Source organism: Nothobranchius furzeri, chromosome 19 (genome assembly GCF_043380555.1).
Source record: "Nothobranchius furzeri strain GRZ-AD chromosome 19, NfurGRZ-RIMD1, whole genome shotgun sequence".
In the NCBI taxonomy this organism is placed as follows: Eukaryota; Metazoa; Chordata; class Actinopteri; order Cyprinodontiformes; family Nothobranchiidae; genus Nothobranchius; species Nothobranchius furzeri.
The window spans coordinates 5,750,374-5,894,552 of record NC_091759.1 but is presented as its reverse complement, the minus strand read 5'-3'; the positions used below and the strand labels follow the sequence as shown (position 1 = coordinate 5,894,552).

Here is a 144,179-nt window from a genome sequence, read left to right as displayed (position 1 = left end):
TCACCTCTTGCAGCAGCAAGGGTGAACCACTTGTACCACAACCGTATTAGTTACCCTGTAAACCGCCCATCCATTTCACATGCCGGTTTAAAAGTGTTTAGCTTCATCGTTATCCTATAATTTTGCCACGTTTATCTGTCTAAACTTTGTAGACAGAGTCAATATAGAGAGGAAATCTGCAAATGAAAGGAGAATAATGGAAAAGCTAACCTCCTTCTTGGATTTACCCCCACTCACTGTATTCCCCTGTGGAGGCAGATTCCAATTCCCAAGACGCAAAACGGATTGCTACCGTAGGTCATTCATTCCCACTGCAGAAAGACTGTATAACTCCATCGTTTAACTGGTACTGGCATTATCAGTCAGTATTGTGCATTACTCAGATGTACATTTGTTTGTCTGCGTCCGTTAGGCTGGAAACTTAATTTTCTATTTAACCCTTTGATGCATAATGGTCACTACAGTGGACAGGCACTCAAAATTGTTATTTCTTTATTTTTGCTATTAAGCACATTTGTTGAAGACTTTATTTCATCTGAGCCCCTCCATTTGGACTTCAGTAAGTCAAGCCACCAAATTTCATGTTCAGAATGAAGTGAGATGGACATGTAATAAATTATTAGTAAATTAACAAAATATTACAAAAATATTTGTTGAATTTGTTTCATTCACACCTAAAGATGAATGAAAAAAATTGTTAAAAAAATCATGGTTGAAGATTTCATAATTCATGCATCAGAGGGTTAAAATCATCAAAATTAATTTACATTTTGGTTGCCAACCACTTGTAAAACTGTCCCAAATTCGTCATACGTTCTATTGAAAAACCCTCTCCTCTATCTGCATTAGAGCTCTCATTCACATGTCTCAGTAGATGTTTTTACTGTGCATGAATGCCTTGTGACTTGTTTTCTGCGGAAAAAAAGCTCTCGCGCTCCTGTTTTAGGTTGCAGATGTTACCTGATTGAGTAGGGGGCAGAAAAACATCAGGATTTGGAGTCTTACTCATTATTATTCATGATATTCAGACATCTTGTCTCTGACTGGTTAACAGCAACTCAACTGACTTTATTAGCTTAGCAATGATGATGCTTTATCTCCACAAATAACACAAAACTGAAGGAGTTCTGCCATGTTGTGGAGTTGCTAATGCTAACGGTTAGCTTCTACTTGCTGAGACATGCTCTGCTTTCTCCTGGACACTAAACCAACAACATCCTCTCCTGTCATGACGTCAATGCATGCTAATTTACTGTGTGACGTAGAACTGTTTGGCTTTTTCTGACCCAAGAGTTACCCCATCTGTTGTCTATCAGAAGCTAATGTAGGAAATAGGGGTAGAAGACTACTTTCACATTCAGCCTGTGTATAAAACTCAGAGTGACTGATTGTATTTTAAAAGTAAGACGTGAAAAAACGGCTTTTCAGTGAACTTGCTCTTTAATGACAAATGTGCCACAGTTCTACCTCTCTAACAAGATTAGTGCTTTCCTAAAAAAGCCCTCTTTTGGCTGCAGGTAGTAAGCGCTCTGCTTTTCATTATTGTTGTGCATTTACATTAAGAAACATAATGGACAATTATTTAATTTAGATTAGCAAACATGGATTAATAGTTTACTAGTTGTGATTTCACGCATCAGGCTTTAAAGACTAATTTAGCAGAATATTCTAACTTTTTTGCTGAATAATATTTTTTACAGCTTTATGCATCTGTGATCGTTTCTAATTGAGATTAAAATATAGAGTAAAGCTTAAAGCCCCTGTTTCTGCGTGGTCTTGTGCATTTCCATTAATAAGCATTTATTTTGCTTGTGATTAAAAGGAAAAGTTAGGGGATCTCCATGACGACACATGCTTCTGTAATAAATATAATAAATATGTATGCTCACTATCTATTTTATGGGAGGATCTTTAAAAACGGGAACGTGTTTGTGCAGGAGGGAGTTTAGGACAAGTTTTTTCTGTTGGACAAGTTTTGCAGCAGAAAATGTCTGAACACGACAGAGCTGGCACAGCGCCCAGCTGATCTGTCACCTGCCACTGGTAGAGCAAGGTTTTATTTTCTTAAACTAGCACACTGTGTACATTTGAAAAGAAAACAGGTCACGAATATCATAAATGTTGCCTAAAATGTTATTTTGTTAATGTTAAATGTTTGCTCTGCCGATTCAGACCCAGATGGAACAAAGGTTGTGTCACAAATCCGATGATCTTCTCCTTATCCGACCGAATCAGTGTTTGTTTGACTTTTCTGTCAGAGCGGGGCGCTTCGTTAGGAGGGGAGCAGGTCGTCAGCTGCAGGCGGTGCTGGTAGCCTTGTTTGTGTTCACTCAGAAAGAACTAGAAGAAAAAATGATCAGCAAATGAGACAGAAGAAATACATAAAAGTTGGCTCAGAAATCAAACCAAACTGAAATGATTTTTTAATTTCTCTTTGAATCTGTTTAAAGTTTTTTTTTTCATTCTTGATTTTCTTCATCCTGGTTTTCAAATGCACCTCACAACCTGCTCCATGTTTCTTTTGTACCAAGATTCTCTCCTCAAGTCAGATAATGGTGCGATGAAAGCTAATCTCACCGTGCTAGTCTGCAAAAACAACCACATTTAACATCAGCATTGCCTGAATAATAGCAGCCATGCGTCAAGAGGGGGTTTTAGCATCGGTGGGGCTCGGGGTGAAGCTAGCACGCTAGCATGCACAGGCTGCGCTTCAGCAGCACGAAGACACAAAAACATCTCCACCTTAGTAATAATCTTAATATGACCTCCACACACGTCTTTTCAGCTTAGATGTTACTTTTGAATTTATATGTTTGACTTCTTATAAATCTGAGTGCACGTGTGTTAACTCATACAAAAGCTGCAATAACATAATTTTACTTTCACTTTGGAGAAAAAGCAAAAACCATCTGACCTGTTAGTTGTATCCATGTTGCATGGTTATAATTATTTTAGCTAAATCTTTTTAATTCTCTCCAATATTCAGCAGAATATTGGAGAGAATCAAGCTGGACAGATCAAGCTGTTTTGGTGGATTTGTGGTTTAGTGACGCTGTGATTAGGCGTAGGCTAATTATTAGTGAGCTTTTTATGAGGCTGTGCACCACACCACCCACACCTACAGGCATTAATGCACATGAAATCTAATAAAGATCATTTTAACTGTTTTTTTTCTTTGTTCACCTTTAAAAAATCTAATTCTGTCTATTTAGAATTTTTTAAGTCAAAAATAAGTTTGTTACAATTTTCTGCAGCACAAATTAATTGATTAAGAATAATTTCACTTAGAATAAAATAGATTTAAAACTTCTTGGCTTTGGTAAAATTAAAACTGTTTTCGTTGATAACTTTTGGCGGGCTTTGGATCGCAGTCAGGAGGAAAATTACGTAATTTATCTTTTCAAAATTTGGTCACAAGACATTTTATTTTCATTGCATTATGAATCAATCCCTATTATGTAAAATAAGTTAAACTTCTGCAGCTACAGAGGGAGGAGGGGTTTACTTTCAGGTCCGCTGATGTGATATAACAGTGTTTTAGAGGAGATTAGGTCATATCAGCTGACCTTAATCGACTGCATACATCTGAGCGATCATTAATGGCTTTCATGCCGACAAAGACCTCTTGTGACCTGAAAAGAATGAGAGACTTCATCCTGCTGTTCCCTCTGATTCATTCATCATCTTTTAGTTTCAGAAAAGCCAGCAGGAGGAGGTTTGGAAAAAAAAAAGGTTTGTTGAGGTAAAAGTGTGAAATCTTTGAGGGGTTTCTCTTAAAATGTTTTCTGAACTTTATCTGAATTATAAACACGCACAAAGGTCATCTCTTCATATTCTCAGTCCAACCTGGAAAGTTAATCTGAACCTCTCTAAAATGTACTTTAACTCACGTTGATTATTTTTATGAAAAATAATCAGATCTGTACAATTTTCATATAATAACAACCAATAAAATCTTTAAATTCATGTTTTTAATAAATAGGAAATTTTTATTTGCAGCCAGACCCAGTTTAGGGTTTTAAGCCACTGACTTCATTCAGTCGTCATCTTAATCATTAGGGTCACAGGGCAAGAGGTGGGGGACACCCTTGACAGGTCTCATAGACAACCAGTCACACACAACCTCACACCTGGGAACATTCAACGTCTCCAATATGGCAACGTTTTGCCGCCGCAGCTCTGCATAACGGACATTTTCAGCTGTCTTGATTGTGGTGTGAGAGGATGTGCCTAATGTGTGTGTTTCCCATTTTAAATAAAGAAACTATGTATAAAAACTGTACCCCATCTGTAACTTACCAGAATGAAAATGAGGTGATGTTTGGTCGCCTTAAGGTTGGTTTATGCTTGGCGCGTCCGCGAGGTCCGCACGGCTCCGCGCGGAAAAGTTACGTCATTTTAACAACCACGCCCCTCCCCCGCACCTCCGCACGGCCCAGAATTTCCGCAACGCGCACCTCGGAAAATTTCTAACCACGCGGACGGACGGACGCGGAAAAACATGGCGGACCGGCAAGAACTAGTATGGCAGAGGTTCGTAAATACAGACATTTGTATGATTCAGCTCTCAGAGATCACCATGATCAACATGTTGTTAATAATTCTTGGAGAGAAATAGCTCGCACTGTCAGAAAAGACGAGGACGCTGTTAAAAATGCTGAAATGCCGTGTTGTAAACAGTCATTTCTACTTCTACTATGGTGTAGTGTTGGATGCATGCCGTAGAGCTCCATGCTGCCCTCTACAGTTTGGGAGAATATTGGCTCACCGCAGAGACGAGCCGCACGAACCATAAATGCTGCGAGTTTTGAAGCGCGTTCCATCCGCGAGCCGCATCACCGCGCGGGAAGTGAATGCGTCAAGCATAAACCAAGCTTTACAGCTGCGATCCAAGCGAGCCGACGAGACTTTCTCGTATTAGATACTTGGTCTCTGTGGTTTTGCCTCCAAGCAGGAAAAAGGTGAAAACTTAGCTCATTTCCCACCTTTTTCCCTGGCGATCACATGTTGCACTCCACAACACAGCAACGATTTACCATAGGTGCGTGATTTAACCAATCATATTATTAATACTCCTCCTTGAACCGTCACCTTATCGTGGTGGAGGAGTTTGAGTGCCCTAATGATCCTAGGAGCTATGTTGTCTAGGGCACTTAGTGCCCCTGGTAGGGTCTCCCATGACAAATTGGTCTTAGGTGAAGGGTGAGACAAAGAACGGTTCGAAGGATCTTTCATGGCGGTGAAAACGAAGAGTCGGAGTACCCGGCCCGGAGGGTTACCGGGGTCCCACCCTGGAGCCAGGCCTGGGGTTGGGGCCCGTGAGCGAGCGCCTGGTGGCCGGGCTTTCGCCCATGGGGCCCGGCCGGGCCCAGCCCGAACCGGATACATGGGCTCGTCCAACTGTGGACCCACCACCCGCAGGAGGAACATGAAGGGTCCGGTGCAATGTGAATCGGGTGGCAGACCAAGGCGGGAGCCTTGGCGGTCCAATCCCCGGACAAGAAAACTAGTTTTTGGGACATGGAACGTCACCTCGCTGGCGGGGAAGGAGCCGGAGCTTGTGGCAGAGGTTGAGCGGTACCGGCTAGATATAGTCGGACTCACCTCGACACATTGCATTGGCTCTGGAACCCGAGACCTGGAGAGGGGTTGGACACTCTACTTTGCTGGAGTTGCTCCGGGTGAGAGGCGGAGGGCTGGGGTTGGCTTTTTGTTAGCCCCGAGACTCTCTGCCTGTGTGTTGGGGTTTACCCCGGGGGACAAGAGGGTAGCTTCCTTGCGCCTTCGGGTCGGGGAACGGGTCCTGACTGTTGTTTGTGCTTATGGGCCAAATATCAGTTCAGAGTACCCACCCTTTTTGGAGTCCCTGGGACGAGTGCTAGATAGTGCTCCATCAGGGGACTCCATTGTCCTGCTGGGGGACTTCAATGCTCACGTGGGCAATGACAGCTTGACCTGGAGGGGTGTGATTGGGAGGAACGGCCCACTTGATCAGAACTCGAGCGGTGTTTTGTTATTGGACTTCTGTGCAAGCCGCAGTTTGGCCATAACGAACACCATGTTCGAACATAAGGATGCCCACCGGTACACTTGGTACCAGGGCAGCCTAGGTCACAGGTCGATGATAGATTTTGTAGTCGTATCATCTGACCTGCGGCCGTATGTTTTGGACACCCGAGTGAAGAGAGGGGCGGAGCTGTCAACTGATCACCACCTGGTGGTGAGTTGGATCAGATGGCAAGGGAACATGCCGCGTAGACCTGGCAGACCCAAACGCATAGTGAGGGTCTGCTGGGAACGCCTGGCAGAAGAACCTGTCAAGACGGTCTTCAACTCCCACCTCCGGCAGAGCTTTGACCACGTCCCGAGAGCAGTGGGGGACATTGAGTCCGAGTGGGCCTTGTTCCACTCTGCGATTGTCGAGGCGGCTGTTGCTAGCTGTGGTCGTAAGGTGGCCGGTGCCAGTCGTGGTGGCAACCCCCGTACCCGCTGGTGGACACCAGAGGTTCGGGGAGCCGTCAGGCTGAAGAAGGAGGCCTACAGGGCGTGGCTGGTCTGTGGGTCTCCGGAGGCAGCAGACAGGTACCGGATAGCCAAGCGGGGTGCAGCAGTGGCAGTTGCCGAGGCAAAATCTCGGGCGTGGGAGGAGTTTGGTGAGGCCATGGAGAAAGACTATCGATTGGCTCCAAAGAGGTTCTGGCAAACTGTCCGGCGCCTCAGGAGAGGAAGGCAGCAACTCGCTCACACTGTTTACAGTGGGGAGGGGGAGCTGCTGACGTCAACTGAGGCTATAGTCGGACGGTGGAAGGAATACTTTGAGGAGCTCCTCAATCCCACCAATGCGCATTCCGAGGAGGAACCAGAGCTGGGAGGCCTGGGGATGGACTGTCCGATCTCAGGGGCAGAAGTTGCTGAGGTAGTCAAACAACTACACAGCGGCGGAGCCCCGGGGGCGGATGAGGTTCGTCCTGGGTATCTCAAGGCTATGGATGTTGTAGGGCTGTCATGGTTGACACGTCTCTACAACATTGCGTGGTCATCGGGGGCAGTTCCTAGGGAGTGGCAGACCGGGGTGGTGGTCCCCATCTTTAAGAAGGGTGACCTGAGGGTGTGTTCCAACTATAGGGGGATCACACTCCTCAGCCTCCCTGGAAAGGTCTACGCCAAGGTACTGGAGAGGAGGGTCCGATCGATAGTTGAATCTCAGATAGAGGAGGAGCAATGTGGTTTTCGTCCTGGCCGTGGAACTGTGGACCAGCTCTATACCCTTGCAAGGGTGATGGAGGGGGCATGGGAGTTTGCCCAACCAATCCACATGTGCTTTGTGGATTTGGAGAAGGCTTATGACCGTGTCCCCAGGGGCACCCTGTGGGGGACGCTCCAGGAGTATGGGGTGGGTGGCTTTCTGTTGAGGGCCATTCAGTCCCTTTACCAGAGGAGCGTGAGTTTGGTCCGCATAGCCGGTAGTAAGTCGGACCTGTTCCCAGTGAGGGTTGGACTCCGCCAGGGCTGCCCTTTGTCACCGGTTCTGTTCATCACTTTTATGGACAGAATTTCTAGACGCAGCCGTGGTGTGGAGTGTGTCGAGTTTGGTGGCAGGAGAATCTCGTCTCTGCTTTTTGCGGATGATGTGGTCCTCCTAGCTTCATCCAGCTCTGACCTTCAGCTCTTGCTGGGTAGGTTCGCGGCCGAATGTGAAGCGGCTGGGATGAGGATCAGCACCTCCAAATCTGAGACCATGGTTCTCGACCGGAAAAGGGTGGCTTGCCACCTCCGGGTCGGGGGAGAGGTCCTACCTCAAGTGGAGGAGTTTAAGTATCTCGGGGTCTTGTTCACGAGTGAGGGTAGGAGGGATCGGGAGATCGACAGGCGGATTGGTTCGGCGTCTGCAGTGATGCGGACGCTGAGCCGATCTGTCGTGGGGAAGAGGGAGCTGAGCCAGAAAGCCAGGCTCTCGATTTACCGGTCGATCTACGTCCCAATCCTCACCTATGGTCATGAGCTTTGGGTAATGACCGAAAGAACGAGATCGCGGATACAAGCGGCCGAAATGAGTTTCCTCCGTAGGGTGGCCGGGCTCAGCCTTAGAGATAGGGTGAGGAGCTCGGACATTCGGGAGGGACTCGGAGTAGAACCGCTGCTCCTCCGGATCGAAAGGAGCCAGTTGAGGTGGTTTGGGCATCTGGTCAGGATGCCTCCTGGACGCCTCCCCGGGGAGGTGTTTCGGGCATGTCCTGCCGGCAGAAGGCCCCCGGGTCGACCCAGGACACGTTGGAGAAGTTACATCTCCAATCTGGTCCGGGAACGCCTTGGGGTCCTGCCGGAGGAGCTGGTGGACAAGGCCGGGGAGAGGACAGCCTGGAGCTCCCTAGTTGGGATGCTGCCCCCGCGACCCGGACCCGGATAAGCGGAGGAAGACGACGACGATATTATTAATAGATTAAATTAAGCTGGAAGACCGAGACTGAGCACACTGTTGTCAGTAGCAACAATAAGGACTCGTAGGCCGCCAACATGGCGGCCGCGTCGGTGATGATGACATGATGATGATCACGAGCCCCGTTATATCCTAATCTATTTTGTGTCATTGGAAGAAAACCGGAGCACCAGAGGAATACCCACGCATGCACGGGGAGAACATGCTAACGCCGCACACCTGGGATTGGAACCTACAACCTTCTCGCTGCGATGGAACAGTGCTGACAAGCGTGCCACCGTGCAGCCTGCTGATGTACCATGATGATAAAAAAGATGACAGCACTGATTGGTTTGATTTTGAAGGTGTTTGAGTTTTTATATGGAGGGGTCCAGAGGAAAGGGGCCAAATCACGCAAAACTCACCTTTCGCTTTTTTTGAGCTGCCGTGTGGGTCTCTACAGCCTCTAAAAACATTCCAAACATAAAAAAATGTTAATCTGCTTTCTGTCAGTGTTTATTTTTGAGAATTGTGTGTCTAAAACAAGCTGGTTCAAAAAGTCCTCTTCGGTGATGTCACAAACAGGGAAAGTAAACAAAGAAACCACTTCTCACACGCAACAGTGAGCTGCTGCTGGAGAAAAAGCAACTTTACTCCAAGCCCCTCCCAGATATTGGAGCTTCTCAGCTTATAGCAGCCTGGACAGGGGAGGGGTGGGCGTGGCCAGCTCCATCTTGTTTTCTTAAAGTGACAGAGCCCTGAAATGGCCAATTGTGGAAGGTATTGAAAACTTAAAGACTAAAATGGTCGAAATGTCTTCATGTGAGAGCGACTTTGGGCAAAGAACTTCATAAGCATGTTTTGTATGAAGCACGGGACTAAAGAAAAAAGTTCTAAAATGTCCCCTTTAAAACACGTTTTAGTTTCAAGAACTTGATCAATGGAAAAAATGACGAGAGAAAAAAGCACAAAGGCTCCAAACTCTAAAGTTTGATGAACTATCTTCCTTTGAAACTCAAACGCAGCTGCAGAAACCACTGGATCAAAATCCAGCAAAAATATTCCAAGTAATTATCTTTGAAATCCGAGTCACTTAAACAAAACTGAAACTATATTTTTTGCAGTTGCATGTATTCACGCTAGCATGTTTCTCTCTCTCTCTCTCTCTCTCTCTCTCTCTCTCTCTCTCTCTCTCTCTCTCTCTCTCTCTCTCTCTCTCTCTCTCTCTCTCTCTCTCTCTCTCTCTCTCTCTCTCTCTCTCTCTCTCTCTCTCTCTCTCTCTCTCTCTCTCTCTCTCTCTCTCTCTCTCTCTCTCTCTCTCTCACACACACACACATGCACACACACACACTTGGGGGCTTTCCTTCTCTGAAGAGACTGGTCTGACTTCAATATCTCCTTTTATGAAATTAGACAAAATATCACACTGCTGCAGATCGGCACAGATTGACCTCCAACCTTACTCCATTAAAATCCATCATCTCCTTACTCAACAGCGGGGGGCGAACCCATGCTGTGTTACAACTGGAGCAAACAGCTGGATTGTCTGTTTGCAGCTGCTTCTGGCTGTCTTTGTGCACAGACGAAAGTAGATCTGGGTTAAAATGCTTTTATTAGGATTTTTTTTAATGAGTGGGATTTTAGAAGGCCTAAAGACCCGACTCATAATCCATGATAATATACAGAGTTAGGGGGAGGTGCTGGCTTGTCCAGAGAGGGATGAATCAGGGTCTCTGTGATGAATCCTCGGGTTGTGAATAACTCTAATGAGCTAAACTGATGTCTTGAGAAGCAAAGTTAAATAAGATTCTATAAAATGGTACATTAGCTTGTTTACATTACTTCTACAGCTGAAAGCATTGAGCATTTGTACAACGGCAACAGTCAAACTCAACTTTAGCAGCATCCACGACACCAAAAATAGAGATAGTGAGCTCCGGGTGCTAAAACAAAGCAGTGATCCATTAAACTGAAACAGCAACGTTAAATCCAGAGACTATCTAGCCTAGCAAGTTATCCTCCCTTCATTCATTATCGTTCGCTTATCCAAAGTCGGGTCGCGGGGGCAGCAGCCTAAGCAGAGAGGCCCAGATTCACCTCCCCAGCCACTTGGATCAGCTCCTCTGGGGAATAGGGCGTTCCCTGGCCAGCCAAGACACAAAGTCCCTACAGTGTGTCCTAGGTCTTCCTTTGGGTCTCCTCCCAGCTGGAAATATCTGGAAAACCTCATCCTAACTATGCCCGAGCCACCTAAACTGGCTCCTCTCAACGTGGAGAAGCAGCAGGTCTACTCCCAGCCCCTCCTGGATGACAGAGCTTCTCACCCTATCTCTGAGGCTCTGTCCACACGTAGCCGGGGATCTGCCAAAACGTAGATATTTTTCTACGTTTTGGCCTGTCATCCACACGAAAACTGAGTTTTTTCACACGAAAACGGATCTTTTTAAAAACTCCGGCCAAAGTGAAGATCTGCGTTTTCTCCGTTTTGGGTGTCTGCGTGTGGACAGACAAAACCGGAGTTTTAAGGTCCGCAACATCACTTTCCACGACAAAAAAATGCTGACATCACGTGTGCGACCTGTGTTTACACTAGCCGACAGCATGGATGCCCTCAGAGCTGCGCTCGCTTTATCAATTGTCCAAGCACTTTTTGCTTGTTTGTTTTTGCAAGCGGAACTACTGCTCCTTGCGGAAGACCACAGACGAAGGACGAGGTTAAGAACGGGGGAAGTACTGCCGCCTACAGGTCTGGCATGTCCTTAACAACGTATCTATCCGGGTACATGTGGACAGAGCTTTTTTTTTAAACGAGGTGGTGTGGATGCAAGTTTTTGGAGGGGCGGATATTTGTTTTTAAAAAAACCCGGCTACGTGTGGACTAGACCTAAGGGAGAGCCCAGCCTCCCTGCGGAGAAAACTCATTTTGGCCGCTTGTGTCTGCAATCTCATTTTTTGGTCACTACCCAAAGCTCGCCACCATAAGTGAGAGTTGGAACGTTGATTGACCGGTAAATCGAGGGCTTCACCTTCCAGCTCAGCTCTCTCTTCACCAAGAGTACAACGCCAGCATCACTGCAGATGCAGCACCAACCCACCTATCGATCTCGCGCTGCGTCTTTCCCTCACTTCATTCAAGACCCTGAGCTACTCGTTCCTGACCTGGAGAAGGCAATCTACCCTTTCCCAACAGCAAGCCATCCTTTACATAAATATCTTGCCACGACCCATAGACAGCTCAATCGTAGGGCAGGATCTATGTTGACTTTTAAACTTTCTGCACACAGTTAGACAGCAACCAATCAGGGCAACAAACAGTGTGACATATTTATATCAACTGAAATCAGTCAATGAGGCAGTCCACCGTGCACTGTTGTAATAAGAGAACACACCCTTTGCCAAAATAAAGGCTTAAGTACCTCTTATCTGCTCATGTCTCAAAGAAAACCCCAAGTCTAAATGATCCGAATTGATGCCAAAGCGGTTTCAAACGAGGATCATTCCCGACTAGCAGCCAGGGTCAGGGTTGGAGCTCTACCGTCATCATGAAAAAAAACTTTCCATAATGGTGCTAGGCCCAACGTCTCTCTCCGTGAAGAGCACTATGATATGCCCGGCCTAAACTCAGCCGAGCCAATTGTGGACCTGCTGAGCAAAACCTGTTGCTACATCAGTGGTTTGTTTAGGTTTCTAGCTAAAATCTCTGGAAAATGTGCAACATGAACCCAGTTTTTGGGAGAGCAGCTGCAAGTTGTACACAGTCTGCAATCTTCCACGTTCCGTTTAATATTTAGGATTTAAGCCCAGATGCAAGTGAACATAATTATAATGCTTTAGTCTGTCCTCGTTTAAAAAATTCAGAACTCACGTCTTTTACTGCAAAAATCACCTGAAAAACTAAACCAGGAAATGACTAATTTTGCAGTTGCTGAACTTATTTCAATCCTCCTCCTTTGAAAATAAACTCCTGAGGTTTTGTTTCTGAAAACGTGGGATTAAACGAACATTTTCCCAGGTGTTCGAGTGGTTGGAGTCGTGAAAACACAGCAGCTGTCGGGAAATTTAAAAACAAAGGTAAACGATGTGATTCGCCAGATGTTGACTGTTGGGACAAGCCTGCTTTTGGCCGCAGATTTTAAACATTTCAAATGTCCTCCAGGAAAAAACAAACTGAGCTTGTGCCTCAGCGTCAGTAAAGAGTTGGGATGGCGGTTTGGAGCGTGCTGCTCGGTTCTGTTGGCGTACATCAGAAAGGATTTTACATTCTGAGGTAATAAAATGAAAAATAAAACAGAAACAAAGTTCAGCGTTTCCACTTTAAATTGTGTTTTACATCAAGCTTTGATTGTGTAACAGCTCTGCAGCACAGGTGAACCACGCAGCCGTGTTCTGACATGTTTCCATCCTGTTGAATAAGTTCTGCCTTGAGCGCATGTCCACATGCACGCACACACTTTCCCTCATCCTCCTCAAACAGGATCCTCCTGACTCTAACTACCTAATCAGTTTGACATCATCTGCTTCTCATGAAATCCACCCAAACACAAAAAGCTGCAGATGATCGAGTGCAGTGAAATCCTTTTGAGGTCTAAGATCTGGATTCAAGGTCTTTGTCGTCTCGAACTGAAGATCAATAAGTCCAGTTGTGGGAAACAGCACGAGTATTCTGATGATAAGCCGAGGCTCTGTCTGGAAGTCATCATCATCAGAACAGACGCTGGTGCTCAATGTGGGACCTCAGCAGGAGTGAGGGGCTTTTCTGGGTCATTTCAGGGGAAATGAGCCGTGATCATAGTCTTAAGCGGCAAAAAAACAAAGATAAACAAACACGTGATCTCATCTTCTTTTGCTTTCTTTGCAGAATTTAAATGAGATGCCAAAAATAATTTGTGGATTCGTTAGGAAATGTGTTTATTGTAAAAGCAAGCTGAAATTGCTACAAAGCTATCGGTTAAACAAAGCAAAGGAGAAAAAAAAAGCAACTGAAATTATGTCTCAGCATCATCTTTTTCTATTCTTATACGAATGTGCATGTTGCTTTTAATAGGGAACAAAGTTGTTGGTAAATGTCATTTTTCCTAACCACAGCTTTCCACCATCTTGGTGAGATTAAAGAAAATTGCAGTCTCAGTTGCACCATTAACACAAAAACATTTATAGCCTTAAGAAAGTGTTTTTCTACCTGCGTCTGTTGGAAAGTAAGAAAACTACCTTTCACGAATAACTAAGGACAGACGTTGACATTTAGCAAACTTTGCTGAGTTGCTTTTAACCCCTCTGTATTTATTTACATTGAACCGATGCGTTCTATCATGCAGACTTAGTTTAAAAGAGGTGGACACCTGTTGTGGCTATGGGAAGTCCAGAGGTCCAAACAGAGAGTAAGGGGCTCGACACACAGGAGGCGACAAACGACCGTGATCAGCGAAATTCGTCGCTGTGGCTTTTATTACCTGACACACGGGAGGCGACCCGTGGCAGCGGCAAAGCCGTCTACGCGTTCTGTTCCATGGCGAAATCGAAACTTCCGTTGTTTTGCTTGGCTGTGTCAGGTTGGAGGGAATTAAGGTTATTTAAGCGGTTCAGAGTTAATAAAGCGGTAGATATGATGTTTCACAAGGTGCTGCTAGAGTTATGTGGAATCTTACTTCTGATTTTACTATATAAAACATAATAATAATCAACTTCTCCTTCATGTTTGCTCGGAGGTGTACGGAGGTGTCGTCTCCCGTGTGTCGAGCCCACAACTTTGCACAAAAAGGAGTGAAATCAGGAGCTCTGCTGCTTAAAGATCAACTTTAATGATATTTTTATTGCATTTGCAGTGGTTTCTAGTAGGAATGAATGCCTTGTAAGTCGTACTCTGGGGGAAAAAGGTCTGGTGTGCCTGTTTCAGGAAGTGAGCCACTTCCTGAAGACAGCAGGATCTAGTCAGATTTCCTGGCATTTGGACATCTCGCCTCGGATTGGACAACAGCAATGCAATTCTACCACTGACTCAAATTTTCTCTGCAATGTTGATGTTTTATCTCCACAAATATGGAGTAGAGTTGCCAATGCTAACAGCTAGTTTCTACTAGACATTCCCCGTTGTGAGTCAAGATGTGCGAGTCCATCAGTGTTAAGTGACAGTTTGACGTAGATCTGTGAGGATCTGTAAATCCTTGAGTTTCACCGTCTGTTTTTGATCAGAAGCTAGCTAATGCAGAAGATAGGTGTCGGGGACTATTTTCATGTTCAGCCTGCATGAAAAACTGTGTGACCATTTATAATCAGACATAATGGTGAGTTCCAGTTGTCCTCGGAACTCATTTTTCCAAGATACCGTAATCCTCTAATACAGGCCCGGGCCTGTATTTGACTCAAGCTCATCAAGCTCCAGGCCTTTATTGGAAGGAGGACCAGAATTAGAGGCAGGCCTCTATTTCTATTTGAGCAAAATGAACTAATGGTTCGCTGGAGTTTTTGACAATTAAAATTGCGCCCACATTTTCAAAGTTAAACACATTTCTTTTAACAACGGTAGTTGCTGCTTCAGCTCTCTCCCCCCTCCCCCTGCGCAGCGGCCGCAAACTCACTGATGCACCTGCAGCCTCTCGGAGGCTCCCCAGAGTGTTCTGCAGCATAATCAGCGCGTTCTCTTTGTACTTGATATCAAATCTTCGCCTCCTCTTCGTCTCTGCACGGTTAAAGTTACCCTCGCGGTCTATCACTGGCAAATCAAAAGTGAGACGGATGTCACAACCGCCCCCCGTACTTGCTTGTTACCACATTCCACCCGGCCACAATAAAATACCGGCCATTATTCACCTCCGCCGACTCCGACACCGGCCAAAATATGATTCCCGGCCGTTAATTGAATGCAGGCCAATATTAGAGGATTTACGGTAAGTTACCTGGAAATGATGCAATTAACTTGGAATTCCAAGCTGCAAGCTCATAGGTTTCAGAGGACCCTGAGATCCCAAATTTAAAGATGTCTGCTCCCAGAGCTACCAGGAAGTAGTTATCGTTTTTATTTTTTCTCATTTATTTGGTCTGTTTTCTTTCTTTTTGCTGTTTAACAGCACTGAGTAGTTGTTTATTGTTGTTATCAGTAGTTACGTTGTTGAAAAATTCAAACATTGCCACCAAAATGCTTTTCTTGGCATTGCTATTTTTACATTTGATTTCTAATATTTATCTGGTTGTATATAGCAACTGTCAAATGGTGTGTGTGTCACTATTATTTAGAAGCAGAGAACACTTGTTTATATAGTTATTTTGGTTTAGTACTCAGAGTCAACAACACTGGTGGCATCCATTTATCTGAGTTCGAAGTTGGAACGCATAACGAACCCTTTGCGTCATTTCCTGCTCGGATATTCCGAGTTCTAAGGACAACTGGAATGCAGCATAAACATAAAAAAATATTTTTTTGTTTTGATTTTGTTTTTCAAGTGAAAAACAAAATCAAATGTAAAAATATGAGCATTAAAATTTCAAATCAGAAAAGGTCTATATCGGTTTTCTTTTAATTCAATTCAATTCAAGTTGCTTTATATAGCGCCAAATCACGACAAGAGTTGTCTCAAGGCACTTCACATAGTAAACAATCCAATACATGTCAGTTCGTTAAGCCACTCAGTAAAAAAGTTTTCTATGTAAGGAACCAGCAAATTGCATCAAGAAACTTTACAGCAATCCTCATACTAAGCAATCATTTAGCGACAGTGGAGAGGAAAACTCCCTTTTAACAGGAAGAATCCTCCAGACGATCCTGGCTCAGTATAAGCAGCCATCCGCCACGACTCACTGGGGATCAAGAAGACAGAGCAGACACACGCATACACCAACACCAACCCACACACACACACAACATTTATACCATTTATATAAAAATGTTTTAAGCCTAGTCTTAAAAGTAGACAATGCGTCTACCTCATGGACTAAAGCTGGGAGTTGGTTCCACAAGAGAGGAGCCTGATAGGTAAAAGATCTGCCTCCCATCCTATTTTTAGATATTCTGGGAACCACCAGTAAACTTGCAGTGTGAGAGTGAAGTGCTCGGTTAGGAACATTTGGAACAATCAGGTCACTGATGTATGATGGAGCTTGATTGTTAAGAGCTTTATATGTGAGAAGGAGGATCTTAAAATCTATTCTGAATTTAACAGGCAGCCAATGTAGTGAAGCTAAGACAGGAGAGATATGATCTCTCTTTTTAATTCTCATCAGAACTCTAGCTGCAGCATTTTGGACAAGCTGAAGACTTTTAACTACATTCTGTGGACTTCCTGAGAGTAATGAATTACAGTAATCCAGTCTTGATGTAATAAATGCATGAACTAGTTTTTCAGCATCACTCCTGGAAAGAATGCTTCTAATCTTAGCAATATTCCGAAGGTGGAAAAAGGAAATCCTACAAACCTGTTTAACTTGGGATTTGAATGACATATCCTGGTCGAAGATATCACCAAGGTTCCTTACTTTGTACTCAGAGATTAATTTCTTTTAAGTTCTAATTAAGTTCTTTTACTGACACATGTTTTACATAACTTACACATATTATACACCAAACTCCTCAGCTACATCTAACCTCTCTCAAAAAGGTCTAAATAAGACAGATCTGGGGTCAAACTTTTGAGATCTTTTAGTTTATTTGGCACAACTTGTAAAGTAGACATTTTCCCTGGTTGGTGAAAGCTGTCCTCACAGCACGTAGCTATGTTTATGTATTTAGCAGACACTTTTGTCCAAAGTGACTTAATGGTGATAATGAAGCCAGCAGGTTGCCCTTGAGGTTAACAACAAACACTAATCAGTCAATCTATGTGTAGCTGAACAGCTAACAAACAACTAAAACAAAACCAGGAAATCTTCAGCCAATGTTTGCTTTTCTTATCTTTCTTCAGTAAATGTTTCATCGCTGTAACAGCAATACACAGAAAAAGAAAGATATACATTACTAACTAATATACGTACACATCAAAGCTTAGGGAGAATGGGGTTCAGCTGCTGCTGGAGTCTAATTAGAACATGGAACTTTTCCTATTACTAACTTAAATTGAAGTAATTGTCATTTTGCACAGAAAGTATTTTAAAGTTAAGCATGCGTGATAAGAAATTCATATTGTTAGTAACCTAAAATTATTTAGTTTTTTCTTTTTTAATGAGAGGAGGACACGGCACACATCAGTATTGGTTTATATCAGTATCAAAAATTAAGAGTCAGACACCATCAACGTATCGGATATAAGCCATTATTGAGCATTCTGAACATGTCAGTGTGTTTTGCTGTCATTCTGTCCCAGTTTAAATGCTAACTACCACCACCCATAAGCAAAAGGTGTCAAGTAACAAAGTACAAATACTTTGTTCCTTTACTTAAAGACCAAGTTCACTTGTTTTTTCAACACATTTGCAGTGAATGACGTGACTTGATCTTTGTGTGGATCAAAGTGCTGGCACTCCTGTTTCAGGTCATCTTTGGAAATCCTGGGTGGAAACATCACACGTTAAAAAAATCACCAATGTAACCAAACCACAGAAGTCATAACCCACTGGATCATCTTATAAAGCAAAGACGTCACAAAGGAAAAGACGATCAATTTGAAAAGAGTAATAAATGTCTGCATGGATTTCATTGGTCAATATTTTAAATATGAACCTCGCCGTTCGTTCTGGAAGATTTTAGATGTGAAATTTAACACGTGCCACAATCCAGCATGTGTTCCATAAAGTGAAAGTTGTTTTTTTTTCAATCCCAGCCTCCCTCTGTGTTTACTGAAACTCCCAGATTTAAAGGCGGAGGTTTGATTGGCCACAGGTGTAGCTTGTTAAAGGTTGGACCTCTGCTGACTCCCCACCAGCCGTCATGCTGCGTTCACGTCATGTTGGCTTTACCGTAAATGGGAACTGCCAGCTGGGGAACAGCATAATCATAAGTAGGACATGCAACAGCCTGTAAATATTGCAAATACTATACAGATGTTGCAAGACAGGGAAAATAGTTAAACCAACGTGGAAAAGCCATGTTTAACTAGCTGATGTTGCTAAATAATAAAAAAGGGGGTTTGGTGTGTGTGTGTGTGTGTGTGTGTGTGTGTGTGTGTGTGTGTGTGTGTGTGTGTGTGTGTGTGTGTGTGTGTGTGTGTGTGTGTGTGTGTGTGTGTGTGTGTGTGTGTGTGTGTGTGTGTGTCCAGAATCTCATTTGAATTTGGTCTCATCTATCATCATGCCCCGCTGGTGTAGCGTGACTCTCACAAGTCTTAATGTGCTTCAAACGGACGTTTGGCTGCAGCCTCAAAGATTATTTACACTGCAGGATGAAACAAAGCTGGCTGCTGAACCCAGCCAGCGAAACACGATGACATCTTGTAAACTAAACTGTTTGTAAAATTCTAAATATTTCCACAAACCTATCTTCTTTATGACTGCGTTTGGCTCTGTGATACTTCTAAATGGCTTTGAGTGTTTTTATAACGGGAAAGATCAAATATATAAGATGGGAAATGAAAAAGGCGAGATTTGCTTCTCCACGAGATTTCTGGAGATGACAGCATTGAGACGAGTCAGTATAGATTGAGAAGGTCACAAAAAAGTAACATTTTTATTTGACTTGGCTTATATTAAATGAGTTACAACATTTATGAAATTATTGATTTAAGTTGATAAATTATTTTAATGGAGTGGCTCACTTGTTTAAGCAATACATCTGCAGTGGTCTGTAGTAGGAATGAATGCCTTGTAAGTCGTACTCGGGGGAAAAAACCACTGGTGCGCTATTTCCAGGAACTGGAAGTGAGCCACATCACAGCTGGGCTTCAGACGGCAGGATTTAGAGTCTTGTTTCCTGATATTTGGACATCTCACCTTGGATTGGATAGTAGCAAAGTGGAATATTTTATCTCCACAAATAACACAAGTTTGAAGGAGTTCTGCTGTGTGGTGAAGTTGCTAATGCTAACGGTGAACTTCTACTAGCCAAGAGGTTCTCTGCTGTTTCCTGGACGCTAAAACAACAACAGCCTTCCCCGTTGTGAGCCAAGATGGGCTAGTCCATGAATGTTACTTGACAGTGAGACGTAGATCTGTCAGGATTTTCAAATACTAGAGTTTCACCGTCTATTTTGTATCAGAAGCTAATGCAGGAGATGGGTGTAGGAGACTATTTTCATGTACAGCCTGCAAGAAAAACTCAGAGAGACCCATTATAATCAGGAATAAGATTTTTCATGTAATAAAACAATTTTCAAGTCCACAACTTTAGGATATAAAAGATTTGGCTTTCAAGGGTTGAATAGAAATAAATGCATATTAGACTCACATTTGATTGGTGATTATTAAGATGGTATTTGACTAAAATAAAAGTAAGACATGTTTCATTTGAACTATAAAAATACATAAGAATAAAAAAGAATTGAATACAAACAACAAACTAAAGTGATTTCCACATGGATTGATTGTTCGTATTTTCATGTCCAAGTTTTAGGGGGAAAAACTAGAAAATCACAAAGTAAAAGTTTCTGAGAAGTTCTTCAGTTTTTATTAGTTTCTATGAAAAACAAAGTTGGGAAAATTATTGATTTTTTTTTGTCAGCGGACATCATTGTGCTGAACAGACATCACAGCAGCTTAAGCTGTCATCGGACGCTCAAAGTGTGTGGACATGACCATACGTGCACATGCATGCACTGTGTGTGTGTGTGTGTGTGTGTGGTAGGCAAGTCGATGATTTTTATTTGTTATGACCACGAAAATGTAATATTCTATATAAATATAAAATATTAACCAGCTAGGTCTTTATTGTAATTATTCAGAAGATTCTAGGATTTAATTCAGAAGATCTAGTTTTAAGGTTTTGATGTTATGATTTGCACAGCCAATCAGAGGCTGACAAGTTTGAGAGATGTTACCAAGACAACTCAGAAAAACGTCTTCTTGATACAGTATGTTCTGAGTGGTTTAATACCATGTGTGTCAGGGTTTAACTTAGCCGTACTTGTTATTGTGTGAGTGCAGATGTGAGGACCTCGTCATCAAAACATGTTGAACACATGGCATTTTCTAGTAGGCATAAACATAACATAACATCCATTCAGTGAGCACAGATTAATGAAGCATTTCATGATACTATAATTATTATAAGTAGTAATAAACAAATGTTTATTTAATGATTATCTAGATTATAAGCAGTGTTGGGCAAGTTTCTTCAAAACTGTAATACATTATTTATTACTTGTTACCCTCATTTTACAGTAATTCATTACATTACAATATTACTGTTTTTAAAATGTAAGGCATTACACTACTTTTGCATTACTCTAAGTTACTTTCAACAAAACAACTTCAGTATGAGTTTGGTAATCTGATGCCTGGTGAACTCATGACACATCCGGTGGAAGGTGATGTGGTGTCTGAGCTAGGATTGCTGTTAAAAACAGTTCTTTAGAAGGATTGTTTATAAAATTAATGAAACAACAATCTGTACTCTCAGCACGCTGCCATCTTAGATTAACTGAGCAGCGAGTGAGGTGGTGGGGGCTCCAAGTCTATTTAGCCTTGGTCCCCAAATGCCTTGATATGGCCCTGGATGTGGGACTGACTTCTGGGGTGATCTGATTCTATCACATGTATAAATTTTAAATGCTTATATATTATTGCTTTTCACTGGTAAAAATGTGTATTGGGGATAAATCTACCTACTTTTTGTCTTTTCAAGCCTTTGTTTTGTTTTCTTGATTTTATGTGAATAATTTCCTGCCCTTTCTCTCTCTAACCTTCCTGCATGCTGCATGTTTTCTCCGTCTTCCAGAAAAAACTGTTTCCTAGACTTCCTACTTTCTATCAGCCAAAGGGATCTTCACATGTGCGGCGCTCCAGCAGCAATGAGTTAAAATCACCGGGGCACAGATTAACTCAGATGAACGTCAGAAAAGTACAGAATACCAGAGAACATGCACTGATATTAACGATCGCAGGTGAATTATTTTGTTTTAGTGGAGCGATTTTGTGAATGTTACAGCGGCCGCGTGGAGGACGCAGCTGGAGTATTTGAGCCGGTACCGCGGCGTCCTCTTTGCCCGCAAAGCTGAGTCCATAAATGACGTAATATATGCAGATACTGGATCTTTTTTCGGGTTTCCCGCAATTTTAATTTTTAAGAAACGCATCTTGATTCTGGGTTAAAATGCGTTGTAATTACTGCGTTATTGACTATTGTACCGAGTAAATATTACCATTTTCTTTCCCTGTAATGCCTTACATTACCACATTACAGCAAAAAGCAATGCATTACAGTAATTAATTACTTCTGTACCGCATTACTCCCAACACTGATTATAAGTCATGGAAGAAGTTCATATTGATTTAGTAAATCATTCCTGAATTTAGCAACTGATTCGAGCTGGAGTTGTTTCTTCTGTGGAGGCAGACAGATGGGACCTTGGGAAAGAAAGTTATTGTTTATCTTTCAGAGCTGCAGAGTCTGTGAATCCCAGCTGGTATGAAGGCAGGCTCATTTAAAGGGAACACATGCAGTGTTGTGTCTCCTTTCTGACCAGATGTTGAATAGATGTTGAAAGGTCAAGCTGTACCTAAACTGACCATTGCTGGACGTTACATGTGTGTGATGTGTGATGTGTTCTTGTACATACTACTTACTGAGGACCATTTTGACCATTTTCCCTACAATGTGAGGACATTTTTCAAAGTGAGGACATTTTTTTGGTCCTCACTTTTTTTAAAAGCTTACCAGACGCTTACTATACCAGTTAGAGGTATAGTGTGAATGAAGGTTTAGTTAATGTTAGGATTAGGAATAGATCAGCATTGGTTATGGTTTGGATTAGGGTATGGGTTGGCATAGTGGAGTCACAAAAATTAATGGAAGTCAATGGAGGGTCCTCACTATGATAGAAAGACGGACGTGTGTGTGTGTGTGTGTGTGTGTGTGTGTGTGTGTGTGCGTGCGTGCGTGCGTGCGTGCGTGCGTGCGTGTGTGTGTGTGTGTGTGTGTGTGTGTGTGTGTGTGTGTGTGTGTGTGTGTGTGTGTGTGGCTCTCCAGCTGTTGAAGGGAAGCTGTAATGACCAGAAATGACAGATTACAGCTAAATCTGGAGGGCAAGGATGGAGAGGAGGAGGGTTAAGGGGGTGATTAGGCAGCAGTGTGAAGATCGAAGTAAAAGTGAGGTTTTTAAATTAAAACAAGAAGAAACAAGGATGAGAGAAAATGTGAACGAAATGAAGTAGAAACAATGAAAGGTTTATGAGCTTAAATTGAAATGTCTCATTCTGTAGGGACTTGTTTTGTTGAGTCATTTTTGTTTCAGTCCAAGATTCAAATTAATTCTTTTTTAAAAGCCTCTCTCTCTCTCTCTCTCTCTCTCTCTCTCTCTCTCTCTCTCTCACGCGCGCGCACTCTCACACGCGCGCGCACACACACACGCGCGCGCACACACACACACACACACACACACACACATAGTAATCCGAGATGCTGCCACAGACAGCAAATGCGCCCTGTTTGAAATTCTGTTTTCCTCCACTTGTCAACACATTAGTCGAGTGATCTGAGGGAGATTGGCAAAAGCCCAAATTAATGTGCACAAAAGCAAAGCCCCTCTATGAAGCTTAGCGCCGTTCTAATTAAAATGCACGTGTACATCTTCATCCACGTCCAGGACAATTGTTTTCTTCCAGCCACGCAGCTCACTTAAGGCCAGTTATAACTTAAAAATAGCACATTTTTTAGTTAGTCACTATTGATCTGCTTTCAGATTTTTAAACTTCAACATGACTCTTGCTGCTATCGGAGCCAGGCACCAGTTAAAAACATCTACTGATGCATGTCAACCCTGCAGCAGATTCTCACCCTGTAACCTGATTCTAATCTGCAAAACAATCAAGTGAACTCTGACCTCTTGTCATGTTCTTCTCCATTTTGTGCTTGTATTTTTGTTACAAGATCTGACATTTTCTTTTGCAATGTATTAAATCATGATATTTTGGATTCTGAATAAGCAAAAATGCTATTCACCTCAAACTCCTGTCTGGATCTGAGGAAGAGATGTGTTGACAAACAGGGAGCCTGACCTGGAGGAACTTCTAGTCAAATCCTGGCAACATCCTGGGAAGATCTGCGGATGTCCCGTCAGGACACATCTGATCGAGTGATTTGCTCAAACAATTAAGGTTTTTAACCAAATAGATACTTTGGGAAGTCCTGAATTGAAGCTGAAATCAATCAAAAATAATCAAAGTTTTGCAGATTGTGCTTTAAGAGAACAGGGTGTTACTATTTTACCTGTTGTTGTTACCAACGTAAAGGTGCAACATGTAAGAATGACATAATGTGGTCAAATTTGGGTACTGCAGCCCATTTTTTTCTAAATGAAAAGTTACTTTCTCACTGCTGTTCAAGGAGTTTAATGTCTTTTGCCACAGATCAGCAACAGAAGATTCTAGTTAACAAGCAAAGACGAGTAGATAAATATATTGCCATATCTGGTGTTAGCACTCTTGGGTGTTTACGGGAGCTCTTACTACACTTATTATGGTAGTATGTGTCCAGCATTAAAGTAAGTGTGGTTGTTTGCTGTTAGCTTGCTGTTAAAGTTCTGAACAGCTCATCAAAGGAAGGAAAACACCTTGATTGACTCATTATTCACTTCACATAAATTGTACTATAATATTGAGTTTTTGCTAATGGAAAACGTAGCTTTTATATTTAGAATGTTTCCAATTCACCATAAGCATTGTTAGCGCAACGTTAGCCTCTAGCCTGCTTTTCCTGATGTTAGAGTAAAACAAAAAGATACCGTGGCTTCTTAGGGGTACAAGAAATAACTTCTAGTTCACTTCTATTTACTGGCTTAGGTTATTTTAACAACTCTGGAGTGTTTTTGCCTGCTGGTGTCAAATTACAAATGCCAGAGCTGCAGCGTTAGCTTGGCTCAGACTCGGCAACTTCACAGGCTCACAGACTGTAAACAGGAACTATGTCCCTCTTTAGTTTTTTTGAAAGGAGAAAAACTGACAACCCCCAACCTTATGAGAATGAAATTAATTACAATATAACCTTCCCTCCAGCATCATTGAGACATTGGGCTGTTTTGTTATTATTTCAATGTACAATACTTACATATTACCTTTTAAAGCTATAAATGTAAACATTTTTACTGAACATACATTTGCAGATTACCACAATCTGTTTTTATTCATATTTTTCACAGAAGATTCACAAATGCATTTGGGAATGAGATTAGACACATGAGCTAGAAAAAGGAACATTTTGTCCGTTCCTGAGGAAAAAGACATGAAAACTTCCTGCCCTCAGATAACTGAGGATAACTTCAGCATTCAGAAAACACGGTCACAAAAGAATCAATGTAATCCTGCTGGAATTTCAAATATATTAATACAGCACTGTAGTTAATCTTATCTTTTCATGGTTATATAATATACAATATGCACTGATTCTGCCCTGTGTGGCCTTTTGATGGCTTTAATAAAGTCTGAATAACTTATCAGATTTTATATGTTAATAAAAAAATCCCCTGAGTTTCTTCACTGTCACTATTAAACACTTTAATCCTCATTGAGCCATTAGAAATTAAATTCTAGTGCATTTCCATATAGGCTAAACTTGCTTTAATGAGAAAGGAAAGTCTCCTGAGGACACAGATCATGACACATAAACCAAATCAGAGGTTTAATTAGGAATGTAGCAATTATATTAAATATTCAGGCTTTCAAAAAACTGTCCAGCAGGCTGCTCATTTAAACTGATGATAATTTTTGTTTAAAAACACAACCTATAGAAAACGTCAGTAATAAACATGAAACGGGGGTAAAGTTTGGGTAAAGGACTTTAAAGCCAGAAGGAGGGTGAGCGTGTATATTGAGATTGTTTTAGAAATGCACAAATACAAAAAAGTACATTCATAGAATCCCAGTAACACACACACAATAGTATAATCAAATCTCTATAAGCTCTATAACTCATTACGTCTGTTTAAAGTGTGTAATTAAGCACCTTTAATGTTTGTGGGTAGGGGTTTGGGCTGGGGGAGCCCTGGCTTGTTTTTGACACGAGCAAGGCATCCTCAAGAAAAAAAAGTTGGGTACCACTGCTCTAAAGTATTGATTTCCTTCAGTTTTTTCCCAAAGATAAGGTTACAAAGGCAATAGTTTCAGGGGGCAAATCCCCACACATCCCTCTCCACTTCAGCCCCTCCTGGGGGATCTTTAAGTGTTCCCAGGCTTTAAAGGATATTTAAAATTTCCAGCAAATTCTGTGTTTGGATCAAAACTTCCAGAGGGAGGAAACCATCCTAATCATATGTCTGAAACATCAGCTGATTCATTTTGGTGAGGAGGAGCAGCAGACGCTTTCCTAACCTCTTCTTGAACCCATCCTTTCCACCAGATGCAAAGGTGTTGCTCAACATCTGCAAAGCGCAATGTCTGTAAAGCATAATGTCCGCAAATTGTAATGTCAGTAAAGCGTAACATTCGTAAAGTGTAATGTCCGCAAAGCGTAATGGCTGGAAAGTGTAATGGCCATAAACCGTAATATCTATAAAGCATGATATCCGTAAAGCATAATATCCGTAAAGCGTAATATCCGTAAAGCGTAATATTCGTAAAGCGTAATGTCCGCAAAGCATAATGTTCGTGAAGCGTAATATCCGTAAAGCGTAATATCCGTAAAGCGTAATATTCGTAAAGCGTAATGTCCGCAAAGCATAATGTCCGTGAAGCGTAATGTCCGTAAAACGTATTGTCCGCAAAGCATAATGGCCGTAAAGCATAATATCTGTAAAGGATAAAATCCATAAAGCGTAATGTCCCCAAAGCGTAAAATCTGTGAAATGTAATATCCGTGAAGCGTAATGTTTGTAAAGCATAATGTTCATAAAATGTAATGTCCCCAAAGTGTAAAATCCATGAAGCTAAGTATGCAGCAATGGTAATAGATATGTAGCAGATGAGCCATCAGCGTTAGTGATTTGCCTCTCTGCTAGCTCCAGGGAAGGCCTCAGTCTCAGCCTCACGACAAAAGTATTACAGCTTAGAAGACAAAGCAGAGTAACTCAACCTTGGTTTTCTGGTTAAAAGCGCTTGCCAACCTCTGTTAGCTTTGGTTAGCTTGTTGCTACATAGACTCAAAGTTTGTTGGATGTAAATCATCTGCCCCCACCCTCAGCCCCGCTGTCAGCTCCATTTTTCTAATTTCTAAAAATCACACCTGTTTTTTCAATTCTCCACGGATTTCTTGATTCCCTCTTCGCTGTCAATTTGCGTCTCAAACACTCCCATTGAGGAAAAACGCGGCACTGAGTTTGCAAGGGAAGCGCGGTCAATGTTCCACACAACATAAACATCTGGTGAAAAGCCCAGGTAACGTAACGCTGAGCCTGGCCACCCAAAGAGGAAGTTTGTTTCATCTGGTTTGAAAAGATCTCTTAAGAAATTTGTTAATATGAGAACGTAATCTTGAAAACTTCACACTTCCTGATTCTTTTGGTCATATTGCCCAGCCCTCGGTATGAGATAATCACTCTAGTTTGCTGTGGTAAAGAAGGGCCTGAGTCAAAAGGCAAACATCTTGATTTAGTGATCGGTCGAGGTGCCAGTTAGTCATCTTTGGTTACAGATTTTGATCATCACCAAAAGAACAAGTTTTAAGTACATTAGTGTACATGCAATGATCCAGAGTTGCTTTTCCCAAATGTTGTCGGCATCAAAAAGGACATTCTCTATTATTCTCTGAACCGAGGGTGTTCTAAAAATGAACCATGAACCTAAAACAAGATAACGACTCGACGTGATCCCAGAAAACCCATTGAGGAATGAATGGTGGAGATTAAATAATGCCTTCCTGGACTGGCCCGGCTCTGTATTGATTACCATTAAAATACAAAGGGTGGATCTGGTGCTGCCGCTCAGGCCGGATATCCCCAACAATGAGTGTGAATATTCCCCAAAATACAATACTGGGAATGACACATAAATTGATGTGACTGCTGTACCATGCTTTTATTTATTTATTTATTTTATTATTCAATAGTTCATACCCAAACACAGAATTGGTGTGATTGGAAAAATCCAGATTTTGATTATTTTCGTGACTCACAGATCATTTTCATGACTCCCATCTTTGGAAGCAGAAGCCAAATGTGACACCTCGCTTGGTGAATGCCCCGCTGGTGTCCGGAGGTGTAACACGTCCTCACAGGATGAGGCATCTGCTTCATTGTTGGAGCCAGATGGTGTGGATCAGAAAGGGGATTCCTCCTTAGACCTGCCCTTGCTACAGATGGCTTGTCTCGCAATAAATGATCCAGAAAATGACCAAAACAGATGAGAGGCCATCTCTTTAAGCTAATGCAATGACTTCATAAGCTAAAATCACCAATAAGCATGTTTGGGCTCCTGTTCTCATTACAAAAACAGAAATACGGACACCTTTTATCCTCTTGAACAGCGTTTGAGCCACTTTTGAAGATACAGAGCAGAAACCATGAATTCCTTTATGTAACCAGATGCATGATCACAAAATAAAAACAAAAGCAGGTCAGTTTCCTTTAAACTGTCACTCTGTTCCCCAGAGCAGGAGCTAAAACACTTCTAGTGTTTCACGTTTTAACATTGATGTGCAAGTTCAGACTTACAAAAAGGAGAGGGACCTGCTGTAATATTCTCCAGCTATCAGTCTGTCAGCTCAAACGCTCAAATGTCAGACACAGAAGATGAAACCTCAATCCTGTGAAAAAGACATTAAAGACATTTGCAGTGGTCTCTAGCATAAATGAAAAGCCCTGGCACTCCTGTTTCAGGAAGCAGAAGTTAGCCAGAGGAACACAATAGACAGTGTTTTTCTGATATTCTAATATCTTGCATCTGATTGGATAACAGCAGCCGGACTCTACCACTGACTGCAACGTTGATGTTTTATATCCAAAATAACAAAGCCTGAAGAAATTCTACCATGATGTGGAGTTGCTAACGCTAACGGTTAGCTTCTACTAGTTGGGACGTTCTTTACTGTTTCCTGGACGCTAAAACAAAACAGCCTTGCCCAGTCGCCAGCCAAGATGGTAGACTCCATGAATTGTTCTTTTTAATCTGGCGTGCATTTGACTGGTATTTCTAATCTGAGCGTTTCCCCCGACTGTTTTCTATCGGCAGCTCGTGCAGGAAATGGATAGAAACTGTTTTCACGTATAACCTGCATGTTAAACTCAGAGTGACCAGTCACATTTTAAAGGTAACAAGTAAAAAATGTTTTTTTGGTCAGTGCGTTTACATGCGCGTCAGAAAATCGAACTATTGCCTTAAATAGACTGAAGGTGGACTGGTTCTAATTGTGCTGAAACACCCAGATAATGTGAGAAACCCAACTTCATCTGCATGTAGATGGATCGGTTGAGCTGATACGGGTTACTTCTGGAAGTGACGAGACCGGAAGATAATATCACCGCCACAACGTAACATGCTTAACACCATCAAACAGCACAGTACGTACCGAGTAAGCTGTGCTGCAGCGTTGTTGTCCATTCCTTCGGCCAGTGTGCATATCATGTTTTACCTCCGCCTGCTTCACTTCCGCCAGCGTTTGTTTACTATTTGTGTTGCTATAAGCTAACCGGAAACATGCAGACACAAAAGGGTGTATGTCGCCACCTACTGTACCGGAGTGGAACAAACTTCATTAGTGAGTTTGGTTTTCTACCTACACGTAAACTAGGATAATGGCTCCCAGTTTGTGCTTCAGAGACCTAGATCGACTTAGATGCACTTGTAAAGGCACTTCATGTCATTAGAGCAGGTGCTGCAAAATGCTGATCTTCATGAGATGGAAAATAAACTTCAAAATATGTGAGAGTAAGGCACTCAAACGCCAGAATCTATTTCTTTTTATTTCTCAAATGATGTCAGGCTTGATGTTCGACATCAAAGTAGCCCCCCTAACATTTCACCCTGTCCTTTCGTGACATGGACATTAGTGCATCTGAGACGTGTCCCACGCGATTGTCGGCATCTTTCTGCTCCGTGTGGGAAGATGAGAAAGAAGCTGACAGGGCGAAGGGCGCAAGAGAGCGATGTGAAGTGGCAAATCTGTGGAGACATGAATGGCTCGCAGGTGTTTCTCTTTTTTTATTGAAGAGAAAGAGTGTTAAAAAGAGAACGTGGAGCTGTGACTTAACACTCCTCCACCTCACACCATGATTATGCATTATGGCAGCAGTGTCTGTTGAAGTGAATTGAAGTGAAGCGAGAGTCTAAAAATGTGCAAAACAAGAGGATGTTTGAAGTCCAACACAAATGTTCACATCTGCTTGTAGCTTTTATGGTCCACAGGGAGGAGAAGAAAGAATTCCTTTTACCAGGAAAAGTAATCCTGTAGGTTGATACGAAGGATTTATTACAAAATATTTAAAAGGCAAAGAAAATGATAACTTTTGATACAATGTTACAAATTTCTGTTTACTATTATTTTTATTTATTTAATGTCTCTTGCAGTTTCTAAAATCTTTCACAATATTTTAAATAATCGTGCCTTGAAAAAGATAAAATGTAATTTTTAAAAATGTTTTTATTATATACTGTATATAGTTACTAAAAGTTTTATTTTACTATTTAAATAAAAATAAAAAATACCTTACCTTTCAGGTCAAGTTTGATTATTTGAAACTATAAATCAGAAATTTTTTAGATTGTTTTTTAAATAAAAATTTTGTGCAAGTAACACATTTTCAGTAAGCTTAAAAAATGCCGCAAGAGCACATTTTTAAATAAAAAATAACGTCTACCTAGTTGGTTTTCAGATATTACGATGAAAATATCAAATTTTGGTAAGTATTTTGTGATTTTTGTTATTTCGTAAAGGAGACATATTTGATTTTTTTTCATAAGTTGTAATAGTTATATAGTAAATACAAAACATGTCTAATAAGTTCTTTACATAAAATTCCTCTCACATAGAGTGATTTATTCTTTACATTTTCATTACCTTCCAATAAGCCATTTTAGGGCTCTGTCACTGACCACGCCCACTTATATCCACTCAGGCTGCTATAAGCTGAGAAGCTCCACTATACAGGAGGGGCTCGGGGTAGAGAGGTGATCCTCCAGCAGCAGCTTTCTCTTGAAACGTGTGTCGGTGAGAGGTCTTTCATGCAACAAAATTTTTAAAAAGCTCCCATTTGTGATGTCACAAACGGAGGCTTTTTTAAACGGACTGTTTCAAGCACATAACTCCTAAAACCAAACACAAACAGAAAACGGATGAATGGTTTTATTTCACATTTGGAGTGTTTATAGGGGCAGTAGAGAACAACATGGCAGCACAGATGGGTGCAAAACATGAGTTTTGCATATCTTCCCTTTCAGCTAGGTAATTTTTTATTTTCAATTTTGGTACGAAGTGGAAAAAGGGAACAGGGTTTTTTTTAATTTATTTTATTCTTTAACCATCAGATTTGTCTTTCTGCTATTTTTTCAAGCCACGTCAACAGCTCAAGAAAGATTAGAACATGTTTCAAAAGTGTTTATGTTCTGCCTTTTATGCATTTTGTTCAGCTCTAATAAAGGTGCACGAAGGATGGTGGGACTTACAAAGAACATTTTCTTTCAGTGGCAATTAAACACACCAACGCAAATTAGAAAAAAGATTTTAATTGGCATCATTTTAATCATTCTTGGTTTAATTTACAGTTTATTCATTCACGTCAAAGGTAAGCACATTGTGTGGTTCTCTTAAATGTCGGTAAATGCTTTTATTCCGCTCCTCAGATCCCAGCTTTAACACAAACATGACAGAAGAGCACATTCTCACGTACGCACTTGCATATTCAGATCCTACAAATGACTCCATGACGAGTACAAAATTCTCTAAATGCCACGTACTTGAAAAAGCGCGGACAAACACTTTCCACACACATACGTACAAACAAGCTCTCCTTTTCATCCACTCACAGACTCGCTCACACTTGTGCACACACACCAGCTAGGACTTTAGATTTAACATTACAACGCAAATCTCATTTGCACCAGCTCCACCTGTGCATCCACTGTTGGTTTCCGACATGCTTTTCAGCAACATTAGCAGAATCGTTAACATGACGCTGGGGTTACCGAGTGCACGTGTCTACTGGCTGCTCAGAACCAACAACCATCCATTCGTGACAGGCTGGAGTACATCTATTTGTCTACACGAGCAAAATGCTGCAGTAAAAATCTCACGGTTTCAAAAAATAATGATAAAAAATGGCACAATAGCTTATAGAGCAAAGGCCTACAAATGCACATTAATAAATAAGGTCAATAAATAAGAGATTTTAATGTTGAAAAGTAAATAAATTAATTAAAAAAGCACAACGTCGTAGTTTAATTACCGCTTGCCTACTGTTTTGTGTTACAGTATAAAAAGTGAACCTCTTATCATTTGCACATTCACACATGTTTGTATTTTTTTTTATTTTTAATAAAATGGCGGCAGCGTTACTTTGAGACTCAAAGCACAATTTCTCCTCAGGCACCTGCCGCACTTTGGCGACTGTATGGGGTTGTTTCCGTGGTAACTGTGACTGCAGTAATGGCCGTCAGCCCTGATTGGCTGTGCGCCTCTGAAGTGGAAAAAGGGAACAGACATGGTTTAAAAAGTGGGACTTGTAGCTGATGGGGGGGTGGGGGGGTTAACAATTGCAAATTCGAGGCGTTTCTGAGTGACTGTGCTGATTGCTGTGAGGAGGTGATATTTTTTTTTCTTCTTCTTTCTTTTTTGGAGTTTTGACATCTGGAAAAGTCTACGAAGGTAAATGCACTGGAACAAAACACCACCTCTACAGCATCTACTGTGTCTAAGTGCCGTCAAATTACTAGTCCGGGGTCTGTATTTTTCTCAGGTTGTTACAATGTGAAGGCAGGAAATGCAGACAAAAGACTAGTTCTGAGAGGGCACTCACTGCCTTCTAAGAGAAGCAGGCTTTGCATCTGTAGCTATCACAAAGCCAGGGCGATTTCTGACGTCTGGGGAAAATGGATTATTGAAAGGCCCGTGGATACAAACTCTTACCCCCTTTCTTGGGCTTTTATCACCAGCAGCTAGCACACACAGGTGTGAAAACATTCAAAGACGTCCAGGACAATGGCAACAGCTCTCATTTTTCCTTCATTATGCAAACGTAACCAGTTCTAGAGTCCGTCTGTGCCACCATACTGGGTCCAAGGCCTTTGTTGTTCATAGTTTGTCCTCAAAGCTCGTCTAAACTTTCTCAGGTGGTTTCTGTTTCTATCCATGCTACAAAAAAAGTTTTGTCCCATTTTGAAATTCCCAGAATGATCATTGGCTGTGATCTCCATGTGGTCACCACACCTGTGTGGAAGGTTGTGATAAAAGTCCAACAACAATAAAATCACACACGTGTCGATGCAACAGCGAAAAGGCCTCGTTTCTTTGTTGAATTAAAATTTTTGTCCCCATCTTGGTATTTGTCCTTGACTTGGATCTGTTGCCCTGTCTCTCTCACATCGTAGACGGCTTGGTGGAAACAAAGCCCTTTGGACAAGGCGGTCCAACCGTGTACAACGTGCCACGCTGCACCGGTCGCTAGGACAACAGGACGGCGGAGACAAGCAGCATGGCCACAGTGAGCAGAAGGCGGTCGTGCGATGGGCTGCTGCCGCTGACGCTTTTCTCCAGTTTGGGAACTTCAGGATTAAATTCATCTGCAAAAAATATCAAACAAATAAATGAAGTCAATGCATAACTCTGCAAAACGCTTATGCAAATCCTCACTATTAATAATCGAGTAATTTATCAGTCTGAAGGCAATGTGTGATACATGCTAATTGTGCTTTATCATATGCAGAAAAGAAACATCATGCAATTATCAACATAAGCACAATTATCATCAGCAACATATGGCCCCCTCGTGGGACAGCAAATTAAAATACACAGTTGTTTCTGATGTTTTTTTTTCTCCTTTCTTTCTGCACTAATGATGTTTTTGTCCTGAAGGGATTTCAATCAAACCAAATTACTGCTTCTGTACCACTAATTTGACAAAACAGAACATTAGCTTGAGGGAAAGACAGCGGAGAAAAAAGATAGAACACATTTTATGATATTCAGTAAAAGTGGATTAGAGCATCATTATGCTCATTCTCGACCTAATGCTTCCTATTACAGCTGTAAAATTTAAAAAACACAGGGTGAAAGGAGGTAAACATGAAGTTAACGCATCACTGTGGCTGTGGAGAGGCAGACGAGCAAGTATTTCTAAAAACAGGTTTAATTCAGACTACATAAATCAGTGAATGCTAACATGTATTTAAAAACATGCTAATAGTTGGTTTGATGGCGTCTCTTATAGGACATCACTTTTCATGCAAGACTTTAAAAATCTAGCTCCACTCTAAGATCCACCTTTTTTCCCATTTTTGTTTAACGACCAAGATGGCGGTGGTGGGAACCGCTCATTTGACTTCAAACAAGCCTTTAGGAAAGGTGATGCCACTGAGGGTTTGCCCATTATTTTAATAGCCAATGGTATCCAGAGTGACCAATCCATTTTCCATTTTTGTCCCCTTAGCCGGAGTCGGGTCATGGGGGCAGCAGCCTAAACAAAGAGTTCCACTCTCCCCAGTCACTTGGGCCATCTCTTCCGGGGGAATCCCAAGGCGTTCCGTGGCCAGCTGGGAACTGGGTCTTCCTTTTGGTCTCCTCCCAGTTGGACGTGCCCAGAAAACCTCACCAGGGAGGCATCCTCTCGAGTAACCAATCACATTTCAAAAATAACAAGTGAAAAAGACGTTCTCTCAGTGAACTTTAAATTAAGATTATGTAGAAAAATGACGGTGTTAGAATTTCAAAGAAACCCATCCAGTGGTTTGTGAGATATTTTGCAAAGTGCACGGAAAAACACACACACACACACACACACACACACACACACACACACACACACACACACACACACACACACACACACACACACACCAAGTTTAATGTTTCGTATCACCACTTGTGAGAAAACAAGCCTCCTTTTGCGTGAGCAGCAAGACAAGCAGCCCTCAAAACCAACATTTCCCTCTGAATGCACAAAGAGCAAAAATATATTCATAGACTTTTGGGTTTATTCAGTTCAGCATCTGACATTTAGACAAAACATGAACTTGATGTCACACTTGAGTTTGTCTCTATATATTATGTATATCACTGCTTCTTCTGAGGCTGCATGTTACACGCGTGAGGCTGATCTCTTATACTTTCAGACTGGGCTTCAGGGTGCACACAGAAAGATTAGCGTCTACATTTAAATCTGGGTCTGTTTCAACTCCATATATTAAAATTAGTTTGTGCACATCAAACTAAATTAATAAAAAAGCAAATGAGAAGAGGCATAATAATATCGAATTTTGTTTTTAAAACGTAATGAATTGTTAGCTACAGGATAATGAAACCTGTGTTTTGTGGATTTGGAGAAGGCTTATGACTGTGTCCCCAGGGGCACCCTGTGGGGGACGCTCCAGGAGTATGGGGTGGGTGACTTTCTGTTAAGGGCTATTCAGTCCCTTTACCAGAGGAGAGTGAGTTTGGTCCGCATAGCCGCTAGTAAGTCGGACCTGTTTCCGGTGACAGTATGACTTGATGGACAGAATTTCTAGGCGCAGCCGTGGTGTGGAGTGTGTCGAGTTTGGTGGCAGGAGAATCTCGTCTCTGCTTTTGGCGGATGATGTGGTCCTCCTAGCTTCATCCAGCTCTGACCTTCAGCTCTTGTTGGGTAGGTTCGCGGCCGAGTGTGAAGCGGCTGGGATGAGGATCAGCACCTCCAAATCTGAGACCATGGTTCTCGACCGGAAAAGGGTGGCTTGCCAACTCCGGGTCGGGGGAGAGGTCCTACCTCAAGTGGAGGAGTTTAAGTATCTCGGGGTCTTGTTCACAAGTGAGGGTAGGAGGGATCGGAACATCCACAGGCGGATTGGTTCAGCATCTGCAGTGATGCGGACGCTGAGCCGATCTGTCGTGGTGAAGAGGGAGCTGAGCCAGAAAGCCAGGCTCTCGATTTACCGGTCGATCTACGTCCCAATCCTCACCTACGGTCATGAGCTTTGGGTAATGACCGAAAGAACGAGATCGCGGATACAAGCGGCCGAAATGAGTTTCCTCCGTAGGGTGGCCGGGCTTAGCCTTACAGATAGGGTGAGGAGCTCGGACATTCGGGAGGGACTCTGAGAAGAACCGCTGCTCATCTGGATCGAAAGGAGCCAATTTAGGTGGTTTGGGCATCTGGTCAGGATGCCTCCTGGACGCCTCCCTGGGGAGGTGTTTCGGGCATGTCCTGCCGGCAGGAGGCCCCCGGGTCGACCCAGGACACGCTGGAGAGGTTACGTCTCCAATCTGGTCCGGGAACGCCTTGGAGTCCTGCCGGAGGAGCTGGTGGAGGTGGCCGGGGAGAGGACGGTCTGGAGCTCCCTAGTTGGGATGCTGTCCCCGCGACCCGGACCCGGACCCGGATAAGCAGAGGAAGACGACGACGAGGATAATAATGAGCAGTTATTGATCCATTTCATTCTATTATGTAATTATTAAACAATATAATAGTAATAGAAATTAAATTGATCCTTACTATCTGTAGATCATCCACCAGAGGGCAATAGACATGTATAGGACTGTATATGGCAGGTTTATGATGAAGGTACTAATCCTAAAGTTCCATCTGGACGCTTTAAGGCCAGAAGTGATTTGACTGGTTAACCCTTTAATGCTAAATGGATCATATTTGTTCACATATTCCTAAATTCCTCAAACACCTGCTCAAGAATCCTGCCTCCTTGTGGAAGATCTCAAAACTGCAGAACACAAGTGTTACCGATAACTAAATGTTGTTGTTGTTTTTTTATATTAGCCCTCACGTATCAGGCTTCAAAGGGTGCTTAAATCCCAACGATCCCTTTTTAATTACATTTTTTTCAATTTTTTTTAATGAACTGCCATGCCAGTAGATGCCATGAAGATGAAACAATTATTAGAATCTTTCAAAATAAAAGCCTCTCTGGTCCCTTACAGAAACTCAGGATGTGACGCTGGAAAGTTTAAACGAGTGTTTGAAATCAATGGCCTGAGCATTGGAACAAACTCTGAATCCACTTATTGTGCAACAGCTTCATGTCAAAAGGGCCTAACAGAGAATTAAAGGAGACATTTTTATTTAAAGGTTTATCTCCAGAGGAAGTACTGCATTAAAACCAAACGTCCCTCTTTGGTGGAAATCAGCACGGTGCCAGAAACATTTCATAAAGCCATGTTCATCACAAGATTTACAAATACTAGTTAATAGTGTAATATGCAAAGGATTAGTATTATAAAAGAGGCAGGAAGTGAAGTAGTTCTGTGATTTTCTTTAGGATTTCATGGTTGTAAAAGAAGAAAGAAACCATCTAAGCACTCAGTTTCTTTTTTAATATGATTCAGCAAGTTTCCCAAAACTATTTTTGGACACTTGGATGAAAAAAGTAAGACTCTAGTAAACAAAAATGTGAAAAAACACTTGGCTTTTACAATCCGAACAATTGTTCTCACCAGTTTCAGCACGTACGGAGTGTTGTTAAAGGAGGCGCTGAAACGGCATCCTGGGGAAGTTTTATTTAAAGAGCAAATATTGTTTGAAAAGGGAACATATCAGTTCCAGCATCTGATTTGCAGTTTTTGAACATGTTTTAATATTAAACTCGGGGTTGACACGAATACTAAATCACTGCGTGGAATCCAGATTCATTTAAAAGCGTGGTTTTCGGCGTGACCTGTCAGAAAACATCCAGTTTGGGCCAAAAATATTAGGATTAGGACGAGAATAGCTCAGATCTCCATGTAGAACAAATATAGTTGAGACTTTAATACCATAGTCACCTCTGAATCTGCGTAATCCTGCTGAGTTGAAAAGAAAAAACAAAAAAAAAAAAAAACAACAAATAAAATAGGAGCTCAGTGGAGTAGGTAGGCTTATCGTTTCAATGGTTACATAATATTCTGACTAAATATAGCATTGAAATGATTTTCAAACAGGACGTTCTGTTTTTATTCGTGTCTTGGGGACAACGTGAGATTAAATGAAGTAGACGACAGAGGCATGTGAAACACAAGAGGTGATGACGGGCAGAGATCAGCAGCTTTGGTCTGATTTGTGGCCACACAGGAATGCATTTGTCTCAGATACAACATCGACGTTCGCCCTGCAGCGCAGCATGATCATCCAGCACATTCAACACTAACGTGAAGGCTGCAGGGAGAATTCGAACCCACGCCGCCTCGGGGTAGGGTCACAGCAGGGCCGTCACATCAGAGCGTCTGAAGCATGATGCAGATTTAACGAAAACAGGAGGAGGCGAGCCCTGCATCAACAAGTCCATCCATCAGTGGCTCTCTCGCTGTTATGCATGCATGTGCACAGAGTCTTGCACAATAAAGTATTCTTCCAAATCTCTACTTTTTACAGAAAAGTTTGTCTTGGAGAAAAACTGTGGTGAGGTGGGTGGGTGGGTGGATGAATGACTCAGGCTGCAACAGGTTATCAAAGACCCACAGCGTGGCACCGAACTCCACGGTGCAAATTTGGGATACAGCAATCAATTACCGGTGCATTCTTGTCTGCAAGAGGCGCAACAACAGACGGCTCCTGAAAAACCACCCGAGGCTTTTACAGCGAGATAAGAAACATCAACCTTGGACTGTCGATAAGTGAGAAAGGTTGTCTGGTCCGGTATAACTTCACGCCGGCTGTACTGCGAAGAGGTCCGATTATGCACACGAAGCTCCTTGTTTACCATGCATTCAAAAGAGGTCCTCAAAACATAATGGAGTTCCCACTTCCTGCCCACATATAAGCACAGAACAAATGTTCCTCCACCATGCAAACATGAGGCTGAATAAACGGTAACATAACGAGTGACTTTAGCTGGTTCATTCTGCTTCCAGGCTACGTGGCTATCGCTAGGCTTCTGCAAAAACAGAGGCTAAAGCCTAGCTTATACCGTCATCCCGGGTGAGGACAAGCACATGCATTGACAGAAATGTTTTCCTTTCAGACTTTTTTGTTGCCTGGAGACAGTTGCAAAGCAATTCCCTGCCAGGAAAACAGGGGGCGTAACATTTTTTACATTGCAGTCATGTCTGTGGTTAACGATAGGGAGCTCCTCCCCCTCCGGTGGGTGCATGGGTCTCTGGAACAAAGAAAAAAATGAATGCAAGAGTAATTGTAAAAATAAGCAAGTAAAGCTTTTAAATACTTGTAAATAAAAAGACTACAAATCAGACGTTGCATGTATGATGACACAGCAGAATATCCTCCCCCAGCGTAGCTACTATTTACCACATGGCCAGATTGTTTGCTTTGGTTCTCTCCATGTTTAATCCTACTTCTTTCATCCTGGAGGAAAGATTCCAAGCTCGCTAAACTCGCAGCCATTTTCTCATCCATGTCTGGTTCAATGACTTCATCTCGGTTAGATGAGTATTTGTAGTCCTTAACATCTTGACACAAAAAAACTAAAATAGCTTTTGCTGCTGTTCGAAAATGTCCATGGTACACAACAAACGGGATTAGAAAACAGCTTTTATAGCCTCATCGACTTGCAATAATCTTATCGTATTTCCGGGGACCTGGTCTGGAAGTAGATGGGCGTGACTTAGGCTCCCTATGGTGAATTTACTGTTGTGTATTTTTATTGATGTTGTGCGTGTGTATTTCGGATCATTTTTAACACGGACAAATTTGTTTTTCGTTCTCCTCCACCTCTTCATGCGGTTGGCCATCGCCTATCCCACATTTCTGCAATTTCCTTCCACGAATTAAAATTCTGTTACGCATGTTTGTACTCCATTCTTTGTGTCTGCTGCTACATACACTACACTCAGGGAGGGGGGATGGTGGTGCGTTAGAAAACTTTAAAGTAAGTGGCATGTTGACCAATCCTAGGCTTGCTCTTGCAGTAACTTTCGACATCGCCCTCTGCTGGCATGCCTTAGAGCATCCACATCGTCGGAACATGGCGCTAGGTGTTTCCGTACTGCTGCAAACAAAAAAGTATACACTAGGCTGTATTTTACCCAAATCCTAATCTCCGCATTCTTGGATAATCTAAAAAGCTTTTGCATCCATAGAAGGAGCACATATTACTAGTAAAACGTTAAATGTTAGCTCAAAATTTGTGAAATTTTAGTGTTAGCTGCAGCTAATTTTCAAGTGGATTGACTTCAAAAGTCAATCACTTGAAGGCGTAACATCAACGAAGAAGGAATTTAAATCCATTAAGTGGGTCATGAGGTATTTCACCAACACAACAAACATTATTAACAACTTTTTTCTGAGATACCAAATTTAGTTAAAGCTAGTCCCATTTATTTCCAGTTATTTAGTGCCTACGTTTCTTTGGTGCTGACGCCATTCACACGTGCTTCATAAGACAAAACGCACATTTTGCTTTTGCAAAAACAAATCTAGAAGCCGATAAATTAATTCAGGAAGAAGCAGTTCAGCAGCTGAGCCTTTGGTGGCATAAAGTAAGCTGTCTGCTCGCTGCCATAACAAATCTCAGTGACTCGTAATTAATGTTGAAAACAGGTACAAGCAGAAGGGTCGACTTTCTGGGAGCTTAGCAGGTAAAATGGCTAAACTAATCTTTTCACACTTAATCAATCATTTCTGTTGTTTTTGCTGTATGCTGGATTAACCAGCATTAATTACAGAGATGTGCAAATGCTTTTTTAATGGGGTAAGTAACACAAATAGGCAGTTTGACAGACTGTTAATGAGCAAACGGGGGCTGGTTTTAGGAAAGTGTTTCGTATCCGCCTCTTACTCCACAAATGATAGTGTGATGAATGTTTACGGTGGACAGCCTGAATAATACTTTTACTGTTACCCTTCCAGATATTTGGGCTTAATTGCGAAACTCCCTATCAAGCCATTTGTCTTCTGGTATATTTTTGTTTATGTGCAATTTGCATATTCTTCCAATATGGATGTTGCTTTTGAACTTTACCAGACAGCTTGTTTCATCACTTGTTAAAATAATAACTCATAATTCCATCTGCATCACTATTTCTGATAAATCAGAACAATGTGTCTTAAATAAAGAGTAACTAAAGCAAACCACAACAAAGAAGTATTAAAAAATCACATTTATAAATACTCATTTCTTAAAGCTGGAATTTCCTTGAGCACATTATAGATTTTCTTTTTTCAACCTCAATTTAAAGAAATAGAGATTAGAAAATGAGTCAGTTCAAAACAAATTCACAGCATTTCATGTGGGGATGTAAGAAAATATCTTTACATAGAAACATTGCGATATTTTGAGGTGTGATACTGAAGTAGTGAGAACAGTTTATTTACTTTTTTATTGAGAATTTACATGCAATCAATTACAGTATTTCTTTTGTGTGTTGCAGTTCAATCTCCACCCGCTAGGTGGCAGCGGTTTTTTCATTTTCATTGTGACGGAACAACTAGATCTCACAACGACAATGGATGTGTCTTGAAAGCATCTAGCCAGAGATTTCTAATGAAGTTCAGTTTTACAAAACTGCAAAAAACGTCTGGATATATACATATATATATATATTCATCTCTCCTGTATTGTCATATGTATCGTATTGTCTCCCCTGTATCGTCATATGTATCGTATCGTCTCCCCTGTATCGTCATATGTATCGTATTGTCTCCCCTGTATCGTCATATGTATCGTATCGTCTCCCCTGTATCGTCATATGTATCGTATCGTCTCTCCTTTATGGTCATATGTATCGTATCGTCTCCCCTGTATCATCATATGTATCGTATCGTCTCCCCTGTATCGTCATATGTATCGTATCGTCTCCCCTGTATCGTCATATGTATCGTATTGTCTCCCCTGTATCGTTATATGTATCGTATCATCTCCCCTGTATCGTTATATGTATCGTATCGTCTCTCCTTTATGGTCATATGTATCGTACCGTCTCTCCTTTATGGTCATATGTATCGTATCGTCTTCCCTGTATCATCATATGTATCGTATCGTCTCCCCTGTATCGTCATATGTATCGTATCGTCTCCCCTGTATGGTCATATGTATCGTATTGTCTCCCCTGTATGGTCATATGTATCGTATTGTCTCCCCTGTATCGTCATGTGTATCGTATTGTCTCCCCTGTAGTGTGATATATTTCTTTTTGTCTCCCCTTTATTTTACTAAATGTTGCATTGTCTCTCCTGTATTGTGATAAATACTGTATTGTCTGTTCTGGATTTTAAAAGTTCTGAACTGTCTTTTTATATCTAGTTATCCTCAAGTTGCAACAGAACTGTGTTTCTCCTAAAACGCTTTTAAATAAGAAAAGTGTGACCCAGAAACTTGGCTAATAATAAAAGAAGGCAGAAGTGCAAGCATATGTGACGAAGGAAAGCAGATTGAGGCTGAGTCGTTCTTCGGGCTGGTCTGGTCCTGAGGCTGAGTCAGAGAGTGGGTGTCCAGCGGTCAGGAGAGCCACTGGGGGTTGTTCTAAAGCGCGTGTGTGTCCATGCATAAATCTGCACATCCTGATCTTGTAACTCCTCCAAATGTATTCAGTAAAATGCATCACTCTGCTAGAGGCTATGATTTTTTATGATTCCCTGCCAGTGTGCGTGTTTTTATATTAAATTCTACGTAAGTTGGAGCCGGAGTTACCGCTGAGCAATTCGCCCACCACCAAGCTTTTCTTCCTCTCTGCTCCCCCCATTTCTCAGCCCCCACAATAATTTTATTCCCTTTCCTCTCCGTCTAGCTCTGCCTTATGTGTCCGTCTCCTTCCTGTCCACATGTCTTTGTTTCTTTATCATTTATCGTTATATTAGTCTCCATCATTCCAGCCTTTCCCTGCCTATCGCTTTGAATATTCCCATCTTTTTACATTTCCTCCCTGTATTTATGCACATTGCTTATGGCTCAAACACTTTTTCGTTCTGTCTGCTTGTCTCAGTTTCAATCCTAGACAGGTCACACTCTCTTAGCGCTTGTCACAGACGGCTTACAGCGCCCAGAAACAAGCATGCTAAATGATTCCCAGCAAGAGGCTTTTGTTTGAGATGGGGATGGAAAAAGACAAAGGAAAATAGAGGGTTTATGTAACCACTCAGCTGCACAATTGACTCGCTAGCTGACATGCTCTCTCCTTAGGTAAACACGGGACTTTCATTTCTCACAAGACCTCCACTGACCTTGTGGATTTTGCTCAGAAGAAGAAAAGGGAAGGTCATGTGGTTTATGCACACTTACTCCTCTTGTTTCAGACACTGCCGCATTTAAAGATTGAGGCCCTGTCCACAAGTAGCCGGGTTTTTTTAAAAACGAATATCCGCCCCTCCAAAAACTTGCATCCACACCACCTCGTTTTAAAAACAAACTCTGTCCACACGTACCCGGATAAATACGTTGTTAAGGACATGCCAGACCTGTAGGCGGCAGCACTTCCCCCGTTCTTAACCTCGTCCTTCGTCTGTGGTCTTCCACAAGGAGCAGTAATTCCGCTTGCAAAAACAAACAAGCAAAAAGCGCTTGGACAATTGATGGATCGGGTAGTGACAGAGCGCAGCTCTGAGGGCATCCATGCTGTCGGCTAGTGTAAACACAGGTCGCACACGTGATGTCAGCATTTTTTTGTCGCGGAAAGTGACGTTGCGGACCTTAAAACTCCGGTTTTGTCTGTCCACACGCAGACACCCAAAACGGAGAAAACGCAGATCTTCACTCTGGCCGGAGTTTTTACAAAGATCCGTTTTCGTGTGAAAAAACTCCGTTTTCGTGTGGATGACAGGCCAAAACGTAGAAAAATATCTACGTTTTGGCAGATCCCCGGCTACGTGTGGACAGGGCCTCAGACTAACACCAATGATGAATGTGCAATTATTTTATACATTCCTTTTTTAAATGAATCTGCATGCCCCTCCGCGTGTGACTCATTAGCACCATTTTCCTTTAAGATAACGTGAGGTCAGAGAAAAGTGTGCAGGATTAGCTCAGCTGATGAAAGAAACAATTAATCTTGTAAAGACATTGACAAATGAATGGTGTACTAAGGTCAGAAATGGGGCTAATACCACTACAGAGGTTGGGCTAAGTCCAGCCACAACATTTATGGTAATTACGTTATCATAACCACTAAATGAGATCTGTAAACACCAAGATCAGGCAACACTGGTTCCATGGAAGTTCATAAATCTGTACCATATGTTTTAATCTAGAACAAATATGCCTCTTTTTTGCCTTGAAGAAACTCAAAGAATGATTTACGACAACATCTGATTTCCCTTTGGCCTTGATAAAAGTATATTTGGATTCAATTAGGCCATTTTTGCATTTGCATCTCTATATTTTCCTTAATTTCTCAGACAAAATACCATTATATTTAAAGGTGTTCTGACCTTTGAGCCTCTGTAAAGCATAAGAAACTATAGTAGACCTTAAAATGTCCCAGCAGCGCAAGAACGAAGGAGGAAATGAATGTCATGGAGGTCTAAGTTCCCCCTTTGGCAAGCGCACATGAACGAGTGTGTGCGGCAATGTCCGACTGCTTGTAGAAGGGTTGCAGACAAACAAGGAAGTTAAGTACCAGACTGGACCAGTACATTCTGGAACCTGAGCGGTGAGTGCTTGTCTTTCTCCCTTTCAACAAGGCTGTTGCCAATAGTTGAAGCCGGCGGCTGAAGCTAGCAGCTCAAGCTAATGTTAACAGAGACTTGGCTTGCCGTGATTCTGCGGAAGCGTTAAGCCGGGCGTACACTGTGCGACTTTTTCACTCGCAGCGTTCAGCTTCAGCTCAAACTGTACGACTTCCTCGCAGAGCAGATCTCACGAGTCATGTGCTCACACTGTACGACCCAGTTCTCGCATGCGACCTGACTGCTCACACTGTACGTCTGGTAGCAACACGTCGGCCCTAAAAATATGCTAAAAATAGCCGTTTTTACACGACACGTCAGACTTTCTTGTCTTGCCTGTTGTCCTTCGGGAGTGCTGCAGGAGGACACACAGGGATTTATGGGGGTTGGATGAGTAAAACGAAATAAAGAAAGTAAATCTGTGTTTTGTGATAGTTTAATTTGACATGAACACGACAAACACGCTTTCTTGACAATCTTTGTGAGTAAAAAAAACGTGTAGAAACAAAAATGAACAACGTGTGTTATTAGGGAAACAGCGGGCGAGCGGTGTTGATGCAGGATTGCGCATGCGCCGTGAGCGGTTCTGGTACTTTTTGGGTCGCAGCTGCTCACAGCGCCGCTTCAACAGTGCGATACCCTCACGAGGGACGAGCGAAATATTAAACACGCCAGAAGTCCGTGCGACCTCACGACTGCTGATCGGTAGCTGGTCACGTGGTGTTAATCGCCTCTCGTAACCCCCTGTACACTACACGGCGCTCAGTGCAAAACTCGCCCCGATCTCGTGGATTCTCGCACGAGTGGAAAATCGGCTCAAAAAAGTGAAAAAGTCACACAGTGTACGCCCGGCTTTACTGCGACCAGCGTTTGAGTGCTGGTGCCGTTGAAGTGGGTTGCAACATGCAAATGTAAGCAGGAGTGACTATCATGTGACGTGTTATCAAGAAGTTTTTCAGGAAAAACATTCCTCCCTCACCCTTTCAAGATGACTTATTTGCATAGAAAGTTGGTCAGACGTGGCTCTGTGCTTTTGATGTGCTACATTTGACCACCTAAAACACCTCAGTTCAACAAAAACGTGGTAAACAAAGCTTAACATTCTACTGCCCCTTTAAAATAAATGAGACTGAATTAAAAATACCATTTTTTTTATCTTGCATCATTTTTCAGTATTATTATTACTTAAAAATAAATATTCACTATGGATTCTTCAATATCAATACCAGCACAGTATTGATCTTACCAATGCTGTGTAATTGTACTAATACAAGTACTACAGTACCATCGGGTTGGTACCACTTAACTAGTATGACACCCAGTCCTCAGCTGAGTTGCAGCGGGAGATAACAGAAGTTAACTCTGCAGGAAACACTAGAGAAGATGAAGTTATCACAGCTGATGGCCGCTCACAAAGCAGTAGCACATTTTTTAGCCAAGTAGCATTTTCAAAATAAAAACCAATGTACAAACATGATTGTCCTTTCTACACCGATTTGTCCACAGATCGAGTTACTGTTGGTTTTCATCTACCAACAGTCACTCACCGATGTTGTGTATCTTGATGTTTGGCCTGACTGTGTAGTCGGGAGGAGTCTGACTGGAGTCGTCATCTGCCTGGGAGGCTGAGAGATCCAACATGAATCCACAAAGACGACACAGACGGAGAAGAGGGGAAGGGCAACAATTACGAGAAGAGACAGAGAGATGAGAGATAAATTAAATGACAAGATTGGCATTTCGGGCAGCAATAAATGGTTTAAATCTATTGTTGGAGCTAAGATTGTTTCAGAGAACAAGTGGTCTGTAAATCCAGACTGTGACCCGAGGATTAAAAGCATTTATTGCAGAGCTGGAGGACAGAACTCATTATTACATTCAGAGTTTGTCTAGACAAGGAATTACATTCAGACTGCAGAGCCAGCGGATCGTTTTATGGAGAAAACAGCGTGTGGGTTTGTTGTCGCGAATGGGTCATGTTTGTTATTGGTAACAATCATTATTAGTACTGAGTTGGACCTAAATAAATTAAATAATAAGAAAATAAACCAAAAATTATTAAATAAATAATTTAAATGTGAAATATATATTATATAAAATTCTAATAATCAAGTAGAAAACAAATTATTTAAAATTAAATATATTTTATGAAATCATCAATACAAATAAAAAAATCTCAATATTAAATTTTCTCAAATATATTTAAATGAAAGTAACAGATTAAAAAAATAATAAATAATGATTAGAAAAATTAATTAAGACAATTAAAAATCAATTAATTATAAAAATACTATTAATAATATAAAAATATGACATAGATTCAACAAGGTATTGGAAACATCCACCCATGATGTGATTGTTCCACTCCAACGTGCCCCAAAGGTTCTGGACTGAATTAAGATCTGGTGACTGTGGAGGTCGTCGAAGCCCAGCGAACCCATTAAAACCAGTTTCAGATGATTGGAGTTTTGCGACATGCTGCATTATTCTCCTGGAAGCAGCCATCAGAAGACGTGTCCACTGCGGTCATAAAGGAAGGGACAAATCTCAGTTTGAACTTCAGCGTGTCGCCTTCACCACATCTCCAGTTGCTGCCAAGCAACTGGCTGGTTAGATATTTGTATGACAAGCGATTAGCGTCCCTAATGAAGTGGCCGGTAAGTGTACAGCCGTGATAAGATTCTCTGGACAAGGCGTTGCAGTTAGAAGGTCATGAATATTCACAGCTCTGTCTTATCTGGGAGCCGTGTGAGTTCAGGGCTGAGGTGTGCAACCCTGAGAGGATGAAGGGCAGCTAAAGTCAATAGTTCCTTTGATGGGGCTCGCTGTAAAAATGACTAAAAGCAGCGCACCTATCAATACGTGCACATGCCCCAGACAGATTTACAGCCAACATGCGATCAGACAAACACGTGCAAAACACACACACACACACAGATGCCAGACGTGTCGATAGATCAGCATCGACACCGGGATGTGTAGAGGTGATCCGTACACGAGGGCCGACTCCGGCCCGAGTGTGGGATGTATTAGAGCTGACAAGGTTAGAGGATAGAGGAGGGTGGGGGGTGCTTTCAGCACCGTGCTGCCTGATCAAAGGCCCGCAGGAGGAGAAAGCAGGGTAAAAATAACAGGCTCACTATACAGAGCAGCAGGCATCAGAGGGGAAGAGGAGGAGGAGGGTGGTCAAGAACGCTGAGGTAGAAACAGAGGAAGATGTTCTCTTCCATGCCAATCTCAGGAGAGCATTACTGTAATGCACGACTTTGAGTCACATCTGCATGAGTCAGAAAAGCCTCTCAGAGTTCATGATCTGCCTTTTTGTCTCCCATTCCTTGTGGGACATAAAGACGGTGGAGGTAGAGAGGTCTCACCAGTGGAGCAGCAGACGAAGACCCTCAGTCTCAGGCAGCTGTGGCCGTGGTGGCGGATGGGTGTGGCTAGGACAGAAAACACACACAGGCATTAACCTCGGCCCTCTGCAGGCTGCACCACCCCGTCTATCATCAGCTAAAGCATCTACAGCAGCCACCCTCAGATGAACTCCCACAACCCATTAGTAACACATCATCAATACACGTGGGCGAAGAGACGCTTCACGTCTCACACAGAAATGCCTCGAGGCTTTTTCCGTCCATCACAACGGTTCACCGTCCTGACTCACAGATGTAGTAGTACTCCTGGCCCACGTTGAACTCGTAGCCCAGCGAGAAGGCGCTGTAACGCTGGAACTTCTCAGAAAACTTGATGGGCGCGTGGGGCGGGCGGGGCCGGTTGCACTCCCAGCGTTTGAAGCCCTGCTGAGGGTCGCAGGTGTAGTAGCCGCGGTAGTTGACCATGTAGAGGATGTACTGCTCGGCCACCACCCGCTCCAGAGTCCCGCCCTGGCTGGTGTTGTAGTGCGGGCAGTAGATGTCCAGGTAGTCGTTGACGCTGACCTGCACCGTGTACCCTTCCCTCCGGAGCCTGGAGTCACAAAAACACACAAGATGGATTTTTTAAAAACCTGCAGATGAGATTTTAATTTTTTAAAGAAACATTTCGATAGCATCTGCAAATCCAAGATAACTTACAAAGTTCTTGCCATTTCCAAATAAATGTGACCATATCAAAGCCTGGATGCTACGCCTGTACACGTTTCCCACAATGCAATGCAGCAAGGAAGCACATAAAAAGAAGATTGTGGGCAGCTTTGCTGTAAAAATAACTTACGTGAATCTGCCAGACTTCTTTTAATCAGTTTTTTTTATTTGTCACATCAGTGCATCATTATGGTCAACGAGTTACCATGGTAACACAACTGGAGATGGCAAAAATTAGGTAATGAGGACCAAAAGGTGTTGATGGGATATCTCCAGGTGCAAACCAAAGAATTGAAAGTCACTCAAAAGTAGGATCCAACCAAACGTTTGGGCTTTTTTCCTCATTGATTTCTGGTTGCTAGGCAACCTGACTCCAGAAAATAACTCCCCTCATATTGTTATTTTATGATTACACGTCACCAAACCTTATTTATGAGATTTCCTTCCTCAAAACGAAACTAAATCAGACTCTTAACACAAATGTCTTGAGGGAATTGCCGTGTAAAATATTTATTATTCAGCTGATTTCAGAGCTGCAGCAAACATAAAATCAGCTCAAATAGAATCTTTTATCCTTTTGTTTCTGTGAGAGTGAAACCATCTCATCGTACTCTGAATAAAAACAGGTTTTCCCTTTCTAATCCCTCAAGGCGAAGACTGAGCGCCACGCTGAGAATGATAATCTGAACTCCTGCCGGCCAGGTCGTTGAAGGAGATCCCGTGGATGCGTGATCCGGCTGCAGAGGAACCGGTCTGCATGCAGATCTTACCAAATCTCCTCTGAGAGCCATTAGCAACAGGTGAGGAGATCTGCTCTGTGGACAAGCATGTGTGCATGTGATGTACATGATGCCCCCCCCCCCCCCCCCCAAACTACTGGGAGGAGGATGATTGCAGCTGCCATGCTGTTACCTACACTGTTTATAATACTAAGCATACCGATTATGCAAATTACATAAGCTGTAATTAGACGAAGCAGAAGTCATTACAAAGGCTCCTGCAGGTGAGCTGATGAGACAGGATGGTCCTCTGCCTGCATCATCATGCTGTAATGACCAATGCTCACCACCAGGTGGTGATATTGCACTAAATATGAGATTAAGTCCCAACTTTTCTGGCCTGTATCCTTTTTGTTTTACATTATCTGCTACATACAAGCAGAAGTCCACATGTTATAAATAAACACACACACACACACACACACACACACACACACACACACACACACACACACACACCGGCACAAAAAGATGTTGCAGGGCTGAGACACATTTCTAGTTCAGGCCCCCCGGAGAGATGATTATTCAATTAAAAAAAGGAAGCCTGGAAATGTCAAAACACCTCTCCGTTTCTGTCTCTCTGCAGCGTTACAATTGCTTCTTTTTCTGGCTCTTCTCCTCCGCTCTGATTCTTTCTCCATGTGCAACCCTCCTTTTCATTCTCACACACACACACACACACACACACACACACACACACACACACACACACACACACACACACACACACACACACACACACACACACACACACACACACACACACACACACACACACACACACACACACACACACACACACACACACACACACACACACACCGAGGCTGATGAATATCAGCTCTCTTAACCAGCGTTCTTTTTATGACCATCAATCTTATCTGTGCTCTCTATCCCTGCTGCTCGGATGCTAGATGACAGACTTTTGTCTTGCAGTGTTGCGGGAAGAGACAACACATCAATGCTTCAAAGAGGGACTATATTTAGCGGGGGGGGGGGGGGAGTTGAGTTGGGCTGTGTGTAAAGTCAGAGAGAGTCAAGTGGTGTGTAAAGAGTGAGAGAGTCGTTCTCAGTGAGCGGTGTGCAAGAGGATCTGATCAGTAGCTAAAAGATAAGCCTGAAGAATGTTACAGGTACGGGCACCGAAGTGGACGGCAGCTCCGCAAATATTTTTACGGTTAATTAAACAGCTACAATCTAACAGCTTATGAGAAGCCAAAGTCAAAATCTCAATCAGAATATCGTGAAAAGGTTCAAAATTCCAGAAAAATTGTCACTCCCTAATCAGCTAATGAATCCAAAACCTGCCACGGGTTCCTGAGCCTTTAGATGGTCTCTCAGTCTCAGCTGAATTACTGAAATAAACAAGTTGTACCTGTACATCTACTACAAAGTGACCTTTAAGTCAACCTCACTCAAGATGGCCACCACCACCTATCAGCATTACCCACAAAAAACACCATCAAGTTTACAGATATTCCGCTAAACTCGGGTGTCATGATGGATTATAGCAATTCTCAACACACTAAAAGCATCAACTGTCATTTCAGAATGTGGTACTCTTTGCTTTGTTCAGATCAAGAGGACATTTTTTGAAAAGGTCACAATTGTTTGTTTACTGACATCAGACAAGCACAACCAAGCCTCTCTTCACACAGACAACCGATCCTAAAGGGAGCCTAAAGCCTCATTTCTACCGACCGTTTTGGCGTGGAACAGGGAAGGTCGGCTCGCTAACTTTTCTGTCCCCGTTGTAAAACCAGTCCAGACAACCTACTCGGACTCCGACAGTTACAAAACTTTTTTTGCCCTCTTCTGTTGTGGGTCCAGAAATTTCTGGAGCAGTTTGGTTAGGGCGGAGCAACAACACAGTCCACTGATAGGGGGACAGAAATGCGTCACTACTTGCAACAAAGCAACACAAACGAAGTTCCGTTATTTGTATTTTCATTAGTTGAAGCAAGTCCTGGTCACCTTCAGAGCTCCATACATCCCTCACGGTCACTGTGAGAGTCCACACTCGTGAGGGTCTAGACGGATCGGGAATGAATGATAAATGATAAATGACCCGCACTTGTATAGCACCTCTCAGAGTAAGAACTCCAAAGTGCTTTACACTACAGTGTATCATTCATCCATTCACACACACATTCACACACTGATGATGATGAGCTACGATGTAGCCACAGCTGCCCTGGGGCGCACTGACGGAGGCGAGGCTGCCGAGTACAGGCGCCACCGGTCCCTCCGACCACCACCAGCAGGCAAGGTGGGTTAAGTGTCTTGCCCAAGGGCACAACAGCAGAATTCTCTGTCCGGAGCCGGGATCGAACCTGCAACCTTCCGATTACTGGACAACCCGCTCAACCTGTTGAGCTACTGCTGCCCCAAAGGGAAGGATGTTTTTATTCTCGGTGGATGGCAGCTGAAGGATCAAAGTCGATGTCAGAACGGTGTCGGGCCAAGCTGAAGAAATTATTGCTCAACAAAGGAAAGTTAAAGAGCAAGTCACCCCCCAAATAAACATTTTTTTGCTGATAAACTAAATAGACGAGTGTCTAATCGTGCTGCAGACACGTGTAGTCAATAATTTGGCATTTTAGTGCATTCTAGTTAAAAATTTTAATATTCTGCCTAAAACTGTCATTGTTGTGCCGTTGTCAGGTAAAAACTCTGCACTGTATTTGAATTTAAATCTGCCACCGCAATTGGCTAAGAGGTATGCTATGATGTAAACTGGTACATTATGATGTCACAAGGCCATTGTGAGCCTGTGTGTGTGTGTGTGTATTTGTTAGCGGCTTCGCCCTCTCAATCTGCCAGGCAACAGCATTTGTTGGAGGTGCTACGATTAGGTGGGTGCTATTTATAGCCACAGACCGGCAAACCGAGGCAGGACTCTGGAGCAACCGCACGCTGGAGCCACTTGTGGAGCCTGTTGTTAGCATTTGGTTTTGTCTTTAGCTCTGCAGACCATTACTGTAACATAAAAATACTGAATAGCTGTACAACAAAGTCATATCCATGTAGTGTTTTTGTTCTGCTCAGCAACTGAACCAAGTTCATTCACTGTGCTGATTGAAATCACCTGGTTTTGTTGCTGAGCAGAACAAAAACACGACATGGAGGTGACTTGTTGATGCCACATTTTCCCATCTCTGCATAGATCTGTGTGACTTTTTCTGATCCGAGCGTTTCCCCGTCTGTTTTCTATCGGCAGCTAATGCAGGAAATATTTTCACATTTAGCCCGCATGTTAACCGATCATATTTAAAAACGGTTTCTCTGTGAATTTGGTCTTTAAACCCGTACATGGGAAAGTGGTGGTTGATGTGGATCCCTACAAGTGACGCAAGACCTTCAATTAATTCTGTGCTAAATGAAGAAGCTCTTCAGCCAAAATGGCAACTCAGCAGGGGGACTATTTGTTCCAAACATAATCAACAACAGTGCAAGAAGAGAGTAAGATGGAGTGAGGTGAGACAGAGGAGAAAACAAGAGGAAATGAAAGGGTGATCAGGGTGGGTGGAGGAGAGGAACACAGGAGCCCCTCTAGGTGCACGCTGTTATATAAGAAGTCCACTTAGTGGAACGAGACAAAGAGGTTGCCAGGCTGAGAGGAACGCAGAAATGGCAGGAAAGTAAAGGAAGGAGAAGAGGCCGATTTAATAACTTAAGATAAGAGTAGAGGGGAGACATTGGCCTGAATGATGATGACAACAAAGAATCAGGCAAAGACACGGAGGCAGAGGCTCAGACGGAGCCATTATCCTCCCCTGGGATGGACATATACGTTGTTAAAGTGTATAAAAATGACCGATGGCTCTCTTTGGCGTGTTGCGTCTATTCCTGCGTTGCCTTCCCATTATCCCATTCACTTCATCTCTTCCTCCACTGCACTGTCTCTGTGGTGATTTTGCTGTCTCATCATCATTTCCCTGAATAGGAGTGCACAGCTAGTTAGTAAGGGCTGCACAAGCTGGTGAGGACTGCCAGGGGAGGTGGATTGGGAGTGGGGGGGGGGGGTGGGGGGGAGGAGGGATGTAAAATGTGGAGAGAACGAGCAAGGAAGGTTGAGACAAAGATGGCACTACAGCACCTTTCATATCTGGGCTAAATGAGTCTTTGGTGGATGCAGACGCAATAATATCCAACAAAGATGAGGCAAGTTACAAATATACGGAAAACAAACTGACCCTTTGCAACAAGTCGTGTCCTCCTAGCTTGTTTGCTATATATTTAAAAGTTATCTCCTGGGTGTTTCAGCTTCTTGCAGGAGTTGTTGATTGTTGAAGGGTCTTAAAAATATAGTTCCTTCTGACTCAGAAAAAGCTCCATATTCACATTTCGGGCTTTGCTCGGTGTGTGGAGCTCGTTAGGTGCAGCCACACACAGGTGTGTGTGCAACCAGCAGTGGTTCTGTTCAGTGTTGGAGGTTATGTGAGCTGTGAAGGTGAGACTTCCCTGGATGGTCGCATGTCAACCCTCGGGCTTGGTCAGCCTTCCTAATCAGATGCACCACTGTTTTCGATCTGTTTTTAATCATTTGGTTTTGCTCATGATTATTTTATAGATCAGCTCTTTTTTCCTGCTCTCCTGTGACACCAGATCCTCGTTTTGAATCCTCCCACCCACGGTGCATTGGTCATTATCTTCCCTCAGTACATATAGTTCCTGTTGCTTCTTCTCGTTTCCTCGCCTGTCTTGACTTTGTAACTTTGGTTGTTTTTCAGCTCTTTTCCCAGTCTGTTTCACATTAGTTTGTCCTTGTAAACAAAGTACTTGAGTTTCCACAGCTGCGCCTGCTCTCCATTCAGTTCCTTCAACAGAACCCCTGACCTAAACATATTTATTTAGAAAATGACATCAATTAGACTTGATTTACGCTGATCTGAATATTAAATTCTTACAGAGACTTGGTCAAAGCTAAGGGGAATACTTGTGTCTACTTGATGCACAGCTGGTTTTCAAAATAAAACTGCACCATTTCAGTCATACATCTCAACATCACTATGAAATACATTGTGTCAGGAAGTAAGTCATGGTGTACACATGATCTATGACTTAGGTTTTTTATGTATTTACTGTGGAATATCTGAGCAGTGTCATCTGGAAAGTGAGCATGACACAAGCCACTGTTCATTAAAATAAAGTTAAAGGTGCAATTTGTAAGAATGAAGTAAGAATGACATCCTATGGTCAAATGTTGGTACTGCAACCCATTATTCTAAACAAAATGTGACTTTCTCATTGCTGTTCCACGAGTTTTATGACTGTCAGCAGCAGGAGTTTCTAGATGACAAGCGAAGACGAGTCATACAGAATAAATTGATAAATACATAAATGAATGACTCATTAACTCATTCACTGCCATTGATGACATTGATGTGTTAGGAGATCGTTTTGGGCCGCTGCTGTAAAAAAGTGAGGCGCGAACCAGAAAATCTTCTGCCGATCACAATTCGACAACGGATTATGAAAGCGCAAACGCTCGAAATGCACGGATTCTTCCTGATTTAAGAGGTGAGTCTCCTCTTTGTTTCGTTAGTTTTGGCGTTGACATCATCCTAGCGTGCAACGTTCTGTGACTCTTAAAAAACAGTAAAAATGCTGAAAAGCGCTGGCAGCGAAGGGCTTTACTGATCAAGAAACGGCCGGCAGTGAACGAGTTAAAGGAAGTGAAACGCCACTATTGACTCTCTTCACACATACATTTCACTGTAATAACGAGTTGTTGGAAATTGAAAAAGTAGCTTGAGATATTTTTTGAACCCACTGTTTGACTCTAGTTTACCGTTAGCATTGTTATATCGTTAGCTCAAAGTTAGCTTCTACTCCTTTTCACAACTTGACAACAAACAACCCAGAAGCTTTTTGCCAGCTGGTGTGGAATTACAAATGCCGATGCAGGAGGATTTGCCAGTGCCGACTTGGAAACCCCGCAAGCTCACAGGTTGTATACAATGATTACATCCCTCTTCGGCCATTTTTAAGGAGATAAACTTACACCCCCCAGCCAGTTGAGAAGGAAATCTGTTTCAGTGTAACCTTCCTTCCAACATGATTGAGACGTTAGACTGTTTCATAATCTTTTCTGTGTAATATTCTTACATATTGTACGTTTGTGGCTGCAGAAATAAATATATTTATACATTAATATAAAGTCAGGTCATGTTGCAAATGCCATGCAAATTTTCTTGGTGCAGTTTAGCCACTTAGTGCATTACAGTGATCCCTCGCGGTTCGTTTATCGCAGATTCACGACTTCGCAGATTTTTCTTTGGAGCCTTATTCAAGGGAAATTCGCCGATTCGCGATATTTTTCTATGCGAAATATCAAGAAATTCCTGTTTTTTTCCATCAATTTCATCATAAAATGCACTTTTTGTAATAAAACTATAAAAAAAACAAGTAAAAATACAGTACTATGTAAAGGGAGGGTTTTTAAAGTCTGAATACTGAATACGCACCTGTTAAATAAATACTGTAAATATGGTGTCCCTACTTCACGGATTTTCACCTATCGCGGCCAGGTCTGGAATGCATCTACCGCGATAAAGGAGGGATCACCTGTATTCACAGAATTGGGTCATGAAATTTTACATTCATGAAATCTCTGACCTTTTTAGGAGGAAATATATCATATGTGTTAAAATTCCTGCAACCAAAAACCTCATGAAGAAATTAAAAAATTCAATTTTACCATCTATCAAGTTATCGCAGCTTAGTGGAATACTTCAGTAGACTAAAAAACTAATTTGCACTTTTCCTGGAATTACTGGACGCCCTTCTTGTTTTGCATCAAAAGCATAAAAACTGGTTAGAAAATCATGTTTTTAGCTCCTAATGTGGACTGATGTTGCTGGTGTGGGAACTAGTTCTCATGCAGATGTATTAGTTTTTAAAGGACGCCTTGCAAAATGATTATTTCAGATGAGTTAAATTAACAAATAAGAGCAGCCGACTTCAGAACCCAGTTCTTAGGTTTAAAATAGAAAAACTAAACATACATTGAAAGGACAGGTAGTGAAGCCCGAGGCCAGTAGTGGCTATATTTGATGGAGAAATTCAGTCCACTCAGCAGTTCCATGTGTAGTGTGGTTGCAGCCGGAGAAAAGACCTTGAAGGCGTGTTGTTTTCTGAGAAATTCTCTAGTTGTTCAAACCATCAGAGACGCACTAGAAAGGCTTGATTTGAAACATCCAACGCAAACTGAAGCTGGCTAAAATGTGTAAACTAACAGTGTGTTCCATTTACAAATAAGAAGTTTCATGTAAAAAATAAATACTGGAACGTTTCCAAAGTTGGAATTTTGACTCGGAAAATCAGAAATTTTTGGACACGTGACCTCAAAATCCAACAAGGCCACCTTATCGAGGAGACATTCTAGATGCAGTTACCAACTTCTGCCAGTTTGTATCTCAATAATTCAGTCACACTCACCCAGTAGCAGCCTGACTCAATTAGTGAACACGCAGATACAGCTTTTGATGACATCATTAGTCAGGCTGAGACTTTAGACGTAAATGCATTATCAATTTACTAATGTCCAAATGTTTTTGGTCAAATAACTTAATAATGTCAGAAAAAGTACAAATATTCACGCTGTTGATTAATCATCCATCACATGCAGCCACTGTCAAAACTTTCAGGTAAATCTACCGGACCGCGTGTTTCCATTTCACAGAGTCGGCCCAAAAGGACCACTTTCAGGGCCCTTTCAGGAACCAACCAAGTAACAAAAACCGGGGTGTGTATTTAGAAATGCCTCGGTTGAGTTGCTAGGCAGGACTTGTGGTTATTTCATGCTGATTGGCTGTAACTCAGTTGGATAAAAAACAGCATTTGTAAACCTGGAGGAGTTGCTGAATGGAAGGAAAAGAAGATAAAATTCATTGATGCTGCATTAAAATTGTCATTTCAAAAGTCCCAATGCTGAAAAATGCAGTGACCCCCCATAAATAAATGGTGCTTCTTCTGGTCATTAAACACAGTTTTTTACATCACATAACCACTTTCTTTATCTCTGGAATGGGTTAAATTACAACGTAATATTACAGAATAAAACTTTTAATGTTAATAATGTCCGTGGACTCCTTAATGGTCGCGATAAGCTGACGTCTTGGTAAAGTCCTGAAAGGGCTGATGTTGTATGGAGACACAATGGCTGAGAGGACAACATGTTTTCCATTACATCCCCATCTAGCAGAAATTCCCTGTTGCTCCTATGGTGAGATATTGTTTTAAAAAGTAGAGACTTGTCAATAATCTATTGTCAAGCAGCTGAGTGGTGCGTCAGTCAAGCACTCTTCACTGGAAAACAACAACAACCCTGTTGACTCTTAAGAACAAGAGATTTAGTAGCAGAAAACACTTCTGCAATGAAAACTCTGGAAACGATATAATAATTTAGGAAGGGGAATTTTCAGCCATAGGGGTTCATTTCATTCTCTTGAGAGATCCAGTTGTAGTTTGTTTTGCTTTGCTGAGCCTAAAACTACGACCGACAGGTCCTGCAACATCCCCCGTTTATTGAATCTTTGTAATAATTTTTTTGCCAGACTGCATGAAATGGAAGTGAAGCGTGAGTGCTGCTGACGGCCAAAGGAATAATACTGGTGCAAACGATATGAATGAATATGACGAGCTTAAATCTCAGTGGTACTCATCACAGTCACAAGTCAGACCTGTTTGTTCTGTTGCAGGTTTCTTCTACGTTACTGCCAGCACAAGAGTGGACTCTAGTCACATGACTTGGACTTGAGTCAGTCTCAAGTCATTATTTTAATGACTTCTGACTTGACTTGATAAAATCTATAAAGACTTACGACTTGACTTGGACTTGAACGCCAGTGACTTGTGGCTTGAATTGACTTGCATCTGTTGACTTGATGATGACTGCATGATGACGCATATTTGATATTTTAGCACAAAAGTGGCACGACGTGGACAAAAATCATAAACCATTCTTCGTTCTGGGTTTGATTTACATGCAGCAGCACTTTGTTCATGATCAGTTTCAGTTGCACTTTCTGCTTGTTTGAGCAAAAACATGAAGCTTTAAGAAGATTTATTTCTGGAATTTATTTATTATCATCATCACTAAATAGAAGTTGGACAGATGACTTGATTATGAAAATTCAAAGATAAGGAATTGACTTGGACTTCCATATCATTGATTTTGGACTGACTTGGACTTGGTTGTTTTTGCCTTGGACTTGGCTCGAGACTTGACTGGAAAAACTCTCTTGTGACTTGTAAAGCAGTGACTTGGTCACACCTCTGACTGCCAGAGACTGACACTCCTCAGAAAAATCCACCAGAACCAAATTGTTGCTCCAGATAAACATAGTCCAGCTTTAGTCCAATGTAGTCAATGACGTGAGCTGTTTTCATCACTTTCACCCCTGACTTGCTTGTAAAAATAATTTTGCTTTTGTGCACAGAGGTCATGAGTGTGCGAATGGTGAACAAAGCTTCGAAAACACGGTTTGGTTTAACGAGAAAGAATATTCATTTTATATTCCGACAGCATCAACAGCAGCAAACTCCTGCATGATTTATTTGTTAAAAGGCTTCACTAAATTAACCGCTGACAGATGCTTCTCTGAAAAAGGATAAGCTCACAACATTTGAAGATTATCGAAATAGTGAAATGCAGTTCTGGTTCTTGAAGGCCTAATCTGATCTGTTTCCCTGCACACCTGGTTTGACTCAGTGGGTGAAGGCCAGTGGCCCTTCAGGTTGGGCAACTGGACAAAGTCATTGGCCATTGGCCACAGACTGAAGCCTACTTTCCACCAGACGTGAAAGCATTGTGAAACAGCCGTGAAACGTACTTCGCTGCAATTAGCTGCTGTTACAGTGGACGTGTTTCATTCCAGCGGCAGTAAAAGGTAAGGTTTTGGATGCAACCCAGAAAAGAAGGGATGCTATCCATTATGTTTCAAGTAAATATTTTTTCGATTCTCTTACAAAACACGTCCAGCTCAGCAGTTTAGATCGAGCCAGACAGAAAGTCAAACACAAAAGCAGTGTAAAACATCCACAAAATTTCTAAATTAAACTCAGGTGCAGAAAAACGTACGTCATTTCCTGTGAAACCCTTACGCCTGGGACACAACGGCCGCCGAAGCGCAGCGAAACGGAGACTGCCTTCATTCGGCGCCCTTGTGATCCTATTCTATAGGCCACATGGGCCGCCGAAGCGCCGCGCGCCAGCCCGCGACATGCAGCGATCATTTCGGCGTCTGCTCTTTTTTTTTAGCGAGCCGCGGGTGAATCACGTCAATTCTGGCAGGAAGTCAAACCTAGACATAAGAGGCAGGCCGGTAAATTTAACAAAATAAAGCATTTCAAAATAAAATTCCGTGATAGTCAAATTCGTTCGTAAACAGACACTGCATAAAAACCACACGCACGCACACACACACACACACACACACAGCAAACTTGTGTGTGTGTGAGACCGCATGAAGGGGGTGTGGTTTTGGGTGTCTTTCAACTGGAGCAAACAGGACAGAGAGGCAGAAAGTCGTAGGTCAGCAATTAACAACTGGTTCACACCATAGGTTCACACACGCGGACAAACACACACACACAAACAGCAAGGGGCAGGGGGGTGTAGAGGAAAAGAGCAGAGCAAAGGCAGAGAGGAAATGGAGGACACCAAGTGGTTAAAAGAAAAACTACAGCTGAGCCAAGGCGCGCCTCAACCGGAGCGGAGAAACAAGTGTCTGGTCTGAACTGAGCAGCAGCGAGTAGCGACCGAATTTCGTGAGCGCCTCGCCTCCCAGCGCTTCGGCAGCCAGTGTGTCCCAGGCGTTACAGTCGATGTAAACAGAATAGAAATACATCGCAGACCTATTTCCATACATTCAGCTGTCTTCCTTGTTGCTTATTATTGTGTGGTCTGACATCATGTGTGGCGTTGCAATTAATTCGTGATTTTGTAACTTTGCTGGACTAGCGGCGTGAAGCGCTCCCGGTTGGCAGGTAAAAAAACCGCTATTACGTTACACGTTGCTGTCGCGTCCGGTGGAAAGGAGGCTTGAGCTGGTCATCGATGAGGGATTTTACTTTTCATGTCTATGAAATCATTTTGTGGATGGTACGTTACTGTCTCCCACGTCAAATCAGCGTCTTTACATATAGATTATTCATTATTAAAAAAGCTAGGATTCTTGTGATTCCAATGATGTATGGAAATCAAAGATACAACCATAACCGTAGACACAGAAAAACATTTGTCAAACCACTTGGAAATTTAAAATAATGTCAAATTCACCATTCAAAGCCTCGTATCAGTTACATAACAGAGACATTTAAAAAAAACAATCCAAGTCTTCCATCCACAATCCTTTATATTTTACTGCCAAAAACATTACTAACTGCTCTTTTTCACCATGACCTCCATTAACATCCTCATATAAACTTTTGATCCACATCTTACCTGATCCAGCAGGATATTGCTGCCGAGGTAAACCCCTATTCCCACATGTGTTGCTCAAACCAAAGGGGGCACAATACGTTTTTGATTGACACAATTGGCGGACGGAATTGGGAAAACAACAAAATCTCACCTGTGGACCCCTCGAAGTCTACTTCTGCAAACTAGGGAAGAACGAAAGGGATTGATGGAACGCTTTGTGCAACGCATGTCACCCCTGCTAGGGATGGGTACCTTTGACATTTGAATCGATCTGGTACCTATTCCCGGTACCTATGAATCGATACCGGTACTTAACGGTACCAATTTTTGATACTTTTGAGTGTTTATTATTTTAATTGTCTTTTATAATTAAATATATATTTTTCTCAATATATAACAATATTTGATAAATATCACGATAAATAACATACAACTGTTTGTATTTTAACATCATCCTTGTAGTTTTATAAGTTGATAATTAAACTGAAGCAAACATCTTTACTGTGAACTAAATTTAACTTCATTCCTTTTGCCGTCCTTTTTCAATTGATTTTTCCTACTGGGAAGTTAGAATTTCCGAGGAGAAAGCGAACGCACCATTAGCTGATAACAATGGTAGCAATGGAAGCTAACATACCAAGCTAACATTATCTTAAACAGTTTATTTAGCTGCTGGAGCAGATTAAAACGATGATGCCTCACACTTAGATCGTTGTCACTGTTTTCGTCTTCACCCGTCACATTTAGTAAAGTGAAGCCAAACTTTAGAGCGCGTTCATGTTCTTCTAGTCGGAAATTCGGAGTTCCGAGGAGAATGCGAACGCACCATTAGCGAAACGGAAGCTAACATATCAAGCTAATTATATTTACCTACCGGAGCAGATTAAGATGAGGATGTCTCACTTAGATCGTTGCCGCTGGTTTCATCATCACCCAGTTACCCATCACATTTAGTGAAGTGGACCCAAGCTTTAGCGTGCGTTCTTTCTACCATGCTGCTCTGTTTACAACTGGTTTGCAGCGAGCGACGACATAACGCTCTTGCGCATGCGCAGCTGTCTTGGCAAGTTCTCGTTATGATGGACGGGTACCGAAACGATGCACCGTTTGAAATGACGTGAATCGGTGCTCGGTCTGTACTATGGAATTCGGTCGGTACCTTAAAAAGTACCGAATTCGGTACCCATCCCTAACCCCTGCATAATGTCAACAGGAATATCGCTTGGAATATTTTTATAGATTGTTCAACCTCAGCGGAGTCTTCTCTCTGCTCGTCAAAACCCCAAAAACCAACTTTATTTAATGCTGGGGGCGTCAGGTTTTCGTCTTGCAGACTATAACCAGTCGATTTCTTCCTTTTTTAAAAACCTTGCAGACTATAACCAGTCGATTTCTTCCTTTTTTAAACAGCAACAATCCATGCTAAAGGTTTCCAGCAATGACTGATTATAATTGTGAGAGTAAGACAAATACACTAATAAAAGCAAGTACATTAATAATAATAATAACATCTAAAAACAGAACTGCCCAGTAGTTACAGTTTCTGAGAGCCTTTCTAATGATTCTCGACCTATTTATCTGAACATTGTGTCTTTAACTATGACAAAACTCTTCACATCAATCATGACACAAACTTTCATCCCTTTTTTTCTATTTGGCACATCTTTTGTGCTCTGCAAAACTAATCGGTACAGTTTTTTAATTCCTTGGTTGCAATAGAAGAAACAGAAAATGAATCATTTATTAGGCTAAAATATGCACATCGAGCTCCTGCTGCATACCTCTGCAGTGTCGCTATGAGATATATAAAGTGTTGTATAGGAACTTCTCGCAGTAATGATGAGGTCAGCATGGCACCGTCGCCGATGACCTTAAAAACACTCTCTGGGGTAATCAGCATCAGCCTCATTGGGAGGATAAAGTACCGGCACACGAAACGCCGTAACTCAAATGCCATCCACCACTCATCTGTTTACCAGCGCTAAGACTCCTCAAATCAAGTCCCCCGACACGGACGAGCAGCACTTTGCTGTTTTTCTCTCCACCTCAGCACCTAAACTCATTACTCGTGCTCGCAAGCACAAGACAAAGAGCTCGTGAGCGCACCAACACGAGATCTCCTGTGAGTCATCAGTGATTGAGTTAACGCCGCAATTAACGGCCTACTTTACAACAATTCGATCCAAAATGGAGGACCGAGGGAGAACCAAGTGCTGAGCTGGTCTGTGGGAGGACGCCAACACTGCAACCCTCTTCTGTCACTATTAAACCGACGGGAGATGTTCAGCACCTTCGGCCATTCTGACCTCAGAAAACAGGATTTATTTTTTTTGCATTTATGATCAAAAACATAAAATTTTATGCTTATCCTTCCATCTCAGCTTCCTTTAGTACAAATGAACGGCTTTTAAAGTCAACCCAAGTCTAGACGACTATAACTCCACCATTCCTGGGATTGTAGGCCTTTAATTACAGAATCAAGAATTGATTTGCAGTATTTTCTTTTAATATATTTACCAATAACTGCCCTTCGGATCAATGCTCACCTGTTGACCTCACTAACTCCACGAGCATTTGTTCTGCTAAAGTAATTGCAAGTCCTGTTCAAGGGCACCCTGACAGGTATGTCCTTTTGAACCAATCACTTTAACAGCAGGTTATTGATTTAAATCAATCACACGGCAGCCCTACTGACCTTACTTTAGACACAGCAAGTGTTCTGGTATCGGTTTAGCTTTCATTTGAACCAAACAGCGTTCTCACTCAGGTTTAAATAAAGAAAAAGAAAAAACAGGAAGTATGATCTTAATGAGTTAGTGAATTATTCATCGGTTTCCATTTTATACCAACACTGTCATGAGATATGAGATTAAACAGTCCAAACTGCTCCGAGACATTCTCCGCCGTACTGCTGAGAAACAGCTGAAATGCCAAAGCTTTCAAATGAATAAATCATTTTGTAATTAAAACATTTATGTTGACGTTGCCTGGTCATGACATTTTCCCTGCATTCCAGCCAAGATCAACGGAAACAACTTCATCGGTTAAGCTCTAAATACACAGGCTGTTCTGCTGTAATGTGACCCACCCAAAACACGGATTTCATTGATCTGCGGTACGTGAAAATGCCCGTGATTTCTCCTGCTGGTGAATGAGTGAACGAGAAATGTTTTGGTTCAGTTACAAACCTCTCACCTTGTTAACTGTTCAGAGTTTGATGTGTGACAGATCCAAAGGAGAGGAGAGGACTTTAAGTGCGTTTCCATTATTGGAACTAATATTTACCATTTTACACTGTCGGCCGATATTTGTCCTCAGCCGATTTAAAGTCAGGCACATCAGCCCGGTGCTGTATCAGAATTTCATTTAAATGTAATTTTACATTCACTAATAACATCTGCACAATAAATACTGTCAATTAATTTTATTCAGGTGTCTGAATAAAACTGAGATGTGCATAAAGTTAAGATTTAACAGTTAAACTCAAAATTCAAAAACTGATTTAGCTTCAGAATCTTTGTGCATCAACTGAGGTTATTAGTGACATTTTAGCATGAAACAACACGTTCTCCCACCCGAGGCGGCTAAAACTGACGATAGGTGACCAAGTGATTGTTACCAACATGATGGAAGCCCCAACGCGTCAGGAAGCAACGCGCGGTGCTAGAGCGTTGCTTGTTGACTCCCGTGGTAAATCGGAGATTTCACCTAATTCTGACCTTTACCCTCTTGCTATTTAATTTTCCCCCCACCCCCATCCTGACCTTGACCCACTAGCGCATGCAAAACTTTGTTTCCAGTTGCATCATCCCTCTCAAACACGGTTAACGAGAAGTTTAGAATAAGAAACTGGGTTAAGGCTAGGATGGGGGTGAGGGGCTTCGGAAACCAACGCTCTGACACCTCGCGGCACCTCCCAACGTGTTGAGGACTTCTAACTCGTCGAAAACAAACGCTTGGTCACCCATCATCAGTTTTAGCTGCTTTGGGTGTGAGAACGTGTTCCATGAAAATAAGATAAAAAACATCTAGATATTGCTCGTGAAAATTGGCTCATAAAAATCGGCAGCACATTTCGGCCATCGACTGACAGCGTCTCCTACACATCGGTATCTGCAACAGAAAACCAATATCGGTTGGCCTCTAATTGGAATTTCTGGGTAAATTTACCTTTATTTCCCAAGATTTGCTGGTCTGGCCAACTGGGACATTTTCTGGAACCACGGAGTATCCGAAGACAGGGGTAGGTACTCAGAAAGGCCTGGTAGAGTCGAGGAGTGGAACTTTTGGTTAACTCACACTAAATGGTTGTAACTCAGTAGGAAATGACATCAGAAGACTTCATCCAAAACAACCAAGATTAGTAAATTAGAAAAGTTATTGTGAAGCAGAATGAAGCACAAGCAAATAAGCACTGCTGCTTCAGAATTGCCGTTACTAAACTCCCAACAATGTAAAATGCTGTTTTTTTATATATAAATCTAGTTTTTCTGTCTTTTTAGAAACAAAACTGATCCCAGGTGTGTTTTAAGAACGAGGTCCTGATGGCAAAAGTTACGTTTACTATTATTATAACAAATCCTTCTGTTCTTTAATAAGGAAAATCGTTCAAAACTAATAAATACTCTTTTACTAAATAACACAAACGGCGAAGAACAGAAGCAGAGAATAAAACATATATGATGTCTTGACTTGACAAATGCTTTAAAAATAATATTAGATTAGAAATTTGCCCCTTGGTTGCTCACGCGTGCAGCCGTTTGAACCAGAACACGTTTGGACAGCAGCAGACGCTCATCAGTTCTAATAAAGAGTCGTGTTTATTAAGGCCTCTAGAGTTGGGTTTCTACCAATTGGAATATTTGTTTTGAGTTACAGCAGCGAGAGAAACAAAATCCCATCAAGATAACGATGCTGTATTGATATATTCAACTTTTGATTTAATCACTTGCAAGGCATTATGGGATATTGCCTTCTTATTTGAAGGAAATAGAAGCTGGCATCAATTTTATTGACTGATCTTAGTAACTAGAATTGATTTTTACTCTAAACCTTCACAGAGGAAGCTCAGATATCAAACATTCACACGACTCTCCTTCAAGCAGACGCTTTCACACAAAAATAGGAATTAAAGGCCAAAAAGGAGGGTTATTGTGCTTTAGTCAGATGTTTCCAGAGAATACTCCAAGCGTTGTTTTGTCTCAGCACTTTAAAAGGTGATCTGTGCATCAAAGAGGGGTGCTGACACTGCTAAGGAAGTGGAGAAATGATCTCCGTCTCACTTTCAAATGTCAAGAGTGAACTCTGATCAGATCTGACCCGACTCCCTCTAATCTTTACCAGGGCGTGCTTTCACATGCTAATAGGATTAACAGCTGGACACACAACCACTTAGCTTGTCGTGTTCTCGTCTTGAGATGTGAGGAAAAAGCAGATAAAAAAAACACTTTTAAAGATTAATAAACTCAGATTTAACCCCAGAAACGAGCTGAAGGAGCTAAATTCTCCTATCATAAAATCTCTCTTTAACTTAGATTAGTCAGTGAATCAAATTAACTTTTACTTTAAGTGTGAAATTTGTCAAATTCATTGACACACAAACTAAATAAAGAGGGGATCCCTCCCGTCTTTATGATAAAACCTCCTCAGAGGTATTATAAGCCGGTTCGTGGTCACGGACAGTCCTGATTAGTGATCTATCCAGCCGAGTTCTTGGTGTTATAATGACCCGAAACACGCCGCGTTAAAAAAAAAGCATCCATCTCTTTCAAGATGCGGCTCTAAGTGTACCTCACGATTAAATGTTTGATCCCTCTCATCTACTGACACCAAACCAGCTCCTTCAGCGTGTCGTCACACCATTAAAAGACCCCAAATCGTTCTTCTTCCTCGTCTGTTTTCCTGTAAAAAGGCGTTCAAACGCCAGCCAAACATAATTCTGTGTATGATCTGATTGGCAAAATCCTCCAGAGCTGTGATGAAGCTCCAGAGGGGAGATGTTTGAGGAGATGGAGGTCGCTCGTGGCCTGAACCCAACGGAGTGGAGAGATTATTCTTTTGTAGTAACAGAATGGAAAGCTGATGGGATGCATGCATGAATGTGGACTGATTTTATCCTCCTGGGGCCTCATTTATCAAGCTTGCTTACACAAAAAACGGGGTCGGAAAACTGCGTAAGCACACAAAACTTTGGGATTTATGAAAGAAAACTTAGCGGAAAAATGTGCGCAACTTTAAGATGACTAAGGACCTGGCTTACGTACATGTTGGACACGGAGAGCACCTGCAGTGCTGCTGCTGAGAAGGATAAAATTATGAAATCCTGCAACATTATCACTTGTACTGCTTCGTTTTCACACAGAACAAGACCCCCCACACGCACACACACACACACACGTGTGTACACACACATGCACGCACACTCACACACACACACACACAGCCTGAAGCGCAGAATACGGAATGCAGAAATCAGCAGGGGGACAGATTGAGACAGAATGTCATGCATCTGTGGCCGTGTGTGTGTCCTGTCACTGTGACCCGATTGATCATGCGCCCTGACTACTTGTCCATGGGAGATTTCTGTTTGGGTGACTGGTTAGCGTGTGTGACTTTCACCTGGGAGCCTGGGGATCGAATCCCGATTGGACCATTTTTTAATATCCGCCACAGATTTCTCTGAAGAACTCAGCATTGACGGCTTCAGCAACGCTGTGCCACTCCGTGGATTTTCTCTTATCTGTTTTGCAAAATCACTTCCTTTCATTTCTCCACCTCACCCACAAGTACCTCAACTTCTGCTTCTGTGAAATAGCGCTTCCTTGATCTACAGTCGACAATGTCATTGGCGGAGCGCTGCAACAGCCGGCTTTTGTATATGCATGAGATCAACAAGGCAATTTGCATTGACTATTTATGGCAGTAAGTGGGCGTGGTGAGGGAAGAATGTGACTAAAATGCAGCTGAGAAACATTCTCGTTAGTCTCCGATTTATGAAGCGGAGATTGCGTTCAGCTGTGCGTACTCCATGTTTGATAGATCACAAACCTACTTGGCGTAAGTACGGTTTTAGTAAGGAATCTACACAATGTTTGATAAATGAGACCCCTGCTCTTTATTCTCTGTGTAGTATTAGACTTTATAGTGTAGCTACTGCATATTTAATCATGAACAAAAAGATGTGATATTCCATATAACTATGAAATATCAACTTGATTTATCTTTGAATGTTTAACCAGAAGAGTTTAGGATTCTTTGCTTATTCAGGGACCGTAAACACACTTCGTATTAATTCAGGCACAGTCAAGTAAATACCGGTAGTTAAAAAATAAATGTTGTTTTTCTAGACTAATTATCATACATGACATGATATGAATAATGATATGTGAGGGAGTGTATATGTGGTGATGGAATATGATGTGTGAGTGGTGTAAAGTAGATGTTTATCAGAACCTTTGTATCTGAAAGAGATTGTGAATTCTGGGTGTAAAAGAATTTGGTCTGCTATAAACTAGAGTTGATTATTAGTAAAACAGCATCAGACACCAGTATGCAGGTCTACGATACCCTTGTATGAGTTGCTCTCGGCGGTCCAGAGGTTTACGGTCAGAGTGGTGAGGTCGCCGGACGTCGAGACCACGAACCTCAGAGATTAGTAGCTTCCTCTGAGTTCTGCTTCCCCAGCCTTGAGATGCAACCCGGGTCTGCAGATTAGATGTCCAAGATGGATGTCTGAGAGTTGCAGTAGCTCTGAAAAGAGCTGTTGTGTCTGTAATCACTTGCAGCGTCGTGGCAAGGTTTTGACTTAAGGTCAAAGGAGGTTGTTTCAAAAAGTCTTCTTTCCCGATTTGGCTGAATCGAGGTGTCAGCTGGAAACTGAAGCCCTTTTTACGAGACACACCATGCCAGCAAATCGGCGTAATATTACCGCAAAGGTATGTCTTTAAACGCGCCATGCCGGCATGGCATTGCGTAAATTTTGCGGCATTCGTTCCGCCTCGCTTGGTAGTAGTATTGCGGTAATGGTCTGGTATATGCGCCCTGGCGCAACAGAGGAAGATGTCATGATCATCATCATCATCTTTATTTGTATAGCGCTTTTAAAAAACACAGCCCTACGGCTAACCAAACTGCTGAACAGTCACACAATAATAAAAATATAACACATGAAACAATTAAATGCAACCAAGAATACAATAAAACAAGCCAGAAATAAAATAAGAGTTACCAATAAACCCAACGGAAACATGTCTTCCAAGTATAGTAAAGTAAAGTAATAAAGCCCATCCAGCAGCTAACTGTTAAATGCAAGGGTAAAATAGTGTGTCTTTAATCTAGACTTAAAAACCTCTATGGAGGATGCCTGTCGAACTGTGACTGGGAGTTCATTCCAGAGTTTAGGACCACCAACGGAAAAAGCTCTTTCTCCACATGATTTGTAACGCACTTTCGGGACCTCGAGGAGCAACAAGCTGGAGGACCTAAGTGTGCGTCCCGGAGAATAAATTAAGAGAAGGTCAGATAAATACGCAGGGGCAAGACCGTGGAGGGATTTGAAAACAAAAAGTAGGAGTTTGCATTGAACCCTGAAAGTGATGGGCAACCAGTGAAGGGATCTGAGAAGTGGTGTTATATGCTGGCGCCAGTCAGTACGTGTCAGGAATCTAGCAGCTGCGTTTTGAGCAAGTTGAAGTCGAGCGAGGGTTGATTTGTTAACACCCAGTAAAACAGCATTTGAGTAGTCAAGCCTAGATGTGATAAAGGCATGAACTACTGATTCCAGATTCTTTCTAGATAAGACAGCTCTAAATATGACCAGATGGCGGAGTTGGAAAAATTAAGATTTTACAGTGGCATTAACCTGGGCGTCCATCCTTAGAGATGAATCCATCTTCACACCAAGAATTGTTACAAAGGTTTTTAGATTCTCAAGATACTCATGGTTGCTCGCCTCCTTCATTAAAATTTTCTCCCACCATCTCTCCTCTCTGCTCTGGTGAAGGAGGTGGAGATAAATGCTCCAGACTAGGAAGCCTCCTGATGTTTCTCTGTCCAAATGGTGTGTGTGTGTGTGTGTGTGTGTGTGTGTGTGTGTGTGTGTGTGTGTGTGTGTGTGTGTGTGTGTGTGTCCCATTTCTCCAATGGAGAATCTCAGAGTGGCGGGGGCTGTCAGTCACGGCGTGGAGTGACAGCCGTGTGGGTGGGGTAATACTCAGCTAGGGGGGTGACTTGCTCTTTGAAGGGTTAAGACAAGAGCACCACAAGAACGTTGGATGTATTCAGACTAGTCGTCAGTTCTGTCGGACACAAATCATTTCTCTGGAGAGAGGAGGGAGCAGACTAAAATTGGATTAAACTTTTACAACAACAAAAAAACCATTAAGATGACCAACGCAGCCATTTGACATCAACTGTTCTCAAAAAGATTGAATTGATGTCATTTGAAGCTGCTACTAATCCACCTGCCTTAAGTAAAAAGGTGTTTGCATACACATTTCTAAGAGATTAGGGTAGATGTGTCAGCACATTGTGGCGTCTGATGCAATGTGTTTCCTGTTCCTGGTCACAACACCAGCATTTTGATAATTAATCCTTTCAAATGTGTTTACAGGAAACTAAAACCTCAGTACAAGGTGCTGACTTAAGATCGAATTAAAGCCAAAACTGCTAGAAGAGTAAACAAAAAGTGAGATAGGAAAAACAAAAGAGTATGTGACAGTTCATAGACAGTCCCATCAAGATGAAGTCTTCACAGTCCACATTCTCAACAATGGAGCCAAGAAACCTATGCTGGCCCACCTGTCCCGAGTCCAAAAACAAAGTGCTTATCTCACCAAATTCCAACTGTCTAATGGTTGCAAAATGCACGGGCTGCAAAGAAAAAAAAACCTTAGAGGGTTTATCGAGTATTCCTGCACATAAAGGCAATTTACAGCAAATTAGATATCAGAGACAGAGTACAAATAAAATAATGCAAAGGCGAACCCACAGAGAGGCGTGTGATACAAAACAGTGGCACTCATGTTATTGTTATTAACTTAAGTATGCCAGCTTTGAAGTTCAGCGCGTGAGAGGGCTTGGCTGCTCTCAGGAAGTCATCCACTGTAGAGGGTTCATCTTCCAAAACCTCAATCTTTAAGCCCCCATTCAGGGCTGGCACACATATTACCAGCAAGTACAAAAAACTAGGAAGGAGAACAAAGACAGGAAAAGGAGAGAAGTGGGAAGGGAGAATGAAAGATGAAGGAAATACTTCTGGGTAATGTTTAGACGGGACCAAAGTCAGCCTAATGGAAGCGGAATAATCAGGTCTTTCATCTTCAAACTGCAAAGTTTCATGTAGGTACAAAGCTCCACTGCACACCACCAAGCATGATCACAAAGTGTGTTTTGAGTTGTTTCAAGGCAACATGAAGACATTCTCTGGTAGTTTTAATAATCTGGCATTACAGTTGCCACTTTAACTATTATAGTCATGCACATTAAAGGTATTGTTTCTAAATTTCAGGAAAGAACCGCCCTCTCCACGATTTGACAAAGCTGGTCTTATGTCTCACTTTGGAGGCCTTTGTCTTCTTATTGTAGACTTCAAGACACTTTTTCTCTTGCGACTCTCAGCACTTTTCAAAAGAACCCGGTGAGAACGGCGAGGAATGAAGGCGCATCGCTCTACACAAAAACAGAATGCACATGCGCAGGAAGTGAAAACTAAGCCGGGAACGAATGAGTATGTGACGTGCACCGTCTACTTTTGGCCACAAGAGGCCCTCGGTCTGCTGCCTGCACGGCTGCAGGCTGTTAGGTAAATTGAGCTTCCCTGTTAAAAAGGAGCTCTTGAAGGTATTCTGGGAGAGATGTGCAGATGGGTGTTGGCACGGAGGTGTTTGCTCTCCTCTCTAGCTCTCCTCGCTTACAGACGTTAAAGTCTTCGTTCGTTCGTGGTATTTCTTCGTTCGCTACCTGAGTGGTATTTTCGTTTGTTCTGAAACCTTAGTGGTAATTTTGTGTTTGATAATATTAATAGTAATTTGTGTGTCCTCGTTATAGAGAGACTTTGCTCACCCTTTTGGTGCAGTTTTGCGTTTACTGTTTAGCCTTATTCCAGCCTATGTGCTGCGCTTTTAGTTTATTATTAGATACCGTTTTTCTTTATTGGGAAATTCCTTTGTTTATTAATACCCAGTTTTGGATGACCCTTTTGTTCCCTTTTCAGCCTAGAGCTTCGTTTTTGTTTAATAAATATCTTATAGAGAACTGTAAAAGTGTTTGTTTCATTTCCAGTACAAAATCTTCTTTACTCCCTAAACACATCGTGCTCCTAGCGAAGCCGAGGGACGTAAAAGAGTACAATGACAGTCTTGTGTGAAAGCTTCACTAGAATGATTGACAGTTATGCAGACCAATGGTTCAGATGATCCACCCGGAAGAAAAAGATCCTCCACTACTCCTTTAATGCATGTAAAATTAACTTTTGTTACAGTTCTAATTGCTTTGATCTTTAATTTCATGTTATTATTAGAACCTTTGTCCAGCTTGGAGCAAATTTAAAATCTTTAATTTGCAAATAAATCTTTGTGTATTCAAATCTGAATCATAAGAGAACAATTGATGTTTTCATGTTATATCGTGGCCATGCGTATTCAGAGCAAAAACAAATAAATAAAAAATATGGGGGCTTGTCCGGGATTTGAACCCTATGTCTAAATGTCTTCTAGATCATAACCACTGAAACATGCTTGATATGTACAAACTAGTTAGGTACAAATTGTGACTGTTGTTATATTTGTTGTAACAATTTAGTCACAGAATAGCTCAGCTTGTTTACAACTGACCCCTCTGGGATTAATAAAGTATCTTTGAATTGAATTTGAATTTCTCACAATGAGACTCACTGCAACAGTTTTTTTTGGGAAACTTTCATTGCAGATGCTGTTTGCATTTGGTCGTCAACCCTCACAGCCAAGTGAGCTACTGGCTTTAAATCAGAGAGATCCTTTTCATGCTGTCAGTATCATCATAGAATGATGACCTGTTTTACATTCACCCCATCACCTGATCATCAAGCTTTAATCATACCATTAGAAAAATCGGTCCAAATATTGTTGGAGTTTGTCCACTTTGCCACACACATCAGATATGTCACAAGCACAAATTAAATACATAAGCTTTTATCAAACTAGATTTGATCTCCAGTCGATTTTCACATAATTCCAAAAACTGAAACACGAGAGGCTGTGCCCTGCCCACGCAATGGGAGGAGCCTAGATTATAATAGGTAATGAACACGTAAGTCCAGGCCTTTTGACATATCACCCTTATGGAAGTATTAAGAAGGGTCCTGGCAGTGCCTGGCAGTCCCCTCCAGTCTTTACACCATCTCGCCATTTTGGTGATTCACAAAATCAAGTTGAAAGGCACCAAACCATAGTACAGTAGTTAATGAGTTTTTCAATGGTTGGGGGCTCATCCGGGACCTAAACCAATGGATTCTTCAACCACAGTTGGAGATGTTAGATTTAAGCTTTTTCCAAACCAATATCCAATAGATATAGAGAAGTAGACAGGTACAAATATACATGCATTCCCCCTTTAAAAAATAAATCATTTTAGGCAACTAACATACTTAAACTAAACCTTTTCTGTGCAAAATTTGACTACTACTTCAATTTAAGTTGGATCAAATGTGCCAAAAAAACAAAATTCTCATTAATTATACCTCAGATATATCATATTTTGAGTGAGAGGAGATGTAGCTGTAAATTTTGATGTAAAAACTGTGCATGGTAAAAGTTTTCATTAAAATAATATTATATGATACTTATATTTTTCAATTTTAATCCTGAATACTGGCTGCCAACATTAGACATTCCTACCCTAAATATATTCCAATCAATAAAACAACCTTCCACGTGACACGCCAAAGCAACAAATCCACAGTTGCTCGAACACTTCCTAACAAAACTCCTTAAATGATTCAGACATTTTCTTAAAATAATCCATCACCCTTTAAAATACCCCCTTTATCTTTCCGCAAACAACCCTACGGCTTACTCGGCAGAGTGGTCATGAAGTAATTATTTACATGTTCCACCAGAGAGTACTGATAAGAGCTTGTAGAGGAGAGGGGTGGAGGTGAGAAGAGTGCTCAGGTAGCATGTCAATCTGTGGTCCATTAGCAGGTGATGCCAGGCAGACACGCTCAAAGCTGCTCCCAGGATACAACGGACCTTTCTCTTCCGAAAAATTGACTGGCTGCTGCACGTGTTTTTCTCATTCTCCTCCATGACTTTCTCTTTATCCGCTCACCTGCATGGCCTCTCTCTTTTGATTGCTACATTTAGACGCTTTTTCATTTTCATGTCTCCAAGTTTTTATATTCATACACACACACACACACACACATATACATATATATATATATATATATATATATATATATATATATATATATATATATATATATATATACATATATACATATATATACATATATATATATATACATAAATACATATATATACATATATATATATATACATATATACATATATATATATATATACATATATACATATATATATACATACATATATACATATATATACATACATATATACATATATATACATACATACATACATATACATACATACATACATACATACATATACATACATATACATACATACACACACTATAATAAAACTGAGCACTGAAGGATAGAAGAGTATTTTGATAAAAGCAACAAATCCTGCAGCAGCTTCATTTTCTCCATGATGATGATGATGAGCACCACAGCTGCTGCAGCAGCATGAAATCAGCAACACGGAGGGATGCTGGGAGTGGGCACGAATTGGTACGTTTCTCCCCGTGTGCATGCAAAATTCAGATTCCAGCGAGCTGCTGAGTTTTGTATAATGAGCCGGTTCTGATGAGGGGGTCAAAACACAGCGATTTTAAGATGAGACACAATACATTATCTTGAAGAATCAAATAAAATCTGAATGCCTTCACCCCTCGTGAAGCACGGCATCTGGGGAAAGGGCCGTTAATGAATGCCGCCTCATGCCATCTCCTAATGGAATTGCCTTGTCTTGGGAGTTCACTGCTGTGACACCGGCTCAGCGGAGGCTAAAAGAGATTACTAGAAAGATTAAAAGACAGGAAAAAAAAAACAGAGTCTGGGCATGATAGGCAGCCAGCCTCCCAGATCACACATTAGATAATTGGTGCAAAAGAAGAGAAAAAAAGGTCCCCATCTCTGGTTTTTACTTAGTTATTTAATTTTTTCTGTTGGAGTTTGGAAGTGGTGGGCAGCAGATCCCTGCCTGGCGTGCTGTCACACCTCCACATGAAAACTGTTTGAAGAAGCTGGAACAAAGCCTGCCTGCAGGAAGTTATGAAGTGTGCGTGTGCGTGCGCGTGCGTGTGCGTGTGTGTGTGTGTGTGTGTGTGTGTGTGTGTGTGTGTGTTGGTTATTTGTCATGCAGCTGGTTAGATTTGGTGCAGTTTACTGTCATACACACAGACAGGCACACACACACACACACACACACAGACACAGACAGGCACACACACACACACACACACACACACACACACACACACACACACACAACCTAACACACACTTTAGTTCTCACTCCAAAACAAACACTCTCTCACTACAGCACACACACAGGCTTCATCTCCCCCTCTCCCTGTGCCAGTGCATCTTTTCCCCCGTTTTCTTGCTTTACACTATCTCTCTATCTACAGTGTTGTTATCTCTACCTCCATCTCTTCCCAGCAACGGGGCTTGTGCCCTTTCATAATTCATGGAGCTGTTCTCATGGCTCAGGCAGCCATGTCGGATGTGAATCTCTTCGCCTCAAAGGCTCACTAAACCTGTACTACCTCAGCCAGGATGGTTGCCTCTTGAGCTTCGGCGCTCAGGTACCATGCAGACCTAAATCAACCTGCTTAACCACACAACACGTCGTTTTGTCTGCTCCTGTTTACAATTTCACAGTCTTTAGATCAAAATGGGCTGCATGGTGGCGCAGTTGTTAGCACTGTTGCCTCGCAGCACGAAGGTTGCAGGTTCGAAACTCGGCTGCGGCCTTTCTGCGTGGAGTTGCGTGTTCTCCCCATGCATGCGTGGGTTTCCTCCGGATACTCCGGTTTCCCCCACAGATCACAACATGCCCTATAGGTTATAAATTGTAAGTCGCTTTGGATAAAAGCGTCTGCCAAATAAATAAACATAAACATAAATCACTTTCCTCAAGATCTTCAGAGTCAAAATTTAGACCTGAATATTCTCAAGAAAATCAGAAAAATGAAGTTCATTAAAGTTTCCAGTGCAAGTCACCCCCAAACCAACTTTTTTATGCTACTAAAATATAAATGAGTGTTTAACCCTAACCCTAATCATGCAGTAGATAAGTGCAGTCGATAATTTGGCACTTTAGTGCATCTTGGGTAAAATTTAAATATGCTGCCTAAAACTGTCAGTGTTGCGCCCTCTCCAGGTAAAAACTCTGCACTACATTTGAATTTAAATCTCCCATCACTATTGGCTAAGAGGTACCCTATGACGTTAGCTAATACCATATGATGTCACAATGCTGCTGTGAGCCTGTGTGTGAATTTGTTAGTGGCTCCGCTCGCTTAGTCTGCCAGGCAACATGTCCTTGTGGCGCATTTTTCAAACAAGAAATGTGAGTGGAGTTAGACTCTGGTAGGGGTTGACTACTGAACACACATTGCACATCTGTATTGACCATATAAATCCATATTTTATTCCCTGAAAGGTTTTTTGTTGTTGTTGTCTGAAATAAAACAAAAAACACTTTATTTGGGGGAAATGGACTGAAAAATAACAGTAATAGGTTTCATAGAGCTCTACTAATATGAGCCATCCCTGAGTGGAAGGACTTTTAACCCTTTGATGCATGAATTATGAAATCTTCAACCATGATTTTTTTAACATTTTTTTCATTCATCTTTAGGTGTGAATGAAACAAATTTCAACAAATATTTCTGGGAAAATTTTATAATTTACAAATAATTTATTACATGTCCACCTCAGTGGACAGCGTGCGTTCTGAGCATGAAATATGTTGGCTTGGCTTACTGAAGTCCAAATGGAGGGGCTCACATGCAATAAAGTCTTCAACAGCTGTGCTTAATAGCAACAATAAATAAATAAATAAATAACAATTTTGAGTACCTGTCCACTGTAGTGACCATTATGCATCAAAGGGTTAATTCTACAATATCCACTTAAATCACATTATGATGCATGTAATAATTGTATTGTTTATATGTTTATTTACTTTTGATATTTATGACAATGTTGTTTTTTTTGTAATGAATTAATGGGTAGGCTTAAATAAGTTTAACTTCAGCCTATACCTTTTCGCTCAAATTATATCAAAAGAAACTGTTTAATTTATAAGAGGAATTTGTTCCTGTGATAATTATTATGATGTTCTTTATTAGATAATTATTTTCCTTTTCATGTGTTTCATATGTATTTGTTATGACGGAAATAAATGAATACAAATAAATTATTTCCACACGTCAGCAACTTATCTGCTGAAATCCATCTCCCAAGCTTAATTTTGACATAAAAATGTGTTTATAAGTAAGAAATCCCATGAAATATTCAACACTCTTGTGATAAAACAATAAACTTAACTATAAGATGAATTAAACTGAAGCCATTTGGTCTAAATCTGTGTGAAGTAACGAATAAAAGCCTCAGCCAATCAGGAGGCTGGATCTGTTTACCATACAACAATGATTACAACACACACAAGTGGATATAAAACACAAGTGTGAGTATAGATGGAAAACACACACTCACTCACACACACACACACACACACACACACACACACACACACACACACACACACACACACACACACACACACACCTCAGTGCTAAGCAGTCACAGCTGGGCTTTTCTTCTCCCAACACCCCGCTCAGATGAGTGACAGCTTTATGAACACGTGTTGGGCACGGAAACACAGTCATACACAGGAGAACATGTGCATTAAATACACCGACACCGACACACACACACACACACACACACACACACACACACACACACACACACACACACACACACACACACACCTTCATCAGAACGAACAGGAGACTCATTAGCCACTTTAATCAGTGTTAATCACTACAGACTCCTCTCACTGTCAAGACTGTGACAGTGTCTGTCTGAGGAGGAAACGGAGAGCAGAAAGAACCAAATATGGAGGAGAAACAGAGGCGGATTGGGTGGAGCGGAGTGGGGACAGTCAGAAAATATGAAATATATCCCAAAAAAGGCACACTGCAGTTCTGATACACTTTATCTCATTTTTCAAGGTCTGTTTTCTCAGGTGTGCACGGTTGAGCCTCGGTAGTAGTCGGGCCAGTCTGACAGGGTTTAATATCAGCAAAAGGGAAGTGCAAAGGAGAACGGATAGAGGTAGCTGCGCAAGAAGATACAGAATAAGTAAAAAAGAGATGAAGTAATATAAAGGAGGAGATAAGAATTGTGTTGAACGGGGGTAGCGTGCCCAGGCGTGGAGATAGCTGAGAGGTGAAACGCTTTAAGCGAGGCAGAAGAAAGGGACGTGGAGACGAAGGGCAGCAAAGAAGAGAAAATTGAAAGATGAGAAGGCAGATTATTAGGAAGAGATTGGAATGCATAAAAAGATGGCGACAAAGGGGGAACGGTTTCAGTGAGACCAGCAGAAAATGGCTGATCGAAGGCAAAAAGTGGCTTCAAGATTGTGTTTATCACTATGAAATACAAATATAGGTGTTGTGAAACGAATTCATCCGCCCGGACAGTTCGGCTAAAACTCGGGTGTAAAGTTTAGCTGCTTCACAGGCAGTCAGCCTGGACGGAAATGTCTGATTAGAGTTTCAGATACAGAGAGGAATGAGTTCTGGGCTTGATGCAGCCATCTTCTGAATGTGACCTTGTAGAGTCCTCTAAAGCTAATGTCCTGAAAGTGTGTGTGCATGCATCCGTGGGCCGAAATGAGCCCAAGCATGCCGAGGCCAGGTGATCGGATCACATTTAACACGTCAAAATGCAAACTGTTCAAAGGGGTCACGCAAACACGGGGTTAAAGGTCAAACTCACGTCTCACAGCGCTGAATTTACATGAGGGGCAAAGGGACGATGCACACAGCTTGGGAAGTTTGTCCGTCTGTTTGCAAAAGGAGGAGAGAGGAAGAGGAGATCAGGAGAGGAGGGACAGAAAACGTGGAGGTGGAGGTGAAGAACTAGCAGAAAGAGAGGAGGATGGAGGTTAACTCCCTTGTTGCATCCTTGTCAGTCTTTATGATCGTCTCCTCGTCTCTTCTTCATCAGCGACTGGATAACCTTCAGCTCAGGACCCAACTAGAGATGATGAATTGAGACGGAGAGCGGAGAAAGGACGGAGATTAGCCAACACATACAGATGATGAAAAATGACAAACAGAGAGAGGAGGAGGATGAGGCGCCAGAGGAAGAGGAGGTAAAAAGTGGAGAGGAAAGGTGACATTGGGGGGGGGGGGGGGGGGGGGGGGATACGCCGGCTTTTAGCTGGAGGACGGCCACGGGATGACATTAGAGGAGCGCACTTTGGCTGCTCCTGCTGGGAGGTTCTGCACACGGGCGAACAAACTCATAACAAGAGCGGCGGATAAACACACACACACACACACACACACACACACACACACACACACACACACACACACACACACACACACACACACACACACAGGTAAAAATAAGCACCTGGTGCTGCATACTTATGCCTCATAATCTGCAGGGAGCCTCGCCTCCACCTCTAGTCTAGTTTGTGTGCCGGCCTGATAACCTTCATGGCAACTGGGCTAAACACACACTCGGGGTGACGGGGCTGCCAACCTGGAAAAATGACGATAACTTCGTCTGCGAGGGCGTCTCCGGCTGCTGCCAGCTTGTCACGATGCTGATCAAATTATTAGCGCCCAAAACCAGAACCTTTGACACATTTTATCTCGCTCAAATAAATGTTACTGCATGGCATTCGCTGTGTTTGGTTTATGAGTTAAACACACCTTGACTTGCTAACCCTAACCCTATTCAAATTAATCCCCTCAGATAAAATTCTTCCCACTTTCTCTAAATCTATTTGAAGTTTTAATGTCTCCGGGACTTTTTTTAGGTGTAAGTGGGATCCCACAGGCTTTAATTAATTTCATTAGTCAGCAGCAGCAGGAGGAGAAAGTGACTAATTGTAATTGCCAACTTTACTGAAACGAAATCATTTTTTACACATTATTCTTGATTATGAAAGAGTTCTTAAAGTAGTCCTAAACCAACTTTTTTTTACAGTTATTATTTAATCACCTATGAAACTTTGTTGGGGCTCACAATGACCCAGGAGCCAAACACAACCTATAGAAAAGCCCTACCATGTAAAGCTCGGGGTCGCAAACAAGAAAATGTTTGGCCTAGTCAATCGGGCTGGGGTCTGGGGACAAAGAAGTTTGCAACTGTGCTCAATTGGACCAGACCAGTCATAACCTGGATATTCCCAATGCATCCTGGAACATGATTGGTGCTCCAGCTTTCTTTGGACATTAGCAGTGGCTAGGGGTCATATTAGTAGCCAAGGCTAGCATTAGCACTAGCACGAGCTAACAAAGTTCTGCGCTTAGCATTACTGACACCAATGTTTGTGTGTTGTTGAAGTGGGCTTAGACATGCAAATGTTGGAGGGTGTGTCCAAGCTTATTACATGTTAAACCAGCCTTTCTCAGAATGAACCGTTCCTCCGTGGCCATTACAAACTCACTAACTACAGGATTCCCCAAGATCCGGAGCGCCGCAAACGTTGGATCATTGTAATAAAACACGTTAGTGACCGGGCTAAAATGAAACTGTGGGATCCCGAGAGTAAATGTTTTCGCTTATGTACTGTGTATGGTATTTATTTTAAATGCTTTTATTACTATTCTTAGTGGGCTTCCTAAACTTATTTTGGCGTGGCTTTTTCTGTCTTATTACTCATAGCAACAAGTAAACATCACGTAAAACGTTGCCTCGTGAGTTCTGCGTGCTGCCGTTTACGTGTTTTATGATCACAGCAATTAACCGGCTAAGCTGTATTTAATTTTTAAGCAATGGTTGATCAATTGTCAGATCACACGCATAAAAAGCACTTTGGATTGCTATTATCTGTCTCACCGAAACAGATCTCAGACAGATCCTGAGACGCTCCTGCCTGACTTTTTTTTTTTCACGGAAAAAAAGTCAGACTAGTGATTTCTCTTGGCGTTCAGTTTATACATTTAAACAGCACAGCACTCTATTTAAACTACTTACATGTAAATCTGTTATTTGTCCATCCATCCATCCATTTTGGTCACCTTATCCGGAGTCGGGTTGCGGGGGCAGTAGCCTAATAGTCATGCTTTAAGCTAAGTCGAGAGGCCCAGACTTCCCTCTCCCCAGCCACTTGGGCCAGCTCCTCCGGGTAAATCCCAAGGGGTTCCCCGGCCAGGTCTGGTAAGAAGTCCGCTCCGACAGCTTCTGGCGTTTTTAAAAAGTATCCCAGGGGCACGGTAAGGGTTGGAGATGTTTAGTCTTTTTAATTACTGACTATATAAAACGATTTCTTCGGTTTTAAAGTCACTTTGTTTACATTTGTTGCCTGCCAACATGGCGTCTACTCTCTGAGAGTCACGTGACGTCCGGAGCTCTATGTCCCTAAACAGCTACTGTATTTTAAGATGGTAGATGACCATGGAGCATCGACCACACTTTATGTATATAAAAACGTATAATTTCAAGTTGAGAAGAATATTTAGAATTGTTGTTGGTGAGAAATGTTAGTGAAAAAGTTTATGAACTGGAAACACAGGATTTATAGTAAACTGGTAAAAATATCACACACTGGGGCTTTAACATGCTCCCCCTGCCGCACTGCCAGACAATCAAAATACAAACTCACATCCCTTTTAAATGTCCCTTAATTCTTCACATTTGTTAGTTACGTTTGCATTTAGAGGGAAAACCTTAATTTGTTTAGGTTTTCTTTCCGTCTCACCCTCACGGGGCAAGCTGTTAGCTCTTTGCTAACCCCCACATGGTGACTTCTATGTGATAAAAATAAATATTGCCCTGTGTTTGGCCACAACACAAAGAGTAGATTATATAAGTGACAACAGATGTTGCTAAATTGTCTTCAAATATAATTTGCTATATCACACAGCTTAAGTCATGGTGCATTATGGGAGATCATTAAACCTTCTCTGAAATAATTTCTAGGCCTTTTGTTGTAAGAAAAAAATGTCAGCTTAATTAAAAGCTTTCACCATTTCCCTCTTTTGTAATTTGCAGCCATGTTTATTCTCTTCAGACGGATTAAACCAGGGTTTTCCCACTTCTACAGGGACTTTTTAAGACATGCATTTATTACCACACAGAACAAAAAATGTTAATTTTGCCATCTGGGCAAGTGTTTCTAAACAGGTAATGCAAAAAATATTTTTATGTTGAAATTGGAACATGTGGATAAAAACAAACCCTGCAAGGGCCTGGCTGAGGCCATTCCTGCCTTCTTGGAAGACAGCAATGACTCAAAACAGAACAAAATGAGTACAAAGATGGTTGCTGCACAAGAGCTTCTGAATAGAAACATGTAGATTTGTGTTAAATCCAATTACACCATGTTTATTTTCCTAGATATTATGCATACATTTGCAATACATGCAGATGTCAGCAGCAATATTTGCCTCAGACATCAGTGGAAGGGGGACTTTTTGAATAATACTGACATTTTTATGTCTTTTTCACTTATTGGTAGAATTTTTCAACTAGATGAAATAAAATCACTTTGGAAAAGTCTATCTGCAGAAGAACAGCAAGCAAGTTAATACTTGGAAACAAAACAAGTGGAATGGTGATTATATAACGTTGGGAAACTCAATAATTTAGCTGAAAAAGTTCCACATCCGATAAGTTTAAAGTAAAAATGACAAACTGCTGAAAGTTTTACCGTCTTAACTTTATTCAGGAACAGATCTATAATAACATAAAACAACCTTAGGAGACAGAAATAGCTTGAGTTCAAACTTTTTGGAAAAAGAAAATTGAATAAAAACATCATTTGCTGTTGTTTTTATTGTTTTTTATGGAATTTTTGCTTCAATTTCTTTAACTGATGTCATGTTCTGGTATCTTCTAGTGAGACCGTTTCATCCTTTAAATAAAAGTACTTTCCCCGTTTGTATTCTTGCCCGTTCAATAGTTTAGTTTATCTCAACCACTTTAGCTTAGTGATTCATGAGGTTTCTGTTTATTTCTACCAATCAAAGCCTGTAGAACCAGCAGGACGTTTGAGTAGATTTTAGCTGCTGCTGATCTTTAAGCCTGGGAAACACGGGGAGCGCCTTGCTGCGCCTAGGCGCCAGTTTTCTGTCTAGCGCCTTGTGGGGTACTTTAAAACACACATCACGACACAGAACGGCTTTACGGCACAAACCCAGCTGCAGTTTTGATAACCTTAAAGTACTATTGATCCTAAAATGGTCAAATAAATAACGTACTTACCCATTTTTCATGAACTCGAATCTCACAAAACACGACGGCACAATCACATGGAAAACCTCACCAGGGAGGCGTCCAGAAGGCATCCTAATCAGATGCCCGAGCCGCCTCAACTGGCTCCTCTCAATGTGGAGAAGCAGCGTGTCTACTCCGAGCCCCTCCCGGATGACCGAGCTTCTCACCCTATCTTTAAGAGAGAGCGCAGATACCCTGCGGAGCAGCTTGTATCCACGATCTCATTCTTTTGGTCACTACCCAAAACTCGTGACCATCGACAGCTTTGCCTAACAGCTCAGCTCTCTCTTCACCACAACAGATCGATACAATTCCCACATCACGGCAGATGCAGCACCAATCCACCTGTCGATCTCACGCTCCATCTTTCCCTCACTCGTGAACAAGAACCTGAGATCCTGAGGTAATTAACTTCCTCCACTTGAAGCAGGACCTCGTCCCTGACCTGGAGAAGGCATTTTTTCCCTTTTCCAACTCTCAGATTTAGAGCCTTCTTCACCCGATAAAGTAAAATAAAACAATGCCTTGGCTTCTTAGCAGTACAAGAAATAACTTCTGGGTCGCTCCTGTGTACTGGCTTCAGTTCTGTAAGCAACTCTTGAGTTTTTTTTTTTGCCTGCCGCTGTCAAATTACAAATGCCTGTGCTACAGCAGTAGCTTGGTGCAGACTAACCTCACAGGCTCACAGATGGCAAACAGTGACTACGGCCATCTCTATTTTATTTATTAAGGAGAAAAACTGACAACCCCACAACTAGACGAGAAGGAAATCTATTTCACGTTAACCTTCCTTCCAACATGATAGAGACAGACTGATGAATTTTCTCTCTCCAGAAGGTTGTTGCTATGGATAGATGCTTCCTAACATCTTTGTTTGTTTCTTTGTTTGTTTGTTTTTCCTAATATGCCCATTTTGGACTTTATTTAGGCGTAGAATTAAAAAAAGACCCAAAAAGATCTTTTTTTAATTATTACTTGGAAGATTCTTGCCCTTGTCTTAACAGGTTTGTGCCCTCCTGGTTTTGATCATGGATTGTGATCAAACAAAGCAAAATTAATATCAGATTAACAGTTTTTTATGTCGCTAAATAATTTTTTTTCTAATTTTCAAGTTAAATAAATCAGCCAATCATTGGGCAGAAACTCAGCGCCTATAGAAGATGACTTCCTGAAGTTCAGTAGGAGCACCAGAATAAAAAGGGAAATTTAAGTAACTTTAAAGCTTCTTTTTTAAGGAAACCTCTCACCCACAACAGAATAGTCAGAAACAGAAAATATCCAGTAAGCAGCAGTAACAACGCCTCGACCAGCCAATGGTTCCATTCAAGGTCTGCAGTCATGGTACTATCTAATAAACCCAGTGTATGCCTCACGTCTAAAACCCTGTGAAGGTCCAAGTTTGAATAATGAAAGCAATTACTTCAATCCAAATCTGTGACGCTCCCTCTAGATGCAACACCATCTAATTAATCATGGCAGCAACCTTTTTACGAATGAAAGAAGAACAAGCAAGGATGAAAAGATTATAGTAAAAAAAAAATTCCCAGAAAAAAAAAGCAGCATAATGAAAGGAAAGGTGACTCATCCAGTGATGAAAAGAACACTACACTTATTTCCCCCAATCACCCCCATTTTCACACAAGCCACCTGAAAACCGCACCAACCACTCGGTGCCCTTTACCTCTCCTCAGAGCGAAGCATGAATGAGTGAGGTGACAGACAAGCAGAGCCGATGGGCCCCCTCCCCAGAGGGGGGAGACGCGCTCATCCGTACTGATCTTAAAACAACAACACCCCCCCCCCCCCCTTCCTGCGCGATCACTTATTCCTCCTCCCCGTCCATCCCCGTTTTACTCAGCCTCCCTCTTCCTCTACTCTCCACCCAGACTTCATTTCCTCATCGCCCAATTTGTTTTCATTTGCCGCTCCACATTCATCAGCCTGTTTTGTTTGTCTTTTTGATTGCTGGGGTTTGGCTCGTTGTTTGCTCTTGTTCCTTCTAATGCCGCGCCCCTGCATCATCTCTCATCCCCTCATCAGTTATTGTTGCTCTTTCAGACATTCATTTTTCACTCCGTCTCCTCCATGCGATCATTTTTCATGCCACTCTTTATGTCTCATTAATATCCAAAGAGGAATCCTTGGCCCTGCTCTAGTTTCTGACTCCGTCTCTCGTCGTTTTGCTGCTCGAGTCCTTGGTAAAGCTAAGTAGCATGAAGACAATATCTGATTTACAGAAGAGCAATAAATCTATGTGGGTTTTACCAAGTGACTTAATCTCATTTCCCTAATGGCTGCATTTATTACATCAATTTCCTCAAATCTGAGCATCCCGACATCTTCCGTAACTGTCGGGTAGGGAAACAGCTTTTGGGATGACACAAAGGAGCCCCCCCCCCCCCCCCCCCCCCCCCCCCCCGGATATATAAAACAACAGATCAAGCGCAAAGAAATTATTACAGACCCACCCTCTATCCTTCAGGCAGAGGAATAAGCAGCTTTAAAGTGGTGTTTTACTCATATTTTATGATATTAGCAGATGTCTTTAGTTGGAATAATAATAATAATAATGCATTGAACTTATATAGCGCTTTTCTAGACACCCAAAGACACTTTTCACACTCTCACATTCACACGCTGCTAGTGATGGTAAGCTACTTGTAGCCACAGCCGCCCTGGGGAGGTCTGGCGGAGGCGAGGCTGCCATTTGGCGCCATCGGCCTCTCTGACCACCACTAACACAGGCAAGTTGGGTGAAGTGTCTTGCCCAAGGGCACAACAGCAGGATACCCCTGACGGGAGCTGGAATTGAACCCGTGACCCTCCGATCATGAGGCAACCCGCTCTACCACCTGAGCTACTGCTGCCCCATATCATATCAAGCTAGCTAACATATCGAGCTAATGTTATCTTAAACATTTTATTTATCTACCGGAGCAGATTAAGATGAGGATGTCTCACTTAGATCGTTGTCACAGGTTTCATCATCACCCAGTTACCCATCACATTTAGTGAAGTGGACCCAAGCTTTAGCGTTCGTTCTTTCTACCATGCTGCTCTGTTCACAACTCGCTCGCAGCGACCGACGACATAACGCTCTTGCGCATGCGCAGCTGTCTAGGCAAGTTCTCGTTATGAAGGACGGTTATGATACCTTGTAAGCCATACAAGGGAGAACAAAAGCTCTGGTGCACCTGTTTCAGGAACTAGAAGTGAGCCGGATCAGAGCTGAGCTGAACATGAGAGGATTTGGAGTCTTTTGTCCTGATATTTGGGCATCTCACCTCTGATTGTCTAACAGCAATACAACTCTCTTCTAGGAAGTTCTATATACAGGTCACATGGGACATCCATGCAAAATGTTCATAGCAATTTAGCCAAAGTCTCCTAATTATGAACCGGTGTGTTTACAATTTATACTCATTTTTTTCTCAGATTGGTCACCAATCGCTTTCAGAGTTATCTCACAGTTTCAGACTCACGACAGCGTAAGGTTAATCTAAAGTTTGGGTCACATGACGTGTAGGACCCAGTTAAGAACAAATTGCAACAGTTGTATTGTTGCTATTTAGTTGCCATTTGTGTCAAAAAATGTCTGAATTTGTTGCAATTTACCGTCTTTTTTTCTAAAATTCCCGAGTCCCATTTCTTGACTTTTTGAATCATGGAACAATTCCAAACATGTCTGCGCCGCACCACGAAAGATAGGATTGGGTTCTATTTTCGCCGTGAGCCACTTCTGGGACACGACGATACTCACAGTTAATATAGGACTAGACAGGAAATCACACACTGTTTCAGTATAAAACCTGTGGTAATTTTCAAAATAAAAGACTACTGTAGCGATGCGTTTTCATATCTATGGAGATTATGCCAACACAAGTGACCTAATGGCGTTTTTACTCCCAGCATTGTTCCAGAAGTGCAACGGTGTATTTCCCATCCTGGCAGTGGAGAGGAACATCATATATGACATCAAACAGCGATCCCGTTCTGCTGCAGGTCCGCTACGCTGATGCTTCCTGTGTTAAGTAGGGGTGAGGCTTCTGTTTTATTACAAGAATCAAAAGGTTCTCTTCGACTGAAGCCTAATTTATACTTCTCCATCTGCGTCGGGACGGACGCACGCAACGCCAGCATCCATCCTTTCAATGCCTCTCCAGCAGGCTCGCAAGGACAGACTGAGTCGAGCCCTCTTTTCTAAACGTCCATCTGACGAGAGGGAGAATGCAAGTGTAACCCTTTACTAACTATGTAATAACCGAGTAACATATATTTAGTAATAAAAAAGACGATTCTGGACCAGTCTCAGAAGATATAAATTCGTAAGGAGAGCCAAGGTGAACTTAAATATGAATGAATGCCACAAGGTAAGTTCTTTTCTTTATGTGTAGTGAACAATTATAACAAAACACAGTTGACAATCTGAACACAGCAGTGCAACCCGATCATCCGAACAATGAACAAAAATAAATTACAATTGGCCGGCAAAACGTACATTAACAAGGAAAAATGAAGTATTAAACCCACTTTAATACCCTTCAATCGTTGGGGCCCTTTTTTTTAGAAGAGAGTTGTATTGCTGTTAGACAATCAGAGGTGAGATGCCAAAATATCAGGACAAAAGACTCCAAAAAGTTCAAGGTTCTCTATCCGGATCTGTCCAATACTAAAAAAAACCTGACCGTCAAGTCAAGATGGGGTCTCTCAGATTGATCCAGCATCGGTGCCGACCGAGTGCCAGTACCGGAGCTCATGCGGATGGCGGAAGATTTTAGATTACAGTTCCTAGCGATGACACGAGGCTGTTTCACTCACAGGAAGTAAGGAACCAGAAGTGTCATGACCTTGGTCTGTTTTAGCCTTCCAATTGGTCGGGTTCTCCCGAGGGATCATGGGAAACGTAGTAACACCATATTTCGACAGAAATTCTATTAAATAGCAGTTTTTAATCAATGAAGTCTTATTTATTTGACAGTTTATCAATAAATTACTTATTTGATGGTTTTTCCTCAATTAATTTATGTCAGATATAATTATTTAAGCACATTTTAATGGAATGATATTTTATATAAAAATAGATTTCTCCTAAACCTTGGTTACACAAGCTTGTGATTGGTCAGGACGCCGCTGTCGTCTACAGAGCCACCGTTGCACTCTTAAAACACAGAGTCGATTATATCTAGCGGCAGACACTGTGCAGCTTGAAGAATCCCTCGTGGAAAAACTCTAAAAATAAGAACGTTTTATTCCCCCGTGACTGGAGGAGTGAATAGATACGGACGGAAATGACGGGAAACGTGGGTTTAGAGGTGGCGAGCGCATGAAGAGGTGGAGGAGTATCAGTGACAAATGTGTCCGTGTTAAAAAGTCTTATATAAACACACCATCTTGGACCGGATACATGACAGGATACACAGAACAGCGCTACGCCCGCTGTTGTCCTGGCGGGGAATTGCTTTGCAACACTCCCCAGGAGACGGAGAAGTCCGAAGGCAAAACGTCCCCGTCCGTCCGTGCACGTCTCTCACTCGTGGAGCTGACGGAGAAGTATAAATTAGGCTTAAGAACATCTTGAGATTTTGTTCAAGGAGCTACAAGATCATTTCAGCTTCCATTCAGGTGCATTTATACCCGTGTCTGATGTAAATTGTAGATTGTAAATGACGTCCACTGATCTCATTTTATTTTCTTACATTAGACTGCAGTCTTTAAACCACAGATCTTAGCTTTTCCTTTTACTTTTCTCACCAAAGAAGCAACTAAACAAAAGATGCATCATAGAACATGTTAAAATCTCTGAGAGTTACACCTCAAAGTTTAGAGCATTTTTATTTGCCACTGCAAAACGATCAGAGCTTGAAGTTCTGCTGCAGAGGTGACACCTGTCAGTTGCACACTGAACACCTGTGAACTGGATCAGAAAGATTTCTTATCTTAAGGCTCTCCACTTTCAAATCCAGTTAAAAGGTTGAGGCCACCAGGGGAGAGGTAAAGCACTCAGAACTCTACGAGTGAAACCTGGATTATTGTTTTTTTTTTCTGTCACAAGTTAATGGATTCATCGTTGTAGAAATGAAAGTAAAGACTGCACCAGAAAACCATCGTGAGATGAGTGTGCAAAAACAAAAATCTAATTATTCAGTCAGAAATACTTAGCAAGGGCTGTCAAATCTGAACGTTTTCACCTCCTAGAATGAGTTTAAATGCTGCTATGTCGTAGAGGTGAACGTTTTATTGCGTCTTTTGAAATGTGAGTGTTGAACTCCTCCAAACTGCACAATAAATATCAAATCTTTTAGCCCTTGGAAGATATGATCTGTAGCTTTCAATCTTCCCCTCTATTTCACCATTTTTCTCTTTATTTTGCACCCACTTTTCACTCATGCTGCCTTGCACCACTTAAGAATCAATTTGGCACGGGGGTGATCGGCCAGTGCCCTTAGATTTTATTGTTTTCCAGTCCACATTTAGGATGGTACACAGGCAATCTCAGCCAGCTCTATTTCCATCTACGCTCCCGGCCGAGCGAGAAAGCCTTTCTCCGCTCCGTGACGCCGTCGACGCAGTCCGGCGTTTGACAAATGAGCCAACAAATTGACTTCTCCCGGATATTCCACACGACAAAGGCAAAAAGAAAACAAATCTCGTTTAACTAAATGCTGGATGAAGCGGTGCAACAGAGCGCATGAGTTGCTGCAAATGCTTCCACATGTGTGCTCTCCATCTCATCACCTCTCGGTTTCTCTTAATCTCCTCTCCTCTCTCGCCTCCATGCCCCACTTCCTCGCTCCTCCGCGCTTCTCGTGGCTGCTGCCCCAGACGAACATTGACCCACGAGCTCTGGACCCGGTAGGAGGCCTTGTTCCAATGCCTCGCTCCGCTGCGCATGACCGACGCTCTCCTTATGGGTGCGGGAGGTGCACACCGGGAGGGAAATGGTGAGTAGAAAACAGAACAGCACAGGGTCCAATGAGCGAATGTGATTCATGATCAATGGTGCTTCTCCAATTACAGTCCAATTAAAGACCCGGCTCTGGTACTGCACACAAGAGCTTTTGACAGGCTTTGCACTGGGTCTGACATCCCAAAACAATCCCCATTTATGTAGCTCCGTCACTCTTACACACACACACACACACACTTCCCAAGGATTCAGGATATTTGTGTGTGTCAGCAAAATAAATGTGAGCTTATTACAGGCAGATTAAGGGCAGTTCAAAGGGCTAATGCCTACTATTACATCGATGCTGGTTTAACACCGCCTTACACTCAACAGTCAATAAAGAGCCTGGGGAGATGGAGGGAGAGCAGTGGACCAGAACCACCGGGGATAGACAGAGCGAAAGGAAGGGGAGAAAGGAGAAGCTGTATTAGAGGGGACTCGAGCATGGCTAACATAAATTAGAGCACAAACATTCGAACGATTCCAGTTACACGTTGGTGATCAATTAGGTTATTACACTGGTTAGATTAAGGCTGGCAGAATTCAAATCACAGTCGGAATCGGTTTATTTGCAGTGTGCAGCGATTGTAACGGATGCTTTTAGCTTATGCGGTGAGGGAGGAAAAGACGAGGGCAAAATTTCTATTTAATTATGACACAAAGGCAGAAAGGCACAAAGTAAGTAAAGGATATAAATAACAGAGTCGCACTGATGGTGAGGACAAAAGTTCACCCAAAGGTTGAATTTTAGATGCTTATAGACGATTTGCTGTAAATTAAAAGAATACACAGTAAACATATTGATTGAGAGGCTTCTTTGTCCTTCTTTGACCTCTTTAAGCTATTGCTTTCAAACTGGTTTCAGTGATTCTTGAGCCAGAAACTTCACATCACTCTGCTGACCAGAAGCCACGCCAAACAGTTTGGTGGTCCAGGTAGGAACACTAGTGGGAGGTCTCTCCCTGCTTTATGGTAATAGCTGTTTACCATGCTGGTAGCTAATCTAGTGACTAGCAATTCGCTTTTTCAGTTTGCTAAAATTAAACAATACAGCAGTAGCTCAGGAGGTAGAGCGGGTTGTCCAGTAATCGGAAGGTTGCAGGTTCGATCCCAGTTCTGATCAGATAAGGCTGATGTTGTGTCCTTGGGTAAGGCACTTAACCCGCCAGTGGTCGGCAGTCCTCGTCTATGTCAGCGCAACCCAGGGCAGCTGTGGCTACAATGTAGCTCACAGAGTGTGAATGGATGAATGACTGATTGTGTTGTGAAGCACTTTGGAGGGGGGTTGTAGAACACTAAAAAGGTGCTATACGAATACAGGCCATTTACCATTTTTTATGTTGGCATTGTGACAGAGCCTGGAAATAAAAGTATAGAGTAATGCCTTTGGAAGAGAAGCAAAGACCTACCCTCATTGGAGGTCGCTAATGGGGGCTACATCATCACAAACTGATGGTGACCTGGCTTTGTTGCTACTTGACTTGTACGTAATAATATTTTTTGTCCAACAGTGTGGCTCTGTCTACTTTGTGGCCTTTTTAGTATCAGTTGGCTTCTGTCAGCATTAGCTACAGCATGCTGGGGAAGGATGGTTTATGACTGTTGTAATTCTACTTCCAACCAGTAGGAGAGAGAAACTTGTTAAGTGATGCTTGAAACCATACATCTGGTATCTCTTGAGTTTTTAATCAGAGTTTAAAATATTTTAAAAAAAGTTTCTAAATTAAATATCAAAGTAAAACATTCAATCATAACCGCACTAAAATTCCTCCTTTCTTTGTAGTGCTTTAAAACATTTTATTATTGCAATAAGCAGAAAACCCAATAAACTTCTCCAAAGCCTCACTGTGAGACAATAACTGTAAAAATAAATGGACTGAATTATTTGCTGTGAAACTGACACTAAAGTTTACTGCAAAGCAATACAAATGATAATAAGCCTGGAGCTCTAACACATCTCTGGTTCAAAAAATAAACTATAAGGATTTCATTTTTACAGTTTATTGTTGTGTCTGGTTTACCTTTTGATGAAAAATTACCTTTCAAATAGGCGTAACTAGATTTAAGGCCATTTTGAGGTGTGTTTTGGGTGTAAACAGTGCACATAGTTGTTATTTGAACTTTTTTTAAGAACTTCCGGAATGGCCTCTGTTTGGAGAAAGTGTTTACATTCTACAGGATCACTGAGGTAACAGTTAGCCTGAGATCAGGGGAGTCCAAACTTTTCAAGGCTAGAGTCAAAATCATCACGATCACACGTTACTGCAGCAGCACGTCATAGCTGCTGATAGGAACCGCTGTGGTCAACAGAACCTTTTCCACCAGAGCCGTCAGCAGCGCGAGTCGGCCGCGTCTCAGGAGCAGCATGTCGCGGCCTTTACGCGCCGGTTCTCTTTTCTACGAGCTCCGCCTCTGAAACGGGTCAAGTTCGACATTTTTGGGGAAGGAAAGGCAGGAAATCGGACGCGGAAACGGAGCGAAGCTTTCCGAGATTTTCAGAATAAAGAACGTACTGCCTTCCGGTTGCTTTACTTTTTAAAAAAGTTACTAACTGTGCGGCCCCGTGAGAAGTTATCACCTAGCTAGCGGTCTCCTTTGTTTTTCAGGTCCGTATTGGCGATTATAAAATGGACAGAACATAAAACACAAACCATGTTGTAATTTTCTCCTGCTTGTTGTTGTGTTTACTGACGAAGTCACTCGTGTGACTTCGTGCTCTGTCGGTGACAGCTGCTCCCCTGCTGCTTCGCGTCTCGTGGGAAGGGCCAAGCAGCAGCTTACGCGAGCAAGACGTGCTGCTGCAGTAACGTGCTGCTGACGGCTCCGGTGGAAAGAAGGGGTAAATCTAACTGCTGAAATGTCTCCTCAGCCTTCATTAGTGTCTACAGGTGTGATTCATCACTAAATCAAACAAATCAGCTGTGTTCATGATCTAAAACATGCAGAAAACGTGCTGGAAGCAGACTCCAGCTCTACCCTGTCAGCTCCACTTCATCATCCACTTGTCTTTGTGTGTGTGGGCTTGTGTGTGTGTGTGCGTGCGTGCGTGCGTGTGTGTGTGTGTGTGTGTGTATGTATGCCTGCTCTGTCTTCTCGATCCCCAGTGAGTCGTGGAGGATGGCTGCTTATACTGAGCCGGGATTCTCTGGAGGTTTCTTCCTGTTAAAAGGGAGTTTTCCTCTCCACTGTCGCTACATGCTTGCTTAGTATGAGGATTGCTGTATAGTCACTGACACTAGTCAGTGACTTGATGCAATTTGCTGGGTTCCTTATATAGGAAACATTATTTCTGATTGGCTTAATGAACTGACCTGAATTGGAATGTTTATTATGAGAAGTGCCTTGAGACGACTCTTGTCGTGATTTGGCGCTGTATAAATAAACTTGAACTGAATTGAATTGAATTGAATTGAACCAAGTCCAACAGGGAGCAGCCTGCCACTCTACCGTTGCAATTGCAGTACTCTGGCAACAGAGGATGTGGGGGTCTGAGTGGCCTTTCATTAGCCCTGTAAAGAGCGTTTTACCACATATGGGCTCAAGAAAATTATTTAAATATATGCAAAAGTTGCATACACATGCATTAACAGTACATTGCTCACCATGATAGTCTCAATTGTTTCATAAAAATTGTTTTGTATTGTTCTGATTTGGAAAATATGAAGTTTTCAAGGCAATTCCATTTTTGCGTTATGTTTACTTCACCGATCCCAAAGGGTGTAAAAGCCTTTTCTCTGAACAGAGGCTGTTCAGTAAGATGTCTGTTATTGTTGTAAATAATACATGTTTACACAAAATCAGCCATATTTTGGTTGTTGTGGGACCCAAAGTACAGGTGTGGGATTCAGGAGGCAGGCAGGTTATGCACACTGAAGGCAAGGAGGGAAAAAACCTCAACTAACAGGCACGACTAATGGAGCCAACAGGATAAACCAGGAACTAGCAGAAAGCTAACACAACAGAAGGATCTGACAAGAGGTGAGTGAACAGAGGAGGTTTATATACTGTGTGGGAGTGATTACAAAACAGGGACAGGTGAGAGAGAGACGACAGGTGTGAATAATTAACTGGAGAGCTGAAGGAAATTCCAAACTGAACCAAAGACAGACGTCATTCATTACATAAACACTCAAAATATCACTTTAATACTTGAATGTGTTTGTTTGACTTAAACATTAAATAAAAAAGCAAAAACAAAAAAAATACTGTAATACATTTTTTAACCTTATGTTACAAATTTGCATCTATAAAGCTCTCAGAACACTTAACGTGTTGTACTGGATCCATTTAAAAACAGACTTTTTATGGAGGAAAAAAAATCCAATTTTAAACCGATTAGGTTAAATAAGACACAAACTGTCAATTATTATAACAAGAAAGGAAAAACGCATCAAACAACAGCAATAAGAGTGAATAATGTTACATTTAGAGAACAAAGTCCTGTTTGGTTAATTACAGCCCAGATGATTAAAATCCATCTAATTGTGGCACCACTTTTTGACACGATGATGAAACCAAATGCAGATCAAGGGAAAAGTTTGAGGCCTATAATCATTCACAACAAAGACGGACGGCTCAGCTATCGCTCTGCTCTCTTCCTCTCTGCAGCAGCAGCATCCTAGTACTTTGGCCTCAGCTTGTACTTAACAGCAGAGTTAATTATCCCGTGTAACCTGCTATAATGCATTATTAATGTGTGCGAACAACATGAGTCAGTGTTCTCTGGCTTCGTCGGGGCGTTCGGCTGAACCCGAAGTACTCAGTCATTACTGATGAGAAATGTGGACGAATCCTGAGATGGGGAGAAAATTGCAGTGGGTTTCAGCCAGCTGGCTGCGGTTTAAGGCTTATATTGATTTGCAAGAAAGCTAGAAGACCCATGACAGCCCCGGTGTAAAATCAGTTCAATACGTCTCCTATCCTGCTGCCTCCCTCGGTACCTCAACGTTGTTGGTAAAAAAGCTTTTCACGGCCCGGCGGTCCAGCTGAGAGGGAGCTGGACACATTTCAGTCTGTGGGCACGAAACAGGAACTGATCTATATGGTGTAATTCTCAAATCACTAGAAATGCAGACATGCCGTGGCAACAGCAAACAATTTATCTTTCATAAGCTTTTTATGAGATTTGCACAATTTAATTACAAATGCAAAGATTTGCCACAATTAATGTATCAGTCAAATCACATTTTATATTGGATAGAAACTTGGCTATAAAGTCAAATGACCCTGGAACATGGATGGTCTTGGAGAGATCAGGGTTTCTTTTAGGCAACCTGACTTCTTCTTTTGTTATTTTAAGATGTTTCACCTCTGATCCAAAAAACCTATTCAGTTCAAATAACTGAGTTTCAGGCTTATAAATTATAGAACGATACTGATATGGGCGTTAAACAGTCGCTGACCCAGTGTGTAAGTCATCTGGGCCACTGATAGACCCCATTAGTGTGATTGTTCTACGGTTCATAAGCCTAGAACTCCAAACCTGACTGAACTAAAATGCCTTTTGGATAAGAGGTAACATTTCTTCAAAGAACACAAAGTAGACCTTTTGTTAGGGGTGTTCGATATGTGCGTTTTACCAATGTCCCAGTAATCTCTAACTCTAATTTTCCAATCCTGATATAAACTGATACCAATATATGTAAGATGAGGTTCTTCTTCATAAAGAAAAGCACACATTATTCAAAGATCAACAAAGCAGGCTCACCACTGCTGATCACCACTGGTACAGACCTGGGGTCTCATTTATCAAACATTACGTAGAATCCTTACTAAAACCGTACTTAAGCTCTGCAAAAAACTGTACTACGCCAAGTAGGTTTGTGATCTATCAAACATGGAGTACGCACAGCTGCACGCAATCTCCGCTTCATAAATCGGAGACTAACGAGAATGTTTCTCAGCTGCATTTTAGTCACATCCCGCCCTCACTACGCCCACTTACTGCCATAAATAGTCGATGCAAAGTGCCTTGTGGATCTCATGCATATACAAAAGCCGGCTGTTGCAGCGCTCCACTAACGACATGCCGACCGTAGATCAAGGCAGATCAAGGAAGCACAATTTCACAGAAGCAGAAGTTGAGGTACTTGTGGGTGAGGTGGAGAAATGAAAGGAAGTGCTTTTGCAAAACAAATAAGAGAAAATCAACGGAGTGGCACAGCGCTGCTGAAGCCGTCAGTGTTGTGAATTCTTCAGAGAGATCTGTGGCGGACATTAAAAAAAAAGGTCTTATCTGGATTCGATCCCCAGACTGCCAGGTGAAAGTCACGCACGCTAACCAGTCACCCAAACAGAGATCTCCCCTGTACATGTAGCCAGGGCGCATGATCAATCGGGTCACAGTGACAGGACACACACACCGTCACAGACACATGATATTCTGTCTCAATCTGTCCCCCTGCTGATATTCTGCATTCCGTATTCTACACTTCAGGCTGTGTGTGTGTGTGTGTGTGTGTGTGTGTGTGTGTGTGTGTGTGTGTGTGTGTGCGTGCGTGCGTGCGCGTGCGTGCGTGTGTGTGTGTGTGCGTGCACGCATGTGTGTGTGTGTGTGTGTGTGCACGAACATGTGTGTGCGTGTGGGGATAATGCTGCAGGATTTCATAATTTTATCCTTCTCAGCAGCAGCACTGCAGGTGCTCTCCATGTCCAAAATGTGCGTAAGCCAGATCCTTAGTCAACTTAAAGTTGTGCACATTTTTCCGCTAAGTTTTCTTTCATGAATCCCAAAGTTTGCGTGGAAAAAGGGCTTACACAGTTTTCCGACCCCGTTTTGTGCGTAAGCAAGCTTAATAAAGGAGGCCCCCAGGTGTCAAGTAGGGAGGCATTGGGTCCCATTGTTAAAGTCTTTGGTATGACCCCATCAGGTTTTGAATGCTGATCTCCCAGTCCCAAGGTGGACACTCTACCACTCGGTCACTGAGAAACAGACCTGACATGACCTCAAAAATATGTGTCTGTAAGAATATTCAAGTTTTTAAACAACAAACATGGTCGTAAAATAATGGGATGGGGGCTTATCCGGGATCCTCGCTCATCCCATTATGTTACGACCATGTTTGGTGTTTAAAGTAAAGGATGCGTCGTAACACAGAGGTGTGTGCACGTTGGTAAAATTCAAACACATTTTATTATAAATAAGGAATTTAGTAACACAAAGGTCCAAATCTAATAGTTCACTAAGTAACAGTGCTAAAAAGGCAAGTGTTTACATGTTTAAAATTGGGATTCTCAATTAAAACAGACATCTAAAAAAAGCTCCTAAACATATCACACAGGTCCACTGACCATACTCACAAAGGTTTGGAGCTGAGAGGGAGCCAGCACTCTGGTCCCTTGTCTGTTTTAAAAGCCTAAAAGGCGCTATGGCTTTGGCCAATCTAAAACAGTCGGAACTAAAACCACTAAAACCCGTAAAACGCTAAAGGAGCCAGCAATGAGACATGGCACAGATCTGGTCTCTGTCTCTCTCTCAGTCAAAGCCCATTTCCAGTGGCAATTCTTCTCCTTTATGCTGCACTGGGCTGATGAGGTGACTGGGTCCAGGTGTGTAGGCACAAGGGAGGAGGAGGGGGGGCATCTCATGATTTCTGTGCCTTTGTGGAGGTAGGAGATGGGAGCATTTTGTCCTGAGCTCCCATCGCCAGGGCAAAAAGGCACCAGCTGTAACAGCCTTAAACACGATCCAAATCTTTATGGAAACCAGTCCCAGAAAAAATGAAGCTGTTAAGAGTGGCAGGGTGGGCCAACTCCATCTTCGGCCCTACAGATTAAAAATGAGACCCTATTAAAGTTTATGTGCGTGAAAAGGCAGATGTCTCAGAAGTACAGAGCAGCATCATGATTGGTTTCGCACTGAAGTGCAATCCCACCGCAATCAAGCTGGAGTCACCCCAGTTTGCAACACCATACCAAGTGCCCAGAACGTTTTTCTCTTAGACCCAGCCAGCAATGAGAGAGACTTACATGTGAAACCGTTTACATGAATGGAGAACTCCGTCCATCCATATTCGGCCACTTATCCAGGGTCAGGTCGCGGGGACAGCAGCCTAAGCAGTGAGGCCCAGACTTCCCTCTCCCCAGCTACTTGGGCCCCAAGGCGTTCCCGGGCCACCCGAGAAACACCGTCCCTCCAGGGTGTCCTGGGTCTTTCTTTGGGTCTTCTCCAAGTTGGACTAGCCCAGAAAACCTCACCAGGGAGGCATTCTAACCAGATGCCCGAGCCACCTCAACTGGCTCCTCTCAAAGAGAGAACTCAGTAGCCACATATCCTAATTAAAGCTGCAAAGTAACGTTTCTGAGCAACAGCAGCTATGATGAGTAGGAGATCCAAGGATTATGGGGTCCAGACTCTTAATCTCAGCCGATACGTATAAAGCCTCAGCGTGGGATTATCAGACACATCTCAGAGGGCATCGGAAAGAGATAGGGATGCCTGATTCCTAGATGAATGGGCACCACATTAAGCTGGTGAATGAAAACCTGCCTACTTAATATGGTAATTCTGTCCTTTTGTGAATGATCCATCATATATTTTCAGGTACACGGGTAAAATCGGCACCACAGAGACTAATTTTGCATCCTTTATTTTGTTTTATTGTTTCTGCAGGCGTCGCTTTTCCTGCTTCCTCTGGGCGCTCTCCTTAAATGAAAGTGAATTAATTTCCCTTGAACACAAACTGCTCGGTTGGCATGGCAAAAGAACATTCGTGTTGCCAAAGTGTGAAGGCAAACAAAAAAACCGAGCAAAGAAAACAACGCGAGGGAACAATAAACAGTGATTATAAAGCTGAATTAAACAGATAATTCTGTAAAAAAAAAAAAAAAAAAAAAGCAGAACACAGAAAGAGAAAAGTGTTGACAAGCAGATGTTTTTGGATTTTTGCCCTACCTGCTGTTTAACGGGTTACTACAGGCTTTCTGCTCACCTGTGTCACTGAAGAGGGGTTCAGAATTACTGCCAGACTCGTGTTTCCATTTATTGGCAGCATTCACCAGCGAGGAGCAAATCGTCCTCTCCGACCAACAAATCCACCCACAGCCCAACACGTAAACACTGCCCCATTCACGCAGAGAATAATAGACAAGGTGCACATAAAAGCCTGCAACCTCTCCAGTTGACATCTCTGTCCCGTGGAGCCCTCCCACAAAGCAAAATGCACCCCACACACTCGTTCATTCTCCCTCAATAATTACCTGTTGGTTTATAAAAGAGCTCCTCCTGCATGATTAGGAGTAAAAATAAAAAAACAAACAGAAGAGTTTGATTGTGTTAGAGACAAAACGCTGAAGGCAGCAAAAAAAAAAATCAACTATTCACATAATAGAGGGGCAGATGGACATTTGAGTCATGTGCAAAAGTGCAATCTGTTCTACTTGGTAGCAGGCTGCACAGCCATCGCTCTTCACAGACAAAGCTTCCAAATGCATTCATGTGTTCTAGTGACTTCCCACTAACAGAGAACAGATCTTTTCTTAGACTTAAGGGATTACAGCCTCAAATGTTAGATTTACTGTTGTCCTCGGACAACTTGCGTTTGTGTAGATTAAAGGGGATTATCTGCGTTTCTCTCATCATGTTTGCCAAAATAAGCTTTCTTTTCAACATTAAGAAACTATCTTCTTGATAAAAAAAAAGAAAAAATGAGAAATTGGATGATTTTCCAAATTTTGAGCTTAATGTCACAAAAGTTAAGATTAAAGTGGAAATGGAAACTGTTTTCCTCCCCAGATTAAAGTTGAAATGCTATTTCCAAAATAAACTTTAAATATTTAAAGTGACGTAAAAATTATGTGAAAAGGTTAAAAAAAATCTGTTTTTTAATAAAGTTTTTTGGGTTGTTTTCTGGTCAAACTCGAAAGAATATCGAGAACTTATTCACAAACGCTGGTGAGTGTGTATTAGGGATGCAACGATCAGGTTTTTTGCTGCCGATCACCGATATCAAAGAATGCTGATCACCGATACCGATCACAGATACCGATCACGTGGATTGGCCAGAAATTTTCTACAACATTATAATGAGTGCTACAAACTACATAATCTGGGAATAAAGGAAATGTAACCTAATATAAAATGGTCTGTCTCCTTTGATCTATTTTGAAAACTCCGATCAAAACCGATAGGGGCGCTATTGGCCGATTGGGATCAAATGCCGATCCATCGGTGCATCCCTAGTGTGTATGAGGTTAAAGGTCAACTTTACTCATATTCCTAATACAATAGCAGTGGACTAGGAATTAATATCTTATAAGGAAAAAAGCTCCGGTGCATCTGTTTTAGGACATAAACCAGCTGCAGGAGAAAGTAGCAGATGGCAGAATCTGGAGTCTTATTTCCTGGTATTTGGACATCTCTCCTCTGATTGGACAACACAACTCTACCACTGACTCTGTTTGCATTGCAACATTGATGATTTATCTCCACAAAAAACACAAGCCTGAAGGAGTTCTGCCATGTGGCGGAGATGCTAATGCTAACGTTAGCTTCTACTAGCCGAGACGTTCTCTGCTGTTTACTGGACACTAAAACAACAACAGCCTTCCCCGTCACGAGTCAAGATGGGTGACTCCATGAATGTTAAGTGACACTGTGACATAGATCTGTCAGGATTTTCAAATCCTAGCGTTTCACCGTTTATTTTCTCTCAGAAGCAAATTAACTTCAATTTAAATCCTAACATTCCAACATTTAGTCTCAGAATTGTGAATCAAAATATTACCTTAACTATTAATCAGTGCTTGTCATTGTGCCGTCATACCATATCTACTCCCGTAGACACACACACACACACACACACACACACACACACTCACACACACACACACACACGCACGCACACATACACACACACACACACACACACACACTACTGTGGCTGCTTCATCTTGCTTACAGTCTTTGTGCTGAGCTAAGCAAACTGGCTTCTGGCCATTAACCAGTCAGACAGGTGGTATTGATCTCCTCTGGGCGTTCACAAGAAAAAGGAAATCTGTCATCTAAAAAAGAAAAAGAAAAGTTAAACTAAACCCACTTTCCTAATGAAACAACTTGCCAATATTTAGCTGTTAGCTGCTAAAAAAACTTCTCTTCCTCCAAATCATGTGGAGAACTACCGACCTATCTCTCTCCTCCCTTTTCTGTCCAAAATCATTGAAAGGGTGGCTTTCAAGCAGATCACAGAATACCTCTCACAAAACTGTCTGCTTGACCCTTACCAATCTGGGTTCAAAAAGGGTCACTCCACTGAAACTGCTCTGTTAGCAGTGACTAAATCCTTAAAAGAAGCTAGAGCAACAGGCAAATCCTCAGTGCTTATCCTACTCGACTTATCGGCTGCATCTGACACTGTCAACCATGGCTTCCTTTTGTCCACACTCTCTATCATGGGCGACACAGAGAAAGCACACGCCTGGTTTGAATCGTACATCACAGGGTGATCACTTCAGTGTATCTTGGCTTGGACAATCCTCTACCGTGCACCATCTTGCCACAGGAGTCCCCCAGGGCTCTGTACTAGGACCTCTTCTCTTTGCCATCCGATCTCATGGCTTCTCCTACCACTGCTATGCAGACGACACCCAGCTCTATCTGTCTTTTCCACCGGATGACCACACTGTCTCTGCACGAATATCGAACTGTCTCTCTGACATATCAAAATGGATGAAATCCCACCATCTCCAACTCAACCTCTCTAAAACTGAACTACTTGTCATCCCAGCAAAACCATCCATACAGCACAATATCTCAAACCAGAATGATTTCCTATCTCTGGCTCCTTCAAAGGCAGTTTGAAATCTGGGTGTTGTGATTGATGAACACCTGAGCTTTAAAGATCATGTTGCCTCTGTTGCTCGTTCATGCCGCTTTGCGCTGTATAACATACGAAAGATCAGACCATACCTAACACAACATGCCACCCAGCTCCTGGTGCAATCTACTGTCATCTCCTGCCTCGATTACTGCAATGCTCTTCTAACTGGTCTTCCAGCCTGTACTGTGAGACATCTTCAAATGGTCCAGAACACAGCGGCGCGTCTGGTCTTCAATCAGCCAAAAAGAGCACACGTCACCCCTCTGTTCATTGAGCTTCACTGGCTACCGCTAGCAGCACGCATCAAATTCAAATTGCTAACACTAGCATACAAAGTCCTGGATGGTACGGCTCCCATCTACCTGAATCCTCTTGCAAAGGCTTACGTCTCGACCCGGCTGCTCCAGTCATCACAGGATGGTCGGCTAGCAGTGCCTACACCACCCTCAGGACAATCCAGACTCTTCTCATGCATCGTTCCACAAATGTGGAATGACCTTTCAAGCACTACCAGAACAGGAGCTTCCTTTTCAATTTTCAAGAATTTCCTGAAGACCCTGCTCTTCAGAGAGCATCTTCTAAACTAGCACCTTGTCTGCACCCGTCCCCCCTCTCTACTGTCCACTCCTTGTTCCCTCCTCTCCATGATTGATGTCACGTTGTTGATGCCGATTATCACTTGTAAGTCGCTTTGGACAAAAGCGTCTGCTAAATACATAAACATAAACATTAATTTTTTTACAGCTTTTCCAGGTTTTACAATAAAACAGAATTGAACCTCTAACAAAGCAAGTTGTTGGATTGGTTTATGAGGAGAAACAGGATTTGTTAGATAATAACCTCCACTGGTTTGGCTCAAAATCTATCCAGCAAACTCCTGTTTCATGACAGCTTTATTAAATTTGAGCTGTTCCACTTTCAGAAGAAAAAAACAGCACCTGACCGGCTCCACCCATCTGTTCCCACCACCCTTGTGCCTCCTCTTTTATCCACTCCTTCCACATCGCCACATCACTTTGCTGGCACTGGATGTTAATTGTGTGCTTTTACAAGCATCCAACACGGGTCTCATATCCAGGCAAACTGCCGTACTCTGTTCCCTCCATGCCAGCAGACAAGCCTGAGCCCCTTCCACCACGAAAAATGAACCAAATCCTCAGAATCTTTAATGAGATTTTCACCAACAAACATGCAGCTGCAGAGAATAAACGTCTTAATTTGCTGAAATGTGGTTTATCGCTCCGTGGTGGGGAGTAATGCATCAGTCTTTGTATAGAACATAGAAGCGTGTGCACTGGGGAAATATGGGCTGTTTCGGCTGAACAGGCTTTCAGGAAATGCAGATGATACAACATGTTTGTCTGACAGGTTATGTACCACACACAGTTTTCTCTGGTACAGATTGGCCTATAAGCTGTTAACTGGTGGCAGAGCACCACACGAGGCCAACAACACATTCTGTTGCTTCCCCCCAGCCACCTTCAACTTCCTGAGGCGCAGGACAGTTTTGAAGTTCAGGCTAAAAGAGGGCAGAGAAATGCAATTACTGGTAAATAGGAACTCCGTGCTACCGCAAATTCATCCAGGGTCCAGAGATTTCTCCTCACAAGGCTGTTCGAGGTGTGTGTCTGTGTGTGTGTGTCTGCGTGTGTGTGTGTGTGTGTGTCATGGTGTGAATCATTGTGGCGGTGCCATTAAAGCTTATCAGACTCCAGTGGAGCTGCCAAGCTGTGCTCGGCTCTCTCCCTCCTCTGGTGCTTCTCTGAGTGGTTGTGGCTGCGGGTTGATGCCGCCCCGCGCCGTCCCGCTGACCCTCGCTGACACTTGGACCGAAGAGGCTTCGACAGCTAGTCTGCGTAAACCTTTAAAGACAAGTCAGTCCAATTCAATTATTCCAATCCAAATCTGGTTACTGGTGCATGTGGTGAGCCAACTGGTGGCTTTTTACAAATTTCATTTCCCCCCTACCAGTTTCACTCACTCACAGAGGTGTGACCAAGTCACTGCTTTGCAAGTCACAAGGAAGTCACAAGTCTTTCCAGTCAAGTCTCGAGCCAAGTCCAAGTCAAAGACAACCAAGTCTAAGTCGAATCCAAAGTCAATGATGTGGAAGTCCAAGTCAAGTCCTTTGAATTTTCAAGTCATAATCAAGTCATCTTTCCAACTTCAATTAAATGACAATGATAATAAATTAATTCCAGAAATAAATCTTCTTAAAGCTTCATTTATTTGCTCAAACAAGCAGAAAGTGAAACTGAAACGGATTATAAACAAAGTGATGCTGCATTTAGCAGTAAATCAAACCCAGAACGAAGAACGATTCATGATTTTTTGTGCCAATTTTGTGCTAAAATATCAACTATGCTCAAGTCATCATCAAGTCAACAGATGCAAGTCGATTCAAGTCATAAGTCATTGGCATTCGAGTCTGAGTCAAATCGTAAGTCTTTATAGCATTTATCGAGTCAAGTCAGAAGTCATTAAAATAATGACTTGAGTCTGACTTGAGTCCAAGTCATGTGACTCGAGTCCACACCTCTGCTTACTTAGACCCTGTACAGACGTCTTCCGTTTGGCTTATCATCAAAAAGAAAGTACCAAAACAGCACCAAAAATGATTATTGTCCACGTAAATAACCAGGGTTTTAGGTTTCGCAAAGTCACGGCCCACGACAAATACACTCTGACATCAAACGTGTGTATGTGTGTGTACAAGACCACAGGTTATAGGACCACGTTAAAGATGGCTGTTGCCCCTCACCTCGTTATTCCACGTATAAGGAATGAATTTCTATTGTTTTCCATGTATCTGCTTCAGCACACCTGATTCACATTCCAGGTCAATGTTTTTCAGCAGATGTCTAAGATTTGGAGATCTACTGCCACCTACAGGCTTGGCATGCCAATAAATGTGCTTCACAATGCACTGGACTTTGTGGTAAAACCGAGGTGGTGTGGACCCAATTATGACCCTAGATGGGCAGGGGAGAATGTTTGGTTTTACAAAAACTTAGCTACATTTGTACATGGCGACCTTAAGCCAGAGGCGGATTTAGGACTGAAGAAGATCCGGGGCTTAACACACGCGCGCGTGCACACACACACACACGTGACACGCACTAGTCAACATCATATTTGTCTTGTACCACATAATTTTTAATCCGAAGCTACATATTAACCATTTTCAGGGCAGAGTATTGTTCCTGTTAGTGTTTAGTGTGAGATGATAGTAAATATTCCCTTTCTTTCTCCATCAACTTTACCTGATAAGCTAACTTTAGGCAAACCAGCAGCACAACAAATATTTTCAAATAAGACTCACAAACCTGAGTCAACACCAGTCTCATCAAAGCTGGGGTTCTGTCGTAGTTCTTTTTTGTCTAAAAAACGTCCTTATGTCCATCTTCACTCATGCGTTTCAGGCAGAGTGTAGAAGAAGCCGGCTGCTGAAGGGCTTCTTCTTCAGTGGTGGAGGCTCAGGCAGGCTGTATACAAACTACTGCCAGCTGCTCCCTCTCTGTTGGACTTTGGTACTGCATGTTACTTCTGCGATTTAGATCCGGGGCTTTTCATGAAACATCCGGGGCTTCAGCCCAAGTAGCCGGGCCTAACGCCACCCCTGACTTAAGCTCTTCCAACATTTACAGGAAAATGACTTGCAGCTCCCTATGGCAAATATGACATCTTCATTTCAGTAGTGTATACTGCAGACTACATTGTCTTCTGTGACAGTTCATTCAAAGGCAGAACAAAGGAGCCTAAGAAGATGTCGACACATTAAGTGGGTATCAGTGGATTTCAAGTTCTGTTTGATTCTCAAGTGCATTTTTCATCCTTGTTAAACAGCTGTTTTGTGTTGAACCTTATTAAAACAATCTTATGTTTTAGTTGTAATTGTGTCAACCAATTTAAATTTTCCAGAATCCTTAACAGGACCACAGGCTTTTTTTTGTAAAAAAAAAAAAAAAAAAACGAACATCACTTACTGCCAGTGACATGTTTATCATGATGGCAATTAAGTATCACACAGAGGTGGAAAGTAACAAATTACATTTACTCATGTTACTCTAATTGAGTAGCTTTTGTGTATATTTATACTTTTTAAGTCGTTTTTAAAATCTGTCGTTTTACTTGTACTTGCGTACGTTTTTAAAAAAGAATTGCAATTCGCTACATTTTAAATCATATCCGTTACTGAGTAAAAATCAATTGTAGGCTTAATAAATAAAAAATATTGCATGTCGCAGCGTCGGAACAGAAAGAGACACCTGCGTGAGTGCCGCGTCTAAGCCTTGGAGGGGGGGTGGGGTGGGGGGGTCTTTAGATAAAGAGAACAAACTGCCATTTTTATCGCAGTTTTGCTCAAAAACATCAGTTCAGTCCCTGTGATCCACTCGCTGTTTACCTCCTCTCTCCCTTCTCTCCTGTGGGTTGGAACCCGCACCTTCGCACACCGGTGTGATGTCATCAGAATTCTGCTCGGTTCGGTAGCCAGACTCGGTTCCGTGTTTGAAATGTGTTTCTCTACCGCTCCGCACTGACGCAGCAAAATAACGTTTAGCGCTCATAACAAGCAGATTCTCAGCGCTTTGCTCATAAAACAGAAGACCTGCAGGCCTCTGTGAGTTAAAACATCCTGATACTGTTCAGGTATAAACATTGTGCTCCATCCCTGTGTTTGAATTCAGAAGATGCTCCTTGATCAATCAATCAATCAATCAATCAATCAATCAAAGCTTTATTTATAAAGTGCCTTCCGCAACCCTGTCAGGAAGCCCAAAGCGCTGAACATGGTTCAGTTGAAGATAAATATATTGAATAAATCAAAAATAAAAGCTATTCAAATTACAAAATATTGATGCCACAGATATCTGATGATTTAGCTTGTTTCTTTATTTTACTCTAGAATAAGAGATTAAAGCAACTTTTACTTTGAGTACATTTTATTTACGATACTTTTTACTTTTACTTGAGTAAAAATTTAGGCAAGTACTTTTTCTTGTACTTGAGTAAAAAATAATCAAAGTACTTGTACTCGTACTTAAGTAGGAAATTTTAGTACTCTTTCCACCTCTGGTATCACAAATACAGCAACACTATCAGCAGCACCAATGCTTAATGATAATAAACATCTGGATAAATGGCCGATAAACATCAAAATACATCCCACTACTTTTATACTTTTGAAGCAGTGACTTATGGGAGTCCAAAACCTTCTAACTTCCTGCAGTGGTTAGCTCTGCTGCATTGCTAATGCTAGCATGAACTCATAGAAAAAAACATTAAAATAATCGACATTCATTTTTTACTTATATTCTCTCCTTCATAACAGAGCTACCGCTAACCCCAGTTTTCCATCGGACGTGTAAAGCCTGGTTCATGCTTCTCCGTCAGCTCCGCAAGGGACAGACACGCACGGATTGACGGAAGCGTTTTGCTCTCATACTTCTCCGTCTCCTGGAGAGTGTTGCAAAGCAATTCCCTGGCAGGACAACAGAGGGCGTAGCGCTGTTCTGTGGTATCCTGTCATGTATCGGTCCAAGATAGTGTGTTTATATTATGTTTTTTTGTATATAAGAGACTTTTTAACACAGACATATTTGTCTTTCATTCTCCTCCACCTCTTCATGCGCTCACCACCTCTAAACCCATGTTTCCTGTCATTTCCGTTCACAAATAAAACACTTGCTGCGCATCTTTTCACTCCTCCAGTCACGGGGGAATTAAACGTTCATGTTTTTAGAGTTTTTTCGCGAGGTATTCTTCAAGCTGCTCCGTGTCTGCCGCTAGTTATCCTCGGCTCTGTTTATGTTTTTGAGGGCGCAATGGCGGCGCTGTAGACAACAGCGGCGTCCTGACACATCACAAGCTTGCGTTGTCCGTCTCGACTGACGGATGTTTAGAAAAGAGAGCTTGACCCCGTCCGTCTTTGCGGAGCTCTCCGGCAGGCCCGCAAGGACGTTGTGTGTCTCCGCACTGACGCAGACGGAGAAGCATGAATCAGGCTTAAGCATCATGGAACGCCCACAAAGTGTAGTACACAGCAATTAGCCACTTTTTTAGTTGAGAGGTTTGTTTCCACCAGCCATGAAGCGGCGCATCTAGGACGCACCCCAGAAGCATAGTTATGTGTTGCTCCACTAAATTAACACTTAGGATTACGTTTTTTTTACGTGCTAATGCTTCTACATCGCATCAAGCTCAGCAGAGGCAGTGTAAAGCCGGGCGTACACTGTGCGACTTTTTCACTTTTTTGAGCCGATTTTCCAGTCGTGCGAGAATCCACGACATCGGGGCGAGTTTTGCGCCGAGCGGTCGTGTAGTGTACAGGGGGTTACGAGAGGCGATTAACACCACGTGACCAGCCGCCGATCAGCAGTCGTGAGGTCGCAGGGACTTCTGGTGTGTTTAATATTTCGCTCATCCCTCGTGAGGGTATCGCACTGTTGAAGCGGCGCTGCGAGCAGCTGCGAGCAGCTACGATCCAAAAAGTATCAGAACCGCTCACGGCGCATGCGCGCGCAATCCTGCATCAACGCCGGCCGGTCGCTCGCTATTTCCCTAATAACACACGCTGTTCGTTTTTGTTTCTACACGTTTTTTTTTACTCACAAAGATTGTCAAGAAAGCGTGTTTGTCGTGTTCATGTCAAATTAAACTGATCACAAAACACAGATTCACTTTCTTTATTTCGTTTTCCTCATCCAACCCCCATAAATCCCTGTGTGTCCTCCTGCAGCACTCCCGAAGGACAACAGGCAAGACAAAAAAGTCTGACGTGTTGAGTAAAAACTGCTATTTTTAGCACATTTTTAGGGCCGACGTGTTGCTACCAGACGTACAGTGTGAGCAGTCAGGTCGCATCCGAGAACTGAGTCGTACAGTGTGAGCACATGACTCGTGAGATCTGCTCTGCGAAGAAGTCGTACAGTTTGAGCTGAAGCTGAACGCTGCGAGTGAAAAAGTCGCACAGTGTACGCCCGGCTTAAAGCATCCGACAATTTTTAAACAACAAGTCACGTGTACATTTTCAGTTACTTGACTAGCAAACGCAAAAATGACGTCATTACATGTGATGCCTTTGTGGCCAAGATAAAAAGAACATAAAACAAATAGACATTTTGGATATATGCTGCTATATTTTTCTTAGCTATTGCAGGAATTACCAAAATCACACGTGTTCTTGAATTCTCCGGTGATTTGGTGACCTCACCTAACCGGCTAACATTGAACAGGTTAGCTGCCAATGCACGTCTGAAATGCTCCTAGAGGCAGGGACGCACTGTTGAGCTTGCGAGTAATATGACACTTACGCGTCTGGTGGAAAGAGTCGAATTGTGTTTTTAAGCTACTCTGTTTGTTCCTGCTTGACTAGCGTTACTGTTGAGTTAAGTTACGGCAACCTTTGGCCACAACATCCTATGTGAATGATTAGACAGGTGTTTGTAAAACATATTTTTTACTGTCAAAGTGGTTCCCACAATACACCATCCAAAAAACGACCTGTTAAATTGCCTTTGAGTGACACAAGGAGATTAATTTGGCAACCGAACTCTCATCCACCATTTCTCTTTCCATGGAGAATGAGAAATTATGTGTACCCCGTTTGGCTCGTCACTCAGACACATCAGGTATCTGCTTGGTTACAAGGCATCCCAGCATCCATTATTCACCGAGCCCAGATCAATTTTTCGCATTCATAGTCGGTGTTCACTCATCAGCCGTGGCATAAAAAGGTTAATCTTCCAGAATTTGTCCTGATAACTTATGAAAATAGTTTTCATTGTATTTAATGTGAACTGTTTGTGGACAAGTATTAAGTGGATAATAAATAGAGGCATTCACAAACATCTGTATTAAACATTTCCTGTAAAATGCCAATAAAGTTAGAGTTGATCCTGCTTCCTTGATTTTAGTTTTCCTTCATAAACATAGGTTTTGAGAAAAAATTAATGCATTAAGCAAACCGATTGTCTTTAAGTGATATTTAGTTGTCAATGTCTGTAATAATAATAGGTATAGTAGAATACTTTTGCAGCATTAATGTGAAAAGAAACAAAGCCCAAATGTGTACGTGTACATTTTTCATAGCACCTGAACTGCCAGTATCGGGCTTTACATGCCACACGCCACTGATGGGATCATGCATTTTTTATATGGCTGCACTTGTATTTTAATGAGCGGGGCTGATGAGGTGTGCTACATCGGCACACTGGACGGTCTTCACCGCTCCCTCTCATTCGCCATGCTTCTCACAACTTGTCAGTCAGCCATTCCAAGGCCTCCCCCTGTCTGTCTCTAGTACTGCTTTCCAATATCAATCACACCAAACATTTCTGCATATTTTTGGGAGATAATTAAGAGGAGATTGCAACGTACCGCAGACGATCAATCTGCAAATCAGTGGACCAGATTAAGTTAAAAATCCGACTCAGTTTCATCGCAGATGGCAAACTAAACAGCCTAAACTGACAGAGATGTGTTTGGATGGCAAGTTGAACACCCCCATGCCGGGCGGAGGAGCCACTGTCAGTGCGTGAGCATAATTTGGAATTAATGGGACGGTAAAACTTTTAATTCAGAATCCCAGCCTTAGGGACGAGCACATTTGCATACAAATGAACACAAATTCCTGTTTGTTGGGTATGCAAATACAAAAGAAGCAACTTACTGAGGGGGGGCTGACTGAGCGACTGTCGTCGGAGTGCAGACAGAGCAGGCACCCAATCGAGCACTTCAAACACATCTTTGTTTGAGATGTCAGACTACAGCAGAGACACTCCTGAAGGACTGAACTGTCGTGTGGGGCTTCTCTCCTCATTTACACGAGAAAATAACAAACAAGAAGAGCCTTCCCTTAAACACAGGAAGTAATTAAGTACTGCTGACCTGAGCGAGAGAGAAAACCGAGAAGAGATCCCTGCTTGTGTCTGAAATATTTCACAAAGCAATTAACAAATTACACCTCTTTAGACCTTTAGGTGGGAAAAGCTTTGAAATCGACTGGGATAAGGCTTTTTGAAATGACAGAGATAGGATAGCATTTAATTCAGTGGTTGTTCCATTAAAAGTAGCAAAATGCATTGAATGTCAATGATCCTCGTGGGGTGGAGCTATAATCTGATAGCAAATAGCACGAATAAATGTGGAGCCTTGTTTGCATTAAGTGACTGGCATCCCGGATAAGCCCCCAACCCCCCTGGTGTTACATTTGCCAGCCTGAGCGAACTGCTTGCTAAGTTGGATTGAGCTCCGACAATAAACAGTGCTTTTAGTGCTGCCGTGGGTTGTGTTTACATTGCGTGAGGCACGGCTAACAGACGGCCATTATTTATTTATGCTACACATTTGAGTGACAACCAGACAGGCTATTTTCCTGCAGTGATATGGATTCAGTGTCTCACACATACACACAGAGGCACATTAAATAGCAGGATCTGTAATTAAGTCTGGTGTCATAACAAAAATGACCCCAGATGAGGAGCTATGTTAAAAAGCAACCCATTCCCCAATAACTTCTCATTAGCAGGCTCTGCAGCAGCTCCCTCATACAATCCCCCCTTGAAACTCTGAAGGTGACACAGCAGTTACAGTGAACTTTGATGGGGCACTCGGGAGCTTTCCTTCATATCACAGGGCGGCTTCCTCTGCAGCGTGAAATGTTCCGACAATCAATTTTATCGTGCAGTTTCTAGTAAACTGCCCACACCAAAGTCCTGCTCAATATGGACACAATCTAACGAGCAAATCAGTAATTAAATTAGTGCTTTGCATCAACAGGATATTTTGTGGATTTCCCAATAATGCCTCAAACCAGAGGGTTAAAGGTCACTTCCATAGAGAATTGTGGAACAGTTTCAATATTAAATGGATTTCTAACCTTTCTTCAGATACAAGGATGTGCTTTAGTGATGAGTCCGACTGGATCAAGGATCCCCCTCACCCACGAACCCAACATTCCAGTCTGGAGATGGAAACCGGCACCAATGCTGGGTCTCTGGTTAAACAGCCTGATGGCATTGCGTATTCACTCACCGACAGCGGGGCTGATTAAATCTGTATTTAATTGGATCAGATCTAGCCGTGATGGAGCGCTCCCCCCGGCGTTTAACCCACGGTCCTCTGTCAAGTAAGAAGGGAAAAAATACTGTGGGGGGAATAAGAAGTGGGAAGTGAATACCAATGATAGGCTGTGCTAACAGCCAGCGCAAGAGGAGTGGACCACACCTGTGGGGATTTAGACGGAAGGAATCAGAGTTACCAGCTTTTCTGTGCACGTATGTGAGCATGTGTGTGTGAGTGTATGTTCATTTGAGTGCTCATGAATATGTGCGCGCATCCTTTCTTATTTGATTAGTTCGGCATTATGTTACTCTCTGATTGTACGACAACTTTTTTCGCGTCTGATTAGTTTTTTTTATAAAAGCACATCGCTGATTCCTCAACAGCATTCAAAAGCATCACTTCAATCAAAACTTTAATCAATTTGTCATGATTACCCAATATGTATTTGAAAGCATTTGCATAATTTCTCTGTTGTAAATACAATTATTTCCTACTCCACAATTACAGTCAAGCTCAGCAACAGCATTTGGTTGATCGACGTGTGCCACGGTGTCAGAAATGTTCGAAACTTTAAATTTTTGCATGTTTTATTCTCGAATATTACGAAACAACGTAATTTCAATCACAAAAACAAATACAAAAACAAATTAGACTGATTAGTTTTAAAAATTACTGTGAGGAATTTGATCAAGCAGGTCAAAAAAAATGTGATGAATTAAAACTTTTCTTTAACTCCTGGTTGGCGTGAATCTTCCTTTGAAGCAACTTCCTTAGAAAATTTCTTAAACTGTTTCTTTTGTGTTATTATCATCACATATTATGTGTGGATTGCCTGATTTCTATTTGAGATTGAAATTATGATGTAAAAACGACATAAAGAGGGTTAGGGTCAGTCAGAGAAATTCAGATGTGCAGAACGGCCCAATCCCCATACTCGCACTGCACCCTACGGTCTTCTGTGAAATGCACTTGGAGGAAGTGTGCAGTAAGGCTTTGAGTGCTTACTTCATAAGTGTGCAACTAATTACCAAATTGGAATGGGGGGCATTGTGTCATCATCCGCAACACATGCTGGGATGCTGGTCACTGTGCAACTTTTTATTTAAAAAACCTTTATTTACAGCTTTCAATCAAACAACCAAACAATTATTAGAAATAAATTTACATTCATTGCTGCTTTGTCCAATACATTCAGAGCATCAATTAAGATGAACAACTTTCATACAAAAATACATATTTTCAGAAAAGGCACTTGACCCTTTACTCCCACGGCAATGAATTGTGGGTAATACTCTTTGCCCAAGTCCGCATCGATACGGGACACCCTACGGACGCACACCTTTGGCCGGATCGCGCAATTGAAGGGTGCAGGTGTGGAAGTGCAAGTATTGCGATTGAGCCAAAGTTCTTCAATGAGAAGAATCAGGTTTGGACAAGGAAAAACATCTTTTTTTTTTCAGCAAAACCCATTTCCTACTTTTAAAACATGGTGGACGTAGAATCATGGTATGGGAGGATTTTACTGTATTGTTATGCATACTGTTTTTGTTTGATCAGAAATCAGTTTGAGAAGAACAAAATTCATGTTTCAAATTCAAAATCACAGAAATAGTGAAGGGAGAAGTTTATGTGAGGTTCTCCAAAATTTCAGCATTAAAGATGTTTTATACAGAATAAAGGCTGAAATTCTCACAAAATTAGATGTTAAACAAATCAATAACAGATTGCCTTATTTAAATAGTTTTGTCTCCTCTTTGGGTCTTGGCTTCTCATTGTTAGCTTTTTGATGACGTTTTAGTTTTCAGTCATAATTAAAAAGAAATTTAGCCAGAGCTGACATATGTTCATAAACTTCTGTATCTGTGGGTTCATATCTTCAGCTAGTTAATTTCCTCTTCTGGAAAATCTGATTTCCTATGAAAGAAAAGCAGAAGATCTGCTTGATGGGTTTGTAGATGTCTGAGATGATAAATCTTACTGCACAGGGACAGATCTGATATAATGCTGAGTACCTAAAGCTGATTGCTTACACACAAAAATGAGTCAAAAGCAATTCCCCCTTTCAGTTCCGCACCCTGAGTACGGACTGCCAGGTAAGACACGGTTTCATTTAAACCCTTTGCTTTATTTACTACAACAGTGGGCTGAATTCACAAGAGGATAGGATTACACAAACAATAAAACCAATGCTGTACTGTTTGCTGTTATATTGACTCACTTGAGAAATTAAAAGAATATTACCCAGCTCAAGGGCACTGTGGGAGTAAATACTGAAAAGGACAGAAAGATTCTTTATCAAAAGAAAAAAAATCTGAAAAATCAACTATTTTATTAAGTTTTTTGCTCTGCTTGCAATATGAGTCAAGTGTTTAATTTATAGGAGGTCAAAAGAAAGGTTTTAGGGGAAAAAACAGACATTTTAAATTCTTATATATCTAAAATAAGGCAACACAAGAACACAAAAGATGAAACGGAGGGGGAAACGGGACTTCCCTTCTGAAAAGGGTTAATCCAGAGGTATTCATGACTTAATATGCTAGGACTACCAGAATACAGATTTGTGAAAATTCTCTGCTGGAACAGAGCAGGAGCGCCTCCAGAAAATTTTGATAAGGGTGGCCAGATGGGGCCAAATAAATTTTTAGGGTGGCACACCAAATTGGTCCTTGTGGTAACTCTGGTTGAATTTATTCTGTGGTGATGCACTGCATTGCGCCTTTATTCATTTTTATTCAAATTAAAAAAGTACGTATCCAAAACATTTAACTTAAATTTTACAAATACAAACATTTTGGATATTTCAGTTATTTAAAATGTTATCCCAAATTTAATTTAAAAATGTATTTTTTTAGGTTCACTCACCTGTGTTGCTGTGTTCACAAAAAACAACTATGGCAATAAAAACATTTTTTAAATGGTGAGCAACAGAAACATATGTATTTATTTTTATTCTGATTATTTATTTACTCATTAATTGTAATATTTTGTTTTGTTTTACAATCATGTCCTTTGTCACCGATTCTGTTCATAACCTTTATGGACAGGATTTCTAGGCACAGCCAAGGTGTGGAGGGCATCTGTTTTGGTGGCCTGAGGATCAGGTCTCTGCTTTTTGCTGATGATGTGGTTCTGTTGGCTTCATCAGAACATGATCTTCAGCTTTCGCTTGAGCGGTTCGCAGCCGAGTGTGAAGCAGCTGGGATGAGAATCAGCTCCTCTAAATCTGAGACCATGGTCTTGATTCGGAAAAGGGTAGAATGCCTTCTCCAGTTCAGGGATCAGGCCCTGCCCCAAGTGGAGGAGTTTAAGTATATCGGGTTCTTGTTCATGAGTGAGGGAAAGATGAAGCGTGAGATCGATTGGGGGATTGGTGCTGCATGTGCAGTGATAAGGGCGTTGTACCGGTCTGTCGTGGTGAAGAGAGAGCTGAGTCAGAAGGCGAAGCTCTCGATTTACCGGTCAATCTACGTTCCTACCCTCACCTATGGTCAGAAGCTTTGGGTAGTGACTGAAAGAATGAGATCGCGGATACAAATGAGTTTTCTCCAAATAGTGGCTGGGCTCTCCCTTAGAGATAGGGTGAGAAGCTCCGTCATTCGGGAGGGGCTCGGAGTTGACCCACTGCTCCTCCACATCGAGAGGAGCCATTTGGGGTGGCTCGGGCATCTGGTCAGGATGCCTCCGGGAAGCCTCCCTGGTGAGGTTTTCCGGGCACGTCCAACCGGGAGGAGACCTAAAGGTAGACCCAGGACACGGTGGAGGGACTATGTCTCTCACCTGGCCAGGGAATGCCTTGGGATTCCCCCGGAGGAGCTGGCCCAAGTGGTTGGGGAGAGGGAAGCCTGGGCCTCTCGCCTTAGGCTTCTGCCCCCACGACCCGACTCTGGATAAGTGGATGAAAATGGATGGATGGAATTGTGTCTTGAATAAGCAAGATCAATATATGGTTTGACTGAACATTAATATGATTTGTTAACACTGGCTTTTCCTGGGGGGGGGGGGGGGGGAATTTCTAGGGGTGGCCATGGCCACCCCTGGCCACCCCTTGGGGGTGCCCTTAGAACAGACCAAATTAAGTACCTTTTATCTGTAGATACAAATTAAAGTCCTTTACAGAAAAAAAATACAGGGAAGAAAATGGGAATAAGACCCACAAATATCTCCACTAATTAGAGCTGTTTGCATGTAAATCTATGAGTTTATTAAGAAATTTCATAACCAATGAGATCAGCAGAAAATCAGTTATAGGTCTACCTTTAAAAACACCATGTTACATTTTCATCTGGGAACTGATCAGATGAGATGGAATGTTTGAAGCTGACCTGCCGGGTAATTTTACCGGACATTCGTGGTATGTGCCTCAATTTACCTAAATTTAATGAGCTGTCGAGGAATATTGGCTCAATCCCGGAGCTCAGGGATGGAATGCATTGTGCTGTGAATGCATAAACTCATATAATTGTCGAGATGAGTAGTAAAAGTTCTGGCACAGAAGGTGAATTCGATCAAGGAGAAAGTGGACGGGACAGCACGGTTGGGAATAGATTAATTTACGCCATTATTGGATTTAGGGGGGTTGGAGACCAACAGAACTTTAAGACAGAGAGGAAATTATCTCTGTCTGGCCCCAAAACAAGTTCTTATCTGAATCTGGTGCCCTTGAGCCTGTGAGGTTGAAGTGATTACTCCCCCTCAGAAGAAATGTGGAATGCTGCCGTCGCCATGGCAACTCTGTCTCCCTATCCCAGCCTGGGCGGGACTGCAACTGGTGAAGGCCGTTGAATCGTTTCCAGGAGTCACTGTGCTCTCTAACCCAATTACCTCCCTCCCCTGTCCAAGTGGAGGTGACGAGCACCGCTCATCGCGGCTGCATGCACTGATGTGAGGAGAGTCCCCAACCCTACCTCCCCACCTAGTGGACACTTATGTTGTGTAATGTCTGAAGTCTGTTGCATTTCTGTCTGAGGTGTTTTTTGCGTAGCAAAGCTGTCCTCCCTGTGGAGGGTAACTCTGAAGTGCCTTTTGTTTTCCTCCACCTGACCCAATCCTCATGTAAACGCTCTGATCACTATTAAGGTTGCGCAACTCGGGTTGCGAATGACCACAGTCACCAATTCTTGTCACGTGTCTATGTCTATGTATGTATGTATGTCTGTATGTATGATCTCAGAATTGTGTGTACTGAAACTCTAAATTCCCTCTGGGATTAATACAGTATCTTTGAATTAAATTGAATTGAATTGAATTGAAGTAGATTTACTCAGAAATGGTAGCCTGGCCTGACAGACTCCTCCTCTGTTTAATTCTGCACAGAGAAACTGTGGGAACTCTCCTATTCAAATAACCCCACTTCCTGAGATTTCTAATCCAGCCAATCAGCGCTGAGTATCGTACGTCACACACCACAATGCCGAGTTTGTCGAACATGGCGACTGAAGCGGAGTTCACTGCAGCTCTTTCCTTTGTTCTAAATGACGTGGACACGTCTTTAAAACAACAAGTAGAAGCACTAAAAGCCTTTCGTCTAAAGAAAAATGTTTGCGCTGTTGCCAGACGCCATTTTTAACTACAGCTAAAAAACTACAGCGTTGCGCGGTACCGTCGGCATTTCCGTCTTTTTTGCGATTGGTTATTTTTGAGCTGCCTAGTCCCACCCATCAAGTGCTGCTCTGCCTCTGAGTTATAAATGAATGATAAATGACCCGCACTTGTAAAGCGCCTCTCAGAGTAAGGACTCCAAAGTGCTTTACACTGCAGTGTACCATTCATCCATTCACACACTGATGGTGATGAGCTACGATGTAGCCACAGCTGCCCTGGGACGCACTGACAGAGGCGAGGCTGTCGAGCACAGGCGCCACCGGACCCTCCGACTACCAGACTAGTTCTCTGTGCAGAATTGAACAGAGGACGAGTCTGGCAGGCCTGGCTACACAAATGGCCCAGTAGCGTTGCTGAGAGGGACTAGTGGTTAATTTATGCTGATTGGTTGTAAGCCAGTGGGAAATTATAGGAAGCCAAAGTCTACCCCCTTTCTAGTCGGCTCACGGGTCCCCGGAAGAATGAAAAAATAAATGCAAGTCAACGGGGCCAAATAAGCTATTTTCTAACCCGCTTTGCCTTACGCCCTGGATCGCACTCATGTTGTACTGCAATTTCAATGAAAACTAATGATGGGTGTTTCGGCCACGCCAGTCACGTACTTTGAGATTTATCAGCTTGTAAAAGTTTGAAATTAGTATGACTACAAATCAGACATCGTTACGTCGCATATGTGAGGTCACCACAGAATCCCTTCTCCCCTAGCATAGCTGCTACTTACCACACAGCCAGATTTATGGTGTTTTTTTTTCCTGAAGGAATGATTTCAAGTTTGCTGAACTTACAGCCATGTTTTTCTCTGTGTCTGGTTCGATGACGCCACTTTCGTGAGGCGCATTTGTAGTCCTGGACTTATTTTCACACAAAACCTAAAATAATGTTTCCTCCTGTTCGAAAATAAGCACGTTCTTGGTTTCAAAATGCGTCTTTAAAATTCACAGACATCATATGTGAAATCCGTGAAACGTAACAAGCGGAATTAGAAAAAAGCGTTTTTAGCCCCATTGACTTGTATTCATTTTTTGGTTCTTCCGGGGACCCATGGTCCGGAAATAGATGGGCGTGACTTATTAGGCTCCCAATATCAGCAGACATTATCAAACAACCGGCATTTGTACAATCGGAAGAGTTTTTCGTCAAGCGAAATGGAAGGAAAAGAAAATAAATAGCTTTTTCTCAGCTCGCAACGTTAGAAAATGCGATGGAAAATTAATAGCCAAACGTTATTAATCTCTTGGCGCTTATCAGTAATGTAACACTGCCTGAAAAAAAATTGCGATAAGGCATTGGCAAAGCGCAGAAATTCCCCAGAACACAGTGAAAACGCAGCTGCTGTCAACCCTAATGATTCCCTAACTGGACTTTTGAATAAGCTGTAAAATCATAAAAACTTTATTGTCTCTGAAACAGAAGTGAAAATAAAAACTAAACTGACAAAAGCAAAGAGCACACAAAGCACATCTGACATAAAAGAATCAGGATACTCCTGTTCAAGGATAATAAGCTGTTTTTCTGACAATAACAAGGTTAACATTCACACCTAATTATGTTCCAACTTATAGCACCTGCAGCCTCACTAACACTCCCAGTTCGGACCATCAGTGCCTTGTTAGACATGATAATGCAAAGTTTCTCTGCCTGATTTCACCATCAGTTGTTCTAACAGGACCCGGTGACGGTTACATCACCAACAGCAGCTCATTAAAACATGAACTCAGGCTGAGTTTACATTAACTGACCTCCGCCTGTCTCAACACCAAATGCAGGTTTGTTTTTAAAGGTGTTGTCCCACCTGGAGGTCACAGGGGTCAGAGGAATTCTGGGTGAATTACTTTTTCTGAGAAGAAACTAAAAATGCAGACATGGACATGAGCTGCCAACTCTGGCTGTAAATAATTACTGTCTCAGCAGTTGTAGCTAAATCGGTAAAATTTAGAAAATACCCGTGATGCATTAATAAGTCTACATAATGCATTTTAAAATGCACAAATTATAATAATTTAGGCTTTCCATAGACCCTGACAGCATTTAAATTACATTCTGGGAATTGGTGTTTTATATTTAGGTCAGCTGGTATCAGCAGGTTAGAGCTTTATTTATTTATTTATTTATTTAACTTATGTTTTTCAGGAGGATAAACTGCTTGAGATGTAACATCTTGTTTTCGAGCAGGTCCTCCTACAACACAACCAATAACAAATAAGGTGGCAAAGTTAGAAAGTTATAACAGACTTAAAAAAAAAAGGAACGTAAATAATAGTAAAATTAACGATATGTATAAATATATATATATACACACGTAAATATAAACACATAAGCATGGATACATAGATACCCACACGTGTACATACGTACATACATACCTATATACCAAATTAAATTAAATAAAACTGCTGTGAGGCACTCAAAGAGAAATAAGGGCAAGAAATTACATTGTAAATAAACCTAAAGTGAAGTAATATCCCAATTGAATACAAAGTTTGGCAACAAAATACAGCATGTTAGCCAGTGAATGCACAAAATCATCAAAGTAAAGATTAAACAAAGCAACTACAGCTTGGCTTTACAAGAATGAGAAATCGGTATTGGCTTTCAAAACCAAAATTGTAGCATTTCAAGGACAGATTTTATAGTAACAGGTAGTTTATTGTGTTTATTACAAACTAACCATTAATACTTTGGTTTAGTAGTTGAGTATCTTTACTTAATAATTATCTTTTGTTTTAAGTAAACAGTATTTTTGTGAGGCCAAGTTGACTGGCAAACCATTTATTACTTGTTATTTTTTAAATACGATTGCTCACTCTGAGTTTCACATGCAAGCTAAATGTGAAAATAGTCTTTTATCCCATCTCCAGCATTAATCAGCAACAGAAAATAGGCAAAGAAATGCTTGGATTTGAAAAGCCAGTCAATTGTGCATCACATGAGAAGTCCCAATGTAACTTTTACTTCCTGAAATGGGAGAGCGGGAGCTTTTCCCCCGCTGAGATTGACTCACAAGGCCTTTATTTATACTAAAGACCACTGCAAATGTATTGGAAAAAAGTGAACTTGGTCTTTATAAGGCATGCCTCTTCATCTAGATGAGGGAGGTGCTTGTCAGGGAGTATTCTTCGTCTGGTTGATGGTTCTGTACAAATATGTGCAACATTACTCCCTTAAAGTATAACGATTTCCTTGCAAAACAGATATAAATCTCTAAAACTTTCCTGGTAAAAACAAGAAAAAACTTTGAACCAGGCTAAATATCTCTTTAACACAATAATATTTATTAAGTTCTAGAAAGATCTAAATGTGTCAGTCAAGAAGAAATACACAAGATGAAAACCGGTTTCAGGAGGAGGGTATTATAGATTTTTTATATTATTTTTAAGTCTTCCAACAATAAACCAAATGCAGGAAAGCCGATGATCATCTGACCTACAGCCTTCTGCAGACACTTGAGGTTGTAATCAAAACAAAATGAAGCTTTAATCTGATTTTTAAAGTGTAAACCTATTATGAAGATTCAAGTATCAGCAAGAGAGAGAGAGGATGATTATAAAATGTCATGTGTATAAAACGCTGGCTCAGAAGTCGTCCCAGATTTAAGCGCATGGTAGAAATGATGATCAAAAGAAAAGTTTCTCTGGAACTAATTACATTTTTGTTGATAGAAATGACAAACAGCAGATGTGATTTGACTTTACTGTCCGCATTTACTCCAAATGAGAAAAGCGCCAGAGATGGGAATTTGATTGTCTACCACTTTTTCTCATTTTTCCATCGCAAACCTCGGTTTTCCACCAGCTTCCAGGGCTCCAAGAGAATAGGACTCCGGGTAGTGGACCACTTTCTGCAGGGGGAATCCATTTCCAGCAGTTTCTGCGTGTCACGTTTGTTTTTGCCATCATACACAACGACCTCAGGCTGTAGATGTTATTGTTTTCACCACATAATTTCACTCTTAACATTGTTCTCTCCTGTTGTTCTCCCTGCCACCGCTGCCTATTCTTCCCATACATCTCTGGTGTTTTCCATGTGAGGAGCACCGCACTCGTTTTTTGAGTTTCTTTCCTTTTTTGGGCTCCCACCTCCCTGACAGGCCTGTTCCTGGTGCTGTCAGTCACTGTCACCCGTGACACAAGTTACCTGGAATCAGGTGGTAAATGAGAGTCACTTCTATCTGCCTTTTCCTCAGCTTTTTTTCTTCTCTTCTTACAACACACACACACACACACACACACACACACGCACACGCACAAGTGTGCACGCTGTAGATTTTGGAAGGAAACTCAGAGTTCTGTCAAAGCGAAAGCCAAAAATATTTCAATGACTGCAAATTTAAAGAAAATTGATGGATGGATGGATAATCTACAGATGACAGATCTATGTATGTATGGATAGATGGATGGTCTACAGATGAAACATCTTTGGATGGATGGATTGATAATCTACAGATGACAGATCCATGGATGAGTGGATGGATGCATGATCTAAAGTTGACAGATCTATGTATGTATGTATGGATGGATGGATGGATGGATGATGGATGGATGGATGGATGGATGATCTACAGATGACAGATCTATGGATGGATGGTCTACACATAAAAGATCTTTGGATGGATGGAAGGATAATCTACAGATGAAAACTTTTTGGATGGGTGGATGGATGATCTACAGATGACAGATCTATGGATGATGGATGCATGGATGGATAATCTGCAGATGAAAGATATTTGGATGCATGGATGCATGAATGGATGGATAGATGCTAAATTTAAAACTGAGTGACCAAATAATAGATATATAGATGTATATCAAAGAAACACATGGAGGATGAATGAATGAATGAATGAACGAACGAATGAACGAGGAGGTGGGGGATTGATGCATGGGTGGAGGAATCAATAGATGACAGATCTAAAGATGGATAGATGACATCCCCAGATAGATACCATGCGTACAGAAAGTATTCAGGCAGCTGAAAAACACCCCACGCATGATGCTGCCACTCCCATGCTTCATGGTGGGGACTGTGCTGGACAAGTCATGAGCAGTGACAGGTTTTCTCCACACATATACCACTTAGAATTAGGGCCAAAAAGTTCTATCTTTGTCTCATCAGACCAGAGAATCGTACTGCTCACCGTGTCTGTCCACTGTGCTCTTAGGAACCTTAAGAGCAGCTGAGATGCTTTTGTGAGCTTGTCCAGATCTGTGCTTTGCCACAGTTCTGTCTCTGTGCTCGTCAGGGAGTTTCTTTGACCTCATGATTCTCATTTGCTCTGACATGCATTGTGAGATATAAGGTCTTCTATAGACAGCTGAACTCCAGTGAAGGTGTAGGACCATATCAAGAATGATAAGAAGAAACCACCCGAGTGTCACAGCAAAGGGGCTGATTTCGTAGAACCATGTGACATTTCAGTTTGTCTTTTTTAATAAACCTGCATGAATTTCTCTGATTCAGTGTTTTTCTGTCACTATGGGATTCTGTGTGTAGATAGATAGATAGATAGACAGATAGATAGATAGATAGATAGATAGATAGATAGATAGATAGATGATAGATAGATAGATAGATAGATAGATAGATAGATAGATAGATAGATAGATAGATAGATAGACAGACAGACAGACAGACAGACAGACAGACAGACAGACAGACAGACAGACAGACAGACAGACAGACAGACAGACAGACAGACAGACAGACAGACAGACAGATAGATAGATAGATAGATAGATAGATAGATAGATAGATAGATAGATAGATAGATGATAGACAGATAGACAGATAGATAGATAAGCAGGTCTTTATAGGTTTTCTTCTTGACGCAGCATTAATATTCTCCGTACACACTCTTCCTCTGCTGAATATCCCCTTCCCCCTCTTTACCAATCCCTCTCTGCCTTCACATCTCAGCAGTGCTTTATACTGTATCACCCTCCCACTTCTTTTTTTTGTAGCATTTCTCTCCACCAGCTTCCTGGTCACAACTCCCCCCCACCCCCGGGAAGTGGCACAGAATCCCTCTAAGAGCCGGGAAAGCAAATCTATTTATCATCACCATCTAACGGCATGAACCTTAAGCTACGCTGAGCTGAAGAAAACAATCAAGCATTTCTCTCGTGTGATGTAAGGAAAGTCTAGATAACGATGCAACGTTAGTGATTCCCTCTTTCAGTTCCAATGAGGGAGAGTGATGAATTAAACGGAAGGCAAATGGGCGGCTGGGCCCGTTCTCCACCCACGCGCAACAATGCGGTTGAGCGAATCACTCTTCTGGGACTTCCCATTGACTCCACACAAGGTGAGAACGAAGCAGGAGCAGAAGGCGGAGCAAAAAACACTTTCAACAGCACGGCAGGAAGACAGGGAGAGCTGCTGCTGCTCCGCCAGGCAAAAAGCAACCAACGGAAAAGCAAACACCAAACAAGACCCAAACTCCTCAGACAGAATCATTACTCCGCTTTTGCAGACAATCAATCAAACAAGAACGTACGCACGCACACACATCATAAACAAAACCAACAATGAAAAAAACCCACCTTAAATGCCACCTAGCTGCAGTCAGACAAACAGAGTGAAAGCACAGCAGGACATTGATATTCTGTACGCCCACACACAGCATGGTGAGGAGCTGGGCTCGTCTCTTTGCGTTTCCCAGCTTTACACACCAGTCTAGACACAAGCCCGCTCTGCCTTGAATGGGTCGTTATTGTGAGAAAACATCGCAATTTTCTGCACAGTCATTTCACTTTGGCTCCAAATAGGAGGTCAAAGGTGCTCGGCTCGCACAAACCTGCTTTTGGTGCCGAAAACGGTTTAAAAAGTAACCAAAAGGGAAGACACACGTGGATTTCTGCAATCAAATCACCCTCCCGGCTACAAAGAGCTACACAAAAAGAAAAAGGAAACTGGGGCAAAGAGAAGGAAAAGGATCCTCCACCTACACCCCCATTGATGAGGACGTGGTCTATACAGATCAACGAGCGAAACGCTGGGAAAATAAATAAGTAGGCGAATGCATGTGTGCGAGCGGCGAGGCATGATTATGCATGTGCCGTAGCTCATGTATTAACCATAACCGAATTTACACATCAAGGCGTCGAGTGGATTCCCGAATAGATTTCTGATGCAGACCAACACGAGACTTGATTAAACGATGAGGCTGAGGAGATCTGGAGTTGTGGATGAAAAAAGGAAGTTAGGTTCTCATCTGCTGACTGTGTACATCGCCCGTTATGTAAGGCGGGTTTGCATGCAAGTGTGACTTTGCTAAAATCTGATCCAGTTAATTGGGTCGATTATAATTCTGATAAAAGCGCAGCTACAGGAGTTAATGAGCAGATTTTAAAGGTTGTTGTTTTGTAAATTAAACGGTTTTGCGGGGGGAAAGCACTGGACCTGTTTTACAGAAATGCTAAAACGTGCACTCGGGTATTTCTCATGCAGCCCTTTGATAAATTTGCACTCTTTATATGCAGCGCTTTTTCCTCTCACTCATACACTGATGAGCATGTCGGGGTAACGGCAGATTCGGTGTCTTGCCTAAGGACACCTCGTCACGCTACACGGCTGAGTGCAGCAAACACGACTTCCTGGCCGCTCCACTGGGGACATTCTTACACGAACAAACTGAGCTGAAGTCATCACGCATGCAAAACTGGGTGCTTTAGTCTCTTTAAACTTCAGAAATGTTAACAACAGCCTAAAGTAAAGATGAAACCACACAAAACTTCTCTGCTTTTCCACGTTTCAAAAGTTGCAGAAAAAACACAAAACATCAGAGTGAATAAGGACTAACAGGAGGTCATTTAGTCTTATCGCCCTGCCGTTTGTTTGTGTTTATCCAACACGTTCTCACACCTGTAGCGTCGAAAAATGACACTGGGTGACCAAGCGTTTGCTACCAACGCATTGGGACTCCCAATGCGTCAGGAGGCGACGCGGTGTGCCAGAGCGTCGGTTTACGACGCCCGCAGTAAAACTCATATTTCACCGACATTTCACTTGTAACCTCTCACTATTTAACCTTCCCCTCACCTCCATCCTACCTTAACCCTGTTTCTCATTCTAAACTTCCCATTAACCGTGTTTGAGAGGGACGTTACAACTAGAAACAAAGTTTTGCACTCGCAAGAGGGTTAAGGTTAGGATGGGGGTGAGGGGAAGGTTAAATAGCAAGAGGGTAAAGGTCAGAGTTCGGTGAAATCTCTGTTTTCCCGTGGCAGTCAGAAAACGACGTTCTGGCACGCTTGGTCACCCACCGTCAGTTTTCGACGCTTCGGGTGTGAGAATGTGTTGGTTTGTTAACAGTAATGTTAAAGCTGCAACGCCAGATTTGGAAAACAAAATTGCTTCAAACATTTTTTTCATGCCTCTTAAAGGTATTGACCAAACTCTGCATGAAAATAGTAGAAATTCAGTGTGACTACACTTTACCATCCATACATATAAAGATAGCTTGGGTTCGGTTTTTCATTTTGTTAAGCAAATTTGTCAAAAATCATTATAAAAAAACCTAAATTCTCTCCTCCTATCAGTGAAGAACTGTGTTTTGTATTTGTCGCTCAAAGACGTATTACGAGGCTACTGGTGCTACTTAAAGTTTCTGTTGATGTTTTTTTTTAAATTCTACAATAAATTTTAAAATAACGTTCCAAATAAAAGTTTAAAGTCCATCTATCATCCATTTTCAGCTGCTCATCTGGATTCGGGTCGCAGGGGCAGTAGCCTAAGTCGAGACACCCAGATTTCCTCTCTCCAGCTACTTCTTGCCAGCTCTTCCGGGGGGGATCCCAAGGTGTTCCCTGGCCAGCTGAGAGACATAGTCCCAGCACGTCCTGGGTCTTTCTTGGGTTTCCTCCCAGTTGGACGTGCCTGGTAATCCTCTCCAGGGAGGCGTCCAGGAGGCATCCTGACCAGATGCCCGAGCCACCTCAACTGGCTCCTCTCGCTGTGGAGGAGCAGCAAGTCTACTCCGAGCCCCTCCCGGATGACCGAGCTTCTCACCCTATCTCTAAGGGAGAGCCCAGACGCTCTGCGGAGAAAACTCATTTCGGCCGCTTGTATCCACAATCTTTTTCTTTCTGTCACTACCCATAGCTCGTGACCATAGGTGAGGGTCAGAACGTAGATCGACCAGTGAATCGAGAGCTTCGCCTTCTGGCTCAGCTCGCTCTTCACCACGACAGACTGGTACAACGCCCGCGTCACTGCAGATGCAGCACCAGTCCGCCTATCGATCTCACTCTCCAGTTTTCCCTCACTCGAGAACAAGACCCTGACACACTTAAACTCCTCCACTTGAGGCAGGACCTCGTCCCTGACCTGGAGAAGGCATTCTACCCTTTTATTGACTTAAGACCATGGTCTCCGATTTAGAGGAGCTGATTCTTGTCCCAGCCGCTTCACACTCGGCTGCAAACAGCTCCAGCGAAAGCTGGAGATCAAGTTCTGATGAAGCCAATAGGACCACATCATCTGCAAAAAGCAGAGGCTTGATCCTCAGGCCACCAAAACAGAACCCTTCAACACCTTGGCTGCGCCTAGAAATCCTGTCCATAAAAGTTATGAACAGAATCTGTGACAAAGGGCAGCCTTGGCGGAGTCCAACTCTCACCAGAAACGAGCCAGACATACTGCCGGCAATGCGGGCCAAGCTCTGACACTGGTCAAAAGGGGACCTAACTGCCCTTATCAATGGACCCCATACTCCCGAAGTACCCACCACTGGGCCCCCCGGGGGACGCGGTCGAACGCCTTCTCCAAATCCACAAAACACATGTAGACTGGTTAGGCAAACTCCCACGCACCCTCCAAAATCCCCTTAAGGGTATAAAACCGTTTGAAATGTCTTTTTCTAAAAAAAATGTGTTCCTCGAACTTTAGGTAAGCATGTTGATGCATGAAAAAGAATAAAGGATCAACGTAATGCATCGCCACAGGTTAAACTCACCTAGAGCTACCACACGGACCAATCTGGTGTTCCATCCCCAAAATCCCCCCCCCCCCCCCCCCCCCCAAATTATCTGGGGGCACCACTGCATTTATTAGAAGAGAAATACAAAATAATAAAATTAGGGCAGAGAAAAGCGATATTCTTTACAACTATGAATCTGTTTCACTGACCAAGGTGGCTGATTAGTATGAAACCATAAAACTGAAGATAATGAGGCATAACAATTATAAGACAGATAACATTAAAAAAATTAACCACGATAACTTTATTTGATATCCTGAACTCCTCAAATGTCTTTCAAGCAGATATGTCGACAAAAAAATTGAACTGATGCTAGCAGAAATGTCTCTAGTGAATGATTAGAACCAAAAAACAGGATCAGCCCCACGTGGAAATCGAACCGATGGAAGTCAATAACAGAACAAGCTGGAAACAGGCTGTAATGAGCTGATTACTGTCTCACACACCAAATAAAGTCGTCAGTAAAATGGGAAAATAAGTGAGTTCACAACATATTTACAACAGATTGTCTTAAAACTTTAGATATTTGTGTCCTCAGGAAGTCGCATTTAAATATCTCCTAATAAAAATCTAACTTTCTGTTTAGCCAGTAGGCAGCTCTGCACAATTCTCCTGCATCAGACTTTTATGCTTAAAGATTTTAATATCCAACACTTTTTTTTCTTTAAAGAGGCTGATTTAAATGTTCCCTGGAACAACAACAACAACCGAAGCCTGCTCCTGCTGTTACACAGAGGTCAGACGACTTTTTGTTATTCCGAACGCAGCGAGAACTCAAGAGAGAGATTTCAATTTTCTTCAAGTATTCTTATTACAGTCACGATGGCTGCCGAAGGGTCTCAGACCTTCATATAATTACATCTTCAATGGGCAAAGACCTCAATTGTAACCGAATATCTAATTATTAAGCTGCCCGTGTCCGAACGTGCCCCAACATGAAAGGAAACGTGGAGCCGTATCATCCGCCGAGCTGAAGGACGGTTTCCACTTCCCCATAGCACGGCTGTTGTTAGGCACAGGAGAGCATTAGAAGGAAGACCTGTCACGGCTCAACACCTGAAGAGGGCCAACACAGAACAAGATATGACAAACCGGTGTCCTCTCACAGAGGGAGCACTGATAACTCTGAGAGCACAATTCACTGCAGAACACTGCAGGAGGGGGCCGCTGCTTTAATAAAACACACAAGTAAACATGAGTCGGACCAGCTGCTGATGCTGCGGCTGCAACATACTTTTCCAAGCAGCGTAGCGTAACGAGACCCATTTCCTGAATAATCACACTCCAGCCAGTGGCCGTCGTCCTATCGACACCTTTGATCTTTTTCCCCGCACGGCGGCCATTTTCATACAGCCACGATGTAATTTCCCAGTGGGTGACAGGAACGGCAGTGCAGACTCCCAGAATAATGTAGTTGTGGAGCCACCGTTTGGAAGTCGGAAGATCCGTTTTGTTAAAAAGAATTTGCATTCAAATCATTGAGTCTGAAATTGGTTCTACCAGTCTGGGATCAGCACCATCTCCTGGGGTTCTCGCCGACTCTTAATGGCAGATTTTATAACTCAGGAGTGCAGGAATGCTAATTGCTTTTGATGGCCAAATGACATTTTTCTCCAAGGTTTCTGCAAAGAAATCGGCCTCTTAACCAAGGTTGGTGCTTGGATGAGAACTGTGGAGACCATGGCGAGTTTATAATGACCCATCAAACCAATCAGTTCCAGGTACCAATGCAGCTTTGGAACTATGGGGAGATCCAAAGGATAACAACTAAACTGCAACAAAGTAATACTTAAAGGCCTAGCATCACCCACATGGGGTAATCGGTTTCATATTTTCCATTTTTACCTTTCTGAATAGTTTCTTTTACATTTTAAAGTGTTTCATATCTGCTGAATTAATACAATACAAAGCATCTCACATGGGTATTAAATATTAGAGTAAAACAATACTGCTTTATGTAAATCTGCTATGGCAAATCTGCAAAATAAGTCAGCTTAAAACATTTTTCATGCCTGTTAACAACGTTCCAACATAGTATAGCTATAAATATATTATGTATTTGTCTAAAAACCTCCACCAATTACACGGCTTGGTCCAAAACCAATGGTTGGACCATTTTGGTTGTCGGTCTCACCGAAACACCACAATTTGGTTCTTCCCTGGCTTCTACATTCATTGCGCATTTGCAAATTTTGTAACAGAACACCACTGGTGAGAGAGGTTCGGCGCTCAATAATGCCACTTCTACTGCAGGACAAACTACCAGGGTGCCTAAAGAAAATCACCATTTGAAGCTGCGAAAACCAAGAAAATGGTGATTAGTGTTTAGCGCTCTCCTTGCCTGTGTTTGAGATCTACCCAACTACTACTTTTTTTTAGATATATTTATATTTAGTCATCTATACTTACTTATTTAGTAAGCTTTTACTTTTAGCGTGACTCTCTAATATTTTGCTTTTACTGTATTATGCCTTGTTCTTTTTTTCTATTGTATTATGCTGCTGAGAGACCGCTGCTCGTCAAACACATTTCATTCAATGTTGACCCTGTGCTAACTTGCATATGACAAATAAACTAAACTAAACTACCCAGAGTTACTGACCTTATAGGTGATGACTCAAATTTAGATTAACCAGGAAGCTCTCGCCTTTCAGCATCTCCATGATGGTGTGGGTTTCTCTACTAGGGCGGTTGTCCACACAACCCAGACCCAGACACGAGGAGAAACACAAAGATGATCGATTTTTCAATTGTGCTACTTCTACTGACCTTTCAGTTTTGTCTGTCAAGCTGTCTTGAATGTTAAAATGATCGAGCACAGCTTTTTTGGGTTGGCGAACCATGATGTGGAAGACGCCTGTGAGACATTCGGCTAAATGGGTGTCTGATTTATTCCTGGGCTTTTGGTTTTTATCTCAATAGGAAATACCCAAAGGTTGTTTTGTTGTTTATTGAGAAACAAGTTGCATTTTCCTTACGTGACAGATTCAGTCCAAACTAAAGCCATCCGATATAATCGGCCATTATTGGCATTAGAACGTTAGATCGGGAATGATCTGTATCCGTTTTTTACTCTTTAAAGACACAAATTTAAATGGACAATGTGTTGTTTTTACCATTAATCTCTAGAAATATGCATCGAAAAGTTGGTGAAAATGAATTAAATGATGTCCATTTGTTAAAATATATTAGCGGCTTCGCAGCATAAAACCAGAAATATCAGGTCTAAAATGCATGGGAGCGGGTATTTGGGCGACGCCATATTAGACGCTAGGGTTGCACGATATTAGGAAAACCTGCGATATGCGATAACAGTGATTAATATTGCAATGACAATATTACTTGTGATGAATAAAAACAACTCAGGAACAAAAATAATCAAAAACAAAAAATTTTAAAAAATGACACAAAAATCATAAAAAGGAGAAAAGCAAAAGAGGGGAAAAGAAAATGAACAAGAAAAGGCAATCAGTGGATCCCGGGAAAAGCAGAATCAGCAGAAAAAGCAGAACAAAGCTAACTCTGGTTTTTGCTAACCATCAAAATTAAGTGCCGTCCGCCTCGGGGGCGGGCAACTAACCTATGAGAACCCACCCAATATGCCAAATGGGTGAAGAGCTCTGTTTGATTAGTTAAAAAAGCATCATGCTTCCATTTGATTGACTGAATGCATTATGCGGGCTGTATGGTGGCGCAGTGGTTAGCACTGTTGCCTCGCAGCACGAAGGTCGCAGGTTTGAAACTCGGCTGCGGCCTTTCTGCGTGAAGTTGCGTGTTCTCCCCATGCATGCGCGGGTTTCCTCCGGGTACTCCGGTTTCCCCCACGGATCAAAACATGCCCTATAGGTTATAAGTTGTAAGTCGCTTTGGATAAAAGCATCTGCCAAATAAATAAACATAAACATGTGTAGCAAACATTTGAGCTGACCATTCATTGCAACATTTATCTGTTCTTTGCGATATGCATATTGCGCATGCTGATATCGTGATAACAATACACTTGCGATATATTGTGCAGCCATATTAGATGCCATATTTCCTCCTACGGGAGCCCATGAGGACAAAACACATTTACTGATTTGTAAGAAATGGTTACAAAAATTTTGCCGTTCATAAATATTGCTGTTTAACACATTTGCCTCTTCGCTCATTGCCGGGGATGAAGAGAGTCTGATGTGTTGTCATTTTGCTGGAAGTTGCATTCTCGGGGATTTTTTACCCTAATGGCCCTCCAGAGATAAGGTGTTACTCCAACACATAAATACTGCTTGTTTGCAATGATTTAGGTATGTACTGCCCCCTATCACTAGGGAAAATACACATCATTACTTTAACATACCATGCAAATATTATACATCAAACATGCTGCTCCTCTCTATGGGGTGCCATTTGTAAAGTCAAACAGTCATAATCTAACAGCAATATTTTTGGTTATTTAGCATATCATAAGAGAAAAAAATGTGAGTTCACTTTTTTAAGTCATATTTTCACCATGTTATTCATACATTCATAAATGTTAAAGTTTCCAAATACATATTTAGTTAGCAAGTTAAATATTTAATTTGTAGTTAAATATTTATTTTGCAAACTAAATATTTAGGTCTGATCTAAATATTTAGTTTGTAAAATAAATATTTAATTCACTAACTAAATATTTAATTTACTAAAAAAATATTTATTTTGGAACTAAATATCTAATTTGTAAATTAAATATTTATTTTCCGAAATAAATATTTAGATCCCAGCTAAATATTTATTTTGGAGATAAACATTTAGTTTGCAAAATCAGTATTTGAGAAATAAATATTTAAGTCTGACCCAAAAATATAAAATATAGTGTGGAGCTAAATAACATTGTGGAAAATAAATATTTAGCTGGTACTTAAACATTTAGCTAATATGCAGATTCGCTTGCCAATAAGCGGAAGTTGGTTACCAAAATAAATGCTTGATCTCACTAACTTCTTTCTAAACTCTTGCTACGAACCAGAACTTGTTTTATCTCCAGTTCTATTCTTCTGAACATGTCCGACGTGTTGGCTGAAGAAGAGTAGAACCGGAGACAATACAAGTTCTGGTTTGGAGCAAGAGTTTATAAAGAGGTTAGTGAGATCCAGCATTTATTTTGGTAACCAGCTTCCGCTTATTGGAAAGCAAATTTGCATATTAGCTAAATGTTTAAGTACCAGCTAAATATTTATTTTCCACAATGTTATTTAGCTCCACACTATATTTTATATTTTTGGGTCAGACTTAAATATTTATTTCTCAAATACTGATTTTGCAAACTAAATGTTTAGCTCCAAAATAAAGATTTAGCTGGGATCTAAAAAAAATTTCGGAAAATAAATATTTTATTTACAAATTAAATATTTAGTTCCAAAATAAATATTTTTTTAGTAAATTAAATATTTAGTTTGACTTTACAAATGGCACCCCATACCTCTCTCCTAAAATGTCAAAAATGACAATTCATAAATATTTTGCCGTTTTGCATGTTTGGTACAACTGACCTGACTTAAATAGTATATTTTGTCATGTTTTGCACAGATAATGTTTAAAGTTTAAGTATGATAGGAGATACTTGGTTTCAGTTACTTAAAATAATTTAGTTTTTCTTTTGCCCTGCAGATGGACTGGCTCTCTGGCCAGGGTGTAACCCGCCTGATCGCTCATTGACCGCTGGCGATAGCAGCCCCCCCCCCCGCCCCCCCCAACCCCCCGCGACCCTACAAGTGGGTTCAGAAAATGGATGGATAGTTTTTATTTTTTGTGAGAGGTGACTCCGCATTTAGTAGTAATCGGTACACTGGATATCTGTGAAAAAGCCGATATCGAACATCTGTTGTCCAAAGCTGTTTTTCTGTCTTTGTGATTTTTTTTTTACATTGGATTTTTCTAAAGCAGCTTCTGCAGCTGAACCAAGGGTTGGTTCAGTCCAGACACACTCGTGGCCTCTAAGGAGCCTGAACTCCAGCGCGGTGACTGACAAGCCCACAATAATCAATTCTCAAGCATGCCGATCCAAGGCAACACTTGATCTGAGCTTCCCCGACCCGAGCTCCAAACGCTTCACGGCAATTTACCGACACCACAAAATCAAATTAAAAATGCGTTTTGAAATCGATTACCCAACACACCCAGATTGATTGTTGCTCAGAAAGCAACCTGCGCAACTTATTTTTTTCATCCAGGCGGGGTCCATTCACCTTCCACTACCACATAAACATATCGACCCAAACACCCACTTTTAGATCCATATAAACCATTAAATATCCATTCAGTGTTTCTCCATCCATTTGTGTCACTTATTCCATGAGTTAAATCATTTAACAAAGTGAAAAACTTCAAGACGCCATAAAGTCAAGCTAAGTGTCGCTTCATTGGATGAAATATAACATTTATAAGGTGAACTCCATAAGAAATTAACAATTTGCAAAAATGCAGTTTGATATAATGCTAAATGTAAGAAAAAAATTCAACATTGAGTGCTGCTGTGTGGTCCAGTGACTGTGAAACACGTGTGAAAGAGATGCTTTCGTGTGCAAAGTTGCAGAAACAGCCAGAAGACGGAAGTTGCAGGCGGACAGATCTATGCTGAGACATCCAGAGGCTTTTGTCTCAGGTCCACATGACCAACCCGCCTGGTGTCCACAGCTGCTGCGGGTATCTTCTCAGCAGAGAACAGCCAAGATAAATAACATCCAGAAAAATAAAGGCTTTCCTTCACCCTTTTTGACTGTTATTCAACCCAATAAATCTTTATTTCTCCTGAAAAGTCGTCCTTCCATTCCGCTCTCAAATCTCATTACCTCTTCTTCACTTTTGTAAGCATTTTGTTTCCTCATCTCTGAATTCTCATCATCATCATCCCCCACATTAACGATTTTCTTCACCGCAGCCCGAGTTTTTCAGGTTCTCCAGCTCTCTCCTGGTCCAAACTCCACGACACGACAGCGTGGCAGCTAATGAGGATGCATCCCAACTAAAACATTGATCACTAAGTCAAAATTCGCCACACTCTCCGGGAAGCCATTTGTCAAGGTGATCGTTAATTTTGCAGCACTAGAAATGGCGAGTTGGGAATTGGGTTATTTTCGTCAGGTGAACAAGGGGGCTTGACAAACACCTTTTCAGGTCCAAATCAGGGTTCTAATGTGCAGGAAGAAAGACACGGAGCTGTAAATCACTCTGGACCAGCCACAAAAGATCACTTTCTTCTCACTGGGCAGGCGGGGAATGGAAGACGTGTGGCACATCTTCTTTGTGCTCCTCTGTTCCTGCTAAGTATCAGTAAGGATGCTGTGTGACTTCGGAACGGAGCAGTCGAATAAATGAAACCTGCTCCCCCGTTTCCATCATGTGGACACCGGGTGCTCAATTACAGAGACGTGCCCCGCATAACCTGTGGGGCCACACACCTGATGGGAGGACGCAGCAGGAGCACAGGACGCTGCTCATGAGTAGGCGAGGCTACCACGTAAAGGTGCAGCGCTGCTCCCGCATACTCTCAAGATGTTCCGCATCTCTCTCTCCCCTCACACCACTCTAATTGGCAGATTGCCTCAGATGCGAGATGATTTAATGGTCTGTGTGTGTGTTTTTTCCTGCCTTAGTCAGCCATTAGCGGGGACATCTGTAACGAGTTGGCCGGGCGCACTGCTGAGAGCAGAAGCTGAGACCAACACTTTCTGGCTGAGGGGGGGGGGGGTGAAGTCATGTGGTAGCGCCAGACTTGGGCGAGGATCAAAGCACTCTGATGCGTTTCTTTTGGTTGTGATAACAGAGATTTTGTGTTTCAGATTGCCAAAGCATAAAAAAGAAGCTGTCAGATGTTTATCCTCAAAAAGCTGCAGAAAACAAATCAAACAGCACGGCTCGAAAAGTTCTCAGCTGTCCGCTTTTGATGTTCTCAACGCCATGGAGGACATAAAAAACACCATTTTCATGGGTTTTAAACAGCTTGGCGCCCAAGGGGTCCCATTTCTAGCAGCTGCGTCGAACGCCGTGCTCAGGGGTAAGACGTCCCGGCCTGAACCAGAACCTGGCCCTGAAACGTCTCATCTCTGGCTGCACGTCACCGCCTTCATTTCTCACCCTTCCCTCCTGAGTTGTCTCTATAACGAGATCTGGAGAAGGGAGGGGGAGATGCTTTCTCAAACAAGTGAGGCCTCAGACAGCGCACTGGAAAAATAGTTCCCAGCTTAAGGGGCTTTTGAAGCCCGATGGCCATCAGTATTCCTGCCATGGCCTCTGTGGATTTCTCTGCTACCTGCAAACTGGGTCAGTTTTTGCATTATTTTAGAGATTTGTATCTCTGCAAAGCAAGGCAGAGGTTTTGCACATGCAGGCACGTGGATGCACACCTGCACTTTGCCTCCCCCTCTGCTTCCCTTCCTCTCCACCCTCCTGGTTCCTCACATGCACCATCAGGTTAATTAACACGAGCACATATTTGTCACTCAAACACACAAATGTCAATTGAAAACCACCAATTACTGATTCATCATTGGTTAAAAGGCATCTAAACGTGCAGAAAGGGGCTCATATTGATTAAAACAGTCAAAAATGGTGCAGATTTAAATTTTAACCCACCGTTCATGTCATAAAAACGAAGCCACTCATGCTTTGCCATAAATTAAGAAGTGAAAGGGCTGTAGCAACCTTCTTTGACTGCTTCGATTAACTTTTACAGCCATTTACGTCTCTGTACGTCTCCAGGAAACCTTCGAATTTTGAGTCATCATCTCAACTTTAACACAGTTTCGAATTCTAATCACTGAGAGTGTGTGGTGTCAGCTAGAAGCCCCGGAGATGAACGAGGGAGCAGTGCAGATGCAAAAGGGGGGGGATGCCTCAATAATGAGATGCTGGAAGAAAAGAGGAGCAAAAAGGTAATTGAGAAGGACAGAGAGGCTCGAAAAAAATAAGAGAGAGGAGAAAATAAGCAAGTATGAGATAGAGAAAGGAGGTAGAGTCCTGCGTCTGAATGCAAATAGACAGAGGACATGCACAGAGAGAAGAGGTTGTGCAAAAGGAGATAAAGCAAAGTGAAAAAGACGGATTTACTGTTGGCTAATGAGAAGACAAAGGCAGAAGAATCCACATCGATCTCTGCCCTGCAGGTGCTGGCTGCATGTGGGAAAAGCCTGAGGAGGCGCACCTGAAAAGCAACCCTCACTGCTGCTGGAGACCAGTTAGAAGGGTCCACACACACACTCATTTCTATGGAAGTTGGAGGTGTGTGCTGCAGTGTGGCAGACAGGAGCATGCATAAACCTGCTGAAATGAGTCACACAGAGGCAGGAGATGGAGTAAGTGTGCTGAAATATTTATGGAGGCACCACTCTGCAGGCAGAACCAACACTGCATTACTCTACTTAGACTGAATTAATAACTCTACCGCAGAGCATGAGGCATGACTCCAGGGTTTAAGTGATGCTTTCGGGGCAGAAACAGACAGCTCAGGTGCGCATCGACACAAGCGGGCAAAGGTGCAGAAGGCTGCTTACTGTAGGTTTGAGCTGTTCCAGTACACCGCATGACGGTTGCTGGCTCTGGAAAGGTGCAAGTTTAAAAGCGCCAGCGTGACGAGGCTGAGGGAGAGCGCAACGAGAGCCATAATCCCTCCGGTGATGGTCCCCCCTCTTCCTCTTTTTGCGTCCCCGCTCCTTCTGTCCCGACGCGTCTTTCACAACATCCCAGCGTTCAGGCGCGCGTCTTGAACTTCCCAGTTCCCCACAACAAAAACGGACGGACTTCTGTCAGGTGTTCCTCAGTTTAAGCGCCATGCTTCAGACGGGCGCATCTTTTCTTCATCTCTCAAGTCACTCCTTTTGTTTTCCACTTCTGCAGAAAATTAATAAAGACCCAAGGAGAGATCTAATTCGCACGAGCAGCTGAAGACTGTGTTTATTAGTCACACATAGCTGTAAAGTCGCGTGGAGCAGCAGGATGTCTGCTGGGAGGTTTGTGAAGCTGCGACTTGTCTCATCAGTAGCAGCCACACGCGGCCAGCGCAGCGCCGCAAACCCGCCCTCTGATGGAGGAGACGCGCCTGACGCGTCCCACCCACACGGCTCACACGAGCGCTGCTGCCACTCATCTGCATCCAGTTTGTTTTAGTTTATTTTTATTCAATTTACTAAATCAAAAAGGAGAAAACAAAAAGAAAGAAATGGGATTTGATGTTTGTTGAGGCTTTTAAACAGCGTCAACTGTGCGCACAAGGAGAGATTTAGGGGGATTACTGTCAGGTGTGTGATTAAGCAATTACACTAAACAGGTGCTAATGAGTATCTTTTCATGTGTAGGTTGAATCACAGTTATTACCTGGAACAGAAACAGCTGCGGAGCTGGAACACGTAAAGCACAGCAGGGGCGGAGCTAGTCTTTTTTTCTGGGGGGGCATTTCCAAAGGGGGGCTTGTTTTTTATTTGTTGAAATTGTGTTTTTGGCCACACCCACCCACTGAGAGAAGCTTCAGCCATGGCCTGCTGGTTTTTGTTGAGTTTGTTTGGTTATTTTATGACGTTGCTGTGCCAACTTTTCTTCCCATCTCACCTGTATACAACACTCCTAAAATAAAAAGAAATATTTAAATTCTTTAAAAAACAATCAAATATTAACATTAAAATTTAAAATCTAGTCTCTCCAAATAACAAAATCAGGTCTTAGCTGAGCAAAATAAAATATTATACAAAAAGAAGACAGTATCTTCTTTAGGCGTCGCAGGGTCCCTGTAGGATACTGATGTAAAATCAAGTCTTGCATTTTGAGTTGTTTATAAATTATTAGCATTTGTCTAATATTTTCTGGTTCATTTACATATTCACCTGAGAATATGAATAGAAAATGTTTAGCCATTTTTAAATGAGCCATCCAGTGGGAAGTTTCCCCTCCAGGAGTCGCTGTAAATGTTTTATGGAAACCTAAAAAAATGCATTCTGCAAAAGAGGCCATGAATTTAAAACTGAAAGCGTTTGCTGGATGCATTCTGTGCCAAAATGTTAGTTTTTCATAGATTTCTTCTGTTTGATTGCTTTTTGAAAATATTCTTTAGGAACTCACAGTAAACAATGGAATGGGAGCGTTTTGTAAAAGTCAAAATTTAAGGTTATTAGAAATAATTTCAGATGAATAATTTGAAAATGAAGACTGTTAGCAGAAAGCTATTAAGCGCAGTAATAATAGTCTGAAAGCGAGAGAGAGAGAGAGAGAGAGTGTGTGTGTGTGTGTGTGTGTGTGTGTGTGTGTGTGTGTGTGTGTGTGTTTGTGCGTGCGTGCGTGCGTGCGTGCGTGTGTGTAACAGTGGGATATAGACTTGGAGGGGGGTATGAGAATCTTAAGACTTTAATTAACCTGTTTAATTTTGCCATCAGTGGTTCAACCACTCTTTCTACAACATTACCGGCTCACTTAATTCCAAATAAGAAGCGTTTAGCCTCGGTTTGATTAACTCTGCCTCTCCCGTATCTCCCAGTGTCCTTTTTGGAGAGGATATCAGCCATATTCCCACCTATAAACATCATTAAACTTTAGCAAAACGAAGCCAATATCATCCTGAATTTCCTCGAGCGATGAATGAGTATTCATCATGTTTCTGGTGGAGTCCCAGAAGACCACGGTTCACACTCGTCTGGTCTGAACAGAGCCAAGTTGTAGATCTGCTGCCTGCTTTCCTCTCATCCAGCTCTCGTTCACTCAGTCTGTCGACTTTGCTCCCGTTTGCTCTCACTCACTCCTTTGCCTCTCTGTTGTTTTTTGCCGGTGATGATGCCTCTCTTGAGTGCCCTGCAGGCATGTTGCCGTGGCGACTGGAGTAAAAGGGGTGGATGAAAAAGCAAGTACCATCACTTTCTGCTCCCCCCTCCACTCCCTCGCTGTCCCACCGCCAATCTGTGCAGCACCACTGGATCACTTTTCCTCCATCCACTCCAACATTTGTCACCCTTTAGTCACTTTGCAGTCAGGTGGAAAACGTCGCATATTTGGAACAGTTCCTTTTAAACTGATCATATCTCACTTCCTGTTGTGTACACCGACCACACAGTCAGCTATGGGAGTGAGATGAAAATACAGGAAGTGACATTTAATATTTTTATCATATAAATAAATAAATAAATCACAATTAATTATTAAATAAATAAATATATATTTTTTAAATTAATGAAAAATATTTTATTAAAGACAATTAAATTAACAAATAACAATTATAAATAAGTTAAAAATTACAAATGTCTAACATTTATAGGTAAACACATTTTTAATCAGTAATAATAAATATATTATAAATAGATAAAAATAAATAGGTAAGTAATTAAAATAAATACATAAATACATATAAATAAAATAATTAAATAAATAAATACTTAAAAAAAATTATGAAAAATATGTAATTAAAGACAATTACAATAACAAATGCATTTTTTAAATAAATGAAAAATAAAAAAGTCTAACATTTATAGGTAAATACATTTATAGGTAAATACATTTTTATAAATTATAATACATATATAAAAATATTATAAGTAGATAAATAAATAAATAAAGTTTCTTGGACCAAAATGCATATTTTGTGGGGATGAACAAACACACGACCGGACCAGGTCTCAGAAGTTATTGTCATCTGGAGTTTGCACCTCCTGCAGCCTCTGCAGATCCACGCCGACGGTTAGAAAACCTAACCCGACTCGTTACCTTGCCTGTGAATCTGTTGGTGATTAATTCATGAACAGCAACTATGGGCATATTGATTATTCTGATCATTTGTTTTCATCAATCAGCCTCGACACCTTCATATATCCTTGTTGGCTCAGTATCGATTCCCTTCCTTAGCCTACTTCATTACCGTTGTAAGCAATATTCTAGTAAGGGGGGAAAATCTGTTTCTTCCTCAGTGGGATTTCTTTATTCCTCCTTCAGGCCCCTCTCCGTGTCTTATTTCAGAATGATCTCAGGCTGAATGTTAATGGTCCTAGATGAGGCTGTTGTGATTGAGCTCGACGTCCAGTGGCGATGTCAGCACACAGCCATTTATTTGAATAATAACTTAATAACATCTCACTCTGGTGAAATGTCAAACTTTGAATAAAAAACAACTTTGAGGGAAACACCAACAGAGACAGAAGCCTTTTGAACTTTGATGCAAAAACAAACCCAAAGTCCCTCCGACTTGTTGCTGCAGCTCAGAAATGAGCCGCTTTCATTTTTCCTCATTTCTTCCATTTGAGAATCTATATTTTGCAGCCATGTAAGCTAACTGTTCATGCAAGTGTGACAGAGTGAAGGAAGTGACTGAAAAAAGCACGTGGTGTGAAGCAGTGGAGGAAAACCCAGAGGCTCTGATAGAATGATGTTTGAAAAAGAAGGAAATAATCAAAAGAGGGGAGGAAACATTTACAGAACACTAACCTGAGAAGAGAAAAGATGAGAGAGGGAGCATTTGGAGAAACAAAGCCTGCGGTGTTTTTAAATGGCATGATGCTGAGAAGACTCCTAGCCTGAGCTGCAGGTGGGACTCCATCTTTTATCCCCACGAGCGTTCCGCTTAACCTGCCTCGCCTCGGCAACTACCCGGCTGTGCAAATGGGTAATGTGATTGTGGAGATGTAAGACAAGGATAACGGCATCTGCCAAGCAATCAAGACCAATGTTCTTCTGTGCTGGGTAGTGATGAAGAGAGAGGAGGCAAGACTGGGTGTACGGGTGAAGGCTGAGCCTTTGGGGAAGGGAATGATGTGTTGGTAAATGGCCGAGAAGGACAGAAGCAAGGGTGTGATCTTTGAGGACAACCTGCTTAGTGGAAGACGGAGATCAACTGGTGTCAAAACGGTACAGCTGGACTAATCAATACACAGGAGGGCTCAGAAAACAAGGAGGCAATTCAGAAAATATCAAGATGTCACCATTTTGGACAGGATTGATAAGCTAACAGCTAGTTTGATTTAGGCCGTTAGCAAAATGGACTAGAATAAATGTATCAACATATTCATGCATGCTGTGCAACCTTATAATCAATGCCAGATTATCAAGGGTGCCACCACACACAGCACTGATTCTTTGGTTTTCTGTTCTTGTCTGACACCGAGTAGCTCGCCTTCGTCAGAGCTTTGGTGTCACAACTGTTGCTGTTCACCTGCGGGCAGTAGAGGTCTTTTGATAAAGATGGATAAGAGGGGCGATCAAGAGAGGGAGACAATCATTATGCAGCTAATGAAAATTACAAGAGAAAATCAGGTAAAGTGGATAAAGTATGTTTTCATGTAGAGGTGGGAGACAGACGCAGTTAGGATGGTGGATGACGGGGGTGTTGAGTGATAGCGACATGTGTTTTGACAGTCAGAAGGTGGTGGGGGAAGGGGAACACTGAGAGTAGGTGCACTTAAGGTGGTATGAAATATTGAGGAGGAGTCAGAAGACAAAAAAGAGGCTAACAGCACGAGTCTGGTGAGCAAACAGGAAGAGAAGTTATTTAAATGTAAGGAAAGTTATTTCCCTCTGACGTTTCGGGAGGTGGAAACCCAAATGTTCTACAGGACGGATTATGAGAGTCACTCGTAGTATAAAAGTGATGTGGACGTGTGAAAAGGAAAGGATTAAATGTAGATTGAAAGTCAGAGAAATGATTAAAGATGGAAACAAGAATGTGATGAGGCAGCAAAAACAACACAACTGTAAATGAGGAGGGAAAGGACAGCAATAGGCCTGTTTCCATTATCTTACCAGAACTTCAAGGCCCCCATCTCTCCCGGCCGGCCCGAAAGGGCGACTTTCAGGGACGAACCCGAGTTCCTGAACTTGGGTACCCGGACATAGCCTGGTAGAGTTACTGGGCGGGACTTGTGTTTAACTCATGCTGACTGGTTGTAAATCAGTAGGGGATGACATCACCAGACGTTGCCAAACAACCAGCATTTGTAAAATTAGTTCAATAAGCAGCGTTCGTGCTGCTGTACGACCATTGTTTCCAAATTCCCAACGCCATGATATAAGCCACTCTGCGGTCTCCTACAGAGCGCCTTACAACACAGCTTCTCTCTCCGTCTCCTGATTGGCTGAAATTACGATGCACTGTGACAGAATAAAATGTAATGATGTTATTGCCTGTGGATGCCTTTTGGCACTGATAAGTGACGAAGTGACGTGTGACATGCTTAGCAAAGTCCTGATTTTGTATGGAGACAGTGGTTGGCAGGACTGAGCTGTCGTATTTTCCCTGTCACCTTCCCTCCTCCCAGAAATTGACTGGAATTCCTAAACGGCTAAAGCTAAAGGTACATTTTCAGGTAAAATTTAGTGGGTTTCCACTAAAACAACCACCTGATCAGTGGTAGGTGCTCGGAATGGCCCGGCGGAGTAGCTGAGTGGAAGTTTTGGTCAACTCACACCAGAGATGGGGAATTGTGGCATCAACAAGCCATCTCTATGCCGTGTTTCTCTTCAGCTCAGCAACTAAACCAGGTTAATTTGCTGTGCCGATTGAAATAACTTGGTTTAGTTGCTGAGCTGAAGAAAAACACAGCATAGAGATGACTTGTTGAGGCCACAATTCCCATTTCTGACTCACACTGATTGGTTGTAACTCAGTAGGAAATTACATCAGCAGACGCAGTCCAAAGCAACCAGAAAACAGCTACTGAAAGTTCACTTGTTGAAACTGGCATAGTTTTTATTTTATCTCATGTTAAAGAGACAGTGTGTATTTTTCCTGGTGATAGGGGCCGGTAGATACCTAAATCATTGCAAGCTAGCAGTATTTTTGTGTTGGTGTAAGACCTTACTAACGGATGCCCATTAGGGCCAAAAAGCTCTGGGGAGTGCAAACTTTAGCTAAATAACAAGCACATCAGACCTCCTTTCATCACTGGCAACACGTGAAGAGGTAATTGTGTAAAACAACAACATTTATGAATGGAGAAAGTTTAGTAACCATTTGTTACAAATCAGTAAATGCATGTTGTCCTCATGGGCCCCCGTAGAAGGAAACATGGCGTCTAACATGGGGTCGCCCGGAGACTTAGACCCACTCCCATGTATTTTACCATACCATACCTTTTAAGTCTCGTTTAAAAACTCACTTTTATTCTCTGGCTTTTAATTCAGTCTAACTTATTCCCTTTCTCCTTTTCTTTTCGAGTTGGATTACTTGATTTTAATAGATTTAGTTTTTATTTTTGATTGTTTTTATTGTGTGTTTTTGTTCAGCACTTTGGTCGGCTCTCATGCCGTGTTTAAATGTGCTATATAAATAAACACGGTATGGTATGGTATACCATACCATACCGTGTTTATTTATATAGCACATTTAAAGACAGCATGACAGCTGACCAAAGTGCTGTACAGTAAAAAGGACAAACTCCAAGATAAAAACAGATAAAAGTCATATAGGAGGCAAGAGGTAATATCTAAAAAATTGTTAAAGAAACATACAACAATAAAATACAGAAACACAATAAAACGTAAAAACACTAAAAACTAGATAATTGAATAAAAGCTAAATGATAGAAGAAGGCCTTCAGTACCGACTTAAATCGACCCAGTTCTGGGGCCTGTCGAACACTAAAGCCGGGCGTACACTGTGCGACTTTTTCACTCGTAGCATTCAGCTTCAGCTCAAACTGTACGACTTCCTCGCAGGGCAGATCTCACGAGTCATGTGCTCACACAGCACGACCCAGTTCTCGGATGCGATCTGACTGCTCACACTGTACGTCTGGTAGCAACACGTCGGAACTAAAAATATGCTAAAAATAGCCGTTTTTACTCAACACGTCAGACTTTTTTGTCTTGTTTTGCCT

The 144,179-nt window shown here is 42.1% G+C and overlaps 1 protein-coding gene across 1 annotated transcript; it reads right to left on the bottom strand.

Annotated features, from left to right (window-relative positions):
- Nucleotides 1–31,058: 31,058 nt before the first annotated feature.
- On the bottom strand, nucleotides 31,059–137,425 carry efna3a (ephrin-A3a). The gene is made up of 5 exons (XM_015973594.3): nucleotides 136,893–137,425; nucleotides 47,747–48,048; nucleotides 47,457–47,522; nucleotides 45,630–45,707; nucleotides 31,059–33,130 (listed from the first exon to the last, which is right to left on the bottom strand). Exons 1-5 carry the CDS (start codon nucleotides 137,000–137,002, stop codon nucleotides 33,012–33,014), a joined length of 675 nt encoding a protein of 224 aa, XP_015829080.1. The 5' UTR covers nucleotides 137,003–137,425; the 3' UTR covers nucleotides 31,059–33,011.
- Nucleotides 137,426–144,179: the final 6,754 nt, after the last annotated feature.

Bases quoted from the DNA above. Each gene is read 5' to 3' on its own strand.
- efna3a (XM_015973594.3), bottom strand. From the start codon at position 137,002: ATGGCTCTCGTTGCGCTCTCCCTCAGCCTCGTCACGCTGGCGCTTTTA. The intron at 48,049-136,892 runs GTAAGCAGCCTT...TTGTGACTCCAG, and splicing joins TGGAACAGCTCAAACCTACA to GCTCCGGAGGGAAGGGTACA. The intron at 45,708-47,456 runs GTGAGACCTCTC...TGGATCTCTCAG, and splicing joins CTTCGTCTGCTGCTCCACTG to CCTCCCAGGCAGATGACGAC.